Below are 122,606 nucleotides of genomic sequence, written 5' to 3' on the forward strand. Positions count from 1 at the left end.
TTTACTCTTTCATGAAATCTTTAATAGCCATTAAAGCCACACATTCAGTACAAATTGCTATAACTTTATGATTCACTAGAAAAAGCAAGTGTCAGCTAATTGGCGTGTTTTCAGAGGCCAAATTAAGTTAGTGAAAATACTTTCCATTTGATTAGTTCACATATATAGTAACTATTATCCAGAGGTTCTCACTTGAGAGTGGGTGAGAGGGTAGTTTTGCTCCCCAGAAGATATTTGGCAGTCTGGAGACATTTTTGATTGTCCAAACTGGGGACAAGGTGTGCTGCTGACATCTAGTGGGTAAAGGTCAGGAGTGCTGCTAAATATCTAACCGAGCACAGGCACCCCCGCCCCTGCCAAAGAATTTTCTAGCTTATTAGTGCTGAGATTAAGAAATCCTGCCTTAAACTAATAACATTTTACCAAAGCAAAATTCTGAGGAGGACTAACTTAAGAGTGTTTGTAATAACAACTGACCAATAGAAGTTTCTATGATGATGGAAATGATCTCTGCCTATGCTGAACATTATAATATTCTTAGCCACATGTAGCTATTGAGCACTTGCACTAGTGTGACTGAAGAATTCAGTATAATTTTATTTTATGTAAATTAATTTAAATGGCCATATGTGACTAGTGGCTTCCGTATTGGACTCAACTTTAGAGGTATATAATCTAGTGGAGCATAGTTCTTGCTTTGTATACACACTACCACTTCCTAGCTTTATGGCCTAAGTTTGTTACCCAATCTTCTTTTGTATCTTTTAAAATATTTTTAGTTGTCCATTGGCATTTATTTATTTATTTATACACAGTGGTGAGAATCGAACCCACTGCCTCACACATGGTAGGCAAGTGCTCTACTGCTGAGCTACAATCTCAGCCCCATGTTACTCAATCTTCTGAGTTTCAGTTTCGTCATCTATAAAACACAAAGTAAATGGAACCTACTCTCTAGGATTGTATGTTTCAAATGAAATAATGCATGAGAAATAAAGAATGTAGCAGTGTCCAGCAGAGAAAACATCTCAGAGATGCTAGCAGTTATTGCCAGAGAATTGTGGTGAGTATAGTAATTGTCATTGTATAAATGGTTCTTCTGAAGGTCATAAAAACAATATCTTCCTTGGGAAATTATTTAAAGGTCACTTCAGAGTCAGAGTACTATAATAAATATTACATTATTTATTACTAGATGTCTGTCCCTGTGCCTTGTTGGACTTTGGTTTCCCCATCTGTAAAATGGGATAATAAAAATGATAATCATGATAATGCCACTTCCTTAGTTGTCCATGTCACAGAGTCATTGGGATATGGAAGTTCTTTAAAAAGTCCACAGCCACTGGGCACTGTGGTACCCACCTGTAATTCCAGAGGCTGAGGCAGGAAGGTCATAGGTTCAAAGCCAGCCTTAGCAAGGCTCTAAGCAACTTATTGAGACAAAACTGCCTCAAGATAAAAAAAAATTAAAAAGGGGTGGGGATGTGGCTCAGTGGTAAAGTGTTCCTAGGTTCAATCCCTGGTACCAAACAACCAACCAACAAACAAAACAAACAACAACAACAACAATAAAACATCCATAGCCCCATGTTTAAGGTTTATGATATGAGTTTGTACCTGGTATCCAAGGCTACCTTGCTTTGGTAGGTAGAATTGTCTTCAGTTTGGAATGAGAGTGCCTGAATTGGAGAGGTTCAACTGTAAAGCAGGAGGAAACCAGGAGCTCCTCACAAATGTCAGGCCCTGCTCATCAGTCACCCAGCAGTAGTGTGGCAGGAAGACCCAGGCACCACTTTAAGGATGCATTAAAATTTGGTATTTTGGGGACTGGAGTTGTGGCTTAGTGGTAGAGCGCTTGCTTAGCATGTTTGAGGCCCTGGGTTCGATTCTCAGCACCACATATAAATAAATGAATAAAATAAAGATCCATCAACATCTAAAAAAGATACTTTAAAATAAATAAATGAAACTTGGTATTTTGGGCCAGGTCCTTAAACCCAAGGAAGGCCAATCTTCTTATGGAGAAGGGAGAACAATAACAACAGCTAACATCTATGGACTATTACCATATTATGCCTTATGCCAAGAACTTCATGAGTTAGTTCATCAAACTTGATAGCAGGGCCCTTTTCTCTTTTGAGTACTATTCTGAGCTCTTTTTAGCACATAATAGATAATAAATAGTTATTATATAAATAAGCACTCATAGTTAGCCTCTGATAAAGGCACTACACTTAGCCCCACTTAATGATAAGAAAATTTAGGTTTTTGGATAGGCCAGTATTTTGCCCAAGATCATACACAAGAGTGATCAACAATAGATAGGATTCAAAGTAGGTTTGACCAACTCCATAGCCTAACAACTTTGCAACTATGTTATACTTCTCCCTTAGAAGGTCAGTCTGCCAGATTTCTCTTTCTATGCCAAAGACACATCTTCTAAGGAGCTGCTGGATCAGAGAAGTGAAAGGACTACAGAAAAACATAGTCTTAATGTCATTCATTGTACCCACTCCCTCCATCTCCCAGACATGTTCTATTGTGTTTATTTTATAGGTCAGGCAAATGAGGAATAAAGATATTATATGGCTTATTCAAGGCCACCCAGCTTGTCAGAATCTGCATTAATCTGACATGATGGTCCTTAAAAAACTCCAAGCCTGATAGATGGAGGAAGAGTTTCAACTACTGGGGCCAAGGCTCTATGGGAGGGAAAATAACACAGTTTTTCATATGTTAAACAATTTACTTGAATTTTTAAAAGTAGAAACAAAATATTTTCCTCATCTAATTTGAAAATTTTGAACAAAATTTTTTGAAACAATTTAAACACTAAGTTATAACAATATGATTCAGTTATCTACTATAACATATAAAGGAGATATTCAAAATGAGGGCTAGAAATGAGAAAAGGGAAAGATACAGACATGGGAAAGTCTAGATATGGATAAGAAAAGATCAACAACAGAATAGGCATTGTATTTCAGAAAAATATTGTTACTACGGATTGATAATATCTTGTTGCATTTTTATATCAACAAAGTCTTTATTTATTTCTTACCCTGTAAATTTTATGGACCAAATATCAGCCCATTTTATAAACTGAGGGTCATGATACTTTCTTGTCCTTGTTGCGTCTAAATTTTCCTTTTCTAGAAACCCAACCATCCTGGGAAAATGCAGAGTAAAGGAAGCTAAAGGATGATTCTTCTGAGACCCATAAGGGTTGGGGAAAAGGAATGGATCCTGGGAGCCTAGGGACATCTGCATATCCATATTTTGAACCAGTGGATGAAGTGGGAAAGGCCTACTTTACTGAGCTTGCCATCAAGCATGTGGACAGATGTCTCTACATGATTTCACTGTTCATTTGTGATGGTTGGAGTGGTCTCCAGAAGAGGAGGAGGGAAATCCCCACTAAACCTCCATGGCTGTATTATTATTATTATTATTATTATTATTATCATCATCATCATCATCATCATCATCATCATCATCAGTGCTGGGTATTGAATCCAGGGCCTTGTGCATGCAAAGCAAACACTCTACCAACTGAGCTATATCCCCAGCCCCCTATGCTATTTTTTTAAGGACATAGCTTTACTTTTATATGTGAGAAATATTTGTTTCTTCCATCCCTCTGGCTCTAGAAGCCAAATGCCCATGACTGAAAGCCATTTCATGCATAAATGGCTTATTTTGCTTATTCATAATTGGAGGAAGGAGGAATTTCTCTGGGATGATAATTTTCTGATAGAGATGAACTCCCAATTTGAGAAGATATTTTAAAAATCTCTTTAGAAATGCAGGCAAGAATGAGTGGGATATTTGAATCAAAACTCCTGTAACTCTATATTTTTTAAATAGAAAAAGCAATAGCTTAGGTTTCTAAACAGTCAGAAAGTAGGAGACTATTCTGAACATATTGACAGGCTTCTGAAGGCCCTGCTTTGAAGTCTGGCCCCCTACTGGCCAACAATATAATTCAGTTATCTACTATAACATATAAGAGAGATATTCAAAATGAGGGCTAGACCTTATGGTGAGCTTCTGCAAAATATGGATTTTCTAGGATGAACTAGAATCCTGAGTGCCTGGGCTCAAAGGAACACTAGGCTCCAAGTCTAGACCACCCCCTTAGTTCTTAGGTGAGAAAACAGAGGCCAGCAAAGGGCCTTGATGTGTCCAAGGCCTCACAGCTGATTAATAACAGAGCTGGGGTTGGCACTCTCCAAAAATTGCTAGAGTCCTCATTGGAGGTTGACATTTTAGACATGTTTTAAAATATCTACCTTTGTGGCCACATTTCTCTATATCACTCAAATTGCTTTTCCTTCACCATTCTTGCCCTGCCTTCCAACTTTTATTATGGCTGCCCAATTCAGCAGTTCTGTTTTAGTCATGCCCAGTACCCAACATGCTTTGCAGCAGGATTTCCTTAAAGCATGCTGTCTGGATCCCTTGCCTCAAAAATCATCTGGGAGCTTCTGGAAAGTACATTTTTTTAATTTTATTTATTTATTTTTATGTGGTGCTAAGGATCAAACCCAGTGGCTTACACATGCTAGGCAAGCACTTTACCACTGAGTCACAATCCCAGCCCTGGATAGTACATGTTGCTGGGACCTACTCCAACTGAAAAATCAGAATCCCTGGAGGACAAGAAATGATTGTATTCCTGCTGTAATAGTAGTTTTGTTTTATTTTATTTTTTGGTTCTGGGGATTAAACCCAGGGGTACTTAACCACTGAGCAACATCCCCAGCCCCTTTTATTTTTTTATTTTGAGACAGAATCTTGCTAAGTTGCTTAGGCCTTGCTAAGTTGCTAAGGCTGGCCTTGAACTTGTGATCCTCTTGCCTCAGCCTCCCGAGTTGCTGGGATTACAGGTGTGCATCACTATGCCCAGCTTGTAATAGTAGTTTGTAAAACCATGCTATTCGTAAAACTCTTCAATTATACCAGCACAGTGCTTCTTTATGTGCATTATCTCAATTATTCCTCATATGCTTGCTGTGTGCTTCCTTTCACTCTCAAGTGGACAATAGAGCAGTGTCTAGTGGGCAGGGGCCAGCCACTTCCTATATTCATTTAAACACTCCTCCTAGGCACTGTGAGGACAATGGGGACACTACTCCCAATGTGGCTTTTTCTTTTCCTAGGGCCTTCCAACAAGGGATTGTTGTGCCTGATGTTTAGGAAAACACAGCAGATTTTGGTTCTCTTGCTTCTCTTGCCATTTATTTCTCTTTTCCCTTCAGGTAGTGTTGCCTAGTGGGAAGAGCTTTGGGCACACCATTTGTTTCTTAAAAGTGGTAGCCTTATTTCTTTCCCTGCCTAGGAAAGAAGTGAGTTGTGTGAGTGAATGAGTATAAAAATACTTAAAAGGCTGGGGATGTGGCTCAAGGGGTAAAGCGCTCGCCTGGCATGTGGGGGGCGCTGGGTTCATCCTCAGCACCACAGAAAAATAAAATAAAGATGTTATGTCCACCGAAAAACCAAAAAATAAATATTAAAAATTCTCTTCTCTCTCTCTCTCTCTCTCTCTCTCTCTCTCTCTCTCTCAAAAATGCTTAAAGCACTTTCCCTTGGGGTTCTCTCTGCTTCTGTACAGAAGGAGAGAACCAGGAATCTCCTTTGTGCCCTTGTCTTTTTGAGCCTTTCTCTCTTACCTCACCAACTGCCCTCTAGCCTGGCTCAGCTTTAGACCCTCTTTCAAGTGATCCTTTTTTTTTTTCTGCCCTTCTGGTGTCCTGTCTAGCCTCAAGCCCTGGGACATGCCATTTTTCACTCCATGACTATCTGGTGTCCCTTACTCTGAAGTCTCCTTCTCTGGCCTGTCAAATTGCTCCAGAAGCATCTGGCTTCTGCTTCAGGCCCTGGATCAAAGAGGTACAAGAATCAAGTGTGGGAGCAGACTTGACCCTGGGCAAAAGGAATGTGAATAAGAAAATGCCTTCTCTGTGCCTTGTTGCACCATGAATACCGTTCTAGGCCAGAGTCCTCAGGCTCTTCTTGGTCATTCGGGGTTTATAGGTGTTATCTGTTCCCTTTGTCCCAATACCTACCTCACCTATGCTGATCCTCAGTGCTCCAGTGCAAATGGTCCATCCTGAGGTCTGCCTCCCCTCTTCACGATTACTTTGGCCTGCTCCAAGGGATCTCTTTTAGTCCTTTCTGCCTTTAAATTGAGCCATCCACAAAGCACCCTCCAGCCCTCCTGTGGCTAGGCCACCTCCTACCTCTTGTTCTCCCATTTGCTGTTGCCCTTTTCTTTCTTTCTTTTTAGAGAGAGAGAGAGAGAGAGAGAGAGAGAGAGAGAATTTTTCAATATTTATTTTTCAGTTTTTCGGTGGACGCAACATCTTTGTTGGTATGTGGTGCTGAGGATCGAACTCAGGGCCTCACACATGCCAGGCGAGCGCGCTACCGCTTGAGCCACATCCCCAGCCCTTTGCCCTTTACTTTCATCTTCTCTTATTCTTTGGCAGACCTCAGGATGGACCATTTGCACTGGGGCACTGAGGGTCAGCATAGGTGAGGTAGATATGGGGACAAAGAGAACAGATAACACCTATAAACCCCGAATGACCAAGAAGAGCCTGAGGACTCTGGCCTAGAATGATGTTCATGGTGTAACAAGGCACAGAGAAGGCACTTGTCTCATTTACATCTCTTTTTCCCAGGGAGAATAAGAACCCAGGCCTTCTGATTCCTACTCTTGATACTATTCTTTTTTTTTTTTTTTTGAGAGAGAGAGAGAGAATTTTTTTTTTTTTTTTTTTTTTTTTTTTTTTTTTTTTATTTATTTTTTAGTTCTCGGCGGACACAACATCTTTGTTGGTATGTGGTGCTGAGGATCGAACCCGGGCCGCACGCATGCCAGGCGAGCGCTCTACCGCTTGAGCTACATCCCCAGCCCCGAGAATTTTTTTTTAATATTTATTTTTTAGTTCTCGGCGGACACAACATCTTTGTTGGTATGTGGTGCTGAGGATCGAACCCGGGCCGCACGCATGCCAGGCGAGCGCGCTACCGCCTGAACCACATCCCCAACCCTTGATACTATTCTTATAGTTTTCATGTATATTCTTTTTCTTGATCGTCAGGAAGTATGTTATTTTATGTAACACTTATAGGCTCGGAAGTCAAATTGCCTACATAGGTTGAAAGCCTACCTTGAACTTGAATATGCTATATACTTGCCATATGACCATTGGCAGTTACTTAGCCATTCAGCTTCCTCATCTACAGAATGAAAGAGAGTGAGAATAAGCAGTACACACCCCATTGGAATACTCTGAGGATTAAATGAGGTTATTTATGGGAAAATATTTTATATAGTGTGTGCACATATTCATTGTCTAGTAAATGTTAATTATTTTGTTTTGTCACTGCCTCCATAGTACCTGGAACAGACCTGAACATATAGTAGATGTGTAGAAATATTCTGGGTGCTAAGGAAAGAGGTCCTGGGGATTAATATCCTAAGTTTGTTGTCTGGTTCAAAGGGAATGAGTCTAGGGGTGGCTATTTTAGGCGAGGCAGGATGGGAGGACAATGCCTATGATTTTGGGCCAGAGAACCTTGGGAATCACTCTTCCAACATTCCGGGTAGGCAGCTGGCAGCCCAGCTAAACAGCTTTCTAGGGGATTAAGGGCTAAGGAAATCTGTGGTCCTACAGGCTCACAGGTATCTCCTTGACTGAAAATGTCCAGGGCTCTGATTCTTGAAAGCATTTTTATTTCTGTGGACATGTACCCTTTGGGGACAACAGCATTACCCTTATTTGCCCTTTCCTTCCCCATTAAAATGAAGTTCATCTGGAGACTATTTGTTTTACTCCAGAATTGGGAGAACAAAGGCTATTTATCATAACCACGGGATGATGCTAAAATTGCTTCTCCCTGTCCCTGCCCTGGGGTTGAAAGGTCTTAAGATGAAACCAGAAAGTTACAAGTCACCCTCACAAAGGGAATGGATAGTTCAGCCAGGGAAAGGGGCACATTCATGAAGACTGATTTCTCATCCTGCTTTATCTCCCATGGCCTGGAAGTGACCTTCACTGTCTCCTCTCCTCAGTGTCTTTGGAATTCTGAGGACAGGAAATGTGTGTCAAGTCCAACAGAATCCAAGGAATTGTGTAAAATTCTCATACTGCACCAGCACGCTCTTCCCTGACTTCTCCTTTTGCTTTTTTTCTTCTTTGGAGATTTTTCAACCCCTCCCCTAACTGATGTGTTAACGACTGCTAAGAGCAGTGATTGGAGCAACCACCACAAATCACAAAATAGAGACCTCAGATATACTCTGCTTGCAATAGAGAACTGATGGAGAGTTTAGGGACAGAGCTCTTGGCACCCAACACACAATTCAAGCTATGAAATCAATTCTAAGGGCCCCTAAATTCTGACCCTTCATTTTTGCTCTTCTTCTCTTTTCTTCCTTCCTTTCCTTTTTTCTTGAGATGGGTTATCACTATGTTGCCTAGGCTGGCCTTGAACTCTTAGACTCAATGGCTCCTCCCTCCTCAGTCTTCTGAGTCGCTGGTACACCCAACTGTTCCTGGAGAATATCTATCTCCTTTAAGTTCCCTCATAAAAATATATGGCAAGGCTCTTTACTGTTAAAATAATCAGTATATCTCTGCAAAGATGTTGGGGGCTGATAATGGCCTGGTGAGTTACACCGTTTTCAGGTCCTGTAATAGGCCTGTGCACATTCTTTGGGGCAAGAGTGAATGGGCATTTCATATTTACCAGATTTCACTAAGTGAAGAGGGAGAAGAATATAGTGGCCAGGTCACAGCCTTTTAAATCAGACAGAACTGGATTTTAGTCCTAGCCTTATTACTTATATTTACTTACAATTTGCACGACATACCTTGTGTGTGTGTGTGTGTGTGTGTGTGTGTGTGTGTTTGTGTGGTGCTGGGAATTAGATCCAGGGCTTTGCACATGCTAGGCAAAACCACAAAACTATATCCCCAACTCTAATTGTAAAATATTAATTACACTGATTAAAGGCAAGAATAGAGTCTTTTAAAATTTATTTTTATTTCTATTTTTTTTTTAAATTTAAGAACAGAGCCTTTAATCATAGGGTATGATTAAAAGATATTAAAGGTATTAAAAGACAGATTCCATGTCAATTAAGCCTTTAGACCACTAGAGGGATGGCAGAAAGAACCTTTAGGCCACACTATTTGCATTATAGTGCCCCTCTCAGGATCTAAGGTGTTAGAGGTGGCATGAGATGGGTCTTCCTGAGCTTCTACAGGGTTACTGGGGGACTGGACGGGGGAAGTATAATGAGGAGGAAGGGAAAGCAGAGCTGGAGGAGAAGCTAAGACCATTCAAGCAGAAGTGTTGGGGGGCAGGGAGAAAAGGCACAAAGAAGGAAGAAAAGGAGGAGCAGAAGGAGGAAGAGATGGAGGAAAAGGTGCTACTGATGTGGTGGTTGCAGTTGCTTCTCTGGGATGAGGACTTTGAGCTGTTTTTCTTTTGTTTCCAGAGAATATCTCTTATTAAATACCCATTTGCTTGCACTATATAGAGGTCTAACTTTATTCCTATTTTTTTTTAGTTGTATATGGACACAATATCTTTGTTTATTTGTTTTTATGTGGTGCAGAGGATCGAACTCAGTGCCTCGCACGTAGTAGGCGAGCCTACCACTGAGCTACAACCACAGCCCCTATAGATGGGAGCTCACCTCCTGAAATGAGACAAGACTATTTCTCTGAACTGATTTATTCTCAGGACTAAGAGACTGATTCAATAAGATATGAGATACTGTGTGTGCTCCAATTTGCTGTTTTCTGCTTATTACAATCTATGTTTCTTCTGCCTTTGCCAACCTGTTATAAAATTCCTAACTCAAACATCTCCATAGCTATGGATCCTACTTTAACATATGAAAGTTTCTGAAAATAAAGTTTCAATGGAAAGGACTATGGGAGACCAGAATATGATCATCAAATATGAAGGTTTTGTGTGATGAAGATAATAAAAAGAAGCAGAGCCAGGATTGTGATGAATTCCTGTAATCCCAGCAGCCCTGGGAAGCTGAGGCAGTAGGATCACGAGTTCAAAGCCAGGTTCAGAAACTTAGTGAGGCCCTAAGCAACTCAGTGAGAACCTATCTCTAAATAAAATCCAAAAAAGGGCTGGGGATGTGGCTCAGTGGTTAAGCACCCCTGGGTTCAATTCCTAGTACCAAAACAAACACACAAAAGGCAGATCAGGAAAGTTCTCTGCCCTCCTTCTACTTGCCTAAAAGCAGGACTTAGACTTACAAAGAGAAATGGTATCCCATCTCTCCTTCAACCAGGAGAACATAGGTTAATCACCGAAGACAGCCTTAGACCCTCATCAACTTGAGATGAGACCAGATGAATTTATTGTAACAAGCTTTGCTAACTTTTATCTGCCATTTATTTGACCCCCCCCCCTCAAGTTACTGCCCTAGAGACCTATACTCCTTGAGGTCACTCACAACTGCTTTCAGGGACATAATCAAACAGAAACTGAAAGCTAACTACTTGGCCTTGAGCCTACTGAGAGGGCTGCTGTTCTTGCTGAGAAAATGCCAATCATGCCTACTCCCTCACAAAGCCTTGATTTTTGCATGGAAATAGTTGTATCTTGAATGGAACTTGATATGAAAACCCTACCCAACCAAATGAACTCTGTAAAACAGTGGGGTCACTGTTCACAATGGTTATTGGTGGGTTCCTGGAGTGGAACTTCTAGAGCTCATTGTGTACTCTGAAGAACAGCTCTCCTTGTTATAGTGTCCAAGGGCTGCATTTCAAGGTCTGGCTGAACCTCTGGTGCCCTCCTGCCAACCTCATGCAAGGAAAAGAGGAAAGAGGTATGATCATAGACTCCTCTCCACTAGAGGTTAGCTGAGTCAACAATTAGTGGTTATATAAGCCCTCTTTTGGTATTTTCATTCCAGGAGGATCCCAGATTCCTCAATAAATTGGTGTCCTGACATCAGACCCTTCCTGTAGAGCTAGCTGAGTAGTTTCAAGGAAAAAGATAATTGCCTCCACTTATTATCAACTCCAGGGCTCTTCATCTGCTGCTTGGCAGATGCACCCCTTGTTAAAGGCATGGAGTATAATCATAGTTTGAAATGGATTTAAGACATTCTTTTGAGGGCAGGAAAATCTATCTCAGACAAGGTGAGCCTTTTCAGGGCTTTTCACATGTTCTAACGTGTTGGCAGGGTCTCATCTGTCCAGCTGACAACTCACCTAAAAGTATGGCAACATATATTCTTCATAAAGAAGTGTTTGTAGTAGCTCAGGAGGCTGAGGCAGGAGGATCCCTAATTCAAAGCCAGCCTAAGAAATTTAGAAAATCCCTAAGCATTTTAGAGGGACCCTGTTTCAACATAAAAATGGGGAGCTGGGAGGTGGCTCCTTGGTTAAGTGTTCCTGGGTTCAATCCCTGGTACCCTGCATCAAAAAAGAATTTTGTAATAGGGTAAAAACGACCCATCATGGAGTACACAGTTCCATATTGCAGCTTACATAACTCCAAAGCTACCCCACTTTTGGCTTCTTTCTTAATTACAGCTGGGACTTGTAGGACTCTTAGTTTTCTCTTGCTGTATAACAAGTGATAAAGGATTTAGTTTCTTGCAATAACACAAATTTATTATCTCAGCTTCCACCAGTCAAGAGTCTAGGTGTGATTTAACTGGGTCCTCTGCTCAGGGTCTCATCAGACTGCAGTCAGTATGTCAGCCAGGGCTGAAGTCTTATCTGAGGTTCAAGGTCATCTTCCAAACTAGTTATTGGCAGAATTCCTTCTTTTCAAAATTAGACTGAAGCACCAAGGTCCTTGGTATCTTGGTGGCAGTTCAACTGAGGGTTACTCTCAGCTACTAGTGGCTGCCTGCCAGGTGGCTCTCCACAACCTGACAGTTTGTCCCTTCAAGGCCAAGAAGACAGCATGGGCTTCGGGGTTAAATCTCTTTGACCCATAGATCCCTTTTAAAGGGCTCACTTGATTAGGTTAGGTCCACCCACATTCATGCCTACTAGGGGTGAAAATCTTGGAGGCTAACCTAAAATTCCATATACCACCAACTGTATGAAAATCGTTTCATTCTATTAGATTGTTAAAAAAAACAAAACACAAGGACAGCTGCTTTCTATTAGTACTCTCCATTCTAGGAAGGCAGCAGAGCTGTCAAGCACAGTCTTCTGAATCCTTTAACCTAAACCAGGATGTGGTTAAACAATTTCAATAACCTTGGAAGACTTGGAAGACAGGCCTGTTTCCCTCTTTCTCCCCCTTTTTAAAAACTTCTAGAGCTCTTGTCCAGTTATCAAGTGAGACAGCTAAAAAGGAAAGAGCAACTTTGGAACCTGAGCATTTGGGGTTGGCCTAGATAAGCATTTAATTTTTTTTTTAGTTGTAGATGGACACAAAGCATTTATTTGGTGATTTATTTTTATGTAGTGCTGAAGGTTGAACCCAGTGCCTTACACATGCGAGGTAAGAGCTCTACCACTGAGCCACAATCCCAGCCCTAGAGAAGCATTATTTTAAAAATATTTTTTAGTTATTAATGGGCCTTTATTTTATAAATTTATTTATTTATATGCAGCGCTGAGGATTGAACCCAGTGCTTCACACATGCTAGGCAAGCGCTCTACCACTGAGCCGCAACCTCAGGCCAAGAAGCAGTTTAATTGTGACTTGATATGCAATTTATATCTCTGCTGGAACAGTCTTCCTGATTATTATTATTACATGACTGCTTATGCTCCTTGGAAGTGGCTGTGAAGGTCTCTCATCATGTACTGAAGGAAGAAAAAACTTGTATATCTTCTTTCCTTACTTGTGTAACCAGCTTTTTCATAGGATTTCATGCAAAGAAGCCTTTTACTTAAAGTGTGTCCCCATATGTTCAAACAAGGGGATCACTTTTTTCCCTGCCTCCTATTTGCTACACTAATACTCTTCCCTACTTGCTCCCGTATTCATCCTTTCACTAATACATGCAATGAGCACTTTCTATGTGCTTAGTATCATGCTAGGTACTGGTGATACTCAGATAAGCAAAATGTGGTCCCTGTCCTCAAAGTGACATCAGTTATGGCAAAAGTATGGGCAGAATGACAATTGTCAATAATACAAGTAATAATAAATGTTGTCAAGGATGTGGGGAAAGGGGAAACTCATACATTTGCTGGTGGGACTGCAAGTTGGTGCAACCACTATGGACAGCAGTATGAAGATTCCTCAGAAAACTTGGAATGGGACCACCATTTGACCCAGCTATCCCACTGCTTGGTTTATACCTGAAGGACTTAAAATCAGCAGTCTACAGTGACACACCCACATCCATGTTTATAGCAGTTCAATTTACAATAGCTAAGCTATGGAACCAACCTAGGTACTCTTCAGCAGATGACTGGATAGAGAAAATGTGGATATATACACAATGGAATAATACTCAGCCTTAAAGAAGAATGAAATTATGGCATTTGCCAGTAAATGGATGGAACTGGAGACTATCATGCTAAGTGAAATAAGCCAATCCCAAAAGAACAAAAGCTGAATGTTCTCCCTGACACAACAAGGGAGGCTAGGGAGGGGAAGTGTAGAAGTTCATTGGATTGACAAAGGAGAATGAAGGGAATGGAGGGGATGGGAATTCAAAAGACAGTAGAGAATCAGACATAACCTTCCTATGTTCATATGTGAATACATGACCAGTATAACTCCATGTCATATTCAACCACAAGAATAGAATCTTAATTAGGATGAGTTATACTCTATGTATGTATAATATGCCAAAATACACTCTACTGTCATGTATATCTAAAAAGAACGAAAAGATTACACACCAAAAAAAAAAAAAAAAAAAGAAAAAAAAAAACCTCATAAGACAAGAAGCATAGTATCAACAATAAAAGAACCCACAAGAAAGGGGAAAAAAAGCCCGGAGCAGAAGTGGCAACATTTGATCCGGGTCTTAAAGAATGTGTATGACTACAAGGATGTTGGATTAAAAGGATGGTGTTCCAGGCTAAGTGGAAAGCCTGTATAGATCACGGAGAAAGAAGAACGTGCTATGTTTATGAATGACCGATGATTCTGATTTTGGGTGACCAGACCATGACAATGTGAGTGAAGGTGGGCTGCTGGGAGACCGGAGGGCTTCAGGGAACACAAGATTATAGTGGGCCTAAAGTTTTTGCTGGATATCATAAATAGAAATATGGATGAGTCAGGCCCAAGGCCATAATTAATGAGTACTGGTATAATTAAGGAACAACTTTTTTAAAATTCATGTTAGCCACAATGAGAATCATAAGAGAAATACACGCCTTTATGAGGAAATACTTGGGAAGTGTGTTAGCTTTATGTCACTGTTATAATATACCGGAGAAAGATCAACTTAAGGGAGGAAAGATTTATTTTGGCTCAGTTTCAGAGGTTTCAGTCTGTGGTCATTTGGTCTGGTTACTTTTAGGCCTGTGTTGAGGTAGCACATCATGGTTGAAGCATATACTAGAGGAAAGCTGCTGAGTTCATGGTGAACAGGAAGCAAAGAGAAAATTTGCTTTTATAACAAAGCCCTTTCCCATCAAACCCACTGAGCTATGAATCCGTCAATGGATCAGTCTACAATGAGATCAGAGCCTGAATGATACAATCACCTTCCAAAGACTCTACTGCTGGACATAACTGCATTGGGGACCAAACCTTAAGCACATATGACTTTGGAGGACTGTCTAGTTCCAAACCATATCAGGAAGCAAGGTTCTATTTAGTAAGGTCAGCCTGAGAACAAAAAGAAAGAACTTCTGTCAGGGATGGTGGCTGTTAAGTAGGAAGAGAAACCCCTTTCTCTTCTGTGAGTGTCCTGGCCTAGAATGAAGATCCACACCCAGGGTTCATATGGCTGGGACTCCCGGGAATATGCTCTATGCATCAAGGATTAGAAGGACCCAAGAATGTTCTGCACAGGCAAATCACCCAGGGAGGGGTGAGGCCCACCTGGCTGGAGAAGAGGGCAGGTTCTGCTAAATTGAGAACAAGGGAGTTTCTCCACCAGAATGAGTCCTTCTCTGTCTCCACTAGCATGCCTCTATTTCTATTGCTGACTACAGAAGCAGCTCTTAGATTTCTTCCCTTTCTTTTATTGAATTTATGCACTCATCCAACAAATATTTATAGAGTCTGCTATTCCCCTCACATTGTATGTCAAATCCTCCAGTAAATCCTGTGACTTCCATTCTAGGTGATGGAAGAATCAGTGGTGAATGGAATAGACAAATCTCCTGACTTCATGGTGTGTATATTCTAGTAACATAAACAGATGAGAAACTAGAAAATAAGTTATTAATATGGGATATAATTACGCTGGGGTTGTGGCTCAAGTGGTAGAATGCTCACCTAGCATGTGTGAGGCACTGGGTTCAATCCTCACCACCATATAAAAATAAAATAAAGATATTGTATCCACCTAAAACTAAAAAAATAAATATTTAAAAAATGTGGGATATAATTTCAGGTAGTGAGAAGTGTTGTGAAGATATTGATAAAGGACAATGGGATGGAGAAATGGGGGTGCTCTAACTAGGATGATGATGGAAGTGCTCACCAAGGGGAGTAATACTGAATGTGTGAATGCTACATATACCTGTCTTGGGAAAGAGCCCTCCAGGCAAGGGAGCAGCTAATGTAAAGATCCTGAGATTTATAACTCAAAGAACAAATAAAAAATAAAATAGATCCTGAGATTGAAAGAGTCTTGGTATATTGGAGCCCAGGGACAAGGTAGGAGAGTAGCAGGCTTGGTGGGTCAGTGGGGAAATGGACATAGAGCCAGATCACATAAGACCCATGGTAAGAGGCTGGGATTTTACTCTGAGCTTAATGACAAGTCACTGACTGGGAAAGGAGGAGTTTGAGTAAGGGGTTCATGCAAATGATGTGGCAGCTTAGTATGAAAAGAAGGATTTAAAATACATCATTAATGTAGAAATAACATATTGGTTATATTGGACTAAATAAAATATATTATTAAATGTGATCCCACCTGATTATTATTAACATTACTTTTAAAAATGTGGTCACTAGAAAATTTAAAATTACATATATGGCTTGTAATTATGCTAATGTTGACATTGCTATTTAATGTGACTGGTCTAGGAAATGATTGTAAATGACAGAGAAGGCCAAGGACAGAGCCTTGATGATACAACATTTCAAAGTCAGGGAGAGGCTCAAGATTCAGAAAAGGAGACTGAGAAGGAACAACCAATAAGGTAAGCAGAAAATTGGGGGAGTGTGATGTTCCAAAAGGCAAGTGATAAAATTATTCAAAAAAGGAGGAGTGCCCAAAAGAAAAGTCAGAAGCTTCCAGAAGGTGAGGCAACTGCTGAATTTAACAAGAGCAGTTTTAGTGGTGGGTTTTGGAAGCAGTTGGCTTTGGAAGCCTGGTTGGATGGAGAGTTATCAAGAGCATAGAAAGTAAGGACCTAATACAGTGAGTATGGATAACTCTTTTGTTGAGTTTTGCTTTAAAAAGAAGCAGACAGCTGTTGTGGTAATAGGAAGAGAGATTGAAATCACAGGGAGATTGGTGTGTTTTGTTGGGGGAGAGACAGTTCCACATGTCCCAGCTGAGGGGATGATGGTGGTGTTATCCTTAGGGCCTTTAGGATTTGGTTGGAGAAATAAGGCAAACATGCCAGAAAGAATTTCAGACCATCTAAACTCGAGGTTAGATTGAATGGTTCTCTTAGTGCTCTAGGGGTTTGGATGCTGTCACAATGCCCTCTTTGTTTTGCCTTTTGTCTTCCAGAGTTTTCTCTTTAGTGGTTATTTTCTTTTCTTCTAACACCAAACGTGGTGGGTTAAGAGCAAGGTCAGCCTAGTATGACCTGGTGTTTGGGTTACAGGCTCCTTTTCTATGGGCTTCCATAAAACTCAGAGATAGTTTATTTTCCCAACATCTAAAAAGTCTTCCTTAGTGACAGGAAGTAGGGATGCTGCCATGTTTATTACAATGGCCAGGAAAATCGTAGGGATTTTTAATCTGTCACCCCCAAAAGCCCCATCACCCTAACCCTAAATAAGACATTTCCTATGTCTATGTATTTGTCAATTCTGGACATTTCATATTAACAGAATCATTGAATTTTTAAGAGTCCAATTCTCCCTAATGGTGATTCTACTTGTACATTTTTTGAATAGTTTCAGAATCTAACTGAAGCATAAGGGGTAGGGTGAAACAACAGCAGATCCTGGATATCAAACAATGATCTTTCTCTTGCTCTGTATTTTCTTTTAGTGATCCTAGTATGGCTGAGTCACTAACTGATGTTCCTAGCTGTACAGAAATTGTGGAGACCAGCGATGAGGGTAAGTCACTCAATAAAATCGTGATAACTAAAACTAGATTTACTGTGTTCAGCTCCTAGGAAAAAGAACCAAGTTGTAAAGCTCCTAGGAAAAAGAACCAAGTTGTAAGAAAATAAGTTCATATGAAATTTCTAATAACAATAGACTGACTTCATATATACTTTTCAGTTTTCTAACCTTTTCTCTGTCATCTCCAACTCTGATGGTCTGTCGGTGTGTCTGCAATCTTCTTTGGAAAAAAAAATCAGAATAGCCCATGACTTGACAGGTTCAACTGAGGTTTTATGGTAGATAGTAATCCATGTTTAACAAATGGAGGAATTTGGGATTTTAGGAGTAAAGGGTGATAGGAACAAAAGATCCCACCTCACACTTCTGTTAAATAAGATTCAATTTACAAAAAAATTCTCTTTTACAAAACTTAGCAGATATATATTCATTGTCTAAATTGTGGTTCCTTCTCTGAGTGACAGGTGTCATAAACGGAGTAGTAGAAAAGGATATAAAAGTGACAAATAGTGATAAGATTTTGCTATACACACAATAGAGAAAGACACAAAATGAGACATTGCTTTTAGAGTCAGAACTGAATTTAACAGTGGATTGGTTATTCTTCAGGTTGTTTTTTCTTTTTGCTGAGTTTTCTTTAGTTGTATATGGTGCAGAAGACTTTGTCAAGAAGGACAGAGAGATTGGAACCACCTTGTGACTTCCTGGAGGTCTGACTTCACTTAATATGTGGGTCAAGGGATGCTGAGGATGGTCACCGATCCTTAAATGCAAGACTTGTGTCTTCTTCATCTCTTTGATACTGCTGCTTAGTTTTAAGTCTCAGAGAGAGTGATCAGGCACTCCAAAACATTTAATAAGTGAATGGATGAGTAAATGAATGAAAGGTCTCCTGACCAAGGCAGATCCAACTACCAAGCCAATGGATCTATCGTTGAGCTAGACAAATGCCTACAGAAAAAGGTGAGTGTACATTAAGGAAATGCCTTTTCTCTGTTCTCAAGATTCTTTCAAGATAAAAGATTTAGGTATATTTTTAGAACTAGTCAGTGCTGGCGAGAGAATAAGATGGCTACTAGGAGGTTAAAGGGGAGAAAGGTTAGTAAGACATGTTTTCTTTAACCTCTCGTTCCCTTTCTTATCAGCTCTGAACACTGGTCTTGGTGTTTGCAAAAGAAGGACAAATCATACTGAAGTTGACCTCAAAGTTTTGCAGTTTGGTACATAGTATGTGAGCTAATTTCAAGCAGGGTAAAAGATGTTTTCTTTTCAGGTAGCAATGGTTGTTCCATTTTTAAAGCTAAATTCAACCTAGATGGGCTGCCTACATGTATAGTGGATAAGCAAATATATAACTAAAAAGCAACAATTTCTTCTTTGGATTTAGCTGTGATTTCTTTGGGTTATTTTCTGGCATGTAACATGCTGTAGGCTTTCACGGGTGATAATACTGAAAGCTATTTGCTGTTTGGGAATACACAGTCCTTGGGCTTAGACAGAGAAGTCAATGGCTTTGTTATAGAAGAAGTCCAGATAACTGCCAGCTCTCAGTTTTCAGTTCACTGACCATGACTGCTATTCTTTTTGGCAGCATAAGTTGCCCAGTATATAGGTGGCCTATGTAAACATTGCTGAATACAAATATGGGTTTTGATTCCTACCTGCTGTCTAGGCCTATCTATCCTTTGTACTTTTATTAATTTTTGAAAGGCAGACTTTACAGGGCTCAACTTCTGGTAGTATAAGGGCAACACTTTAAAAAGAAAGCTTGAAATGCTTAATTATGGGTGCTGGGGCTGGGGCTCAGCCGTAGAACGCTTGCCTTGCCCATGGTAAAGCACTGGGTTCGATCCTCAGCACCACATAAAAATAAATAAACAACAACAACAAAAAAGAAATGCATTTGAATATATGTCAACCATGTTGAATTCCATCAGGGTTTCAAAAGCAGCATAGTACTGGGTGTGGTGGCACACTCCTATAATCCCAGTTGTTCAGGAGGCTGAGGCAGGAGGATTGCAAGTTTGAGGCCAGCCTTAGCAACTTAGTGAGGCTCTGAGCAACTAGAGAGACCATGTCTCAAAATAAAAAATAAAAAGGGCTGGGAATGTGGTTCAATGGTTAAGCACCCCTGGGTTCAATCTCCAGTACCCTGCTCCCCACCAAAAAAAAAAAAAACAACAAAAAAACAACAACAAAAAAAAAAAAACATAGCATGTGGATTGTTCCCAGATTTGCATCTCATTTCCAGAGCTGAGACCAGAGCTCATCTCCGTACCTGGAGACCTATTGAAGTCAGGATTACTGGGGTGTTTTAATCAAAAGCAAACTGAAGAGGCTGGGGATATAGGTTTGTGGTAGAGTGCTTGCCTAGCATGTGTGAGGCCCTGGGTGTGATCCCCAGTACTGGGAGAAAAGAAGTAAAAAAAAAACAAAAAACAAAAAACAAAAAACAAAAAAAAAACAGAATGAAGATTTAGACTCCTGCAGCTGACATATTATGCCTGGCCACGGCAACAGGTTGTCCACTAAGGATGTGATCTCACTGCTGTGGATCAACAAGCTGCTAATCCACCATGTTTGGCAGTTACCTTCTCTCTGTGTTGCCCAACTCCATGCTTAAAAAAGCTATGTGACTTCCATACTATATGAAATGGAAGCATTCTTTTCTTCTAGGGCCATGATTGAAAAGACACACCTTGCTTAAGCTGTTTTGAATCCTTGTGGGAAATAAGTTCTTTTTTCCTTATCAACAAAGAATGAAAATTTGGGAGAAAATTGGAATATATGTATGTTCAATTTTAGTACATGCTACAGTCACAAGTCACAAGTCATTTTCTTAATTCAGAACCATAAAAATCTTAGTGCATAGTTTTGTCTGTTTGTACAATGATCATGTTTGGTAAATTTGGTTTCACAGCCTGAAGAGGTAATTGGAAATGCTTTATTCAGCTATTCAGTGATTATAGATTGTGGAGCTACTGGCTATTGATTCTCCTTTCTTTGTCTTTGCTGATTTATGAGAAGCAGGTTTGCAACTCCAAATTCTCTAGCTTTGCCCTCCTCTCTTCCATTCTGGGGGTTTAAAGCAAGAGAGACAATAGTCACTGTGTTTCCAAACCTAGTGAATGTTCAGACCATTCTTTATACTATGTTCTGAGCATAAAGGTTCGGAGGCCTGGAGGATACCCACTTGTTAAGAATCAATAAATCTTGTTCCTTCGGTTTGGAAAATGGCAATATCTCCCAAGGTTAAAATGTAGCATGCTGCTTTCTGTTTGTGAGAGACCTTCTGCCCAACTCATCCTCCTTGGGTGGGAATTACTTACCAGTGTGTTGGAGGTGGTTCAGGCTGGCTTGGGAGATGGGGCCCATCTCCTTCCCAAATGTCATGTTGGTAGCTTCAAGTTGGTCATAGTGGATGTGTATTTGCACCACATCAATAGGCAAATAATAGGTATCAAGGAATTTTCCCAGAGAGTTTGTTGTGAAGTATTTTCTAACATCAAACTGTGAAATTGTCATTGTATTAATGAGAATTTTACAAAAATCCTCACAATTCCATAGGTTTTAGAAACCATTTGGAGGTGAGGAGATTAAGACAGAAGGCGCAAGAGCAAAATAGAGATGATTTTGAACCAGCCTACTCTATGCTGTTTGTGAGGTTAAAGGTCATTTTAAATATACCCAGATGTGGGGACAGTAACTAAGATATAGGGACCATATCTTATTCCTTTGTCATTGACACCCAGAGCAGAGTAAGTGTTTGACCTTAATAAATATTTTTGAATAGATGAATGAATTAATGGACAGACTAGAGAGTATTCAGATGAAAAACTCATTGTGATAACAGTCAAGTTTTATTTGTCTAGAGAAAAGAGGCATGAATTGTACAGATTTAATGGCATCCTTGAAGGTTAGGAAACTGACTTTTTCTTTCCCCTGGTACTGGGGATTGGACCCAGGGGTACTCTACCACTGAGCTACATCCCTAGTCCTTTTTATTTATTTATTTATTTGAGATAGGATCTTGTTAAATTGCTGAGGCTGGCCACATACTTGAAATCCTCTGGCCTCAGCCTCCTGAGTCACTTGGATTACAAGTATGAGCCACCATGCCCAGCTTAGAAACCTTTCTAATAGGAGTAATTAATATATAAATAGGTCATAGCATTTCAGAGCTAGAAGGAACCCTAGGTAGCATTTCCAAAATTGCATTTTGCCAGATATTCTGCTTATGTGCATTTGGGAGACCATATTGTTGCCCAGTTTCTTCATTAAACATAGAAACATTTTTTAATTTAATTTTATTTTTTCTCCACTTTTATTGGTGCATTAATTTGTACACAATGGTGGGATTTGTTGTAATATATTAGTACATGCACACAACATAACAATATAATTTGGCCAATATCTCTCCCAAGCGCTTTCCTCCTTCCTCCCATCCTCCCATCCCCTGGTACCTTTCTTCTATTCAACTGACCTCCCTTTTCTACACATTAGCATTTTGAAGTTTCAGCAAAGTCTTATTGGAAAGCAATGAACTTTGTCTAATTCAACATTTCCCAGATTGCCTGGTTGGCAGATCCCCTTTTCACATAACAAAATTTTAGAGCATACCTCTGAACACACTTCGGGAGATGCTGAGCCAGTGTGTTTTCCTGAGTCCCACAGGGATTGAGTGACTTACCCAGAGTAAAGTCACAGAGCCTACTGATATCAGATTGAAGCCTAGGATTCCAGATTTCAGATTCTTGGGTGGTACTTTCCATTATACCATCACACTTTTCAAAATGGCAGCTGTATTGAAAATTCCCTAGTACAGACCTCTCACCACCACTGCAGCACTGCTATGCTGGTGAGGCCTTCCAGAGACCAGACTGCTGAATATTGAAATGAGACACCTGAGTTGGTAAATCATTGCACTGAGAGAAATAACAGCTAATTCTTTCCCTCTGAAGAATGTAGGTTGAGTCCCCTCCCCTTCTTCTCTTCTGCTGATATAGATATGTACATGTGTTTATTAGGAAATTAAAGAAAGCCCAAACAGAGAGAGCCTTAGGGACATTTAAAGCTCACATTTCTCACTGTTGCCCTGGTACTTATTATAGATGGAGCAAACGTTCATTTATCTGCAAATGCAAAGGGCAACAATTGTGTAGATAAATCCAAACCAAGTAGCAATAGTTAAACAACATGCATAGCAGTACACACGCTCACACATACACATGCATACACACACACACATACAAACACACTTTGAAAAGCCCTTTGTTACCTGAGTTTGACATAGCTTTTGCACAGGCAGCTTCTTCACCTGGAAAACCCTTTCTTCTTTCCTATTCCCAGCCCTCTCTCTTGCTCATAAACTCCTTCCTCAAGGAAGTGTTCATTCACCATACCAACCAATGGCACTCACACTTTAGGTCTGCATTTTTTCAGCACACGGTCTGGGTGGTATCAGCTCCTGCTTAGATTTTTTAGGGTTTGAAAGTGGTTTTCACATGTGTGAACTTGGCTCTTCCACTGGATTGCAGTCACTCCAGCTACCAGTGTGGTATCTGGGAGGTGCCAAGTGCTTCCATTGGCTCAATCATCACTTCACGCAAACGAAATTCTTAGGAAAAGAAAGAGGTGTGTGTGCATTCACTACTGTGTGTGCTGTTCAACTATTGCTGATTGGTTTGGATTTATCAGTGTGCATATTAATTAATGGTTGAAATTGAGAAGCAAGTGAATACCTTGTTTGACTTCAACAGAGGCTGCATAAAGCTATGGTTTGGGTTGCTTCTTTTGCCAGCATCTCAAATACTTGGTTACTGAGTTTCCAAGAGAGGTAAAAACCAAAAGAGAGGTGCAGTGGGCCCTGGGGGTGAGATCCACAGTGTTTGTTTCAGTTTTGAAGGCTCTGTCTCCTTTCCTACCTTTCCTTCCTCTATCACACTCTGCCTCACTTTCATTTCTCATTTTCAGGAAAAAAGAAATCCAAATTTAAAGCCTTCAGGAGCTTTTTTGGCAAGAAAAAGAAAAAAGACCCTGATGACCTACAGGGAGGGAGACTCTTAAAGCCATCTTTGTCCAACAGCAATATTAACACCTCTTCTCTGAAGCAAGTTGATGGTGACCAACCTGGTGAACCTAGGTAAGCTCAGGTAGGGGTGGGCAAAGGGACTGGGTTGGGATAAGGGCAAACAGCTATGTCTAGACCCTCCTTTGGCAAATTACCAATGGATATTTGGTCTCATGGACTCTTGGCCTCCACGGTGCTAGGGGTTGGGCTTGCAGCCATTGCCAAGGCAGCTGTGTCCAGCGCCTCTTTTTTGTGCACACATTTGTTGTCTGAGTCGTCTGGGTTAAGCATCCCAGTGGGTTAGAACATGATCAACGCACACTCCATTCCTCAGGAGCATTGGGTTAGAGGGTACAGACAGATCCAGAAACCCTTCCTGTACTAGCTAGAATAGCTCGAGATGTGGGGCCTACAGCTAATGAGGAACTAGAGGCCTATTTTGTACCATAAGTGTGGCCTACGTCATTCAGAAGGTTTAGTCTGGTTTGCGTGCCTGGACTGTAAGCTGAAAATCTAGTCAAGGGGAGCCAGATCTCAAAATGAATGATTAAAATCCCAGATATTAAAACCATGGAGTTGGAGGGGGTGGGACTTGAGCATAAAAATCCTTGCATTGCCATAAAAGTATATAAGCAAGCAAGCAAGCCCAATCCCATGCTCCCTCCACCCTAGTAGCCTAACTTGTCACAAAGGGTATATGTGGAAGACTTTAAGCTACCACTGCCATTTCTATTCAGTTTTTTAAAAAATCTGCAGTGCCCTAATTTTAATATCTTATTGTGCTTTTTTATCTGGGCATTTAGTGCCCCCAGCTGTCCCTGGATCCATTGAATCTTTTTCTATGAAGCTCTCTTGGGACTGTTCTCCTGGCCTTAAACTGCAGAATTCCTGGACTCCTGACAGAACTTACCAGTGCTGCCATTCATGTTCTCAAGGCTTTGCTTGATGGCAGTGAGACAGCTAGCTACCATGTTATGCTGCTCTTAATCCCTCCTTCCAACACTTCTGTGACATAATGGCCTGATAACATATATGGCTTCATAAGAAAGACCTTAAAGAGTGCATTAAGAGTAAGGACTTTGTGGTAGCCTTGCCATGCAAGAGATGGTTTTGGATACAGAGGCTTCTTCCATATCTCATAAGTAATGACATTATAGACCATTGCTTTATAGACCATAACTATAAGTAAGACGTAACACTGGCCTTGCTAAATACCAGAGAGTGAGGAGGAAGGGGTGTCCAGGTTTACTTTCATTGTCTCTGAAAATTCATTGGACTGTCTCTACCAAAGTTCTACAATCTCCCCTTCTTACTTGCAATTTCTGCTTCAAAATGATCCATTTACTCTGATGTATTCTCCATATTAATGTGTGGGCTGGGGTTGTGGCTCAGTTGTAGAGCACTTGCTTGGCACATGCGAGGCATGAAACTATTGTGAAAAAAAATTCTTTAAGAACAAGAAGTGTGTGTGTATGAGAGTGGGAGAGAGAAAGGGAAAGAGATTGATATCCTTTTGTAAGGAGCATAAATGAACAAAAAGAGGGCTGTCGATGTGGCTCAAGTGGTAATGCGCTCACCTGGCATGCGCGGGGCACTGGGTTCAATCCTCAGCACCACATAAAAATAAAATAAGGAAGTTGTGTCCACTGAAAATTGAAAAATAAATATTAAAAGAATTATTATTCTCTCTCTCTCTCTCTCTCTCTCTCTCAAAAAAAAAAAAAAAGAACATAACCTTGGGTTCTGAAGATCACCCCCAACCCCAATCTCTTGCCTAATGTGCTAGGGACAAAACCCTGAAGAATTTAGGGAGATTAGCTTCATTTTTCATCTACTGAAACAACCAATTATAACCAGACGTATTGGCAGCTTTCTCCTGGTCTGTACAATAGAACTAGTATCTATTTCCAAGACTACATTAAGATGTATCTGATAGAATAGTCAAATCCCATTCTTCATTTGATATCTTAATGGGTGTTGTAATGTTCTTTATTGCTCTTAATTAAGGTTGAGATTTTGTTTGGAGTTGTAGTTTCTTCCTCTTTCGCCTCCTCCTCCTCCTCTTCACCCTCCTCCTCTTTCCCCTCCTCCTCTTCCTCCTCCTCCTCCTCTTCCTCTTCCTCCTCCTCCTCCACTTCCTCCTCCTCCACTTCCTCCTCCTCCACTTCCTCCTTCTCCACTTCCTCCTCCTCCACTTCTTCCTCCTCCTCCACTTCCTCCTCCTCCTCCACTTCCTCCTCCTCCTCCACTTCCTCCTCCTCCTCCTCCACTTCCTCCACTTCCTCCTCCTCCTCCTCCACTTCCTCCTCCTCCTCCTCTTCCTCCTTCTCCAGAGAGCAGATCAATGAATACCAGATATGTTGGGGGAAGGATTTTGGTTTCTTTTTTTAGTATTTTTTTAGTTGTGGATGGACACAATACTTTTTTAAAATTTTTATGTGGTGCTGAGGATCAAACCCAGTGCCTCATTATGCTAGGCAAGGATTTTACCACTGAGCTATGACCCCAGCCCAGAATTTTGGTTTCTGACACACTTGACCACAGCTGATACTAATGTCATCTCTTGATCAGGAAGAGTTTGGCACTATAGGACCAGTTCCACAGCTTCACTCTGGCTGATGCACAGCATGGAAATGAGAGAGTTTTCTAAGCCCACTTGTAGCCTGAGATTTCCTTTGGGTTTTTCTGCACAAAACACAGAAGGCAAGGTAGTTACAGATGTTATACTGGTTCTCAGCCTGATTGGAGCCAGCAGGCCATAGAGCAGCACTGAATGAATGATATGTATGCATAATGAGTCTATGTGGGTATATACACTTGTGAAAACAATCTTCTGTCAGTGCTAGATCAGTTACATATGCCCATTAAGTGTTAATCCAGAGAGTCGCCTTACTTTTTTTCTGGACTGCTGTTTTAGTAAAGCAGAGTGTGTTTCCTTTATTATCAGGGCAATTTGGATAGCTGAGTTTTGTAGGGATTAACCACACCTGTGTGCAGGCCCCACAACCAGATAGGATTACAGGGACAGGGCTAATGCCAGCCCTATAATATCCAAATTGTTTCTCTAGTTACTATTTGTAGACAGATTTTTAAAAGTGCCAACCTACAATTATTGTTTTGTAATGAAGGTAATAAGCATAAAAGTACTCAAGTTTAAACAAATTTATTTTATCTAATTTTAAATCATTTCCATCCTTCCCTGAAGAAACCTTATACCATTAACCATCAGTCCCCATTCCCCTCTATCCCCATCCCTAAGGAACCAGGGATCTACTTTCTTCCTCTGTAAATTCACTAATTCTCAACATTTAATATAAGTGGAATAATACAAAGATCATCTTTATTTCACTTGGCATCTTTTCAAGGGTCGTCCATGTTGTAGCATGTAGCTTGCTCGCTTTCTTTTTCCTCCCCCTTCCTCTTTCCTTCCATCCTCTCTTGCCCCTTCCCTCGCTGCCTTGCCTTCCTTCATTTTTTTTTTGAGAGAGAGAGGAGGGAGGGAGGGAGAGACAGAGAGAGAGAGAGAGAGAGAGAGAGAGAGAGAGAGAGAGAGAGAGAGAGAGAGAATTTTTTTTTTTTAAATAATCTTTATTTTATGTGGTGCTGAGGATCGAACCCAGTGCCTCACGCATGGTAGGTGAGCACTCTACCTCTGAGCCACAATCCCAGCCCAAGAGAGAATTTTTTAATATTTATTTTTTAGTTCTCGGTGGACACAACATCTTTGTTTGTATGTGGTGCTGAGGATCGAACCCGGGCCTCACGAATGCCAGGCGAGCGCGCTACCGCTTGAGCCACATCCCCAGCCCCCCTGCCTTCCTTTCATGCTTAATGTCATCTTTGCTATGCATATATGCATCTTCCTCACCTAATAGGAATAGCTTCATAATTTTGTATTTTATTGGAATAGAATTCACATGCTATAAATCCTACCTTTTACGTGTGTAGCCATTATGATTCCCCAAGTTTAGAACATTTTATCACTCCCCAAAGAAACCCTGTACCCACTAGCAATAATTCTCCTCTTACCAACTACTAGTCTGCTTTCTGTTTCAATGGATTTGCCTATTGTGCACATTTCTCATAAAGGGTATGATACAATACCTGACCTATTTTGACTGGCTTCTTTCACTCTTTTAATGTTTTCAAGATTCATCCATGTTTTGGCATACCTCTGAACCTCATTCCTTTTCCTACCAAATAGTATACCATTCCATGAATATATCATATTTTATCTATTTATCAGTTGATGGATATTTGGGTTGTTTCCACCCTTTGGCTATTATGAATAATGTTGTTATAAATATTTATATTCAAGTTTTGGGGTAGATATATGTTTTTATTTCTCTTGGGTATATACTATGAGTGGAACTCCTGGGACAAATGATAGTTATATGCTTAACTTTTTGAGAGACCACCAGACTGTTTTCCAAAGTAGCTGTACCATTTTATACTCTCATTAGCAATATATGGGGGTTCAAAATTCTCCATGACACTGCCAATAATAATTATCTGAAGCTTTGAGTTTATCTATTCTAGACATTTTAAAATAGTATCTCATTATGGTTTTGATTTGAATTTCCTTGCTTATTAATGTGGTTGAGGATCTTTTCATGTGTGTTAGCCAATTTGTGTTTTTTTTTGAAAAATGCCTATTTAGATATTTTTCATTTTAATTGGTTATTTATATTTTTATTATTGAATTACTTAAGAATTCAATAATAAATGTCCTTGTTGGTAAGAGTTCTTAATAGTAAGAGTTTGTTATATATTCTGGATGCAAATCCCTTATCAGATATATAGTTTGCAATTATATTTCCCATTATGTAGGTTGTCTTTTTATTTTCATTTTTAATTTGTTCTAAGTATTTATACATGACACTAGAATATACTTTGACACATCATACATAAATGGAGTACAACTTCTCATTCTTCTGGTTGTACATGATGTAGAATCATACCAACTGTGTAGTCATATATGCACATAGGGTAATAATATCTGATTCATTCTACTATCCATCCAAAGTAGCTCTTTGCTAGTAATGTTTGAAACACAAATGTTTTTTTAATTTTTTAAAATATCTTTATTGTTATTTATTTTGTATGTGGTGCTGAGGATCGAACCCCCGTGCCTCACATGTGCAAGGCATGCATTCTGCCACTGAGTCACAACCCCAACACTGTTTTTAATTTTGATGAAATATAGTTATCTATTTTTTGTTGTTGTTCCTTGAGCTTTGGTGTCATGTCTAAGAATGCATTGTGAAATTCAAGATCATGAAGATTTTTTTTTTAAAGAGAGAGTGAGAGAGGGGAGAGAGAGAGAGAGAGAATTTTTAATATTTATTTTCTAGTTTTCGGCGGACACAACATCTCTGTTGGTATGTGGTGCTGAGGATCGAACCCGGGCCGCACGCATGCCAGGCGAGCGCGCTACCGCTGAGCCACATCTCCAGCCCCCAAGATCATGAAGATTTACTGTTAGGTTTTCCTCTAAGAGTTTTATAGTTCTAGCTATTATATTTAGATCATTGGCCCATTTTGAAGTGTGTGTGTGTGTGTGTGTGTGTGTTGCTGGGGATTGAACCCAGGGCCTCATGCATACTAGGCAAGTGCTCTACCACTCAGAAACATTCCCAGCCTGAATTAATTCTTATATATAGTATGAGATAGAGTGCAACTTCATTTTTTTTTTTTTTTTGCATGTGGATATCAGGTTGCACCAGAACAATTTGTTGAAAAGACTATTCTTTTCCCATTGAATGATCTTGGAATCCTTGTTGCAAACCAAATAAATATAGATTATGGGTTTATGTCTGGACTCTCTATTCCATTGATCTATATGTCTATCTTTATGCCAGTGCTATACTACCTTTCACCTGGAATTCCAAAAGGGATTTCATTGAGTTTGTCAATCAATTTGTGGAGTATTGCTATATTGACAAGATTAAACCTTCCAATCCATGAACATGGGATGTCCTTCCATTTATTTAGGCTTTCTTTAAGTTATTTCAATAATGCTTTATAGTTTTCAGGGTACATTTTGCATGTCTTTTGTTAAATTTATTCCTAAGTGTTTTATTCTTTATGATGCTGATATAAGTGGAAATATTTTCTTAATTTTATTTTCAGATTGTTCATTGCCAATACATAGAATACAACTTTGTATACTGATTTTATATCCTGCACCCTTGCTAAATTAATTTATTAGTTCTAGTAGTTTTTAGTGAATTCCTTAAGAGTTTTTATTTACAAAATTGCATCATCTATGAATAGAGATAATTTCACTCTTCCTTTATATTCTGAGTGTTTTTTTTTAAATTTCATTTTCTTATTTAATATCCCTGGCCATGAATTCCAATACACTGTTGATGTAGCAAAGGCAGTTACCCTTGTGCTGTTCTTGATCTTAGGGAAAAAGCATCTAGTCTTTCACTACCAAGTATGATATTTGCTGTGGTTTTGTCATAAATGTCTTCTATCAAGTTGGCATGCACTTATCAGAAAAGGGTGTCAGATTTTACAATGTTTTTTCTACATCTATTAAAACAATCATGTGGTTCTTGTTTTTATTCTATTGATGTAGTGTATCACATGCATTATATTTCAGGTCAAACTAACTTTGCATTCCTCACAAATCCTACTTTGTCATGGCATGTAACTATTTTTACATGTTACTGGATTCAATTTGCTGAAATTTTATTGAGTATTTTTAGATATCTATTTATTAGATATTTTGGTCTATAGTTTTCTCTTTTTGTGATGCCTTTGGATGAATTTTAAAGGTAAAATAAATTATTATCACAACCCAAAAGGAGTCTTTTAGGCATTTAGATTTCATTTGTTTCTAGATTTTCCTTGATTTCTCCTAACACATAATTGTGGTTGACCTGGCTCCATTCCTAATCAGAATGTATTTCCAATTGGGGGAAGCAAACTGGAAAGGGAAGGAATGGATGGTACATGAGTTTGAAAATAGGACAGATGTGTCACAGAACCCTTGTGTGAAAGAGGAAAAAATGATAAATGAAAGCCTCTTACATCTGGGAAGATTTTTGCTACTGAAAAAAAATTAAAACAAAAACACTAGAGAGCAATTGGGTGTGAGAGATCTTTAATAACCTTTTCAGTCCCTATAATTGTCACTATTATATTGTGTATTTTAGATGGGTGAATTGTGTGATATGTAATACATACCTCAATAAAAGTATCATATATATGACATGTTTATAATTTTTAAAATTAAAATTATATAAAAGTACATAAAATAGAAAATGACAATTCCCCTCCTGTCCCTAGTATCATTCCTCAGAGGAAATGTCCTCCCAGACTTTTTTCTTTGAACATAAACTATATATGTATGCAATATATGTGTATTTTATTAAATACATAAAGAATGATATTCTTTATTTTTTTCACTTAATACCTTAAAAAGAGCTTTCTGTGTCACCATGTATGCATCCTCAACACTCTTTCTGAGGTATCTATGGTAGGCATATTGTGAGTATACATTTGTCTTCTGTTCCTGTGGCCCATTGCCTGCTTTACAAGACCTTTCCTTTCTGTTCAGGATCAAGAGCAACATGGGGAACAAAGCCCTATCCCATGATAGCATCTTTATGTTGGATCCTGAGATTGAAAGATCAACAGGCAAAATGCACCCCTCTTTGGAATCCCAGAGAGGCAGATCTCTGCAGGTAATGGTGGACTTGGGAATTAGTGCCTAATGGGCCTATTATTTTTCCATTCCCTACTCCTACTCTGCCCATTCCCTGCAAAAGGAGGGAGGAATTTACCTCTGCTTCTCAACTAATTCTACTCTACAGAACTGTTGTGAGTATTGAATGACTAAATGTGACATGCTTACCTATAGCCCAGCACATGATATTGGCTAATATATGATATTTACTTCTCTTCACACATACACAAAGTTATGAAGTTTTAGAAGTTTTAGAAGTTACAGTACACTGTTTATGTTCCAGCATACCAACCCTCAAGTTTTTCTCTTTCTTCCACAGAGAAGTCATGTTTCCAGAACTCTGCCTAGAATTGGGACTAGTAATGTACATGGAGCTTTATCTGGAGCTATGTTTGGAGTTGTCCCTCGATATGTACCCAGAAGTGGAGTCTGGGTTGCAGGTTCCAAGATCACTGAGGTAATAGGGTGAAATTGTTCTGTGCATGGGCAGATAAGTCTGACAGACAGATCTCTGCTTGATTTATCCCTTTGCTACTTACTATGTGACTATGGGCTAATTGCTTAACCTCTCTGAGGTTTCCTTTTCTAATCTACAATGAGTATAAGAGATTTCCTTTTCTAATCTGCAATGGGCATAATATGTAATATCTACATCAAAGAATTACTTGGTTGGAGACTCAGAAAAGTTAAGGAAATCATTCAAGATTACCTACATAGTAAGTTGTAGACTTGAAAATCTGACTAAGATGTGTTAACTGAGGTATTTTCTTTATCCCAGTTTCTAAGATGCCCAACCTCTTTGTATCTGCTTGTAAAAGGTACAGCTTTAGCCCCAATAAAATACAGGATGTATATAGAATGATCTCTTGCTTCTTGCTAATCTTAACCTGTTTTTTTTTGTATGTGTGTGTGTGTGTGTGTGATGCTGGGGATTTAAACCAGGGCCTTGCGTATGTGAGTCAAGCACTCTACCAACTGAGCTATATCTCCAGCCCCCTAATCCTAATCATATAGTAGCCATCCATTGCTCAGTCAGATGCTTCTGGAGCTCTGATTCAGAAATGTCCCAGATGGAGCTGCTAAGGGTTGCTGAGGCATTAACCCATAGCAGCTACATCTTCTTTTTCTCAGTTATGTGTGGGATTATGCCTAAAAATTTCCATGTTAAAAAAAAAAGATTCCTGGGGTTGGGGTTTTGGGTCAGTGATAGAGTGCTCACCTAGTATGCATGAGCCACTGGGTTTGATCCTCAGAACCACATAAATGTAAAATAAAGACATTGTGTCCACCTAAAACTAAAAATTAAATATTAAAAAAATTCCCATGTAACTGGGAAGGCCACACAAGAAGGACATCTTTTCTACTGGAGACCTGATTACTTTGCATTTGGCAAATAGTAAATTTGACTTATTTATGACATATCTGCCTGAGTCCCCATACAAATTGCCATAGTTTCTGTACAGTGCATGGAAGTTCTGCTAGTTTTTTTAGGCCTGGAGGGTGGAGAAGAAAACACTGAAATAGTTACCAATAGTGATGAATTTATGGTTGTAAAGCCCCTAGGGTCAGCAGTCTGTTGCCATCTTGCATAATAGCAGGAAGTCACTTCCATGCACTTTGCAGTCTTCAACTTTAAATATCAATACCAGCTTTCACTTGCCTCCACAGCTACACTTCCTGCCTCCTCATGACCATGACCGAATGCCACAGGGTTATTTCTTACATTTGGAAAAGACAATACCTGTTTCCTGGACAACTCCCTTCCCTCCTCCTCCTCCTCCTCCTCCTCCTCCTCCTCCTCCTCTTCCTCCTTCCTTCTCTCTTCTCTCTTCTCTCTTCTCTCTTCTCTCTTCTCTCTCTCTCTCTCTCTCTCTCTCTCTCTCTCTCTCTCTCTCTCTCTCTCTCTCTCTCTCTCTCTCTCTCTCTCTCTCTCTCTCTCTCCCCTCTCACTCTCTTTGGTACAGGAAATTGAACTCTGGGCACTCCACCACTGAGCCACATCCCCAGCCCTATTTTGTATTTTATTTAGAGACAGGGTCTCACTGAGTTGCTTAGTGCCTTGCTTTTGCTGAGGCTGGCTTTGAACTCATGATCCTCCTGACTCAGCCTCTTGTGCTTCTGGGATTACAAGCATAAACCACTGCACCCAGTTTCTGCCTCCTTTCTTAATCCCAGAAACTGAGAGTCCCACACAACAGAGATATTCCATTTTTTTTCAAAGAGTGATTTTTTTTTGTGTGTGTGAAAATTAAGGAACAAAGATTCTAGGGGCATTGCTTCTCACCGTGAAGTGGGTGGGGGAAACTACAGTCACAGTAGCCCAAAGGCAGGTTTTCTTTAATGTTTGGTTTGGGCCAATGCTTAGGACCTTGGCCTGTTCCCTTAGGCTTTCTGCTGGTAAACAGGACTGAAGACAGCAGAGGATGTCAATAAATCCTGAGCCATCAACAATTATATTGACCTTTACATGGGAAACTTCCAGTTAAGTGCCAATGCGACAACTCTAAATGCAGGGTAGTTGATAGCATTAAGCCAAGGTTCCTGACACCCAGTGCTACATAGAAGCTGGGGCAAGTAGGGAATTGGCCAGTGGCTGAGTCCCTTGAAGGGGCCTTCCCCATAATGAATTATAGAAGACATTTTGAGTAACTAGAGGCTTTTTTTTTGTACCAACGATTGAGCCCAGGGGTACTTAAACATTGAGCCATATTTCTAGCCTTTTTTTCTAAATTTTTTTAAATTACCAATGGACTTTTATTTTATTGTTTATGTGATGCTGAAAATTGAGCCCAGTGCCTCACACATGCTAGGCAAGCACTCTACCACTGAGCCACAACCCCAGGCTTTCCTAGCCATTTTCATATTTTATTTAGAGACAGGATCTCACTGATTTGCTTGGGACCTTGATAAATTACTGAGGCTGGCTTTGAACTCATGATCCTCCTGCCTCAATCTCCTGAGCGGCTGGGATTACAGGTATGTGCCACCACACCTGATTGCAATTAGAGGCTTCTGAGAGAGGAAATTTAGGTTTGTAGTTGAGTCAGAAATACCAAGACTGAGACAATTTTATTCCCTGCAAGATATTTACCTGATGCCTTCTCTGAAGTGTTAGGAATATGGATTCATAGATTATTCTCTAAGGCATTTTCTGTTCTCTTTATTTGAGCACACATGGTTAAGAAGATGTGACAGCATATTAATAGTATCTTTCTGCTATGTAATCAAATTGAATTCAGTTATTTAAGAAACCAAGACTACAAATCAGTGTTGCTTATTATTCTCAGGCCCAATTTGCCTCTGTGGCTCTTCTTAAGGAGGCAGGCACACCATCTGTTCTGGTTGATTCTTTTTAACTTGGCCTTCTGTATGGGATCTCCCCTTCCCAGCTCTTATAGGTCACACACTAGTGTGCACAAAGACTAGAGTGGTTAAGAACACAGGCTCTCAAGCTGGACAGACCTTTCAAATGCGTGCCCTGCCACTGAGAGAATTTGGGCCAATTACATCATCTCTCAATATTTGTTATCTTCATATATAAAATGGAGACCAGACTAGCAAATACCTCAAATAATTGTGAAACTTTAAGACATACATATATGGAGAGCTTTCCCAGATAAGCCCATTGTAACTGATTAGTAAAAGTTATTTGTCATTATTTATAATTATTATTATTGGTACTGGGTTTGGAGATGGTTGATTTGGCCTCTTCTCAAGAGCCCCCAATAGAACTTGGTAGTAATAAGGGTGCACTGGAGACCCTGATCTAAAGAAACTCAGAGGCAAAACTTTGGCAAGCCTCCCCTGTTGCCATTTTTCTTTGGCTACAGTGTCTGAAGGTTATGCATCCTGAGCCTGGCAGAGCCTACAACAGAAAAAAGCATGTTAACTTCATAAAAGAAAGAATCTTGCTTTGTTTGTTGTTGTAGGTCCAGCTCCTAGGATTGGGCGTAACACATTGTAGATGCTTATACAGCATTTGTTTAAAATAAAATCATGGATTCTAAACCACATCAAGAGGACCCTGGAAAAAAAACAGTGCCTTGAAGTCAAGTGTCCCATCATCTTCAAACTGGGATTAGCTAAGTTAGTCTGCCAAAACTCAAAGAAAATTCAAATGACAAATTTTTATTCCCTTAGAAAAACAGAACTAGATCTGTAGATTTTCTTTCCTTTCTGTTTCCTTCATTCCTCTTTTTCTCCCTCTTCTCCCTCCCTCCCTCCTTCCCTCCCTTCCTTTCTTCCTTCTCTCTCTCTCTCTCTCTCTCTCTCTCTCTCTCTCTCTCTCTCTCTCTCTCTCCTGAGGATTGAACCCAGGGCCTCACACATACTAGGTAACTACTCTACTAATGAGTGACTCCTCTAGCCCTAGGTCTATAGATTTTCTTTAAAAAAAATCCCAGAAAAATCAATCTGGACAGAGATAAGATAAGGAACAAACAACCAAGATGTAGTCTAGACAATTCCTAGAATAACAAGAGCAAGGATAGTAGTTTGGATGCCAATCCCAGATCATAACCTAAAGAGTCACTTCCATAAGAATTGAGCTTCCAAAGGCATGGCTGAAGTTCAAACAAAGATCAGAATCAAGAAAGATTTGTAGTTCACATCAGTAATGCGACAACACCAGAATTCAGTTTTGATCAAACAAGCAATGTGAAGTTTCTGTTTGGGGTTTGTCAAATGTGTGCAGCAATCCAGAGGATAAACCAAGGCTCTTAGCCTTTGATTTAAGTTGGTCCTAGAAGTGAGGTCAGAGAGGTAGGAGATTGTTTCCTGGGTCTATCTATTTTTTTTCCATTTGTTTGGCTTCTTAGTCCTTCAGCAATTAAGTAACAAGAAAATACCAATATCTTAGGGGAAAGTACACATTCCAACTTTTCCCTTCTATCCCTCCCTTTGTCAGATCCCACCACTGCGCCCGCGCCAGCCCAGCATCAGCCCACCTCTTATCCGTTCTGGCACAATTTCTAAGGACTTGGAAGAAATGTCTGGTGATGATGAGCTACCTATGAACCCACAAATGAAGGCTTCATCACACAAGATCTTGGCAGCAAAGAAGGTATTAGGCCCCTCCTGAAGGGGGCATTATGGGGTTGGTAACCCATCAGAGACATAATTTCTTCTTGTGTTCAATTTTTCCTGCTGTAGCTAAACACGAGGAGGGAAGTCAGAGTGATAGTTTGGAGATGGAGCTGTCATTCTGAACTTTTGATTTGCATGGTGGTTTACACTTTCCATCCAATTCTATAAACCAAATAATCACCACCATTTTAATTAATAAGCAACGCAGGACAGTATGTCAGAAAAAATAGTTTACAGATATTCTTGGTTATTTTATCAAAATAAAAATAGATATGGTGGGGCTGGGGTTGTGGCTCAGTGGTAGAGCACTTACTTAGCATGTGTGAGGCCCTGGGTTCAATCCTCAGCACCACATAAAAATAAATAAATAAATAAAATATTGTGTTCAACTACAACTAAAAAATAAAAAAAAATTCATACTTAAAAAAATAGAGATGGTTAAGGGAAGCAAAGCCTATACACTTGCAACCCCCCCCCCCAAAAAAAAAAAACACACACACAAAACCTCAAAGGTTAGGGTATGTAGTATTGTTAGATAGACACATATCCATATGAAAAATCAGCTGAAACATGAAATAGCATGGGTATATGCATTTCTTATGTTTAGGTTTGTCAACCAAATAATATCTATCAACAACTGGAAAATTAATAGATTCTGCCCATATCATTTCTTTCATTCTCAAATTAATGTGTATTTAATTTAATTGGTTGTGGAACTTGGAAGGGCTTTTGAAGTGATGTAGTGTTTAGAACACTTAAGTTTGTAAACAAACTACAAAGTAAACCAAAACATAATTTATAATAAAGATAATTGACCAATTGGAATAAAACTCATATCAAAGTTAAATGATCCTGTGAAGAGAAGCAGCCTTCAGTTATATATGTCAAAAACATAGATTAGGGATTGGGGCTGTAGCTCAGTGGTAGAATGCTTGCCTAGTACGTGTAAGGCACTGGGTTCAATCCTTAGCACCACAATAAATAAATAAATAAATAAATAAATAAATAAATAAATAAATAAATGGTATTGGACCAAAGTTAAAGCACAGACTGGTAGTCAGCAGATGAATACTCATTGATTTATGGAGTTAGCTTATGAATATACGAAGAGTGCCCCTATTGATGAGTTAGGATGGACAGTCTGAAATTCAAGTGGAAGGACTGAATTAGATAACATTTTTTTTAATCATGGGAAACATTTTTATTGTGTTAAAATTTATCATTTTAACCGTTTTTTAACCATTTTTATTAACACATATTAATTGTACAAATTAATGAGTTTCACTGTGACATTTCCATGCATGTATTATCGTGAATTGATCCTGTCCACCTTCCCTTCTCTGTTGTTCTACATCATTTCTATCCTTTCTCTCTCTCTTCCCATTCCCACCAGCCCCTTCTAGTTCCTAATAGTTTCTTTTCTACTTTCAGATCATCTTTTTGTTTCTACATATGAGAGAAAATATGTAATACTTGTCTTTCTGAGTCTGACTCATTTTGCTTAACATCATGTCTTCCAGTTCCACACATTTTCCTGCAAAAGACAAAGTTTCATTCTTCTTTATGGTTGCATAATATACTATTGTGTATATGTACACCATATTTTCTTTATCCATTCATCTACGCTGATTCCTTATCTTGGCTATTATGAATAGTGCTGCAATAACATAATAAACTGGGTATCTCTTTTGTGTGATGACTTCATTTTCCTCAGGTATAACTAAGAGTGGTTGATCATATGAAAGTACTACTTTTAGTTTTTTGAGGAACCCCTATACTATTTTCAATAGTGGCTGTAATAATTTACATTCTCATCAACAGTGTATAAAGATTCCTTTTTCTAAGTTGCCAATATTGGTTCTGAAATTGCAATCCTCCTGCCTCACCCTCCTGAACTGTGCTCCACCATGCCCAGATTGATGAACAACTTTAATGTTTTTTTTGATGACGTTTAGTTTTGTCCATTAGTTCTTTTGATATTCATTTTTTTAGTGTCACATCTAATTATGTAATCTAAGATCATGAAGATTTACTCCTGTGTAAATAAGAGTTTTATAGTTTTAGGTCTTATATAGGCCTTTGGTCCATTTTTACTTAATTTTTGTATGGTGTGAAATAAGGCGCAGTTTTCCCAGCACCATTGTTAAAAAGATTCTTCTTTTTCCACTGAATTTCTTGCCACCTTTGTTGAAAATTGATTGCTTATAGATGAATGGGTTAATATCTGGATTCTCAGTGCTGTTTCTATTGTATTGGTAAATGTGTTAGTCAGCTTTTCATTGCTGTGACAAAATACCTGAGAAGAACAATTAAATGGAGGAAAGATTGATTTTGGCCCCCAGTTTTGGAGGTTTCAGTTCATGGTTGCTTAGCCCCTTCACTGTGCGCTTGTGCTAAGGCAGAACATCACAGTGAGGATGGTGTGGCAGAACAAAGCTGCTCACCTATGGCAGCCAAGAAGCAGAGAGAGAAATAGAAAAGATCCAGGAACAAAATACACCCTTTGAAGGCACACCCCAGTGACCTACCTCTTCCAACTAGGCCCTAACTCCCAAAGAACCTACCACCTCCTGGTAGTGCTGCCAGCTGGGTTCTGAGACTTCAACATATTGGGGGGTATTCCATAACTAAAGTATAACAGCTAATGACAATTATATTTCCCTAAGGTTGCTTCCTTCTTATTATGTCTCTTGAGTTACCTCTGATGGCTTCATCCAAAATACATTTTTATTTTTTTTTACAAAAAAATCTCTGAAGACCAGGGCATCTTTTTCTTTTTTTTTTAAATCTTCTCATGTATCAAAGGAGAGCAAGATGATCTCTCCCAAGTATTGCATAGAAAGTTGCAGTTTACAAAATGATTTTGCACATAGAGGTACATTTGATTCTTTCAATAGCTCTGTAAGGTGGATAGGAAAGATACTATTATTCCCAATTTAGATTTTTTAAAACCCTGAAGTTCAGAGAGATGAAATGTCTTGGTCAAGACCACAGGTCCAATTGGTGCCAGGGGAGGTGGGGAGAAAGAGTTGAGACTTGAACCCAGAATTCCTGCCCCAATCCCGAATGCTTTTCACTGAACCATGTGATTCCTACAAGTTATGTAAATATGAACAACCAATGCCTATCAATAGAAATAGCACTGTTTTTTTTTTTTAGTATTTATTTTTTAGTTTCGGTGGACACAACATCTTTGTTTGTATGTGGTGCTGAGGATCAAACCGCACGCATGCCAGGCGAGTGCGCTACCACTTGAGCCACATCCCCAGACCTAGAAGTAGCACTGTTTATTAGCTAAAACAATGGAATGATTGACAGCTACTTAAACTGTAACATTTAAATGACAGCTAATATTTATTGAGACTTTTTATATAAAAGGCACTGTGGTAAGTACTTTCCATGTATCATTTTATTTAATACTTGGAACAATACACCAAAGTATATATTACTATTATCCCCATTTTACAGACATAGAAACTGAGACTCAAAGAAGTTGGGGAACTTCTTCAAAGAGCCAATCTATGGTGTGGCTAGGACCTCAGACTCAATTCCAAAGTCCATGTACTTGTGTGTGTGTGTGTGTGTGTGTGTGTGTGTTTGCGTGTGTGCACGTGCGTGTGTGTGCAGTGCTAAGGATTGAACCCAGGGCCTCATGCATGCTAAGCACATGCTCTATCCCTGAGCTATGCCCCAGGTCCTCCAAACCCGCATTCTTTTTTCTATGAAAGTTAAGACATTGCAAATTTCAGAAGGGATCATGGGAGGGGGGCTGCAGGGAATATCTGAAATTCCACTCCTGGAACGTTCAAGTTGACAAAAATGTTGGCCACAACAGCTTTTATGTGATGAGGTTTTTGAGGAAAGTAACAGCTGCAGAAGCACTCTCAGGAATGGCCACATAAGCCACTTTGATACACTTAGAGAATTAAAATCTCAACAGCCAATATGAGGTCTCACGCCCTGTGCCAGTACTTCCTGGCACAGAAGCCTCCCCCCAAGAACAACTTTTCCCACCAAGAGATGCTTCTGCTGGAGATTTCCCAAGACTACGTGCCTTTCCAGCTTTTGACTGAATGCAGCTTCCTGGCATTCCAGGCTGACATCTTCCCAGATAGTTTCAGAGTGTATTTGACCCCAGAGCAGCAGCCTTTTCACCAACTATTTGATGAAACCTGGGCCTACATAGCTTCCGGGTGATGCTCACAAATAACAGCCAGTGTTTTCCTTTGTCCAGTAAGACAACTGTCCTGCTCTGTCTCTTTCCTCAAGTGTTTCCTTATCAACAGGAAAGGAAGTGGGGAAACATCATCATGCCATAGAAAAGGAAGATATTAAAAGGATGATCAAAGGGTAAATTGACTGAACTACTTTGTGCTGGGTCTAGATACTTGACAGAAGGAGAACATGAAGCCAAAATGTGTTTTAATTTTCCAAAGATCTGTCCTTACCCCAGAAAACAGCAAAGGAGTGTATGGCCACCTATCAATCAATGCCAAAGGATCTCTTCTCCTGGTCCAAGGTCCAACCATGTTTCCTGGGTTAGTAGGGCCAGGCCTGGCACTGATTGGGGCAGATGTTGAGGCAAAAGGAACTTATTAAATCCAGATGTTAATTAGAAGATGTCTGTGATAAACCCCTTCTAAAACACAGGAGAATTGAAAATTTCTCAGTCTTCCTTAATAATATGTACATTTGGTACAGAGAGGACATGTTGGCTGTCAGAGTACAGGAAGGGAGGAATAGGGTTGCAGAAGTTGGGGAAGGAGAGGTAGAGAAAGGAGTTCCATTTCCTCTACTCAATTTTTAGTCTCTCCAGGAAAAGTTCAGTTTGCTTTCTCTGGTAACTATAAAATCCTGTGGTTGGCTCCTGTGTTCACTTTTCTAGGTTACTCCTAACCAGTAGGGCTGAGGGAGAGGAAAGAGCCTAATAAGGAGCTCTACTTCCCAGAGGAAATCCATGCATTTCTGGCTCCTATTCTAAGACATTTGGTGGGATTAGGAACTTCCTGTACTACTTCTTCTTCTTTTTTTTTTTTAAACGTTGTACAAGAAGTTTCTTAAATTTGTTCTTTTTAGATATATATGTCAGGAGAGTATATATTGATATATTAAACATGGAGTACATCTTATTCTAATTAGGATCCCAGTCTTGTGGTTGAACACCATGTGGAGTTTCACTGGTCGTGTATTCATATATGAACATAAGAAAGTTATTTGTGATTCATTCTATTATCTTTCCTATTTCATATCCCCCTTCCTTCCCTTCATTCCCCTCTGTCTAATCCACTGAACTTCTATTCTTCACCCCCCCATCACTTGTTGTATGTTAGCATCCACATATCAGAGAGAACATTCAACCTTTGTTGAAAGTCTCCAGATCCATCTATTTTCTGACAAAAGTCATAAAGTCATTCTTTTTTATGGCTGAGTATATTCTATAAACCACATTTTCTTTATCCATTCATCTATTGAAGGACACCTAGGTTGGTTCCATAGGTTGGCTATTGTAAATTGAGCTGCTATAAACATTGATGTGGTTTTGTCACTGTAGTATGCTGATTTTAAGTCCTACCAAGGAGTGGAGTAGCTGGGTCAAATAGTGGTTCCATTCAAAGTTTTCTGAGGAATCTCCATACTGCTTTTCATAGTGGTGACACCATTTTGTAGTCCCACCAGCAATGTATGAGTGTACCCATTTCCCCACATCCTCACCAACATTTATTGTTATTTGTATTGTTGATTATTGCCATTCTGACTGGAGTGACATGAAATGTCAGTGTAGTTTTAATTTGCATTTTTCTAATTGCTAGAGATGTTGAACATTTTTTTTCACATATTTGTTGACTGGTTGTTTTAGTAAGCTTTTTCACTGTTGTGAATAAGACCTGACCAGAACAATGATAGAGGAGGAACAGTTTATTTGAGGGCTCATGGTTTCAGTGGTCTGTGTCCATAGATAGTCAGCTCCATTCCTTAGGGCTCAAAGTGAGGCTGAACATCACAGAGGAAGAGTGTGGCAGAGGAAAGCAGCTCACATGATGATCAGAAAGCAGAGAGAGGTCTCCATTTGCCAGATACAAATATATACCCCAAAGCCACATCCCCAATGCCCACCTCCTCCAGAAACACTCTACCACTTCATTTACCACTCAGTTAATCCCTATCAGAGGATTAATTCACTGATTGGGTTAAGATTTTCACAACCCACTCCTCTGAACCTTCTTGCATTTATCTCACATGTAAACTTTTGGGGGACATGTCACATCCAAACCATAACACCTATAGTATTTCTTCTGTGAAGTGTCTATTATTTGTTGTTGTTTTTGCTTTTGGTGTTAAGTTTTTTGAGTTCTTTATATATCCTGGAGATTAATGTTCTATCTGAAGTGCAGGTGGCAAAGATTTTCTCCCATTCTGTAGGCTCTTTCTTCATGTTGATTGTTTCCTTTACTGTGAAGAAGCTTTTTAGTTTGATGACGTCTATTTATTGATTCTTGATTTTACTTCTTGCACTTTAGGACTCTTGTTAAGAAAGTCAGATCCTGAGTTGATATGATGGAGATAACACAAGAGTTGATATGATGGAGATAACATCAGGAAGTAGTGTCATATAAATTTATGGATGAGTTGCCTAAGGAAGTTAAGAAAGGATTGAGACCATCCTTAATTTGTGTGATAGGTCCCATAAAACAACTGTAGTATTCCTTTCCATTTCTCTCAGAATCAGAAACAGATTGGTGAGCTCCATTTGTCATCATCCTGACCCATTAGCTGTCTGTTAAGTCCCCAGACACTGGAATCTCAGGCCAAAAAAGAGCCGTTCTTAGAACTTAGATAGCAGCTTAGGTTATTGCTGGATCAGCATATACTGGTGGTAGGAAATTTAAAGGCATGTGAAAGCTGAAAATACCAAAGGGGTCCCTGTTTGCTGTGCAGAGGTAGTTTGAAAGAATTTAGTGGGTAAACACAAATGGAAATTCTGCCTACCTGGGTATGATGGCACATGCCTGTATTCCCAGTGGCTCAGGAGGCTGAGGCAGGAGGATCACAAGTTCAAAGCCAGCCTCAGCAACTTAGTGAGGCCCTAAGCAACTTAGCAAGACCCTGTCTCTAAATAAAAAAATAAAATGGGCTGGGGATGTGGATCAATGACTCAAGTGGTTAAGCGCCTCTGGGTTCAATCCCTGGTACCAAAAAAACAAAAAAAATAAATTTCTGTCTACCTGCTAAATTATATCACTTGTTATTCTTGTCCAGGGTAGAGACAGCTTATCATGTGATCTTCAAAGGGGTATCTGTAAACACAGAAATCTGAAGCTTATTAGGAATGGAAGGAGATCTTGGGATCTCTTGGAGGCAGGGAAAATATTATCCAAAAGCCCAGAGGAGAGTATGTAAAGTTCCTACCAGGGAAACTATCTAGGTGTGCCAGAACCAAATAGTTTAGAGAGATGGAGACTAGCCATAATGTGACAAGGTTACAAGCTCCATCTCTACCCCATTAGAGGTGGGAGCCCTCAGTTCCTTAGGGTCCTCAGATCAACCTTGCTTCCATGAGCCATAAATATAAATAAAGGTCTTACGGTCTCTATGAAAATATAACTTGCAGGCAGGCCCTCTTCCAATCTAATTTTCTTTGCACCACCCAGCCAGCCAATATAAGCTCCCAGAGCCCTGCTGGGTTTCACTGACAGGTTGTACCTCTCACCCCAGCCAAATGTCCTCCTGTCCCTAAGCAGGGGATATGAGACAAGAAAACATGTAAACCCTCCAATCTTGTAAAATCCATTAAGTGCTTGTGTTCCTCTCCTGAGCGCAATGGGGCACCCCTGAATGCTTTCTAAGCAGGGGAACAACCCAAACTGCTTCCTGTTTCTTGCTTTCATCTATAAGGTGACCAGTGGAACTGTGGAACTTTATTGACCAGAAGTGGAAGAAAAAGGGAAAGTAGTTCAAGGAGAATTTCTTCAGCCAGGAATTGAGGAATTCTTCAGCCAGAATTTCCAACTTTGAGACGAGTGGCGACATATAAGTTGACTCATTTATTTTCTCCCACGCTTTCCAGAACTACTCTGAAGCATCAACTGGAACCGGTCTCTCACAGTCCTCAACTGCATGTGCTTCTTCCAATGTTACCCAGCAGCCTGTTGGCTTTAGCATCCCAGCCACCACCCAGGGCTGCCTGGATTCTTCAGCTGCTCGACACAAAATGGCTTTAAATCCCAGGAAACAAAAAAAGAAGAAGAGCCTTCAAGCGAGTGTAAGTCCTCCAAGAGACCTGGGAATAAACTCCTGCATAAGAAAAGATGAGTTCCATCTTTGCAGACTGCCCCCAGGAATGGTATGGTGTTGGGATGGCAAAGTCAAGAGTGCTGTCCTGGCCTTGACCCTCCAGAGGGATGAGCAAGCTTGTGTCTGTTGGATGGTGGGTCCTGACCATTTGGATCTTATATAAGAGGGCCTGAAAAAGCAGAAGCAGGGATGTAAGCCCTAGAACCTGCTTATTGGCTTAGCATCTGGGAGGTCACTCAGTCTGCTTGGTAGAGGATATTCAACCCTAGTCCAGATCAGGATTTTTTTTACTTATTAATTAAATGAGACCCATTTGAGAGTTAAAAATTATAGTGCTGTTCCACTTGTATGGAAGTCAGGCTCGAGCAACTCCAAGTATGAAGAACAGTGCTGTTAACCCTGCTAAAGACCTCTGCAGAGTTATCACAGAGTTTGGCCACACAACTTTCTAGCAACAGAGCTGTACTTAGGCAAACTAGTGTTAAAAACATGACCACACAAAAAAATAGACTTTGGGTATAGCTTAGTGGTGGAATGTTTGCCTAGCATGTATAAGGCCCTGGGTTCCATTCCCAGCATCACAAAAACAAAACAGAACAACAACGACGACAATAAAATCATGGCTGCATATCAGACTCAGATCTGAGAGCAAAGGGAAATGCCAGCTCATGGCAGAAAGAGATGACAGAAATAATATGAGATCATTTAGTATAAGGGATCAAGAACCTTTCCTGCCGGGCGCAGTGGCGCACACCTGTAATCCCAGCGTCTCAGGAGACTGAAGCAGGAGGATTGCGAGTTCAAAGCCAGCCTTGCCAACAGGAGGCACTAAGCAACTCAGTGAGACCCTGACTCTAAATAAAATACAAAATAGGGCTGGAGATGTGGCTCAGTGGTCGAGTGCCCCTGAGTTCAATCCCTGGTTTCCCACCCCCGCCACACACACACAAAAAAAGAATCTTTCCTACTTCAATCTCCCTCTCAGGGATATACTCTATCATAGTCCAATGTAATAGATCATTTGTGTTATTTGTCTGGGTAATCAAGAAGAGTTATATTGTGTTCCTTGATCCCTGTTTAAGAAAATTGGGAATGTTTTGGAAAAAATTTTCCACAAAATTAAGAATTTAAAGATGTTGGTGTTTAACAATGCTGGGTGGAAGATTCACTTTGATCAAATACCCAGTTCTTCTGCGATTCTGGATTAAACGTAAGAGGCTATAAAATCAGAACTGGAAGACTAAATGACTGTGTAGAGCAAGAATTTCACAGGGAAGGACATTATAACACAAATAGTTCAGGTACTGGCCCAAAGGTGGACACCCAGGTGATAATAGAGCCAGAGCCAGAATCCAATTTTCTGAATTCTAGCCCAGGATTTTTTTTTTACCCCAAATGTTGCCTCTGCTTAGACATTTCAACTTTGCTTTAGAAAGTAAACAAAATATGACTTGAAAGAACAGTTGGAGGTGTGTGGGGTCAAGGGAGAACCTCTGGTAGCAGTAGAGACAATCTCCTTGGTTTGGTGTCAAGCAAGGGATGACCAATTTTAAACCCTATGCTTATGTTATCCCCCTGGACACCTCACCACAGACTTGGCAGTCAGGGAATATTGGCTAAGGGAACCTTGGTGTTACCCTTCTGACATTCTTCATTCTGCATAGAAAAGGTCTGGGCATCGCTTTCAGAGAAAGCTGGGACATCTGCCTCATCTCTGTGACTCTCTCCCTGACACATAAATGAATATAAAAAGTTCCAGGATCATTTATGATACAGGGGCTGCCACCTCTTTCTCTCTGCTCAGAAATAAGGGGTCCTAATTCTTAATTTATAGATGTGGACATGGAGATATATAGAACAATGTGCCCAGGGTCACACAGCAAGTAAATGATGGAGAAGAGATTTGAACCCAGGTCTGTCTGATCTCATTTACTCAACAATAAATTATTTTGAGCTCAGGAAATATGAATGAGAAGATAAAAAGTTGTATTTCTGCCTTTAGTTGCTTGCCATAAATGGTTTATTCTAAGCAATGTCTGAACACTGTTCTCTTTGATGCTATCCTGGCATTTCTAGAACTCTACTATAATTCTCTACAAACCTTGTTTATACTAAACTAATTGCAACCCATTCAGTGTAAGGACTGAATTCTTCATCTATTTCTGTCTTCCCTCTTAACAAACCCTGTTCTTCTTTCTTCTTTTGAGCTGGAAAGACATCATTCATGGTTTCATTAAATTTCCCAAAGAAGAGCCAAACAGGATTTGAATTTGGTTCATGGTCCAGTGAGCAAATCTGAGAACTCCAATGTTGCCAAAGGCATGATTGTTGTAAGGTCCAACAACTCCATTTTCAAATTTATGTCCTTCCAATGTGGTACAGTAGATTCCTACAGCATGTCACTTAGAGTCTGGGAACCTCAGATCCGGATCACTCACTTTCAATAGGTAAAATCATCCCTAGGGAACTCTTGATGAGTGTCATTAGAACTAACTTCCATCGGGGCTGAGATTGTAGTTTAGTGGTGGAGCGCCTGCTTCCCACGTGTGAGGCACTGGGTTCGATCCTCAGCACCACACAGAATAAATAAGTAAAATAAAGTCATTAAATAAAGAAATAACTTCTTTCTTTACTGGTACTGTTATAAACCTAGCATCAATGACCTTTTTCCTGATTTTTTTTTTAGTAATCATACAAGGGTATAGAGCATGTCAATCAGATTTGATATTTTTCTTTCCATGTTTTAGATGAAACCAAAGCAGGACGAGACAAGCCTTTCACTGATTTCTGAAGGAGAAAAGAGTACAAATAACCCAAAAGAAATTGATCAAAAGAAGCTGAATAAAGATGGTACAGGTTGGTTCATCTTCACCCTCACCCAGAAACATGTATCCTAGACTTCATTGCACAGTTCAGTGTGACATGAGTTATGAACAAGAATTACCAGAGTCTGTGCCCTTGGTCCTCAGAGAGCTTCCAGTTTAAAATGTGTTCTAATGTGGTCCAGTTTTCTCCATATAAACTGTCAAATTAATACAGCTGCCACTTGTATGGGATTAGGTAAAGGATCATATCTGGGTTCTCATTTTATCTAAATGAATTTCCAACCAGGGAAGTGCTTTGTGTGTAAATTTGTTTAATTTTCTCTGAGGTTAATGTATATGTGGAGCTCTTCAATGAGCCCAGATATCAGAGTAGAGTACAGTGAATACAGCTAGTGATTACCCTTCTGCTTTCCCCTTCAACAATAGAACCAGATAAAAATAACAGAATTGGTCAGGCACAGTGGTGCACGCCTGTAATCCCAGTGGCAGGAGGATCGCAGGTTCAAAGCCAGCCTCAACAACTTAATGAGGCCCTAAGCAACTCAGTGAGAACCTGTCTCTAAATAAAACACAAAAAAGGGCTCAGTGGTAGAGTGCTTGCCTAGCATGTGTGAGGCACTGGGTTCGATCCTCAGCACCACATAGAAATAAAATGAAGATATTATGTCCATCTACAAATAAAAAATAAAATATTTTTTTTTTTTTAAAAAGGGCTGGGGATGTGGCCCAGTGGTTAAGTGCCTCTGGGTTCAATCCCTGGTACAAAAAAAGAAAGAAAGAAAAAGAAAAACAACAACAAAAAAAAATCCCCAGAATTGGCCTGAAATAATTTTTTTTTAGTTGCCTTTCCCTTTCAGTACAGAGAAAAGGTTTTGTGTTAATAGCAAAAGCAGTTCCCATATCCATGAACAAAGAGGGCTTGTACAGCTTCAGGCAGATGTCCTTGGCAGTCAAGACCTGTCAAATTCCCAACCAATAGATACCTCCAGAGTAAAACTCTCTGTGTGTTCATGGGTATGTGAATGTGGATATTGGCTCCAGCTAATGGCCAGCTAATTTCAAGCAATATTTGATAAAACAAAATTCCTGTTCCACAAATTATGTTGAAGAGTTATTTAATGTTTTTGCTACAAAAAAATTCACACATGGGTTCAAAGACAGCATATCCTCAATCATATTTTCCCATGAAAACAAACAAAACCACAAGATCAATCCAGAAAGGAAGAAATGGATAGAGGGAGGAAGGGAGATCTGAGAGAAGGAAGTAATTTTTTTTTCAGATTTTTTACAAAAGGAGGACAGAACTGAGTCAATACCCACAGGGGCAGACATTTTGTTTGGTGTTCCATGTGATAGAAGTGTTTTGGAGCATAACCTGCTATTTTCAATGCAGTATGCTGCATAAAAAACCACAAGATCGAACTAGGGAAGCAGTGGATTATGAGGAAGGATAGGCAGCAAGGGGCCCTGCCACCAGGGGATCAAACCGAGTTTCTTAGAAAAAGGAATTCCTTAAGAAAGGAGAGGAGCAATTTGTATAACTGCTACCTTGTGTTTAACTTGAAGCCTGTGGACCAATTGAATTATTAAAATGTTGCAAGTATTGCTTTTCACTTATTCAAACATTTGCTGTGCATGTATAGTACATAGAATTATTTTAACATAAGAAAGGAGAAAATAGAAGAAAACTGGGCAAAATTCTTACCTCTCAGATAATTTCTGATGATACCTTTCTAAAACAAATAAAACATAAATGGACATAATTTGGAATTTCAAGCAGTTCAGATAAAGATTAGAAAATAAAAATACTAAAGAGAAAGTAAAATTTTCCTTCTCCCTACCCCCGTCAGTTTCTTCAAAGATAATCATTATTACAAGTTCAAAATTTGCCTCTTTTTATGTGCACCTAATGGTGGACCAGACTATTATTAAATGATGATGAGCTAACCCTGGAATCAGTCCATGTGATTGAAATTTCCCTTTGATTGAAACCATTTTCAACCACAGAAAGTTAATTGTGACCCATTTATTCTTTGTCTTTTGAACAGTGCTTCTTCATGCTAGCAAATTAAGTAGCAAATAGGTACCAACTGGGCTAGGACAGAGCATTTCCTGTTTTAGGAAGTCTAAAGCATACACATTTCTCCTTTCCTAATTTCTATTTGGTGCAGGTACCTTGAACCAGGACCCGAGCAACAAAACTGAGATTTATGATCAGAAGATAGCCGAACAGGCTTCAAACACAGATCCTACTGGGAGCATGGGCTACCCAATGTTGGCAGCATATGGAAGAAGACGTAGAAGGAAAGGTTCAAGTATTTCGGGAACAAATGAGTATGGGCGCAGAGGAAGATGCCTTCTACCATCTTGTCAACTGCATATCCTGGGTGATAGATATGATTATTCACATTTGGAGAAGACTGCCAGTGATTGCCCTTTCCGGCACTTAACCTTTGAGAAGCAAACCATGGAGCAGTTCACAACTCCACAGGCAGAAAGTACTACTTCTCAGGAGTTGCTTTCAGATAAAGGTGACTTGGTAAAGAAGAATGTTGGCCTAGAAGTTAAAGCCAAAAAAGCATCAGCACCACAACCCATACCTAAAGACATGGTAGAATCCATGGTGAGTGGTCCACCACTCTACCATGAAAATGGGGCCTGTGGAGCCAAGAAGCAAGATGGCAGAGCTTCTCTTTTACCAATGGTAGGAAGACTTTCTAAAGCCCAAGAAGAGGACATTCTTTCAGTGGCAGTAGAGGCTCAGGTGCTTAGGGATTCTTCACATGTCCAGTCAGGGGAAGAAGAAGCTTCCAGCCATGGTTTGCAAAATTCCCAGTCCAAAATGGAGTTAGCCCAGGGTGTTCCAACTATCTGCAAAGAAAAGTCTCCTGGAAATATTCTCCAGGGCTTTACAGTCATTATTCCAGGTGTGGCAAGTACAGTAGCAGAGGGAAGCCTTTCTACAGAGAGGCTATCTCCCAGAAGCCTTTCCCAGTCTTTGGAGAAGCCTGAAGATGAAGAAGTGTCCTCAGATTCAAATAGTGCTTCAGAGGAGGGGAGTGTTCAGGATCAGCGGGCTCCTGAACATTCCTTCCAGTCCCCACAGAAGCTTGAAGGTGAACAAGAAGGCTTCCCAGAATCTGAAAGTTTTGTTGAAATGAGCGGTTTGGAACAGAATCAGGGTCCTGAATATTCTCACAAGTTCTTGGGAAAGCCTCAACCTGAAGATGCCTCCTCAGAATCAGATAGTATTCTTGAGGAGGGGAGAGATCCTGAGGAAATGGCCGCCATTCGCTTCTCCCGATCCTTGCGGAAGCTTGAAGCAGTCTTCTCAGAATCAAAAAGATTTGCTGCCGCCTCCAGGTCTCAGGAGAAGCTGGTTTTACAGGAACCTGAAGATACAGAATTCTCCACAGAATCAAATAGTTATGCCGAAAAATGCAACAGTGCTGATGATTGGAGCAGCTTGGAGGAAGATGTATCTCTCAGAAACTCTGACCAGGCCTTGGGGAAGCCTCAAGACCAAAGAGAAGTGTCCTCAGTTTCAAAGAACACTCCTAAAGAGTGGAGAGTTTCGGTCAAACAGATGCCCCCCAGGCACCCTCCTCAGATAGTTCAGCAACAAGTGTTCTCAAGTTCAGTGAGCCTTTCTGCAGGATATAACAGTTCTTTGGAGCCAGTATCTCCCAGCTGTCCTTTCCAGCCATGGGTGAGCCCTAAATTTGGGCCAAAAGGTCCCACAGGTCCAGAGAACAGTGCAGTTGAGTGGGGCATTTTTATGGATCCACTGCCTCCCAGAATGGCTTCTAAGCGACTAAAGAGGTCTCTAGTTGAGCAAAAACTCTCCTTACATTCAGATGTTACAACTAGGGAAGAAGTTATTTCTATGGAGGTGCTTCCCAGGTGTTCTTCCCAACCCTCAGTGAGACCAAAAGTTGAGAAACAATTATCTTTGGGTGCAGACAGTGCTGCAGTTGTGGGAGAGGTTTCTATGGAGACACTGCCTCCAAAACTTCATTCTCAGTCCATGAGGAGACCCCTAATCCAACAACAGGTCTCTGCAAGTCCAAGGAGTACTGCTGTGGAGGGGAGCATTTCTGTGGATCTAAGGCCTCCCACACACCCTTTCCAGACATGGCTGAACCCTCCAGTGGGGCAGCAAACTTCCTCATTTCCAGAGAGCAAAGCTGTTGAAGGGCCTACTATACTTCGTTCCAAGCCCTTGATAAACCCTAAAGTTCAACAAAACATGTTCTCGGGTTCAGAAGGTATTACTTCTGTGGAACCACTGTACCCCAAGTATTCTCCCCAATCCATAACAAATCCTCAAGTCCAGCAAATGTTCTCAGAAGACACTGCTGTTGAAAAGGGCATATTCATGGACCTGCCCCCTGGAAAACATTTGATGAGGCCTCATTTCCACCCACAAATGACTGTAGACTCAGTGAACATTTCTTCACAATGGGCCAATCCTGAGGAGCCAGTGTCTGCCAGACACCCCTTCCAACCATGGATGAACCCTACATTTCAGGAAAATGTCTCTGCAGGTGCAGAGAACCCTCAGGTTGAAGGGAACGTTTCTACAGAGTCAGTGTCTCCCAGACACCCTTTGCAGTCGTGGCTGTTCTCTGCATTTAAGCCAGCCTCTGCAAATTCAGAGAGCTCTGGTACCCAGTGGGGCATCCCTAAAGCTCCACCAATTCCCAAAATATCTCCTCAGCCCCCGATGAGACCAGTAATGAAGCAACCAGTCTCCATGGGTTCAGCAAGTGCTTCTGCACAATGGAGTGGTTCTCTGGAGCCAATGCCAAGAAACCCTTTCCAGTCATGGGTGAGCTCTAAACTTGAGCAACAAACCTCTGCAGGTCCAGAGAACTCTGCAGCTGAAGGGAGCGGTTCAATGGAATTGAGACCTCCTGGACATCACTTACAATCCCAGAAGAGACCAGCAGTCAAACAAGAAATCTCCTCAGGTTCAGTGAGCACTTCTATAGAACGGAGCTGTCCAATACCTCCCAGATATACTTACCAGCCATGGGGGAACCCTCAAATTGAGCAACAAGCCTCTACAAGTCCAGAAAGTGTTACCATTGAGGGAGGCAGTACTAGAGAGATGCTGCTTTCCAACCCTCATTCCCGTTCTGTTATGAAGCACATAGTCCAGAAAGGGTCCCCAAGTTTTGAGAATGCTACTGTTGAGGAAGGTAATTCCGGGAGGGCATTGCCTCCTGAGTATCCGACCCAGTTCTCAGTGAGGTCTAAAGTTCAGGAAATGTCCTCACGTCTAGAGAATCCTGCTGGTGAAGAAGATTTTTCTAAGAAACCACTGCTTCCCAGTCCTTCCCAGTCATTTGTGAAGTTTATGGCACAGCAGATCTTCTCAGAGAGTGCTTCTATTCATGGGGGCATGTATGCAGATCCTCTCTCGCTAAGTCATCCTTTCAAATCTTTGCTGAGGCCTAAAATGGAACACCACGTTTTCTCAGATTGGGAGAATGCTGACATTGAGGGAGGCACTTCTTTGAAGAAGCTGCCTATGAAGCACCCTTTACAGTCAATGGGGAGGCCTGAAGGCCCACAAGATGCTCTCTCATATTCAGAGAATGTCCCTAGCAAGTGGAGCAGTTCTAAAGGGCAGGGACCTACCAGACAGTTTTCCCAGGTCCTGGGGAAGTTTGAGTACCAGCAGGAAGTCTCCTCAGTTTCTGATGACTCCCCAGAAGAGTGGAGGATCTCTGAAGAGCATATGCCTTCCAGACACCCTTCCCAAACTTTGGATGGATCTGAGAAGTCACCAATTTTATCACCAGGCTCAGGGAATGTTCCTGTAGATTGGAGCAGTTCTGCAGAGGCCTCCTTTCCTGTTAATCCTTTCCAGGCATATGGAAATCCTGGATACCAGCAACAGACCCACTCAAGTTCCACAAATGTTGCTGGTGAGGGAACCATTTTTGAGAACAATCCAGGCAATTGGTCCTTATCAAAATGCCCTGTTTCTCCAAAGAAAACCAAGAAATTCAGCCAAGTTTCAGAAGACTTCATTAAGAGCATCCCAGTCTCTGCTAACAAACCTGGGAAGTTCAACATTACTCTTCCTGGGAAAACACCCATTTCTGGGAGTGCTTACATTAAGGAGGAAGTTCTTCAGAGTGGTACTGGACATAATGATGGCCATACCAGCATACCCAGCAGTGAAGCTGAGGTGGAAAACCTTTTTGGAGTCCGACTGAGAAGAATCCCTTCTCCACAGAAACTTAAGAATGAGAAACGAGATAATTTGGCACCATTTTCTTCAGTGCCCTTGGGCCCAATTGCACACTCTGTGGGCAAGGAACAGCGCATGAGAAGAAGCAATCCCCAAGTGTTCCTGAGTACCCCAGAAGACCTCAGTGATATAGCTAACTTTGCGGAGAAGCAACAGAACAGGAATAAATTGGAAAGCATGCTCAAGAGGCCACCAGTTTACATACCCCCAGGTGAGACTTTTATCTCTCCAGATGGCAAGTAGGTACCATGTGGAGGAAAGAATGGGAAAGCAAAGCCTTGAATGAGTCTGAAGTCTGTTCTAGCCTTGCCTATTAGGTTATTGTTTTGCTAGGGCTGTGTTGTGGATATAGGAGTAGGGGAATGCCTCAGTCTAGATGAATAGACTTGGAGGTAGTTCATTTTGACTCTTCCCCTTCCCAAGGGGGCACTGGTCTGGATATCTACCCACATTTATAATAGACACATGATCACCTCCTCACTCCCTCTCCCCACCCTCTGTACACCATACTTTTGGATGGACTTATAACTTTTCTCAAAATACTTTTACATGTATTATACCCCTCCAAACCACCATGTACATTGTTCAGAGCCAATTCAAGAATAGCATGATGTTCAGACTCTCAGCCTGAAATTGTAGTTTACTGTAAATATTTGTATTTACACAGCTTCTTCCTTTACCTGAAATGTCTAAGAATCCAGAGCTAGATGATCTTGTAAGCACAAGTCTCTCCCCAAACCTTTCTACCATCATTCCAACCCACACATAGTCTGGTATATACATACCTATGTAATCACACACTTGCATGAGGGACTATCAAGCAGGAAATTCAAAGATTTTCTTTGGAGTTGGAGGGATGATATCAATGACCCAAGCCTATGTCCTCTTAGGAATTTTCCCAGCCCACCTGACGACCATTGTCCTGCCCCAATTTGGGGATGAGAAGAGAGATGGACAAAAGAAGGAAAGGATCCAGTAAGGGGACAGTATGCTCACTTTTAAGAACAGCTTCTTAACTACCCAAGGGACTCCTGCCTTGCCGGGTTATATGGAGGGCACAAAAGAAAGGAATCCTTTTCTACTTGACATCTGTTTAATTTCATTTGGTAATTAACACGAATCCCACTTGGAACATTATTGTGCCTGCCTTGCTTCAGTTCTAATACCTTTCATTTCTTTCTCAGGAAAGTCTTCTTGTCACCAGTCAGACTGTGCCATCGCAGAGGCAGTTTGGATAACCATGACAAAGCAGAGACAGAGAGGCTCCCAGGCCTATGTTCCTAAAAAAGAGCTAAAACCCACAAGTAGAACTGGAGCCAACGATGAGACCAAGGATCCTAAATATGGGGTAGGATGTGAAGCAGCTCAGAAAACACCCCAAAAGGGTTTCTGGAGTCATTGATTACGTTTGCACTGAGAACTTTGTCAGATATTCAGGCCCCCTCCCTTTGGGAGCATTTATCAAGACAGGAGGACTCTGCAGGGGAAAATACTTGTACAAATGTGACCTACTTGATGCTCTTAAAGGGTTTGCCAAAAGTAATGAATAAATCAAATCCTGTCCTAAATATTCTAGAGCAGGATTCCATGAAATTGGTTGAGAAATAAGTGTAAATAGATAAAACAACAACAACAAAAAAACCCATGAAGGTAACCACTGGGGTAAAAGTTGAGTGTCTATCTTTACACATATTTTATGCTTATAAATACATATGTGTATTTTTATAAATGGGAATCAAACTATAAATACACTAGTCCCCCCTTAACTGGGGGGGGGACTAGTGTATTTATAGTTATACAGGGATACAAGATCCCTGGTAGATACCTGAAACCATATATAGTACTGAGCCCCATAATTTAGTGCCTTTTTCATCTTAACTAAGCACTGTTCATGCACTGTGGCCCTAATATTTGAAGTTTGAGGAGCAACATCAAAAATAGCATGTATTTCTTATTTCTTCTTCACAATTTCACAGATAGAAGTTGAATCCTTACCATAGATCTAAGCAACCTCAGTGCATGATTTTTTATTTCCTTATTAAGTCAAGAATTTTTGCCTGTTCACTTAAAGAAAGCATTTTTCAATTTCTCCTTGGTATATCTGAATTGCCAGCATCATTACTCTTTGCAAGTTGGGGCCATTATTAGGTAAAATAAGGATTTCTTGAACACAAGCACTGTGATATCCTGACAGTTCATCTGATAATTAAGATTACTGCTGAGGGGCTGGGGTTGTGGCTCAGTGGTAGAGCACTTGCCTAGCACATGTGAGGCACTGGGTTTGATGCTCAGCACCACATATAAATAAATAAATAAAATAAAGGTATTGTATCCATCTACAACTAAAAAATAAGTTTAAAAAAATGGGTACTGAGTGACTAACAGTCAGATAACATATACAGAGTAGATAAGCCAGGTAAGGGGATAGTGTACATCCCAGTAGGAGTGAGATGACCCGAATCTTTATCATGTTACTGAAAAAAAGCAAGCAATTTAAAATTTGTAAATTTCTGAAAATTTCCATTTAATATTTTTGGACTGCAGTTGACCACAGGTAACTATAACTATAGAAAGTGAAGCCATGGATAAAGGGGGATTACTTTACTATTTTTTTATAAAATATTTTTTTTAGTTGTAGATAGACACAATATCTTTATATTATTTATTTATTTTTATATGTTGCTGAGGACTGAACCCAGTGCCTCATGCATGCAAACCAAGCACTCTACCACTGAACTACAACCCCAGCCTACTGTCTACTTTTTCTTGAGCATTTCATTTCTGGGCACCTTTCCATATCAGTAGATAACAATTCACCTTAATGTGTTCAACATTTGGATTTATAGGTGTTAATTTGGTTTTGTGTGGTACTTACATGAAGCTCAAAAAATATTACGCAATGAACTAGGTTAATGGTACTACATGTGGATCAAGGATGATAGAATGATGCCTTCCTCCCTTATAAAAATTGCTCAAAGCTGTCTCAAGAAATCATATCAAATTAACATATCAAAATATATCTAAAGTCCTATGCATTTTTTTCTGGGAAATTGAACCCAGAGGCACTTTACCACTGAGCTACATTCCCAGCCCTTTTTATTTTCAGTTTAAAAATTTCAGACTGGCTCTCACTAAGTCACTGAGGCTGGCCTTAAATTTTCGATTCTCTTGCCTCAGCCTCCAGAGTCACTGATATTATAGGTGTGCACCAGCAATTCTTATGCATTTAAGGGCTTACTAAAGTTGTTGAAGGATCATGTGAAAAACTAATTTTTTGCTTAAAAATATTTTCTTATCATTTGTGTTTATATGGGAGGAGTACCATACAAAAGTTAAGTCCACCTTGGTGAAAGGTTTTGTCAGGGGGAAATATCCTAGTATGTATAAAGTCATTAAAGTGTGCCAATTGTGGAGAGGTTAATTTGAAAATTTAGAAAAGACTTACCCCAACACTTTCTAATGCAAGAATGTTCTAGTCATGTCAGAAAGTTTTGCAAAGTAGAAATCCTATGGAACTCACTTCAATGAATTAATGAATGATCAGATTCATTATAGCCATCACATTCTGCTAGCTTGCTGTTAAGTGCTGGGGAAAAGGTTGTTCTCAAGCTAAATAATTATCATGTTATTCTGTTTACACTATTTGTATAATCAGACCACCTTTTCTTCCAGGTCTGAAAGGTGGTAAACATGAGCCAGCTTAGGTTTTGTCAACATACATTCTAAACCAAAGGTTCAGTGCTATTTCTTTTCTTATATGTCTATATAGATATATTATATGGTCGATCTCTCTCTCCAACCCCCTGGGGGGTACTTGTAGTGCCCAGGATAGAACTTGCCCTATATGGCTACGTTCAGTGGTGCACTCCTGTAATCCCACCAACTTGGGAGGTTGAGGCAGGAGGATTGCAAGTTCAAAGCCAGCCTCAACAATTTAGCAGGACCCTAAGCAACTTAGTGAGATCCTGTCTCTAAATAAAACATAAAAAGGGCTGAGGATGTGGCTCAGTGGTCAAGGTTAAGCATCCCTTGGTTTAATCCCTGGTTCCCCTACCCCCCCAAAAAATACATTGCCCCATATGATTTTCTGAATAAGCAATTTGCTGAGGGGGGTGTTGGTCAGGATTTACAAGCTTTCTGTTTTCATTTTTATATTAAAGGGAGCTGGCTCTGCAAATGAAAGCCAAGTAAAAAAGATTTTGACTTCTACTGTCCATATACAGGAGAAGATGCCACCAACGAAGCCACCTAAGCCTGCCAAATCAGGTAAAAGCACATCCCTTGATCTCACAAAAACCTGCTCTGGAAGAATGTTGTGAAATTTCTGCAATTGCAAGCTCAGTTAACATGTCTTTTATTCCCCAAATCACTCTCATGACTATTCTATAAGAAGATAACAGATATTTGCTTACTTTAGGAAAATTCATTTCTTATGACTAACATTAAGTCCAGTGTATAACTTTCAGAAGCTCCTCCAGCCTTTCATCTTACTGAGGAAGCTGTGGAGGCACAAAACTGTTGTCACTCACTAAAACATTCTTGCGGCTAAGTTATGCAAGAGAAAAATACCAAGTCATTTTCCAGCTCATGGCACAGTGATGTTTTTCCACCTGCTATATCCCCCATGAAATTGTTGAAAATAATCCACTATGAAGGCCTAATGGTATGGAACCATTTTTAACTGTTTAATCCCTCTGTATTCTGAGCAGGGATGTGAGAAGTGGGGAAATTTTAACTACTGAAAGACCACTGTGATGTGATAAAATAATGTGATCTCATCAGTAAGAGTTGTGTGCCAGAAGGATTTTCCCAGCACGAGTAGGATGAGGGGAGGATGGATTTAAATGATGCCATCTTTGCCTTCTCCCTTAATCCCCTTCATGAAGAAATTAGACTAGGAATTCAGGAACCCATTATTTTAGCTATGAAATAGCAACAGTTGACCTGTTCATTGCTTCATGGGCACTACACTGCTGTCAAGTCATTCTCAACTCTCCCTGAGCATTAGAATCACCTGGTGAGTTTTAAAAAAAAAAATTAGATGGCCCTGGCTTATCTAATGAGGTTGGTTCAGACAATACATGGGCACTGGTATTTTTTAAAAGAGCCATAGAGATTCTAATGTGCATTCAAGATTGAGAAATACTGGTTGAGTCTAAGTCACTGAGTCAATCAGTCATAGAGCAGGATGAGGGAGGATGTGGAACTGGAAAATAGGAAGGTAGTGTGCTTGGCCAGGATGGGGTGGTTGCTACACTATTGTTTAATATTGACTTTTATTGGATGGAGCTATTGAGTCACCAGTGATTTAATTTCATACTACATTGTGGATTGGCAAAAAAACAAAAACAAAAACAAAAATCACTACCTGATTTGAAATTTTAAAAGAATCGATCAGATATGTTTACCTTCTGATCTCAGTTCAAAAGTGTAAGACAAGCCAATAATAACTACCCAAAGATTGGCAGTACAACATAGTAATTACTTCTCAAGACTTCCTATGGCCAAGCCCTTATGGCCACATGTTGATTTTACTCCTTTGACATTCCAAAGTCATGGCACTGACTTTTAGAAGCTTGACATCGAAGGGGGCAAGAGGTGGAAAGTACTAAGAGAAAGGGACTCAGGGGAAATCTGAAAACATGAAACATTTTATTTCATGTTATAAAAATACACCAAACATCTCTGGGACTTCTTACTGGTTGTGATTTGTTTGCTGTGGTTCCAGTTGCTTTTGAAGATCAGAAGACACTTCGCATGTCTGCGATAGATAAAGAAACTAAACGATCTTCAAGTCTTCCAGCTGGGCCCGAACAGCCACTGGAGCATGTTGTGCCTGTGGAGCCAGATGAGCCTGTTTGGTTCTCTATGGCCAAGAAGAAAGCCAAAGCATGGAGCCACATAGCAGAGATCATGCAATAAATAGCTCCTGGGTGGAGCATCAGCATTTTAAATGATAATTGCCAAATAGCTGTAGTAATTCTGTGTAGTGATTTCTTTACTATGACAATTTTTTATTAAGCAAAAGAGCCTTAGAAATGGGAATTGAAACTTTTAACTCTTTGAATGAAATAAATGCCATTAATGCCTAACTTTCAGTAAGTCACTGCCAGCATCTAGAAACCCAGCATTTCCTCTATAAAACTATGGAAAAATCTTTGCACTGCTGTAGAATTGTGAAATATTTAACTTTGGAGAATATGCCTTCAAAGGAAGAAAATATAAACACTTTTTTAGAGCAATTAAAAGATGGTTGTTTTCCTCAACCAAATAAAGTAATCCTAATGGAAATAAATATTGAGATGATTTGGCCCAGGGATTGGTTTTTAGGTTTTATGAGCCTACATAAATGCTGAATTACTTGGTTGGTGGAAGTGAAAATTTTGCATCTCCAAGAAAAATTTTGCAAAGGCCAGTCTTCTAATCAACCCATTACCCCTTGAAACACCTTCTACATGTCCCTGGGGGCCTCCAGTGCTTTCAACTTGGGTGATAGTAACACAGCACTTATCAATCTTTCAACTTGGGTGACAGTAACACAGAGCACAGGCCCCATCTCAATATGTGGCAGCCCTGGCAGATGTGTACCCATCTCTATGAGCAGAATGCTTCTTGGAAGTTATCCTACTTCTCTAGATGGTTAGTTCATCGGTTTTTGGCTTCTGGGACCTTCTCCAGTTGCCCAGAAATGTCAATGTTCCTCCTATTATAATATCCTAGTGCTTAAGCACCAAGTCCTTGTCAAAATTCAATGTTCTACAGATGCCAAAAGCTGCTGTTTCCATCAGGCACGTGGTGAACTCACCACCTCACTACCTTGATGCATGTATGGGGCCACTAGAGGGCTCCTGTCTCCTCTGACTCCAGTCTTATAACGGAGAACTCCATGTAGCCTTAATCCCTTCCCCTTAGCAGTCTGCTTCATGAGCATTTAGCCCAAAGCAACATTGCTATGACAAAGCCACAGAGAAATGAACTTTCTGCTTCTAGGAAACCACAAATGATGAAACCAGCCTCTCCCCACCCTCCATTCCTAGAGACAGGCACCTCCCAAGTTACTATGTCAGAAAGCCCCAACCTCCCCAGTGACCTGCAAGAGAAAATGCAAAAAGACAAGAGTGGGAGAGGAAGAAGCAGGAGGAGAGGGTTGGTCACAGTGAGGGGAGGGGGAAATAGCCTAGTACATTTGACTGCTCCCTTCCCATCCTGGTGGCATGGTCTTCACTAAACTCCCAGGCTCAGGAGTAAAGATGTGGGCACCTTGACCCCCAATTGGCTTCTCAATTGGCTCACTTTCCAAGGTGCAGGCCACCCTAGAGCCTCATCCAGGTGAACCAGAAGTCACTTAAGTCTTTTCCATGTCCTTTCCCTTTGTTCCACCCCCAAGCCTATCAAACATTTGGGGGGCACTCCCTTAGATACCTGCAAAGTAAACATAACTCATTTCCCTAGAGACTCAGAAACAACTTCTCAGGATAGTAATCACCATACCATCCTCTGTCACCAGGGCTACTTTGCTTGAACAGAAATATAGGCCTAGAAATTTAACTGTGCCTTTACATTCTGAGTGGGGTGCTTCTTTGTGCAAAACTGTCCAGAGAGGCAATGAGATGCCAGAGCTAATTTAGATACTTGGTGCTGGTTTTTGCTGATGGTGGTATAATGTGACACTGTGCAAATACATGCTAGATTTTGCATTTTCTCTATAAAATATCTTTTTTTCCTGATATTGTAGCTTAGCCTTTTTGGCTATACTAGATTTTCAGTTGACTTGATTTATTCCCTTTGTATCCCCATAGTGAACACTTTATTAAAGTAGAAGCCCTTTTTCCAGCTAATCTTGGAAGAGTAGCTGTTATATCTTCCTTCCCACTTTTCTGAGAGTGGACTTCTATTAGGTTACTCTCACTCTGAGAACTTTTCATTAACAATTTCTTTTCCACTGTTAACAAAGCTCTGTTTTAAAATGAAGAGTTTAAGAATTACTAATGCCCAAAGCACATTTTGGCAAGATTTCAGCTTCTTTTAGCTTTCCTGATTTTTGATATGTGCAAACCAAATAAATTCAACAAAACCTATTTGGTAGTCTGTCTCAGTCTGTTGGTGACTTGGGGAGGGAAATCAAATAGAATCCTGGCAACTCAGACCTGAAGTTTGTCAGAGGACTAAAGTGTCCTTAAGACCTTGTGCTACACATAAAGGGTCTCTACATAGTTGTGCCTCACCAAGCCAGTGGCTCCAGGTGGGCACTTGTATTGGGAGGGACTTCTATTGAAGAAGTTTTTTGTATGAATAGCTGGGGAGCAAAGAGAGAGATGGGTGGAGGGGTGCAGCTAGATGAGTAGAAGGGACATGATTGTTGGTGGTTGTCCTTCAGCCTAGCTCAGGGACTAGTTCTAACTCTTACAGCAAGATGGGTTCCTGGAACCAGCATTTTTGGAAACATGGGGCCACTATACTTAGGCAATAAGGTATGGCATGGAATGAGGGAAGGAAAAGGGTTTTAGATTAGATATTTAGCCTAACCAACTAGATATTTAACTGGATTAAGATAAGAGTTCAGTTGGGGATCCATGTTTAAAAAAAACTAATACTACAAATGTAGAAATGTACATTTAAAAAAACTAATACTACAAATAACAAGTGTGCCTAAATAATGACCTGAAGACTTAGGTTGGATTTTTGAATTTTCAGACTCCCCAAAGTCCCGCCTCCTTACCATGGTTCTCTTTCCCATCCCTGCTCCTCTGACATTGGTTCTAGCCTGTCTCCAAGACCAGGCTCCATGCTCTGTTCCAGGCATACAGTCACCCCTTAGGTCTGGGAGCAGATACCCTGATAGGATAGTCAACCTCCCAAGGACAGTTCCAGGAAGAGCATGCAGAACCTGACAGCAGACTTGAAATTATTCAGAGGTCCCAGCTACCTGAAACATGGCCTAGCAAAGGAAGTAACCCTTGTTCTCAACAGTCTCCTGGACCTATATGTAGGGTCATGGCTGCTAGAGGGCCAAAGTAGGGCCTCTAAAGTATGGAACTCAGTACATACATCCTTCCTGTCTAAGTCTAAGAGAAATACCATATTAACAACTTATGAAACATAAACACCAGTTTGAAGACCCTCAAATAACACTATATGGAAAACAATCTATTGGCCTGCCCTTTCAATTTAAGTAATGATGGTTAGAGGCCCTGTGCCTCTGTCTCACTGTGTAATTCTAGCCATAAGGAATACTACATGATAGTACACTTTAAAATATCAGCACTGGTGACAATAAAAAGGGGTTTTGAATGTGCTAAGTTTAGTTTATTAATAGAGTTTAACTGAACAAATACTATGTGGAAAACTCAGTGTCTAGGGCTTTGGGAGAGGAAGATAAATAAAACCCTTTAAAGTCCCGATCACTCAGAAGTTTCCAGTGTAGGGGGTGGGGTGGTAGGGGGAATAGATACACCCATGTTTAAATATTGCACAAGTACTAGTAAGCAAATTATTAAAGCAGCAGTATTCACTATAGCCAAAAGATGGAAAAAACCTTAATGTCCGTCAATACAAGTATAGATTAACAAAGTGCAGTATGTACATACAATGGAATATTATTCAGCCATAAAAAGAATGAAATAATGATATATACTATAAGGTAGATGAACCTTGTAAGCATTATGCTAAGTGAACAAGTCAGATGCAAATGCTATTTATATGAAATGTCCAGAATAGGCAAATTCATACAGCAGGAAAAAAATTCGTGGTTGCCAGAGGCTGGGGTCTGGCAGAAAATGAAGAGTGACTTCTTAATAGGTACATGATTTGGGGGTGGTGAAAATATTTTGGAATTAAATAGAGGTGGTTATTACATAGAATTGTGAAGACACTAATCATCACTGAAATGTTTACTTTAAAATGGTTACTTTTGTTATGTGTATTTTACTTCAGTTAAAAATAATGCTAGTATAAGTTATAATTTAAGACATGCTCCTACAGTATGAGCAAAGGTATCAGTGCTAGCAAGAGAGTACCTGAGGTGACACTAAATACAGAAATGAAGCTAGCTAATCTCAAACTCCTGTGCCCTCTCCTTCTTTCTGATCTCCTACTCTGATCAAATATGACTTCACCTATTTCCCCACTTCAGCAGAGTCTAGAGATTAATCCCATTCCCACTTTCCTCTTTTTATTTATTTTGTTTTGTATTAATTTATATTTCAGATCTATACAAGGTATAGAGAATATATCTTTGTAGGGGCATGGCTGGTAGAGAGGCAAAATAGGGAGCTCATCCCAAACATCCTTCTTGCATGAATCTATCACCCATAAGCATGTATCTACCATTCAAGTTAAGTAATGGAACACTACCAGTACAGTTGATATGCACTGTAAAGCCCTCCCCAGTAAAATCTGTCTTCTTTTCTTTCCCCTGGAGGTAACCCTATCCTAAATGAGGTATTTATCTTTCCCAACAATGCTGTCTTCTTATGCATGCTTTCTACTCGAGATATTTGTATTCACTATCAATATATGGTAATTATTTTGCATGGTTTTTAGATTTGGCATGTTTGGTATCATGTTATATCCCTCTTGAACCAGCTTCTTTCCTTTTGTGTTTTTTGCTGCTATTACCCAATCTTTGCCCCTCTATGTCTCCTCCCAGCCCAGCCCTTGCCATCCCATTAAGTTTACCTACAACAGTTCCAAGCCAGTGATTAAGGCTAGTCCTATCTTAGGTGAGTCTCATCTGCTTCCCCTGTTGCTCTAAACCAGTGGTTCTCAAATAATAGTATATATCAGAATCTCCTGGAGGACTGATTAAAACACAGAGGTGGTTCCTTCCCCTAGAGTTGCTGATTCACAGGTTACGCATGTGACCTGAGATTGCTGCTAGTCCAGAGACTACACCTAGCCACCACTCCAAATCAAAGTCTGGACCCAACATCAACAGCAACACGTGGCCTCCAGGCAACTTCAGCCATCCATGAAGTTTCCTTCAAAACCATGCTCTAGAGCAGCTCTGTCCAAAAGACATAAAACTTGATCTATGTTCTAGTAGCTGCATTAAAAAATTTAAAAGAAACTGATGAAAATAATTTTAATATCATATTCTGTTTAACTAAATATATCATCATATCAATATATCATTAGTTATTACTGAGATATTTTACATTGTTTTCACACAGTACATCTTTATTTGAGGACTTGAAAGAAGTATATTTTATTAAGATTAAGAAAATGAATTGGAATTGAGAGATAGATGAAATCAACAATATGGGCAAAAATCTTGAATAAATTATTTTCTTTGTATGCTCTTTTACACCTTTTTGTTTGCTACTATTCTATAATAGGAGAACTAACATTTGAGGGAATTTTAGCCATCACAACCTTGTTTCCAAGGCTCAAATGAATTTAGAACATTAGTACCCACTTATGAGTTCCCATTACTCCATGATCACCTGGATCCATGAACTACTAAAACACTTTGGACAAACTCTGAAGAGTCAAGTGATCTTTCTTTTTTATTGTTTCTTCTTAGTTATACAAGACAATGCATTTTGATAAAATTATACAAGTATGGGGTATATCTTATATCTAATTAAGACCCCATCTTTGTGGGTGTATACAATGGTGACACAGTACATCTTAAATAGGACTTAATCACATTTTACATGCTCAAGGGCCACACATGGCTAAGTGACTAATATAATGACTAACATAGTTTTAACTAAAGGTTTGACCTCAATCTCTTTCCTCATAAAACATTTTTAAACTTGACATTGTAATTGTTTAGGCTGCTATAAAAGACTTTATAAATAAAGTTTACCAAGTGGTAGAACGTGATCCATATCAAATGAAGATAAAGAGGTAAAACAGAGATTTGAGTGTTATCTTTTTAAAAATGTACTTATATTTCAAGTTAGTCATTGAAAACAAACTATTTGTTCACTTGAACAAATGCCATTAAAACATAATAAATAAGTAGATTAGTGTAATAAATAAATAGAAAAGTTGGGTATCATTGGATGTCACTTTTGGGGTGATGAACTGAGGAATGAAACCAAAATTGATAAAATTGCCTTGGGCTTCTGAAAAGCAAACACATAAAAAGAGTGAAGATCAGATTCTTTCTTCTTTCTTCATCCTTTTCTATTCTTTCCAACTATGAATAAAATGAAAGAAGAACAATTATACAACATAAATTGCTTTCTATATCTAAGAAAATAGGCTCTACATTTGCCTGCCGCATTTGTGCTGTATCTCAACAAGTACAGAAGAACAACATATTTTCCTCTAGTAGCTCGAACCCTTGGGTATCAAGGTGTTCATGCAACTGAGGGCTTCAATTATGTGATGACACCAACCTTGTCTCCCTCTTGCCGAACACCAGACATTCTTGGTGTGTGTATGTGTGTGTGTGTGTGTGTGTGTGTGTGTGTGTGTGTGTTGTTTGTTTTACTTGAAGTCCATTCTATCATTTAAATAAATCTCTCAAGCTTTAAAATCCTGTGCTGTTTCCACAAATGGTACACCCTTACCCTCCCAGATCCTTAGTTTTCACATCTACCATATGAGAAATGAGCTATTGTGAAATACACAGCTGTGAAATGCAAAAAAGAAAAAAAAAACATTGATGATTTAAATATGCTCAAAGACAAGGCATAGTTTAAGACTTAATTAACATCTCAGTGATAAATAATCATACTATGACCAAGGTTCTTCCTTTTGACTAACATAAAATACAAAACTTAACAACTAAACAAATATTTAGGTATTAAGCATTAAATGTGGTCCTACTTGAAGTTCCTAACTTTTGCTATTTGTTAGTAGTCACATTCTATAAGGTGTTGCCTCCTAGTTAGTACAGGAGAATTCAATTCAATGGCCAAGTAATGAAGACCTCACTAGTACCTGGCCCAGCCCACACTGTAGCGGTGGCCAGAGGATGAAAGACCTCACAACAACAGATGAGTAGCTATGAACTATATATTACAATACGGTATATTTTATACTACTAGGTACATGAGTATTCTAGTAACATTCTAAGTATGCTAAATCAAATGTAATGTAATCTTAAATAAACTTTTTCTCAATTTCTCAGAATAAAAAAAAAAATCAACCAAAAACATGAAACTGTCAGTAGCAGATAAAGGCCAGAACTGTTGAGTGTACACAGATACCTGGGTTTTCTGGGGCTGCCATCCAGTGGATCTGGGTCCTTTTCAGGTTCTTCTTGTTTTTCATTTTCCATCTTTTTTTCTTCCTCTTCTTCTTTCTCTTCTTCACCTCCGAAGTCTTCATTGTCTTCATTCCAGTGTTCATACTCATATTTAGTTATTTCTTTGGTGAAGAATAATACAAACAGTGAGATCAGATGGAAAAACTAGCCCAATTCATACCCAGCAGCAGCAGCAATCATCTCCCCTCAGGAGAAGTAAGAAGAAGTAGCTAAGAAAACATGGCCAGGCACCTTCCTGCTGGTTGACATTACTCTTCCATGGCCCTCATATTTTTGCTGCTTAATCATTTCCACAGTGACATGTTCCCCTCTTCCCAGGAAATCTCCCTCCTAATGCTGCTGATTACTTCTCCTTTAGGGAAGAAAGGGTCAGAGTGATTGGATCAGTTTGCATTTTCAATGTTTTGGCCAGAACTTTGTTGGGAAAATACTTGTTTGTCTCAAAGACCAATTCTGCAGTGAAGCCAATTGTTTCCTTAACCCCAGAACCTGTCTTTTTTACCACGTGCTCCCAAATCATTTTTAGGCTCAACTTTCTAAGACCCTTTTCACTTTCAAAAGCTGTGAACCAAAGAGGAGGTACACCCTTTGCTATTTCTTTTCCTCCAGGGTTCTTTCCATTTCCTCCCGAGCTCCCTCCTGAACACCTGACATTCATCTGTCCGCTGGCAAATTGCATTGACAGTCCCAACTCTTATTAAATACAGGTTGGTAAAGAACAGCATATTTTTTTTCAAAACTGCAAAGGTTGCTTTGAATTGGGCTTCTACCCTGGCACATTCAGCCTTAATTTGGAGGAGGTCAGGACCCATCACTTCCCTAACCCAAGGCCCGGAGATCTCGCCACTTCCCTCAGCCAGCACACCATCCCCACTTGCTGCCACTGGCCACAAGCAAGTACCCATGCAGCTTCCCCTACACCCATTCCTCACCCCTTATTTCTGTGACCTGATCTATCATCTCCTCTGCCTGCTCCTCCTCTGCCACTTCCTCTGTCCGCTCCACGGAAACATGGGCTGCCTCTGCGTTGTCTGTTGGTTCCTGGAACTCTAGGACTGAGGTGGCCACCTCAGGCAGGCCTAGACCCAAGCGAAGGCCCTCGCCTTGGACCTCCCGAGATTGGGCCCTCATTCTCGGCCTCTGGGGTATGTGTAGCACCGGGAGCTCGCTTGAGCCATCTGCCATTGGCGAGCGGGATCGCACCACTACAGGGCCACGGTAGGGGCGGATCAGGATGTGGTCGTTGTAGTAGATGCGGTGCAGAAGGGAGTGGACCAGATCCAGGAACATGAACCGGAAGCCAACCATGGGGAACTGACGGGCGTCCACGAGGATGTCCTGGCTCTCTGCCAGGTCCCCTCCCTCCTCCTCTGCCGGCCCAATGTCCGAGTCTTCCTCGGCGTTGCCGCCCTCCCGGGCTCTGGCCGGGACTAGGCCCTGAGCTCCCTCTTCCTCCTCTAGGCCTCCCTCAGGCTCCAGGATCTCCATCCCCCCAGAACCCGCCACCTCGGCTTCCATGGTCTCAGGTGCCATGTTGCCCTCATCTGGGCCCAAGTCGAGGTCTATCCCTTCACCCACTCCAGCAGCCCCCATCCACTCTCCCACTGGGCCCTCTTGGGTTGGGTCTCGATCCCCTGTGGCAGACATGACACCAGTGGGTACCTCAACTGGGCTGCAATTGGACTGGGGCAATGAGGACAGTGAAGATGGTGGAGGCCTAGCTGGCTGCCGTTGAGGGAAGGCCGTTGGTAGTGGAGTCTGAGGGGAGGGGAACGTGGAGGAGCCTCCCACTAAGGGGACAATCTACGGTGGTGCCTAAGGAGGCCCCACTACACGAAGGGCAGGGGGTCAATCTCAGGCTCCAGGAGTTGTCAACTAAGTCTGTGCCTCTGAAGACCCCCACTAGGAATGAAAACTTCCGAGAGACAGGAGATAGGGCAGGGTCAAAAGGGTCAATAAAGGACTGCATCCCTTCATAACAAGCTCTAAACTCATTTGCTGAAAAGTGAAGATTGACATACCCTACATCCAATGAATGATCAAGGCTCTTAGGTTCTAGGACTATTCAGTATTACCTACCTTTACTTTGAAGTCTTAATAATGAAGTCAACCCTTTAGATCCACGCCAGTCCTATCTATTTTGATTTGATGATTATTGGTGAAAGTATAATGGTCTTACTTGAAGGCACCTTGAGCTGGGAAAACTTATTCTATAAAGGGCACACAGTTAACATTAGTTTCTGCAGGCCCTACAGGCAGAATCGAGGTTATTATGAAAGTACTTGTATAACAGGAGAAAGAAACAAATTTCCACAAATATTTTATTGTTGAAACTAAAAACATAATGATAATTGCATATATTTTAAATATGATATGGGTTCATTAAGATGAGAATGAAACTCTTTGGGGAGGATGACATTTGCTTAATTAAGATTCAGTATTAATGTTCTCTGTCATCAAAATTGATTGTAAATGTTGATCTGTTTTTTTCTAATGAGGTTTTACATTGTTCATCTTTGAAAATATCTTCACACAGCTATATACTGGAAAGCACTAATACAAATTGAAGAGATAAGTACTTTCAAACACTGGTATCAACTCGCCAGCATCTGATTTTAATTGAACATATTCATCTCTTGGAAGACATTTTACAAAGTTCAATTAGATTCTTCTCTTCACATGTGCTATTGAGCATATATTATACTGCAGAGTAATCACTTCCAATTGACAGTTAGGTGGAAGTTATTCAAATGTACAGTTAAGTATGTTTGAAATATGGAAATTTTATTTGTATTTGTATAGAAGTCTGGGGAAAATACTGAAACTTCAAACTTGGATAAAATATCCACTGCACATTCATGTGAGAAGTACATAAAGTAACCTGACATTACTTTGATTCAACCAACATTAATTGCCATCGAGATGACTTTAACCAGTATAAATCTCATATATAAGCACTGCTTGTCTTGTGATTTTAGGTTGAATTTATTAAGGAGCAGTAACAGGCATACAACAAATATAAATTTCCAAAGCCATTCAGTATTCAATAATAATAACTGAGAGGTATTTTTCTTGATCAAAAATAATTCAATATCAGCCCTGAGCTAAAAAACATCACATACAAAAATTTCCATTACCACTGTTCACCCATACAATTGCTGTGATTAAGTTCATAGAACAGTAATGGTTAAGTTCATGAAAGTAAATGAAGTTCCACAACAGTACTACTAGCTAAATAGCACACAAGGGATTAAAAGGTTTTCTGCAATGTAACTGAAGACAAATAATACAATGAATAGACCATAGGAGTTAAATACATTCTGTTTTCAAAATTTTTGCACGTTTGTTCACTAACCCTTTTTCTGCTCCACACATAATTTTTGATCACCATCAGTTGTAACACATTTTAGTAGATTCTACTTCAAGTTATTCTAAATTCATGAGGTTTTTTTCAAAAATATTTCCTCTATATTTGTTTCATGCAGGCTACTCATAAATACTAATTCTTAAGTCACTTTGAGCATCAATGACTGCTCAAATAAATAGCAAACTAGCAATAAATACAACATCTGTCAACTCATAAAACTTCATGTTGAACGTTTCAGACCTTAGTCATTCACTCATTCACTGACATTTATTGGGCATCTACCCTGTTCTGAGAGTTGTGCTTGTGGCTAGGGACTCACAGATGTCTAAGCACCCTTGGCTTGCTCTATTTTATTATCTATAGGGAAGACAGATATTGGATAATGATAGCACAGGTGTCAAGTGAAAAAAAATGGGGATGAGTGAAAAGTACTATGGGAGCACAAGAGAGAGAATTATGAGCTAGGAAGAGGGAGAAGGGAAATGAATTGGTTCCTGGAAGTGTGTTCATGATGAAGTATTTCAGCAGTGCTCTGAAACTAAGAGTTTAACTGGTAGTGAAAGGACATCATTAGGAGAACAGGATATATAATAACAGAGGTAGGGATGTGTGTGTGCATGCATATGTGTGTTTGTGTATGTGTGTGTGTGTGTGTGTGTGTGTGAGACAATCTTTTGTGTCAACTTGACTGGGTCATGGGATATTCAGATGGCTGGTTAAAAATTATTTCTTGGTGTGTTTGTGAGGATGTTTCCAGAAATCAATAGAATAGGTAAAGTGGATTGCTCTCCTCAATGTGGGTAGGCATCATCCTATCCATCAAGGGCCTGAATACAACAAGAAGGTAGATAATGGAGAATTTATTCTCTCTGTGTGACTACTTTAACTGGAACATTGAAATTTTGCTCTTTGCACTACTTGTTCTCAGGCCTTTAGACTCAGACTGGATCTACACCATTGGTTCTTTTGTTCTCAGGCCTTTAAACTACACCACTGACCTTCCTTCCTGGGTCTTCAGCTTGCAGAAAGAAGATCATGGGACCTGTCCACCTCCATAACTTCACAATCCATTACCATATTTATGCATATCTTATTATAGAATACATATTATATATAATATACAAACCTTATCTTATATATATATATATATATTCTTCTGTTTTGCTGGAGAGCTCTGATAAATATAGTACTTGGATATGTGTGCCCATGCATGTGCACCTACCTGTCAGAGGAATGAAATTATTTCTGTAGTGGAGAGTGGCAAATGGACCTGGAAAGCAGCTGGGGGCCATAATTACTATCATTGATAATTAATCATTACTACAAATAATCTTTACTATATGGACTTTCTGCATTCCATACAAGCACATACTCCTCTTTGTGCTTTCATTTCTTCCCCACTCCCCTGGTGAGTGCCTTCCCATCCTCTTTAGCTCCTATCTAAACTAATTAACTATTCACTTAACCATACATTTATTGACTTATCAAATTTATTTGTGTATTCCATGCATCAATGAAATGCCCCTTTAGAACTTTGATTTGTTTGTTGCTTGCTTGAAGAAATCTAAATATAACAGAACTGTTCATGGTCTACATCCTTGTGCTTTATACCTTGTTATTCCTGTGCCCCTTGGGAGAGGGGATTGTTTAGGATCTCTGGAAACTAAGTCCTGCTGGCTGCATAGAATGTAAGTGTTCTGAAATGTTTGCCAAAAGTCTAGTTTATACTCAATCATTTCCTCTCCAGTTTCCTCCTGCACTGATTAGTGGGACTAAACACTGAATTGATTTTACTGTCAATATTAAAGTCTCTGGCAATGAAGGACACACCTGGATTCTCTTCTTTGTATTAGTAGGTAGGACTGGACACTGGGATTGTCACATAACAAGGTATTGTGAAGAAGTATAGAAGATCCCAAAACAGATGGTTCCTTCACTGTGGGATCAAACTATTTCCCCATATGGTTGAAGGTGGTTCCAAGACCCTAGAAAGGGAAAAGTTTGGCACTAGCTAACAAAGGAGAAAGAGAAAACTGAGTAGGTGTACCTTCAGGAAGCTTCATGAAACTCCCTGAAGTGAAACAGGGAAAATTGCCTCTCAGCTCCCACATGTGTGTTCTCTTTATGACAGGTATGTAACCTAGATACATGGGATGGATTCCATAGCCTCAGTCATCTACCTGAGATAGTCTGGGGATGAAAACCCATCCAGGAGGTCATACTCCCAATTTCTGGTGTGTAGTTGGTGCCTTTCTTCCATGTCCATCCATCTCACCCATTTGATCTCCTCAAGATCACCCATATGATTATTTCCAAGCTGGGTAATTGGCACAAGACAAGATTTCAGATTTTCTTGGGGAAAGTTTCTCTCTTTTCTAACCCTACTCTTCTGTCAGTCAACATAAGTGGCCAAGTCTTTTCCATTAATAAATCCATCATCCAGATCAGAATGGGAGAGGGGTGTGGCCTCGAATCACACAACCTGAAGCGGGTTCTATTTAATGTTGGGGATGTTAGGGAACACCCCTGGAAGACCAATCCAAATCTTTCCTGTACAGTCTGGCTCAAAACTTGCCACCTCTGAGCAGCCTTCTATTCTGTGTCTGCTTCCCCTTACCCATGCTATCCTGAATTATGTGTGGCCATGGTTTAACTCCTCTAGAAAAGCACAGCCCCTTTAGGGTGAAAGTCAAGACCTTCCTCAAGTTTGTAACACCCATGGCACCTGTCATGGGGCTCTGCACAAGGGAGGTGTTTGGACAATATTCATGAAATGAATCAAGGGGCTTTGGAATCATCATCATCATTAGTGCCGTTTCTCTTCCACCTGCCCAGTACCTGACTGTCTACCAAGGGCCTTCCTATCACCCTTCCTTTCTTCCTTTGTATCCTCTCAGTGGCTTCACATGAGATTTCTGCCCTTGTGGCCAAGTGTTATTATGCTATGATGCTGATGATAATGGAAGATTTCTCCTCTCAAGTGAGAACTACTCCCTCTTTCCCCCACAGGAAGTGACTTGAACATTTGATGGCCTCCTAGTCACTGTGCCACAGCTAGAACATGCTCCGGGTGCTCACCAAAGAGAAGCCCCTATGTAGGAGTGCCATCTCCCTACAGGTGTGTTCAAGAGATAAGGACTTTCAATAATTATGAAGATGTTGGAGGTGGATCATGAGCCCAGGAAAGTGGGTGTTCTCTAGAAGATGGAAAGGGGAAGGAATGAGATTCTCCCCAGATCCTCTAGAAAGAAACACAGCTTTGCTGACACCTTGATTTTAGACCAGTCAATCCCGTTTTGGACTCTGACCCCCAGAATGTAATATTATAAACTGGTGGTATTTTCAGCCACTTAGTATGTGATAATTTGTTTTTTTTAATTTCTTTTTTTATTGGTTGTTCACAACATTACAAAGCTCTTGACATATCATATTTCATACATTTGATTCAAGTGGGTTATGAACTCCCAATTTTTACCCCAAATGCGGATTGCAGAATCACGTCGGTTACACATCCACAATTTTACATAATGCCCTATTAGTAACTGTTGTATTCTGCTACCTTTCCTATCCCCTATTATCCCCCTCCCCTCCCCTCCCATCTTCTCTCTCTACCCCATCTACTGTAATTCATTTCTCTCCTTGTTTATTTTCCCATTCCCCTCACAACCTCTTATATGTAATTTTGTATACCAATGAGGGTCTCCCTTCATTTCCATGCAATTTCCCTTTTCTCTCCCTTTCCCTCCCATCTCATGTCTCTGTTTAATGTTAATCTTTTCTTCCTGCTCTTCCTCCCTGCTCTATTCTTAGTTGTTCTCATTATATCAAAGAAGACATTTGGTATTTGTTTTTTAGGGATTGGCTAGCTTCACTAAGCATAATCTGCTCTAGTGCTATCCATTTCCCTGCAAATTCCAAGATTTTGTCATTTTTTAGTGCTGCGTAATACTCCATGGTGTATAAATGCCACATTTTTTTCATCCATTCATCTATTGAAGGGCATCTGGGTTGGTTCCACAGTCTAGCTATTGTGAATTGTGCTGCTATGAACATCGATGTGGCAGTATCCCTGTAGTGCGCTCTTTTAAGGTCTTCAGGGAATAGTCTGAGAAGGGCAATAGCTGGGTCAAATGGTGGTTCCATTCCCAGCTTTCCATGAAATCTCCATACTGCTTTCCAAATTGGCCGCACCAATTTGCAGTCCCACCAGCAGTGTACAAGAGTACCCTTTTCTTCACATCCTCGCCGGCACTTGTTGTTGTTTGACTTCATAGTGGCTGCCAATCTTACTGGAGTGAGATGGTATCTTAGGGTGGTTTTGATTTGCATTTCTCTGACTGCTAGAGATGGTGAGCATTTTTTCATGTACTTGTTGATTGATTGTATGTCCTCCTCTGAGAAGTGTCTGTTCAGGTCCTTGGCCCATTTGTTGATTGGGGTATTTGTTATCTTATTGTCTAATTTTTTGAGTTCTTTGTATACTCTGGATATTAGGGCTCTATTTGAAGTGTGAGGAGTAAAGATTTGTTCCCAGGATGTAGGCTCCCTATTTACCTCTCTTATTGTTTCTCTTGCTGAGAAAAAACTTTTTAGTTTAAGTAAGTCCCATTTGTTGATTCTTGTTATTAACTCTTGTGCTATGGGTGTCCTATTGAGGAATTTGGAGCTCGACCCCACAATATGTAGATTGGAGCCAACTTTTTCTTCTATCAGACGCAGAGTCTCTGATTTGATATCAAGCTCCTTGATCCATTTTGAGTTAACTTTTGTGCATGGTGAGAAAAAGGGATTCAGTTTCATTTTGTTGCATATGGATTTCCAGTTTTCCCAACACCATTTGTTGAAGATGCTATCCTTCCTCCATTGCATGCTTTTAGCCCCTTTATCAAATATAAGATAGTTGTAACTTTGTGGATTAGTCTCTGTGTCCTCTATTCTGTACCATTGGTCCACCCGCCTGTTTTGGTACCAGTACCATGCTGTTTTTGTTACTATTGCTCTGTAGTATAGTTTGAAGTCTGGTATCGCTATACTGCCTGATTCACACTTCCTGCTTAGAATTGCTTTTGCTATTCTGGGTCTTTTATTTTTCCATATGAATTTCATGATTGCTTTATCTATTTCTACAAGAAATGCCGTTGGGATTTTGATTGGCAATGCATTAAACCTATAGAGAACTTTTGGTAATATCGCCATTTTGATAATGTTAGTTCTGCCTATCCATGAACAGGGTATATTTTTCCATCTTCTAAGATCTTCTTCTACTTCTCTCTTTAGGGTTCTGTAGTTTTCATTGTATAAATCTTTCACCTCTTTTGTTAGGTTGATTCCCAAGTATTTTATTTTTTTTGAGGATATTGTGAATGGAGTGTTTTTCCTCATTTCCGTTTCAGAAGTTTTGTCGCTGATATACAGAAATGCCTTTGATTTATGCGTGTTGATTTTATATCCTGCCACTTTGCTGAATTCATTTATTAGGTCTAGTAGTTTGCTGGTAGACCCTTTTGGGTCTTCTAGGTATAGAATCATGTCAGCCTCAAATAGTGATAATTTAAGTTCTTCTTTTTCTATTTTTATGCCTTTAATTTCTTTCGTCTGTCTAATGGCTCTGGCCAGTGTTTTCGAGAACTATATTGAATAGAAGTGGTGATAGAGGGCATCCCTGTCTTGTTCCAGATTTTAGAGGGAATGCCTTCAATTTTTCTCCATTCAAAATGATGCTAGCCTGAGGCTTAGCATAGATAGCTTTTACAATGTTGAGGTAAGTTCCTGTTATCCCTAGTTTTTCTAATGTTTTGAACATAAAGGGATGCTGTACTCTGTCGAATGCTTTTTCTGCGTCTATCAAGATGATCATATGGTTCTTATCTTAAGTCTATTGATGTGGTGAATAACATTTATTGATTTCCGTATATTGAACTATCCTTGCATCCCAGGGATGAATTCTACTTGATCATGGTGCACAATTTTTTTTGATATGTTTTTGTATTCGATTCGCCAGAATTTTATTGAGGATTGCATCTAGGTTCATTAGAGATATTGGTCTGTAGTTTTCTTTCTTTGAGGTGTCTCTGTCTGGTTTCGGAATCAGGATGATGTTGGCCTCATAGAATGAATTTGGAAGAGCTCCCTCTTTTTCTATTTCCTGAAATAACTTGAAAAGTATTGGTATTAATTCTTCTTTAAAGGTTTTGTAAAACTCCGCTATATACCCATCCGGTCCTGGGCTTTTCTTGGTTGGTAGTCTTTTGATTGCTTCTTCAATTTCATCCATTGATATTGGTCTGTTCAAATTGTGTGTATCCTCCTGACTCAGTCTGGGCAAATCATATGACTTAAGAAATTTATCGATGTCTTCACTATCTTCTATTTTATTGGAATATTGGTTTTCAAAATAATTTCTAATTGTCTTCTGTAATTCTGTAGCATCTGTTGTGATATTGCCTTTTTCATCCCGTATGTTAGTAATTTGAGTTCTCTCTCTTCTTCTCTTCGTTAGCATGGCTAAAGGTCTGTCGATCTTATTTATTTTTTCAAAGAACCAACTTTTAGTTTTGTTAATTTTTTCAATAGTTTCTTTTGTTTCAATTTCATTGATTTCCGCTCTGATTTTAATTATTTCTTGCCTTCTGCTACATTTGCTGTTGTTTTGCTCTTCCTTTTCTAGGGCTTTGAGATGAAGTGTGAGCTTATTTATTTGTTGGTTTTTTCTTTTTTTGAGGAATGACCTCCAGGCGATGAATTTCCCTCTTAAAACTGCTTTCATTGTGTCCCATAGATTCCGATATGTTGTGTCTGTATTTTTTCATTTATCTCTAAGAATTTTTTTACTTCCTCCTTTATGTCTTCTGTAACCCATTGATCATTCAGTAACATATTGTTCACTTTCCATGTGATGTAGGATTTTTCCTTCCTTCTTTTATCATTGATTTCCAGTTTCATTCCATTATGATCAGATAAAATGCATGGTATTATCTCCACCCCTTTATATTTACTGAGGGTTGCCCTATGGCATAATATATGGTCTATTTTTGAGAAGGATCCATGTGCTGCTGAGAAAAAAGTATATCCATTTGATGATGGTTGATATATTCTATATATGTCAGTTAAGTCTAGGTTATTGATTGTGGTATTGAGTTCTATAGTTTCTTTATTCAACTTTTGTTTGGAAGATCTGTCCAATGGTGAGAGAGGTGTGTTGAAGTCACTCATAATTATTGTGTTGTGGTCTATTTGATTCTTGAACTTGAGGAGAATTTGTTTTATGAATGTCGCAGCACCATTATTTGGTGCATAAATATTGATAATTGTTATGTCATGTTGGTGAATGGTTCCTTTTAACAGTATATAATGTCCTTCCTTATCCCTTTGGATTAACTTAGTCTTGAAGTCGATTTTATTCGATATTAGGATGGCCACCCCTGCTTGCTTACGAGGACCATGTGCGTGGTATATTTTTTCCCATCCTTTCACCTTCAGCCTGTGTATGTCTTTTCCAATCAGATGTGTCTCCTGGAGGCAGAATATTGTTGGATTTGTTTTTTTTTTTTAAAGAGAGAGTGAGAGAGGAGAGAGAGAGAGAATTTTTAATATTTATTTTTTAGTTCTCGGTGGACACAACATCTTTGTTGGTATGTGGTGCTGAGGATCGAACCCGGGCTGCACACATGCCAGGCGAGCGCGCTACCGCTGAGCCACATCTCCAGCCCGGATTTGTTTTTTTAATCCATGATACCAGCCTATGTCACTTTATTGGAGAGTTTAAGCCATTAACGTTTAGAGTTACTATTGATATATGGTTTGTACTTCCAGCCATGCTTGATTATTTATTTTTTTTTAAATTTAGTTTGTTTCTCCATGATTATCTTTCCCCCCGCCCTCTGTCTTTACCGAGGCACTTCCCACTGATGGTTTTGGTTATTGTTTTTCATTTCTTCCTCGTGTAGTGTTTTGCTCAAGATGCTTTGCAATGCTGGTTTTCTGGCTGCAAATTCTTTTAACTTATGTTTATCATGAAAGATTTTTATTTCGTTGTCATACCTGAAGCTTAATTTTGCTGGATACAGAATTCTTGGTTGGCATCCATTGTCTTTCAGTGTTTGAAATACATTGTTCCATGACCTTCTCGCTTTCAGCGTCTGTGATGAAAAATCCATTGTTAACCTTATTGGTTTACCCCTGAATGTAATCTGCCTCCTTTCTCTTGTAGCTTTTAATATTTTCTCTTTGTTCTGTATATTGGATATCTTCATAACAATGTGTCTTGGCGTTGGTCTACTGTGATTTTGTGTGTTCGGTGTCCTGTATGCATCTACAATTTGTATATCCGTTTCCTTTTTTATTTCTGGAAAGTTTTCTGTAATTATTTCATTCAGCAGGTTACTCATCCCTTGGTTTGAATCTCTATACCTTCCTCTATCCCGATGACTCTTAAGTTTGGTTTTTTTATGTTATCCCATAACTCTTGGATGTTTTTCTCGTGATTTTTTACCAGCCTTTCTGAGTTGGCTAGACTCTTTTCAAGATGATATATTTTGTCTTCATTATCTGACGTTCTGGCTTCTACTTGCTCCACTCTGTTAGTGATACTCTCAATTGAGTTTTTAATTTGGTTTATAGTTTCCTTCATTTCTAGAATTATTGTTTGATTTTTTTAATAATCTCTATCTCCTGATAAGGTTGCTTAACTTCTTCTTTTATCTGTTTATGTAATTTGTTTTCAATGTGTTCTTTCACTGTTTGAATTTGCTGTCTCATATCCTCTTTAAGGTTCCATTCCATCTGTCTAAGGTGTTCCTTGAGTTCTTTATATGACCATTTTTCTGATGACTCTAGGTCCTCCTGAATATTTAGGCTGTCCTGCATTGTTTGTACTCCTTTTCTTCCTTGCTTTTTCATGCTGCTCATGATACTTCTTGTTCTGTTTGACTGCTGAGTTACTGTTTACTCCTATAAATTTATTTGATGCTTGGGAGGAAAAGTATTAGAAGGGAAGGGAAGAAGTCACTAAAGAGAATAAGAGTAAGCAGGTAGAATTCAAGGAAGGGGGAATAAGAAAATTGAAAAGAAATGAAAAGACAAAAGAAGAAAAAAATAGGAAATAAAAAAGGAAAAAAATTTAAAAATAATAATAAAAAAAATAAAAATTAATATTAGAAGAAAAAAAATTTTAAAAAATTCAAAAAAATTTAAAAAACAAGAAAGAAAAATGAAAATGAAAAAAAAACAAATAAAAAAAAACAAACTAATAAATGCAGTCTTAGAGTTTGATTAACTTCTCTTCCAGTAGGCGGAGCTGTGCCCACCAGGCCAAGCTTCTCCTGTCAATACGAGGGAACCAATCACTGTGTAGCAGCTCCTCCTCCCAGACTGGGCGTGTCTCCAATCCTGAGTGCCTAGGGCCTCCTCTTGTGTCTAGTCACTTCCCCACTTTTCCTCTAGCCAGGCCCCTCTCATCTGTGATGCTCACCACAATACTGGCTACACGCCAGGTCTGCTGCTCCTGGGAGCCCTGTTTTCATGAACGACTGGGCACGCTCTCCCTGTTTGCCATTCCCTCAGACTCTAAGTTTGTAGAGCTTGGGGCTGAGAATCCTCAGCGAATTTTACTTGCCCTCTGGTAGCCACGCCCCCGGTAGCTGGTGCAAGGGACCTCAGTTGTCAGCACTGGTGGGAGCGGTAGCCGGGAGTTCCGCGCCGTGGGTCCCGCGCCACTTCTGATTCCCTCGGTTTGGCTATCGTGCTCACGGGAGAGCTGGGAGGGGCCCTTAAGGGTTCCCCAATGTGTGGAGAGGGAAGGCTAGGGGATTACACACCTGTAGCTGCAGGTTTCAATGAAGTTACCTCCTCCGCCGCAGTCTGGTGACATCAGTTCTCTGCCATGGTGGTATCTCTTGCAAATGGCGACAGTTCGTTTCCTTTTGCCGGGTGACCAATGCAACGGGTGGGTCCTTACTGTCTCTCCCAAGCCCCGTTTCAAACCTGTGGCCACTACCTATGAAAGCTTGGTTGGCATTTACCTCCATAGGATCAGAAGGGCTGACCAGTTGTTTCAGCCGCATGGATTAGTGCTGAGTCACAGCTGTTTGTCTGCGGGAAACAGGCGAACGGGAACTTGAATTCAGCCGATCCGGGTCAGTGTGTGTTCTGAGAGGTCCAGACTGTTCACCCCAGATCCACGTCAGCTCAGCATTGCCTAGTGATCTTGAGCAAACAGCATTTAGACTGTTTAGGACTCCCTATGCCCGCACAGCTGAAGAGGTCAGAGACTTGATCTCTCCGCGCCTGCCGCCATGTTGGATCACCAGTATGTGATAATTTGTTATAGCAGCAACAGGAAACTATACACACTCACTGTTAAAGTCACTTGGTTCCTTTTCTTCTCTTAGCTCATATTTACTAGGGAAAGAAAAACAATCTCAGTTTAACACATGGTATTCCTTTACTTGACCCTAACTAAACTACTTAAAAATATTAAAAATTGGCTGTCATGGTTTACTAAAAATTTGTGATGATGATAATGATCACACTCAAGATTCCCTGACAACCTCACTACACCTTCCATCCATCCCAGATCTGACAGTTTCACTACTGAACACCCAAGCCCCTGTTTCCTAGCTACTTACTTTCTAATGATTTGTCATCTACCCTACCTTAGCTACTTACTCCCACAGCCATGCTAAGGATCCCCAATTTTTTTGTAATGAAAATCAACATCACATACAAAATCTTAGTCTCAAGTATTCCTCACTCTGACCACATGTCTTATTTTTCCACTTTGATCCCTGTTATGATTTGGATTTGAGGTGTTCCCCAAAAGCTCCTGTGTTAATGCAGGAATATTCAGAGGTGAAATGATTAGATGTAAGAATTGTAACCTAATGGAGCCATTAAATGGTTTAACAATAGATTAATAATGAATCAATTAATAATTAATCAAAACAATCAGTGATTTAAATGGGCTAATTGGATTATAACTGTAGGCAGGTAGACTGTGGCTTGAGGAAGTTGGGTCACTGGGGGCATACCTTTGGGGATTATATTTTTTAAAAAAATTTATTTATTTATTTATTTTTAGTTGTCATTGTACCTTTTATTTTATTTATATGTGGTGCTGAGAATCGAACTCAGTGCCTCACTGTCATGAGAGGCAAAGGGTGCAACTCATGCAGTCGAGGGTAGAAATAAAGAATGTCCACACATTTATGCCCTTTCCAATGTTTTATTCACTCAAATCACTCAATACAATTCACTCAATATGTTCTTAATCAAGAAATGATAACCTTGCTAATTCACAATAGGGCTGGGGCACTAGGGAAGAATAGTGTTACCTTAGATTAGGTAGAGGGAAGTGATGGGAGGGGAGAGGAAGGGATGTGGGAATAGGAAACATAGTAGAATGAAACAGATATTATGTATATTATGTGATTACATGACCAATATGATTCTGCAACATGTACACTCAGAAAAATGAGAAATTATATCCCATCTATGTATGATATATTAAAGTGCATAAATTGCATTCTACTGTCATGTATAACTAATTAAAACAAATTTAAAAATTAAAAAAATGGCAATTCTTAATGCTGGGCACTGCAATAGGCATATATCAATTCAAAGCAAACAATTCTAAGTTAACTCTAAGCACTGAAAACATACTTAATCATGACAGACTTATTACAGACATTCCCTCTGCATGCTAAGCTTAAGTGCCAGGTGTAAAATCTGAAGTCTTAGGTTTTGAGTCTAGCAGATGCATACTCACTCAGACTACAGCCATTAGGTCAACAATCGGTGGAGGTCTCTTCTGGAGTAGAGTTGGTGGCTGGTCAAGGAGATGGTAGTAAGGAGAAGTTGCCATTCTCACCAGGGTCAAGAGGCTGCTGTAGAGTTTGAGAGTGGTGAGGACAATGCAGAGGATCAGGCAGATGATAAGAGCTGGGATATCAGTCCAGGTCCTCATCAGGCTTTCCAGCAAGTGTGCATCAGTATCGGCTGGCTGAATGTCTGTCCTTTTACTCGATAATTTGTACCAATTTTGGGAGCTTCTTTTTTTTTTTTAAAGTCACAAGGACACAAGAGAGAGCTTGAAGAGCTTTCCATTGGCTAGATCAGATCTGAGAATTCTTTTTTTTAAAGAGAGAGAGAGAGAGAGAAATTTTAATATTTATTTTTTTTATTTTTCAGCAGACACAACATCTTTGTTTGTATGTGGTGCTGAGGATCGAACTTGAACCTGGCCGCACATGCCAGGAGAGCGCGCTACCACTTGAGCCACATTCCCAGCCCCAATTTTGGGAGCTTCTGCTTGCCCTTTGGGTCCCTATCAGCTGCTACTGGGTTTCTTAGTGACGTTTTACATTTCAGAGCCAAGCCACTCAATACAATTGGCAGCTTCGACCCTAATTTTACACTCTCTTATCAGGGTGGTGGTAAGAGACATGTTTATATTTATACCAAATGACTTTCACTCTGACTGTTATCAGGGTGGTGGTAACTGACATGTTTGTTATCAGGCTATGCCTGAGGGCATATTGGAGGGCTCTGTAGGCTTGTGCCTGGTGAGACTGCAGGTTTTGAAAATGGAGTTGCTTAGGCTAAGGCCTAAGGCCATCCTTACACTCACACATGCTAGGTAAGTGCTGTACTACTGAGGTATAACCCCAGCCCAGGGATTATATCTTATCCCCTGGCTGCTCCTTTTCTTCTCTGCTTCCCAACCACCATGAGCTGAGTAGCTTTCCTCCACCACACACTTCCTCCATGATGCTCTGCCTCATGTTTGGCCCAAGTCACAACAATCAAAAGCTAACTAACACAGAAGTTAGTACCAGGAATGGGGTCATTTTTATGACTAACCTGACCACATGGTTTAAAAGACTTTGGAACTTGTGGTGGGAGATCAGAAATCAATAGGAATATGAACAGTGAAGCTTGTGCTCATGAGGTTTCAGAAGGGAGTAAGGACTTTATTGGAAATTAGACTAAAGACCATTCATGTTACATCCTAGCAAAGAACTTGTCTACATTTTGCCTATATCCTGAGACTTTCTGTGAGGCTGACTTTAAATATATTGGATTACTTAGTATGCTGGAGGAAATATCAAGGCAGCACAGAATTCACGTGGTGGCATGGGTGTTGCTGGCAGCTTTTAACTGTGTATACTGTGAGAATCAGGAGCAAAAATCTAAGAGGAATTATTTGAAAAACTTGCAATTTAACCAGCAAATATAAATTGGGGCCAAGAAAGGAATGGTGTTGAAGAGATCACCACCTCTAAATAGAAGCTAAATACTTTACACAGAGACACTAGGAAAGATGCGTTGAGGACATCTGAGAAATCAGTGACACTACACTCAGACTATAGGCTCAAGAATGTAAAGGGGAAACTTCTTTGAGAAGAGACCTTGAGAGCACACTGCTCACATACAGGTAACTAAGGAATCATTGCCCCAGGACTTATTTCATTGTGTTCAGCTGTTCAAACACAGAGGCTGCTGCAGTCATCGTCCAAGAGGGCCTGATTACTGCTCAAGCTGGCAGCAGTTCTTGATATTGTCCACATGAAGCTGGTTCTGCACGAATGCAGGATGCTGGAGATAGGGTGGGTCATGGAGGCTTCCACTGAGATGACAAGGGAAGGCCTTGGAGGTCTGACAAAATGTAGCTGGGTCAGAATCCCTGTGGACAACCCCTGAGAGAGTGATGCATGAAGATTTGAGAAGGAAATCAGGGCTGCAGTAGAGATCCTGTCCCTGGATTAAAAGACACCAGTAAGGTGGAACATCTTCTGATGAAAGTTGCTGTCTGTGGTTGTAGACAACCTAAAAGAGAGGACATGAGTGCTGCAACTTGCAGGCCATAGGGATGGAGCTGCCTTAGTCCTTTGGAACTCACACTTCACCAGTATGTGCCCTGAATGTTGGATGTGGAGTTACAGGACCTAATGTGTGCCCAGCTGGATTTCAGACTTGCTTTGGTCCCATCATTTCTTTCTATACCTCTATACCTTTCTATACATTTACATTTTTTAATGTAAATGTCATTTTTTTAAAAAAAAATTTATGTTTTAGTTTTAGGTGAACACAATATCTTTATTTTATTTTTATGTGGTGCTGAGGATTGAACCCAGTGCCTTGGGCATGCCAGGGGAGCATGCTACCACTTGAGCCACATCCCCAAGTCAGAGATGCTACTCTGTGTCATTATATATTGGATGTAATGTAACTTGCTTTTGATCTTTACAGTGGCTCACAACCAAGAGTTTGTCTTGAGTCTCAGAGGAGACTTTGGACTTGGACTTTGGGAAATGCTGGAACTGTTAAGACTATGGGGACTCTTGGAAATGGACTAAATGCATTTTACATTATGAGATGGGCATGAGATTTTGGAGACCACAAGCTTATTACCATGATCCCCAATGACAACCATGTGTTCAAAACCATGGGTTTACTTTTCTAAGATCCTCATCATTCTTGGTCCTTCAATGGCAACTGACTATATTACTCTTCTTGAAAACAATCTCCTTTCAGGATTTCTGTGGCAGTACAGTTCCCTGTTTATTTGTCTCTTTGGCCATTCTCTACCCGATTTCCCCAAATTAGAGTTTCTCTAGGTCCTGTTCTGAAATCTCACTTGTGTGAATTCCAATTTCCTCAGTGATCTGATCCTTTTGTTATGGACTAAAATATGAATACTTTTGTTATGGATAACCCAGTGATGATAATTTCCAAGTTGATATCTCTGACTCAAACCCCTCCTCTAAGTTTATGGCAAATTCTGTTTGGCATCTCCACCTGACTACCTCACAGATATTTCCAACTCAAAGTAGCTAAAATGTAATTCTTGATTTTCTCCTCTTCCACACGTATTCCTCTTCCTGTCATCTTCATTTTGGGAAAAACACCTCTATCTGTCCAATTTCTCTATTCAGAAATCTGGTGTCTTTCTTTAATTCCTGTCTACATGCATTCTGTCAATGTGCCTCCTAAATAGCTCTCAAATCTATGCATTTCTCACCTCTTCAGCTACTACCAGCCTAATACACAAAATTAGCATCTCTGACTTGACCACTCAGTTTCCTTATAAATGGTATTTACTCCAATAGATTATCTTCACAGCTTTCAGAGTTATATTTTCTTAAAATATAACTCAGATTCGTTCAGTCCTGCTTAAAAACCTTCACTGGCTTCTCATGAATTAAAAAAAAAGTAAAGTCCTTATTCTACCCTATAGGACTCGGTGAGATGTAGTCTCTTCCTGCCATTGGCCTCAGAGTTTATAGAACACATGAAGTTTTTTTCCATGCATACGCAGTTCTCTCTTCTGGAACCACTGCTTACCCTTTGCCCCTCTATAAGATGGTGCATGTTTCTCTACACAGTATAACCAGCTGATGTTTAGGGTGAATGGAATTCTAGTTCACAGTCTGTTTGCCAAGCTGTACTTCTTGGTGTGGGGCTGTAATTGACACTTGACCCCAAAGTGCCAAAGAGCATTTAGCACATGTCAGCAGGGCTGTGTGTCTAGAAAGGAGTAGATTTTATTTTAGAACAAAGGCACTCAGTGGGCTGGCAGAAGCCCTGTTGCAACTTTTGCTATATCTGCCTGCTTTTCATTCTTCAAATCTTACCTTCTCAAAGAGGCCTTCTCTGACTTCAATTATTTTCTAATTCAGTGCCATGTCTACCTCCTTCATAGAATTTATTGCCATTTTTAAGTACAGACTTTGTGATCTGTCTTCTTTTTTAAAATATATTTTTAGTTGCCAATGGAATTTTTTAATTCATTTATATGTGGTGCTGAGAATCGAACCCAGTGCCTCACACACACTAGGCAAGCACTCTACTACTAAGTCACAACCCCAGCCCATGATCTGCCTTTTTCACTATAAGCCCCATGAGAGAGGATACCAAACTTGTTCATCCTTTACAATGCCCTATACCAGTACCTAATAGACCAAAACCCACAGAGAAGTAGTAGTTGATGGAAAAAGAATGAACCTTCTGAGGAGTGCATGCATAAAGCAAAGATGGAGTCTAAGTTACTGTCTTGCCTAGGTGCATCTGATTAGTATGAGAAAAAGTCTCCATATCATAAGGAAAGCACAAGTCTGTCCACTGATTCTCAAATAGGGCATCACACCAGAACCCAGTGGGGATTGTTGAAAAATAACAATCACGTCTCCCCTGCATTTTCAAGGTTCTGATTCAGTGGATCTTGGTGGCTGCAGTAAACATTCTCAGTGCACTAAGAAGAGATAGTCACTAGGTGGAGCAGTGTGACTGTATCAGAACAGAGGTCTGGCTGCTCCAAGAGAAGTTTCCTATGTACGTATTTGAATACACCAGAGTGAATTTTACCTTTGTGTACATCCATAAGAAATTAATTTAAAAAATAACTGATGTTGGCATCCTGTGAAATTATGTTCAACAGAACTCAAAGACCCAGTTTAGTGTTGAAACTACTGCCCCAGAAAAATGTTAGAAAGATCTTTTTTTTTTAATTGTAGATGGACACAATACATTTACTTTTATTTATTTTTATGTGGTGCTGAGGATTGAACCCAGTGCCTCATACATGCTAGGCAAGCGCTCTGAGCCCCAGCCCCAGCCCCTGTCAGAAAGATCAATAGAGAGAAAAGAGCAGTGGGAGGGAAAGGGGAGGAGAAGGAGAGGTGCTGGGGTCTGAATTAGAATAAGATATATTCCATGCTTGTATAATTATGTCAAAATGAATTCTACTGTTATATATAGATGAAAAGAACCAATAAAAAAGAGGACTGGGTGGTGGGGAGCTACTCTGACTTCAGATGTTCTCACTCCAGGACCGTGGCCCAGGCAATTCCTCTGGGAAAGTTCTAGTCTTGATTTCTTTTCCTTGACCTCCAGGTTCACAAAAAAGGGCATCCATCTAAAAGCTTCTTATCCTAATCCACCTCCACCAAACCCCACCACCATCCTCTTACCTCCTGCCCAACATTTCCTATACTTTCTTTCTCTTACCTTTAAGCTCTCTATTCTGTTGTCCTCTTCTTTTTTTCTGAGAATCATTTTTTTCTATTTTCCTTACATGTAAAATGAGGATAATTTCTCCTTAGATCCTCTCCTTGTGAGGATCTAAGGAGAAATTACATAGCAAATTGTATTGATCTAACTTGGCATGTATCTCCTTAGATCCTCATTATAATACTACTCTAATCCATTCAATAATGGTAGGTACTCTATTCAAGATGTGATCACATTTAGCCAGGTGGCACATGCCTGTAATCCCAGTGGCTTGGGAAGCTGAGGCAGGAGGATCATGAGTTCAAAGCCAGCCTCAGTAGCTTAGTGAGGCCCCAAGCAACTTAGCAGGACCATGTCTGTAAATAAAATATATTTTTAAAAAGGCTGGGATATGGCTTAGTGGTTGAGTGCTCCTTGTTCAATCCCTGGTACAAGAAAGAGAGAGAGAGGGAGAGAGGGAGAAAGGGAGGGAGAAAGGGAGAGAGAGGGGGGGGGAGAGAGAGAGAGAGAGAGAGAGAGAGAGAGAGAGAGAGAGAGAGAAGAAAATGCAGATTTTATGATCCTTATTTTCAAGAGCACATATTACATAAAGAAAATTATTCTGAAATAGTACTTGGAGAGAAAATTCATGTACACAACCACCTTGCCTTATGTTTTCCATCATTTACCAGCTTCTGAGAGGAATGGAGGGAGAAAGCATAGAAGAAGTAGCAGAAAGGGCTAGGAAAAAATTTCCAGGGCCTTAATTAGTCTGAAATCTGAATAGATCTCAAAGAAATGAGAACAAAAATCAGGTTTCTCTTGAAAAAAAAATATACATATATAGAGAGAGACAGAGACAGAGAGACAGAGAGAAGTGGGTTAGCAGAAGGCTTCCTGACTCTGGTTGCAGGACTATTAGGAGAGACTTGGAAAGAGTTATTGTAAATGACCCTAATCAAAGGAAATGCAGAGTCATTTCCCTGTGTTCTTTGATGATTCTAGCTCAGGAAGCCCAGTGCTAGTTATCAGAGAACCCCATTTACTGTACAGCTCAGAGGCCCATGCTCCAGGCTGGTTTGCCTTCAAATGACCACATGGCACTGCTGGGCTACAGATTGCCTCATCAGGCCACTGACCCAGGCTTTCTGAGAGGTAAAAGGACACACACATGTTGTCACAAGTTCTAAAAACTCCAGTCCTTACAATGACTTGTAGCCAGATGGTGATGGTGGAGATAGGTAAAGGATGGAAAGGGAATTATAGATCAGAGCCTATTCAAAATTCAGGAAGGATGCTTCTTCCTTGAAGGAATCTATATGTAAAGGTTTGTTAAGAGAAAACGATTGGTTGATGCAAATAATACATAATAATTTATCTGTATGGTAAGGTTTCACCCACCACATTTTTTTCTACTTTTGAGTCCTCTTGCACTAGGGAAATTTTCATTTCTCTGACTCTATGGGAGACACCTCAGCTCCAGAAGGGAAAATAATAGGGAAGCCTGTCTCCGGAGTACTTTTTAATTCCAAATGTTCCTGTTGTGATATAAAGAAGCTTTTGTTAAACTCAAGGGCTAAACTGTATATATTTGAACCCTTGCTTTGTCACTTAATAGCTGTATAATCTTGGGTAGTTATGTAGCTTTCTGGTGCTTCAGTGGGTTTTTTTTAATCTGAAAAAAATGGAGACAAAAATAACATTTACTTTTATAGGCTTATTTTGAGTGGTAAACAAGTCGATATATGTAAAAACATAGAACACAGCCTGGTATATAAGTAACCTATGAGTTATCAGCACATAATTCATTCCCTTGTATAGCTTAGAATTCATCTGAGGAGATGAGATTCATGCATTAATAAGTAAATAACCATACATGCTACCACTTATCACTAGATTGTATAGAGTGTTAGACCTTAGGTGATGGTAGTGAGGCAACAATAAAAGTACTGAGATCAGAACAGGCCAAGATCCTTTGAAGTAGAGTGGTCAGAGATGGCCTCATAGGAGAGGTAGGACTTGGGGTACGCCCAGAAATATGCTAGGGGTTATAGGTAGATGGAGATGGAGCAAAACAATGGGGGCAAGAGAAGGAAGGGTTGGAGGCACAAATACCTGTGGGATAGATAGAGCCCCCTGTGTATACCCTTCTGGTAAAACTCTGATTTGAGAGTGAGAAAAGCATTTCTCAATATCCAGGAGTTGGAGCAATGCTATCAGCTAGGCCTCAGTGTTGCTAGGAGCTGGCCTGGCAGTAGTTTCAACACCAAACTAGGTCTTGATGTTCTGTTGAACATAATTTCACAGGATGCCAACACCAGACAAGGCAGCTCTGTGACTATGCAGGATGGAAACAAAAGCAAGATCACTCTGTAATGTCTGAACCCAGACAAAATATGAGCATTGTCTAAACCACAGAAATGACAAAATATCCCTCTCCCAGATGGAATGAGTGACTGCTGCTTCTTTCCTAACTAGTACTTTAGCTCTGCTCTAATCTGTTCTTCTTCTCAATAATATTTATTGAAATACCCATTGACAGAATTGCTCCACTTTCTGACAGCATCCAATTTAGTGTGAACCACAGCTCTCCTTGACCCTCCTCCGAGTTACTCAACCAACGTCTGAATCCCATAAATCTTTTCTAACACCCTCTAATTGAGACACCTCACAGTTCGTGGTATATGTTTTCCCTCACTGCAACAAGCAAGAAATCTGACTTGAGCACTATATGTGTATTCTTGGTAACAGCATCGCTGAAATGATTGAGGGGTACAGAGGCAGACCTCTTACTCAGGTTCATTTCAAAACTTCCCAGAAACAAAGAAATGTCAGAAATTCATGAAAATCAAAGGGGACTATTAGAGAAGAGGTATGGGATCAGGGGGAGGGGGAGGAGAATGTAAGAGAGTCATTGGGGTAGAAATGATGAAAGTATGATATGTGTATGCACGAACATGCCATAATGAAACCCACCATTCTTTATAATTAATATGTACTAATGGAAAATACCAGAAAAAAAAGAAATGTCTGAAGTAAAACAGTCCCAAATAATACAACACAGTGTGCAGGTAAAATGACAGAGGTAATCACAGAGCACTGTAGGGAGAGAAGAAAGACTATTTTCTACATTTAAAAAAAGGAAGTGGGGATACAGGAGTTAATGAGAGAGACAGACAGACAGACAGAGACAGACAGGAAAAGAAAAGAGTTCCTTCATTTGTGGAGAGTGCAATTCTTGAAAGCCAGAAACAGCAAGTATGTTCAACAGAGGGCTCTCCTGAGAGGCTGTGTAACCTAGTAGTTGAGAACACAGCTTGTGGAGCCAGCCTGCCTGGATTTCTGTTCCAGCTCTGCCACTCACCAGCTGCCAACAAAGCACAATCCCACAATTCACTGTGCATAGTAATTTTCTTTCTTCCTGATCACCCTCCAGTAAGAGAGATGACTCAGCTAGTCTGCTGCTGTTCCTACATCAACACTTGGACTGTGTCTTTCTACTTCCCAACAAGATATTCATCCAAGGCTGGTTTCTTTCTGTGATCTGTGGCAAAGGGCCCAGGGAAGATAGCTCCAGACTTCAGTCCAGTTAAATACCGAGCCCAACATAATTTACTTAGGGTCTTAGCATCAGGAGAAAATTGCAACTGCTGTTCATGCAAGGAACTCTCTTGTGATGATTTCTTAAGTGCTTTATTGAAACATATACTTTATAACTGCCCCCCATGCTCATTCTCAGTTATGTCTTTGAACATTCATTTGGGTTCAAACCATGCTAATCATTGAAGGGAGAGGTGGTGTAGTCAAGGAATATGACACTAAGCTTATTGTCAAGAAATAGATAGCCTGGCATGCCTAAGGCCTTGTGTTCCATCCCCAGCACTGTTACCACCACAACAAAACAAAAACAAAATTAAAAAAAAAAGAAGTGGACTGCGTGATTGGAGAGATAGCAAGTCATGAACAAACAGAACAAAAATGTGAACCAGAAAAATGTTACATGACCCTTTGAAAGGCTACTTGGACTTGTCCCATAAATACAGGAGGAATTCTCATAGGAAGAACTCATTGTGACTCAGGTGAGTTCAGGAAGGCTTTGTGGAAGAAGGGGAAGTAAAATAAAATGTAGATTAAAAGATTTTTCAGAGTACAGTTTATTCCTTAATTTGACTTTGATAGAAAGTGAATTGGGATAATTAATTTTGAAGAGAAAGTACAATGTTCCTTTGAGACCACTGGAGTCCATCTAGGGTGATCCAAAAACAGTGCCAGAAATGGTCATTTTTCACTGCAATCCCAGCCCTCCTGGGAAATATTGCCAAGCAGCTAACTACACATTGTGCCAAATGTGAATTTGCCCACACATAGGGGGAAAAAACATAAAATCTCAAGTGGGTAAAGACCTGCAAACTCTGATTTGAAAGGTCTCCAGAGAGAATTTCTGTACTGCTTCTGTTCCCAAAACCCCACTTGTCACATGTGCCTGATATTCATCCTTATCAGCATATGTCCTTGTCATTTTAGCCATTCTTTTAGATATGTAATTATATTCTTATTTTCCCTGGCTTTATTAAGGTATAGTTAACAAATAAAATTGTACATATTTACAGTATACAATGTGATGTTACAATATATGTATACATTGTGAAATGATTAAATCAAGCCAACATCCATCATCTCAGATACTATGCTTTTGTTGTGAGAACATTTAAGATCTACTTCTAGCAATTTTTAAGTATACAGTACATTAGAACTAACCATAGGTCGGGGGTGGTGACACACACCTATAATCCTAGCACCTTGGGATTGCAAGTTCAAAGCCTCAACAATAGTGAAGTGCTAAGCAACTTAGCGAGACCCTGTCTCTAAATAAAATACCAAATAGGGCTGGGGATGTGGCTCAGTGGTCGAGTATCCCTGAGTTCAACACCCGGTACCCACCACCACCCCACCCCATGCACCAAAAAAAGATTTCATATATAAGTGAAATCATGCAGTATTTGTCTTTATTTGAAATTATGCAGTATTTGCCTGGCTTATTTCACTTAATATGGTGTCTTCCAGGTTCGTTGATGTCATAACAAATGGCAAAATTATTTTCTTCTTGTTCAGGCTGAATAGTTATTTCATTGTGCATATATATTACATTTTCATTCACCCATTGAGGGGCACTTGGGTTGTTTCCATTTCTTGCCTACTATCAATAGTACTGCAATAAACATGAGAATTCAAATTTGTCGCTTCAATGTACTGATTTCATTTCCTTTGGATATATACTGACAACTGGGATTGATGGGTCATATGGTAGTTCTATTTTTAATTTTTTGAGAAAACTCCATGCTATTTTCCATAATGATTATACCAACTTTCATTCTCACCAACAGTGTGCAAGTATTCCCTTTTCTCTATCTACATCCTTGCCAACATTTATCTTTTGTCTTTTATACAACAGCCATTTTAACATGTATAAGATGATAGCTTGTTGTAATTTTCATTTACATTTCCCTGATGATTAATAATGTTAAGTTTTGTTTTATATACCTGTTGGCCACATATACATTTTTTGGGGGTACTGGGCATTGAACTCAGGAGCACTCCACCACTGAGCCACATCCCCAGCCCTATTTTGTATTTTATTTAGAGACAGGGTCTTACTGAGTTGCTTAGCACCTTGCTTTTGCTGAGGCTGGCTTTGAACTCAGTATCTGCCTGCCTCAGCCTCCCGTGCTTCTGGAATTAAAAGTGAGTGCCACCATGATTGGTCACATATACTTTTTTTTTTAAGGAATGTGTTTTCAGGTCTTTTGTAACTCCCCTTTTATCCAGTACCAGGGATTGAATTCGGGGATGCTGTGCCACTGAGGTACATGCCCAGCCCTTTTTATTTTGAGACCAAATCTTACTAAATTGCTGAGGCTGGCTTTGAACTTGTACCCTGAGTTGCTGGGATTACAGGTGTGTATTCCTAAACCTGCCTCTTTTTTTTTTTTCAAGAGAGAGAGAGAGAGAGAGAGAGAGAATTTTTTAATATTTATTTTCTAGTTTTCGGCGGACACAACATCTTTGTTGGTATGTGGTGCTGAGGATCGAACCCGGGCCGCACGCATGCCAGGCGAGCGTGCTACCGCTTGAGCCACACCCTAACCCCTAAACCTGGCTCTTTTGCCGTTTTAAAATTGGGTTATTTGTTCTCTTGTGAATGAGTTGTTTGAGTTCTTTATATATTTTGGGTTCTTTACATATGCTTTATATATCTGTATCAGTATATTATTTGTAAATATTTTCTCCCATTCTGTACGTGGCTCAGTGTATTTATTGTTTCCTTTCTGTGCAGAGAAAGTTTGATGTCATCCAATTTATTTTTGTTTTTATTGCTTGTGTTTTGGGGGTCATATGACAAAAATCACTATCTTGACTAATGTCAAGAAGCTTTTTCCAAATGTTTTCTTCTAGCACATAGTTTTACATTTACAAAACTTGCATTTAAGTGTTTAATTCATTTCAAGTTGACGTTTGTACATAAAGATCCAGTTTCATTTATGTGAATATGAATATCCAGTTTCCCCAACATCCTTATCAAAGTGACTATTCTTTCCTCATTATATGTTCTTGGCACCTTTTTCAAAGATCAATTATATGTAAATGTGTGTGTTTATTTCCAAGGTCTTTATTCTGCTGGTGTTCATCCATATATCTGTTTTTATGGCTGTACCAGGCTGTTTTGCTTACTATAGCATGCAGCATATTTTGAAATCAGGTAGTAAGATGCTATAGCTTTGGTCTTTTTGCTCGAAATTTATTTGCTTACTTGGAGTCTTTTGTGGTTTCATAGGAATATTAGGATTGTTTTTTCTATTTCTGTGGTAAATGTCATTGGAACTTGTGGTAAATGTCATTGTATTGAATCTGTAAATTGCTTTGGGTAATATGGACGTTTTAACAATAATAATTCTTCTAATCCACAAACACAGGACATTACATTTATTTGTCTTCTTCAATTTCTTTCATCAATATCTTATATTTTTAATATGTCTTAAGCTTATTTTTTTAAAAATATTTTTTAGTTGTCAATGGATCTTTTGTTTATTTATATGCAGTGCTGAGGATCAAACCCAGGGCTTCACACATGCCAGGCAAGCGTTCTACCACTGAGCCACAACTCCAGCCCCCTAAGCTTATTTTTATACATAACATTACACTCACATTTCATTTTTTCAATATTTGTATATAGAATTTCATACATATGATTTTTCATATGCTTTGCTTCTGTTGCAGGATGCTTTTCTTTAGTTATACTGATATATCTTTAGTGAGAAAAAGTGAAATACTAGGATCCTTCTTGATCTCTGTTTCAATTTTTAGTCTCTTGAGTTACAACCCTGATGAGAGAGAAAAGGGAAAAATGCATGTTTGTCATTATAAGTATATGTATCTAAAAATGTTTGGAGAATATTTCAATTGCTTTACATGTTTACCAATTGTGAAAATGAATTTCTATTTGACCCAACAGTGAACAGAATTTATTTGACTTTATTGTGAAAGGCACATTAATTCCTATTGCTAACTTTTTATTTGTTTTTCTGTAAATATAGAATGCTTACTTTACTTTGTATATGCATCCAGATTCCTTCTCTCTTTCTGTCTTTCTTTGTACTGGTGATTAAACCCAGGGGCATTTTACCACTAAGCTACATCTCCAGCACTTTTAATTTTTATTTTGAGACAGGGTCTTGCTAAATTGCTGAGGTTGATCTCAAACTTGTGATCCTCCTGCCTCAGTCTCCAGAGTTGCTGGGATGTGCCACTAAGCCCATCTTCCAACTTTATTTTGAAAATAGTTATAAGTGTGTGTGTATGTGTGCATGTGTGTGTGTGCATGTGTGTGTGTGTGTGTGTATGTGTGTGTGTGTGTGTACATGTATATACAGAAAATACCTAAAGAAAAATGATGGTTTCTGAGTAGTAGAATTGTGGATATTTTTTCTTCTTTTTAACTTTGTAAATTTAATTTTTGGCAATGAGTATATATTGTTTTTATGAAAAAATAGACTTTATTTTTCAGAGAAGTTTTGGGTTCACTGCAAAACTGAGAAGAAAGTACAAAGAGTTCCCATATATATATCTTCCCCCCCAACGTATATTACTTTTTAAATTCAATAAAAATATTATTAGAGGAAACCCAATATAATATATGTGGGAAAGCATACCACAGAACATACTTTATCTAAAATACTTTATCTAAAAGATAATAACATTTGCATATTTTATAGATTTTCATTTCTTTTATTGTAAAAAATGGTTTTAATTTATTTCCCTTTTATGTGTGTAGAATCTAAGTTTAGCTACTTTATTTTATTTTGTGTGATTCATTTCCAGTAGTGATTTGATTTGGTTTTCAGTTTTTAATATTTCCCATTTTTTTCTCTTGTTCAAAATAGTCAGTTCTCATCAGTGTCACTAGCATCAAAATAATACATGCAACAGAAAATAAAAAATGTCTATGAATTTACAAAATGTTGCTACATGAAAATATTTTAGTTTTATTTTATGTACCTACTTTATATTGAAGGAAAAATTTTAAATACTGAATTAATATACAAGTCTTTTTCTTAAATCAACTATGAAAATATTCGTTGCAGAGGTAATAACTAAACTATTAACTCAATCTTTTTGTAAAAAATATATATATATATTTATTTATTTATTTGTTTATTTATTTTTATGTGGTGCTGAGGATCGAACCCAGTGCCTCACAAGTTTGAGGCAAGCACTCTACCACTGAGCTATAACCCAGCTCATGTTACTCAATCTTTAAAAATATAATTTCAAATATTTGAACTACAGTTTCAGCAATAATTAAAGTGAAGCTAAAAGAGCATTTTTGTATATGATTTGGATTTCTGTTTTTTATATATAAAACTACTCAGAGTTGTGATATATTTAAAGCAAGTTGACTTTAATTACAACTATGAAACACTTTAAAGTGTCTTTAATATTTGGATATATCATCTTTTCAATTAAAAACATGCCAGTAACATTTTTTCCAAAAATGAGTATAATATTTTCTTAGTTATGAATAAATAAAAGATCTACATTAACAATCTCAAATACACACTACTAATTATCTTAGAGCTTTTAAATTTAAGTTTCTACTTGTACAGAAAATAACACACTCACTAGTGTAAACAGAAACAACATAGAGAATATCTGTGTATTATGATTTTAGAAAACTCAGATGTATGTGACATGTTCTTAGTAAAGTGTTTATTATTTTGCCTCATTAAATGAGTTATTTAGGGACACTAGTTTAAAAGACTTTAGTCTCTTATTATGTAATTTTCAGTTACTTAATATTGTTTTCCATGTTTTTTTTTTTTTCTCCCATAGATTTGTCCTTGATGAGTGGCTCTGGGTGACACAATTTAAGTGAGAAAGGAGTCGCTTTGCCTTGTGCAACCGTCCTATTCAGATTTTTATTCTCACAGAAGCACCAAGAGCAACAGAAACCTAACAGCTTTAGAACTACTAAAAAATCTGTTAGGATTACTGATTCTGAAAGATTACTCAAAAATGTTCCTGAAATTGGCTGGCTAAGTTTGAAGTGGTAACAAAGGTAATGTTCATTAATGCATAGGGACGGCAGGTCCACTTAATGCTCAGGCCTTCTGAAAAATGGACGCTCTACAGGATTCTTGCCTTCTTCTTAATAGACATAATGAATTTTTTTTACACCAACAAAGTTTTTAAAAAGAAAGAATGGCTATGGGGTACATTATTATACTTTATCTCATTGTGGCCATATCACATGGAGTAGTATTTCTGGGTGAGCTGTTGTTGTTGATTTTCTTTCTTTTAAAAATCTCCCTCCCCAACTCCTTCCTTCTTTCAACAGGAACATAGGCTAACTTATCATATACCTTGACAAATGCAACTGGCATTTTGCCTTGGTCAATGGCATATTTTTATAATAAAGTATTCTTGTCATATAATATTGAGCTGCTACATTTCCATGTGCTTGCTTCTAACAAAACTTACTTGGACAATGGATTTTGAACCTCTCTCTGCTGTCCTCCTTCTTTGATCACTGTGTCTGATCTTTATCCTTAGGTGCAACTTCTATGTATGAGAGAACAAGCCATTGGTGAATTCCTGATTCAGCCCAGACCACAGAGTATTCTCTATTACTCTACCTCTATTTCTAAACCTTCCTTTATTTTTTTCTATCCTCTAACTTCCAATCTCTGAACAAGGCTAGAAATGAGGACTCTATGGAAGGGCAAAATGGAACTAAACAGAGCAGGGGTCACTTTTGGAGGGGACCAATTTAAGCTCTGCCTAGACTTTTCTGGGATTTGGTGCTTGCTTCTCCTGCCTGGTTCAACATTTTTGCTCAGTCTAAATTCCAGGGGTACCTGTATTGAGTAAGCAGGCCACATTCCTTCCTTTATGAGCAGAAACTATATGGCCTTAGAATAATAGTTAGGCCTGAATGTTGTGCTTTTCTACTGTTATGCACATCTTCTCAGTATATTAGCCATCTTAGCCTGTTTCTGTTGCTACAATAAAATACCTGGATTGAATTTATAAAGAGTATAGCTTTCTTATCTAGTGGTTTTGGAGTCTGGGAAGTCCAAGACCACAGTGCCAGCATTTTCTCAGCATCTGAGGAGGGCCTTCTTACTGCATCAAAATATACCAGAGAGCATCACATGGTGAGCCAAACTGGCTTTTTAAAAATAGACCACTCTCAGTATAACCCAGTAATCCATGAGTTGATTAATTCATTCATAAAGGAAAAGCCTTCACAACGTAATCTCCTCTTAAAGGTCTCACCTGCACCAACCTTTGAATACCTCACAATGGGGATTAAATGTCAACAGAAGTTTTGGTGGGGGCATTGAGACCATAGTTTTAACAAAATAATGAGCCTTTGATTATTCAGAGTAAATTGGGCAAGATAATTTTGCCTGTTAACATAAATGCTCAAAGGAAGGGGGATTTTCTTTAATTACACCATCAACTCATGATTGATGTAGAAAATGCCCATTTAAACAATTCAAAGAAAAATAGCTAATGGTTCCATTACCCAGATATTGTCATTGTTAACTCTTTTGTGTGTTTTCTTTCAGACACACACACACACACACACACACACACACACACACACACCTATTTTTTATTTATCTATTTATTTATTTTGGTTTCTTTCTTTCTTTCTTTTCTTTTCTTTCTTTCTTTCTTTATGTTCTATGGCCACAAGGATTGAACTCTGGGGCACTTAACCACTGGGACACATCCCCAGTCCTTTTACTTTTATTTTTTTTTTATTTTCTTGTGGTTGTAGATGGATAGAAAGCCTTTATTTTATTTGATAATTTTTATGTGGTGCTAAAGATGAAACCCAGTGCCTCACACATTCTAGGCAAGTGTTTTGCCACTGAGATATAGTCCCAGCCCTCCCCAGCCCTTTTTTATTTTTTATTTTGAGACAGGGTTTGGCTAAGTTGCTGAGGCTGGCCTTGAACTTGTGATCCTCCTGCCTCAGCCTCCCAAGCCTTTAGGATTATAAGCATGCACCAACATGCCTGGCTCTACCTGTTTTAAAAAGGTATTCATACTCAGAAATTTCTTGTGTAGATCTCAAAAGTGCCACTATTTCCATTACCATGACTGTTTTACCATGCCATATTACAGCACTACTAAATATGAGCTAATATGAGTTAATGGAAGCAATGAGAGCTGTTAGGACTTTCTTATCTTTTGAGTGTCCATTGTAGGCTGGCTTGTATATAGAAAAGAATACCAAGTTCTAGAGTCTTGCTCTTCAGAGCTACTAACCCACCTGTGGAATGCTATTTGAGGAACTAGATCTTCGACCTCAATACCCTGAGAGTGAGAACTTTTAAAGTAGGATGTTTAAAACTGTCACTTAAATGTAAAATTATATTATCATTAAAATATTAGTACTTGCACAAACGGATAATCAGTAAGAAGACTTCCTCCTATCTCTGTCTTATTAGATCATCCTCCTGAGAAAAACAAGGATACTGGTTTCTTGTGTTTACTTCAAATAGATGTTCCATACATAGTGATTTAGAAATGCTCTCCAGAGACTGAGGCAAGAGAATTTTGGTTTTAAACTCTTTGATACATTTGGACTTCATTTTGGTTTAAGGCATGAAGTAGGGAAAGTTAGGTTTCTTAAAATAAATTATATTTCCTGGATTGATACTAGCTACAAAATTCTTCCAAACTCCTGACTTCAAACTAGTCTTAAAATTTCACCTAATTTTCTCTTGTTATTTTGGCTTATTCAGAAGCAAAATGAATATTCAACATTATAAATAAGATATACCATATAATGTATAAATATCATTATTTATGTAACAAGAGGCTTTTATGGACATTACTCATGCAAGTCCAACTTGCATGAGTAAGAACTTAAAAAATTCTTTACTTTCCATGTGAAGGAAATCAGAACAAAATTTTTAACCAAGACCAGCAATTTCAAAATTAATTTCAAAATTCTGTAAAAATTGAGTTGAGTATTTCACTAAATGATGCTAGAGTAATTGGACAGCCATACTTTTTTAAAAAAAAAAAAAGAGGATCTCAACACATACCTCACACCTTACAGAACATAACTCAAAATGAATCACAGAACTAAATCTAAAATACAAAACTATAAAATGTCCAGAAAAAAACAGGACAAAATTTTATGACTTTTGGTGTGGCCATGTATTTTTAGATATAACACCAAAAGCCCAATCTGTGGAAGAAAGATTGGTATGTTTGAGTTTATTAAACTTTAAAAGTGCTGCACAAAAGACAGCATTAAGGTAACGAAAAGACAAGCCAAAGACTGGAAAAATATCAAGAGACTGATTGGATACTTCAGAAGCTATTCTAAGGCCATTTGGACACAGGAGAGAGTAATTCCTGCACCATATCTATTTTCAGTTTGAATGGTAATGGCTAATGTTCACAACGATGGTACTGAGGGCCTGCTCCTCTCAAAGCATCACAGAACATCAGTGTTAAGACTCAGGATGGAAAGTGAACCCACACATTTTAAGGGAAAAAGTGAGGGTCAAAGCATAATAATGCATACATTCTATTGAACTATCCACTAATCGAAAGACTAATCCCTCAGGAATTTCAGTGATTGGATACCCTGTACTGTGCAAAGATGGAGTGTGTGTCTTTTGACTGAGGTTCCTGGCATCAGCCTTTTGATCTATAAGTCCCTTTCCCAGCCCCTTGTAAAGAACAAAATAATTGCAGAAACATAAGGAAAATTATGATTTCCTCAAACCATTTTAATATCTTCTTAATTTTTATGTATGGTAACTTTAGGAAGGTATTTAAATGTGACTTTATTAGAAGTATATGTTGGATAACTCTGGAATTAGGAAATCTGTGTTTTTGTCCCATTTATTCCCAAGCACATCTGTGGCCTATATTCAATTATGATTTTCACCTTTGATGGTGAAAACATTCCTAATCCTGATCAGATGAAGGCAGTGATAATAAAATGTTTTTTTTCTATTTCTGTAAGTTATTGATTCAATGTGGTGCAACTTGATCCTGTCTTCTAAATTAAGAAATCGCAGGCTTTGAGATATTAGTTTTCCAAGTTTGGAAAGAGGATAACAGAAAGTCTAAAATAGGTCAATAAGCAAAATTAATCTGTGTAAGGGCAAGTTAATACATAAGCAACAAAAATAATTAAAACACATACACTGGATAAGAATAAGACACTTAAAAACAATATGGTTGAATATTCAGCAAGCCAATCTGTAAATTAGATATGAACTCAAAACAAACTGGGGCAGCTAAAAAGACTTATGTACTGTGCAGGGGTCCAAGGTGGTGATGGGTTGAGGAGAAGAGCTCTGGCACTCAGCAGTCTTTCCGTGTAGGCTACTGCTGCTTCCTGTTTGAACTTCTAGGGTCAACCTATATTGTGTCTGCATGTACACGCCTTTCTCTTCACCTGCAAAGACTGTGAACTCTCAACTAGTTATGACTTTTACATCTTAATGTACTCCCAGTAAGTAGCACACAATAAATTATCTCTCTAGATATACATAATGTGTGTTTATGTATAGATACACATATTCAATCTCATAGTGTATTTAAATAAACAGCTATGAAAGATTAGAAGACTGAGTATTCCAGAACCATATGGCTAACAGAAAGCTAAAAATTCAGCAGCAATCCAGACAGTCTAGAAAAACTATTGAGGCTGGAGGACTAACCAAGATTAAAAACTAAGTTCAAAAGTTTACAAAAACTGAAAACTTTAACATTTCATAGTTCAAAAGATCTAGAAGAAAATCTTTGGTGGGGCTCTCTTACTTCAAGATGAATTCATTTTCAACTCCCAACTGTTGCCATACTAGGTGCTGCAGGACTTTAACAAAGTAGACATAAACTGTGAGCTCCAAGGACTCCAGCCCAATAATGGGCATAAGACAAAGAACAATAAATACAAGTTAAAATATTTGAATATTGACAAATGAAAGAAGAAAGGGTCTCAGAGTATGAATGAGATTTCCATAGGGAGGAATGGGAGGGAATTAATCATGATTGAATAAATGCACAGAGGCAGGAAGGTTTGGGTGGATAATTGGGGAATGGAGTTTACTGAAATTTGGCCAGATGCTTTAACATATATAGTACAATTGTGATAGACCAGGCCAGCAAGAGGGACATGGAAGTTTTTTTTATAATTTTTTTTGACAATTTATTAAGATATAATTCATATACAATACAACTCACCTATTTAGAGTATGCAATTCAATGTGTTATAGTATTCAGAGCTGTGCATTCTTCATCACAATCTAATTTTACACTGAAAACTATAAAACATTGCTGAAAGAAATTTAAAGAAGACCTAAATAAAAAAATTAAGGACTATAAAACTTAATTTTGTAGCATTTTTGTCCCTCTTAAAAGAAACCCATAAGATTCCTCATAAAACTAGGGATGGAACCACTATGTGACCCAGCTATCCTACTCCTCAGTATTTATCCAAAAGAACTGAAATCAGTATTCTATAGTGATGCAGCCACCTTAATGTTTATAGCAGGCCAATTCATAATAGCTAAATTATGAAATCAACCAGGGCACCCATAAATAGATGAATGGATTAAAATGTGGTATACACACACAATAGAGTTCTACTGAATCATAAAGGAAAATGAAATTATGGTATTTTCTGGTAAATGAATAGAAATGGGACTTATCATGCTAAATGAAATAAGCCAAACTCAGAAACTCAAAGGTCAAATGTTTTCTCTCATATGTGGAAGCTAGAGTAAAATAAAGGAAAGGGGAGAGAAAGATAGGATATCATAAAGATAATGGGAAAATCAGTAGTGTAGAAGAAGGAGACTGAGAGGCAGAGTGGAGGGATGGGAAGGGGGAGGTAATGAGGAATGAATTCTTTAAAAACCACGGTATGTGCATACATAAATATGCCACAGGGGATTCCATCTTTAAGTGTAAGTAAAACAAACCAATAAAATATAAATAAATAGACAAGCAAAATGAAGTCTAGTAGAGGAAGGAGAATGGGAGAGGGGAGGGAGGACAGGAGGGAAAAGTGAGAGGGAAAACTGAAATCTAATTCCATGCATGTATGAGTATTTCAGGATGAATCCAATTACTATGTATAACTATAAAGCTCTAATAAAAAAAGAAAGAAACATATAGGCATTAGCCATAAAAAACCATTCTCTGGTATCTGCCCTCCCCTACCATCCTCCAATTCTAGCCCTAGGAAATTACTCGTCTACTTTCTAGTCTAAGGATTTGTCTATTCTGGACATTTCATGTAATTGGAATCATACAGTATGTGGCATTTTGTTACTGAATTCTTTCTCTCTTTGGCATAATATTATTAAGGTTCATCATGTTGTAACATGTTTCAGTACTTCATTTCTTCTTATTGTACAGATATACTACACTTTATCCATTTATCAGTTGATGGATATATGAGTTGTTTTTATTTTGGAGTATTGTGAATAATGCTGCTACAAACATTTGTACACACGTTTTTGTTTGTTCTTGTATGTTCTTTATTTATTTTGGGTATATTCCTAGACATGAATTGCTGGGTCATATGGTAACTCTTTTTTTTACTTTTTTGAGGAATTGTCAAACTGTGTTCCAAAGAATATTCACCATTTTATATTTTCATCAGCAATGTATGGGAGTTCCAATTTCTCCGCATCCTTGTTAATACTTGTATCTATCTTTTTTAAATAACTTTTTTTAGAGAGATAGAAAGTGAGAGAGAGAGAGAGAATTTTTTAATATTTATTTTTTTAGTTTTCAGTGGACACACATCTTTATTTTTTTAAATTTTTATGTGGTGCTGAGGATCAAACCCAGCACCCCGCGCATGCCAGGTGAGCACGCTACCACTTGAGCCACATCCCCAGCCCCATGTCTTTTTTATTATAAGCATCTAGTGGGTGTGAAGTGACATCTCATGGTGATTTTGATTTCTCTTATATGGTTTCTCTTATATGTGAAAGCTAGAGTAAAATAAAGGAAATGGGAGAGAAGGATACAACTGGTGTGATTTTTCAATGATAGCTTATGATGTCAAGTATCTTTTTTTAGAGAGAGAGAGAGAGAGAGAGAGAGAGAGAGAGAGAGAGAGATTTTTTAATATTTACTTTTTAGTTTTCGGCGGACACAACATCTTTGTTTGTATGTGGTGCTGAGGATCGAACCCGGGCCGCACGCATGCCAGGCGAGCGCGCTACCGCTGAGCCACATCCCCAGCCCTGTCAAGTATCTTTTAATGTTTGTTGTTCATTTATATATTTTCCTTTTGAAAACTGTTTATTCAAATCCTTTGCCCATTTTAAGATATTGGGCTGTCTTTTTAATTTATGAGTTCTAAGAGCATTTCATATATTCTAAACACAAGTGCCTTATCAGATATATGATTTGCAAAGTATTTTCTTCAATTCTATGGATGGTCTTTCTTGATGGTGTCTCTTGAAGCACAAAATGCATTAATCATGACAGTGTCTAGTTTATCACTTCTTTGGTTGCTTGTGCATTTGATGCCAAACCCTTGTATACAGTTTTTTTAAAAAAAATTTGTTCGTTGTAATTGACACACTACCTTTATTTTATTTATTTTTATGTGGTACTGAGGATTGAACCCAGTGCCTCACATGGGCTAGGCGAGCGCTCTACTGCTGAGCCACAACCCTAGCTCCAAGATCACAAAATTTAATCCTATGTTTTTTTGTAAAAGTTTTATAGTTCTAGGCCTTACATTTAGTCTTGAATTCATTTGGAATTAGTGCTTATACATGGTGTGAGGGAGATGAAGTTTCAATTTCATTCTTTTCCATGTGGATACAGTTGTCACAGCACCATTTCTTGAAGATAATACTCTTTTTTTTTCCATTGAGTTTTCATAGTATCCTTGTCAAAAACTGATGAACCATATTATGTCTGGACTCAAAATTGTTCCAGTGGCCTGTTCCATTGGCCTATGCTTAAATTTATGCTAGTGCCACATTGTTCAGATGACTGCAGTCTTGTAGTAAGCTTTGAAATCAGGGAATATAATTTTCTAACTATGTTCTCTTTTTAAGGATAGTTTTGGCTGTTCAGCATCTCTTGCAATTATGTACATTTTACAATTATATCGTGTACTTCTACAAAAAATCCAGCTTGGGGAGCTGGGGATGTGGTTCAAGCGGTAGCGTGCTCGCCTGGCATACATGCAGCCTGGGTTCGATCCTCAGCACCACATACAAACAAAGATGTTGTGTCCGCCAAGAACTAAAAAATAAAATATTAAAATTCTCTCTCTCTCTCTCTCTCTCTCTCTCTCTCTCTCTCTCTCTCTCTCTCTTTAAAAAAATCTAGCTTGGATTTTTATAGGAATTGTATCAAATCTGTAGGTCAATTTGAGGAGTCCACTATTGAACAATAGTAAGTCTTCCAATCTATGAACATGGGATTCTTCTATTTATTAGATCTTCTTTTATTTCTTATAGCCAAATTTTGTACTTTACATTGTATACATCTTGCATCTCTTTGGTTAAATTTACTCCAGTATTTATTATTTTCATGCTATTGTAAATAGAGTGGTTTATTAATTATACTTTTGAAATATTCATTTTTTAGTTTAGATAAACAGAACTGATTTTTATAAAATTTTATTTCTTTCATGGAAGGCTTTTCAATATGGATACAACTGGTGTGATTTTTAATTCAGAAATCATTGTAACAGAGCTTAGTCTGGGTAATATCTAGTTTTTTTTTTTTTAACAAGCCCTGTGCTTTTTGGAGATAATGAGGTCCTGAAATAGGAACAGTTGACATGGAAAAGAAGAAGTGTTTATGAGAGCACTTTGGTCTTCTTTTTAAAGGAATTCCATGTGCATCTTCTTTTCTCTCCCACAATATCTCTGCTTCAGTTCAGATCCATGAAATCTTTCTCTTGAAGTTGTAGTAACAATAACTGTCTTCTAACTGGCATCCTCCATCTCCAGTCTAACAACCTCTTGCCCCTCCAAATCCTCTGTTCATTCTGACATTACAGTGATATTTTGGAACACAAATATGATATATTGAAAAAAATCTAGTGACTATTTATCTTTTTCTCTTTTACCTTTTAGCAACATCCATCAAGTTTTACCATGCTCTTTATGAAACACTCTTCCCTCTTGACTCCTGGGAAACCACTCTATTGATTCTCTTCCTATTTCACCAACTTATTTTTCTAAATTTCTTTTGCTAGATCCTGCTTCTCTGCTCAATTTTTGAATATTGGAGTGCCTAGGGTTCTGTCCTAGGACTCTTATTCTACATTTACTCCAAGTAGATATACACTTTAACAATCTCATCCGGTCCCATGGCATTAAACACTGTCAGTGCTGATGACATCCACATTTTTTAACTTCAGGTTTGGCTTTCTTTCATCAACTTCTATATTCAGCTTTCCATTTGTATGACATCTCAATCTTAATATGTCCCAAACAATACTTTTGACTTTCTTCTATCTTCAATTATGGCATTTCCCATTTTAGCAACTAGATGTTGAAGCCAAAATCCTAAAAGTGACCTCAATTCTTTCTATTATTTTATCTCCTGCCTGAAATCTCTAGCAAATCACATTTTCTCTAGCTCCAAAACATCCGAAATCCATCCACTTAACCTCCGTCTCAACGCCCACCACCTTAGACCAAGCCTAAATTTATCCTATTATTCAGATTTTTTTCTATTATTTATTCCCAGATGACGACAATGGCCTCCAAACTAGTTTCTTTGTTTTAATTCTCTATCTCCCCATTCTACTATCGACACTGTGGCCAGAGTAATCATTTAAAAACATAAATAGGGTCTGGTGCAGTGGCATACACCTATAATCTTGACTACTCAGGAGGCTGAGGCGGGAGCATCACAGTTTGAGGCCAGCTTCAGTAACTTAGCAAGACACTGCCTCAAATTAAATAAATAAATAGATAGATAAGGGCTGATGGTGTCTTTCATTGGTAGAGTACCCCTGGTTCAATTCCTAGTACTGGAAAAAAAAAACATAAATCAGATCATGGTACTTCCTTTTTTTTTAAGAGAGAGATAATTTATATATATATATATATTTAGTTCTCGGCGGACACAACATCTTTGTTTGTATGTGGTGCTGAGGATTGAACCCGGGCCGCAGGCATGCCAGGCGAGCGCGCTACCGCTTGAGCCACATCCCCAGCCCCCCTCATGGTACTTCTTTACTTAAAACTTGTTAATGGCCTTCTCTGGCACATGAAAGAAACCTAAATCTACCATGCCCCACATACTTTATACAATATGGCTTCTGCTTATCTCTGTGACCTTATGTTATATCAATTCCTCTCATATAATTGTGTCACAACCACTGTAATTTATTGCCAATTCTTAAACACACTAAGCTCATTACAGTCATAGGGTTTTGCTTTAGCTTTTCCTTCTTCCTGTTGTTGGTTCTTTCTTCTTATTCAATTATTACTTTAAAAGTCATCTCCTCAGGAAAGCCTAGCCTCCCAATCTAAATTAGCCTCTTCACTCAATCTCATTGCTATCACATTGCTGTTTCATTTTCATCATAGAACTTATCATTATTTAATACAGTCTTAAACTTGTTTGTTTTGTCTCTACATTAGAATGTAAGCTCTCTGTGAGCAGAGGCCTTGTTTATCTTCTTCAGCACTTAGGACAAGCCTTTAGCAAATATTTATTGAGTGACAACTCAATCTGGAGCACAGTGACAGGTCAGGGCTAAAAGAGCAAGGAAAAGAGATAGAGGTTAGGAATATCCCCAGGTGTGGATGATGGCTACTGACAGCAGGAGTATTACAGAGGTGGAAGACCTAGTATAGGCTGACTCACACCTTCACAGAACCAATTGTGTATGCATACGTGTGTGTGTGTGTGTGTGTGCTTGTGTAAGAGAGTGGTTATGAATAATTTGCTCATAAGATTATGTACAATTTATACTTGTAACTTTTCAAAGAATCACCACACATTTTCTCACACTGTCTTTCTAGTCACTCTTTATGTTGGAAAGGTAAGTATTAACCCAGGGGAAACAATTTCTGGGGGGATAACTGAGACTAAAATCCTAGTACTGGAAAAAAAAAACATAAATTGGATCATGGTACTTCTGATCTGAAGACGTGTTTACGAGAGCACTTTGGTCTTCTTTTTAAAGGATAGAGATTACCAACTCTATCCATTGGTTCACACTCTACCTTCAAGAAACAGTGGAATGGGGGCCAGAGTTGTGGCTCAGTGGTACATCACTTGCCTAGCATGCACGAGGCACTGGGTTTGATCCCCAGCACCACATTAAAAAAATAAATAAATAAAATAAAGGTATTGTGTTCATCTACAACTAAAAAAAAATAAAAAAAGAAACAGTGAAATGTCTAGACAATCTCATGAAAATAACATGAAATGTGAAGTATATTATTGTTATCTATAGTCATCCTACTGCACAATAGCATATCAAAGCTTCTTGCTCTTATCTAATTATAATTGAGTACCCTTTGATCAACATTTTCCCAACCCACTCTATACCCTCCTTAGACTATGGTAACCACTATTCTACTCTCAGAAAAAGATGTAGACATTGGACCAGATAATTTCTAAGGGCCCTTCCAATTTTAAGTATCATTCCACAACAATTCTATAACTCTTTTATTATAGATAAATCCACTCTGCCTCCTACTGTTATGTAGATGAGAAAACAGAAATGTCTTCTGTTACCAGATTATAAAAGTCCCTGAGCTCTGAGATTAGCAGAGGAAACAAAGTGTGCCCCCTAGGGCTGCAGCACACTTCTCCCTATGGCTGTAGTCCGCTGTGAGAGGTAGAGTATAGCAGGAGATCTGCAGTAACCTGGTGGAGATGGTGGCACAGCTAATGGGTAAGTCATTAGTACGCCCAATGAGGTCACTCAGCTCACACCTTGTCATCAATGTTTATATATTTTTACTCTTTGCAATTGCAGCACAGCACACAAGTGTGCTTCAAAGGTGCCAAAACAATAGTTCTTGGATAACTGTGTCTGAAACAATTAAAACATCCACACTGATCTTGCCTTTGGCTTTGTGTATATGAACCATTACTGAAACTTTGTTCTGCCTATGGTGCCTAGAAGCCTGGTGATTTCCTATGACTGCAATCTAGAATTGAAAGGCTATGTGATAAATCGGTCCTTACTGACTTCAAGGGATATTAACAGCACACTCTACCTTGAAATTGGCTCTCTGAACCTGTTGTAGAAAAGACTTAGTAACACTTCATAGAAGCTCCCTTACAGACAGACTTTCTTTTCTCTGAAAGATAAAAATGAATTAATTATACATAAAGAAATAAAGAAACCTTACTGTACTGTTTCCAGAGAAAGAAACAAACAAAATAGCCTTTAATTAGAGATCTATAAGGTCAAGTGTTCAGGGAACCATGTGGCATTTGGGTAGCCAAAGGATAGGTTCTACTGACTGTGAGAAACAATTTTGTCTTTCTATACTAGTGGGACAATCCATTCTATTAGGACTGAAAGACAGAACCCTGAGATACCTCCGGCTCTTAGCAGAAACCTAATAAGAATAAGGTAGTTAATTCATTCATCTACTCCTTCCCAAGTGCTAGAGAAGCTCAGAGAGATGCCCATATGCTGTTTCACCCATGGATTTGAGGATATGTGCCCTTTGATATTCACATATGCTTAGGATTGATTCTTAGCTTTTAGAATGCAGAAATTAGACTGGATCATTGCCTCCTCTTCCAGGATGATGAGGTTCTGGGGAAAAGATCCTCATTAATCAAATTCAAATAAATGGATTTTAAAACCAAAAGACCAATTTAGTAATTTACAGTGAGGCATAACCTTCTACTGACCCCTATACACAATGATTTCCAGATGTTGGGATTTTATCAAGCAATTAAATTTACAGAATAATTTAGGAATGATTCACACTTTTTGAGCCCCTACTATGTAACAGAGACTCTGAGATATTCTTTATATGATTTATCTTATTCAAATATCATATCAATCCTATGATATACTATGAAGTACAATTTGACCCTCCCCGCCCCTGCCACCATTGTAGATGAGGAAATTAATCTTCAGACAGAAGAAATAATCTACAGATGGTAAATGACAAACTGTATAACTCCAAAGCCATAGAGTGTCATAATAATAATAGAAGGTACAGCTCCTTCCTCAGTTAACTAAGAAGAATGGGAGGGGAGGGAAGGAGGAAGGAGTCCTATAAACAGAAAACTCAGACACTTCGCCTATGACTCAGCTGAAGCTGTGACTCAGAGCAGACTGAAGGTCACTCAGCTAGCTGGAAATGACCCTGGACTTTATATTAGAGCCAATACATGAGCACTGTAGCTCTGGTTGTTATCCCCACCTGATCTTTCACACTGCCACTCCCCCAACATTATACATTCCTCAGTCCTCCACTCCCAGCTTCTCTCTCACAAATGTGATCAAAGGTGACAGATAAACTGCCTGGGTGTGCTGTTTAGGGAATGGGGAGGGCAGGGATGGGTTCTGAGGCACCAGGGAGGGAGGCAGAGAAGTAATTTCCAGGGTCCAGGAATTGGGCAGCATCCCAAACCAGTCTTTTGGAACCTGCGCAATTAGTAAGGATGGGAATTCTGACCCCTTGATGGGGCTGATGTTGATCAGACAGTAGAGGTTCCTCCCCCAGGATGCTGAGAAAACAGAATGCTCCTCCTCCTCCTCCTCCTCCTTCTTCTTCTTCTTCTTCTTCTTCTCTCTCTCTCTCTCTCTCTCTCTCTCTCTCTCTCTCTCTCTCTGTATGACCCAGGCAGGATACAGTTTTTTTTTTCTAAATCAAACCCCATTCTTGCAAAATAAAATAGTTGCTTTATATGATGTTCTGTAATTCCCACATTGGATGAAACTGGGTTGATGAGTCTACTTACCTCTGGTTTGCAGAGGTGTCATTGAGATAAAAGAACCTAATGGTGGGTATTCATTTCCAGCAGTTCTTATATTAATCAACAATTTTCTGCCTGCCAGTTGTAGGCACAGTGAGAATTTATGGTTACTGTAATAAGCTGTGGGATGAAGGAGAATAAGGACTAGAAAGGATGGGTCTCCTAAGGGTTCAGCCTTTTAACCTGGGTAAACCTTCAAGTACCTCAGCCGAGGATTTCTGTACATGCCAGCCTGCCCATCCTGGTCTTCCTGACTTTTTTCCTTTCTCACATCACTTTACTCCCTAATGTCTTCCTCCTTTCCCCTCCCTGCAAAATAGGCTGCCCACTTTTACCAGGGTAGCAGGGAAGCAGGAATCAACTAGTCTGGGTAACACCAGAATTTTCTAACTCGAGCCTTGGGCTTTCTATTTTCTTACGTTCTGTCCTTCCATTCCATGTGCATCATGCCACCTGCCATCCCCAAAACACAGATACAACATATATATCTGCACCCTTCACCCAAGGTGCAGGCTTCCCTAACAGTAGGGCAGTATGATGCAGCCTCAGGCCTTTGTCAATACCTTCTACCTCCTGGATTAATGGGCTGTGAATTTCACTTATCCCAATTATATAACCCTTGGTCAACCAATTCCCATAAAGCTTTTCTTTGACATAGTTGTACTTCTCAATTTAATGATTTCATAAGTTACAAGAGGTGTGGCTGTCAGGTTGCTATATAAACTTTTACTCTACTGACCTTTGCCCCCCTAATAAAAAGTTAAATAAAAAAGTAAAAGTAATGAGGGCTGGGGTCATAGTGCAGTGGTCGATCGCTTGCCTAGCATGTATGAGGCACTGGGTTTGATTCTCTGCACCTCATATAAATAAATAAAAATAAAGATTCATTGACAACTAAAAAAAATAAAGTAAAAGTAACTATTCAACAAGAAATTGGGTATATTTTATGTATAATATGCTTTTGTACACCTGGGAATGCTTGAAAGCCTCTACCTCAGAAAAATTCAATTTGTCTTCTAGGATTTTTGTTTTGTTTTGTATTTTTACATTTACAACCAAATGTCCTATTGAGTTCTCTCAAAAAAGAAATAGCAACCTGGTAATTATTCCTCAGTTATATATGCTATTGCTAAAAGATGTTTGTCATGCCTAGATTCTAAAGGCTGAAATAAAATGGACAAGAAGAATTGACAACACACAGCAGAGGAAAATTGGAAGTACTAGAAGACTGGCAAGCCTGAAGTCACTTTAAAAAAAGATCAGCTCTAGGCCCAAGAGATGAGGACACAAAAGCCCTAAATCCTGTGCTTGAGAGAATAGAGACCAAAGAGTTAGGTCTCTGGGCAACCGAAAGTCAGGCCCCAGGCAGGTGGCTGAGGAACAGCATAAATCCCTAACAGCAAAAATTGAACTGGAGGCTCAACAATTGCCTTCTGAAGTAAGGCTGGGAACCCTAGATGCCCCCTGTCCAGGAGTAGGAGCAACAGAAAGTTGTTTGGGAAAGCTGTAGACACCCTTTTATGCCTACCAATCTTCCAAATTCACCCTGAAATAAATGTAAAAATAACTCCTTGATGAGGATAATATATATTTTTAAATATTAGGTAAAAGGTGAGAAAAAAAGAGAATCATTAGAGAAATTTTTAAAATTTCTGTTCCTTTACTACATACTGTCTAAATAGAAGTACTATGTAAACTCAGTTTCAAGGCAGTCCCCTGGCCACCCTGGTGCCTCCCTCTCCTTGGCGCACTTCCCCACCTCCCACTTGGAATCATTTGAGGCTCATATAGATGTTCTAGAGCTGCCAGTGTGCTCCATCCTGACCCTTCATTTTCAAGTAAGAGACTCACAGTTTACACACACACACAAATGTGGTGTTATTATTGTTGATTCTTCATGGCTGAGTGTAAGAAGAGCCAGGTTAAGAGGGGACCCATTCCAAGGCAACTTTCATTCCCAAAGGAGCTCAGACAGAGCAGGGCTCAGTTTTTTATTCTCAAGGCCCCCATGTAAGGGTGAACATTGTTTGTGGCACATACTTGCCTAGCCAAACAGGAAAAGCAAAAGAAGAGAACAAAAGGAAAATAGGGAAGGAAAAACAAAACAAATCCCACCTCAGACTGGGTCAGGTATCCCCCTTGCCAGCATTTCCAATGGGTGGGGCACTGCTCAAATTTCTTGACTACTGAGAACCCTGAGGCCATTACCTATCCAACTTCAAATTCCCTGACACCCAATAATAGGGAATTCCTTGAAATTGACTTTGCACCCCCTTCCCTTCTGCCCTTCCACCCCTCCCTAATCCTTTGGCTGTAGAGAAGCCCCTTACCCCCAGATGTTAGATGCTAAAACTGTGTTTAGATTCTCAGGACCCAGATAGGCCTTTTAAACACCTTTCCTTACTAAGTACTCTGTAGGAGGTTGGAACCTACTAAGATGTCCTTGAAAAGACACACCCACTCCACACTTGTAGACCAAGACCCTGCCCAGCCTGCAGCTCTCTGCCTCCTCCCCTCCTCATAAAAATCCTTCACACCTCTGAGCCTGAGAATAAGAGACCTTTGAGGAGCTAGCCCCTGTATCCTCTTCAGGGCTGGCCTTGAATAAACCTGATTCCTTCTTACCAACATTTGTCTTTCTAATATTAGTACTTGAGTCAGGACAGCCCAAACAATTGACTTTGGTAATAATGTTTGCAGATGAGTTATTGTCAAGATGTAGATGAAGATCTGCAGCATAGCATTCAGGATTTTTTACCTTAATCCCCAGAAATCATCATTGATGGATTGAGAAGAAAAATGAATTTATTGAAAGCTTCTTGGTAGCTCAGAGTCTCTGGGAGAGCTGGGGAGCCAAGACCAGGTCTATGCAAGAGCAATGACCATCACACTGCAAAACTAACCCACTCAGGACACTATTGCAGTCTTTGCCAATGGCATTAAACATGGTAGCCTGGCCCATTAGGATTCTCAACAAGGAACCAGGAACTCCATCTTGATCCAACTATTGTTGCTGCTAGAGAGGCTCTGCCTCCCACCAACACTTATCAGTGAGGACTTCCCCCAATATTGGAAGAGATTCTAGAGTCTGGGAAGTCAAAAGAGAGAATGTATTAGTGTGCTAGTTCATCTTAATAAAATGCCACAGACTGGATAGCTTAAACAACAAAAGTTTATTTTCTCATAATTCTAGAAGTACAAGATCAAGGTGTTGACATTTCTGGTTTCTTCTAAGGCCTCTCTCTTTGGCTTGTAGAAGGCTACTTTCTTGCTGTGCCCTCACATGGCCCTTTCTCTTCTTCTAAGGACACCAGTCAGATTGGATTAAGGCCCACTTTGATGACTTCTTTTAACTTGATAACATCTTTAAAAGATTTATCTTCAAATACACTCACATTAAAAGGTACTGTGGTTAAGGTTTCAATTTTATAAATTTGGGGAGGGGCATTCAATTCAGCCTAGAATAAGGACAAATGTTTCTTTCCCTGAGTTTACCATCCTGCCTTGGGCACTGCTGGCCCACTACTCTATTCCTTTCACTCCTTCAAAAGGCAAACCAGGTTATTCCCTCTCCCACAATCTCATCTAATACCAGATACTTTTTGTTCTCTATTAATGTCTCAGCATACTTTGTGGCTGCACTTACCTAAATTAAAACATCTGGAGTCCTTAAACCTCCTGATCCGATATTCTTCTTGATGATCTATTGGACTTCAAATTGTTCCACCTAATGGCAGCTAATTGCTGTATGAGTATCAACTCATGACATGAGAGCCAGATGGATGGCAATACCCAGGAACATTTGACTATCATGTTCCTAAAGACAAACTCTGGAGAAAATGATTCAGAGTGTGACCTCATTGTCCTTATATATGTACCACTGTTAATCTAAAAAGGCTAGGTACAGATGTCATGTATTCATTATCAGAAATACATTCTTTTCTTTTTTTCTTTTTCAATGTACTTCTAGGTCACTGAGGAGTATTAATTCAAATATTTCTCTATCTGGCTCTCATTTTGCAAATTTTCATAATCCTGTTTTGTAAATTGATAGTTGTTAATACCCCCCCACCAATAGATATGGCTGTTAGTAGAAGTGACCTAGCTAAAAAATCTGTTTGAATAGAGGGAAATGAGTTTGTTTTGTTTATGAGCCCATATATATATATATACATCTTCCATGCTCAATCTGATGACCTCTTTTCTTTAGCCAAATAGACAGAATGTTCTTTTCTTTAACCCAACAACTAAGGGATAGGAGAGGTGAAGGGAGGTGTAATGCTACTCCTGACAAGGAAGGGGTTGTAACTGGTTGTAGCAAATGCAGGATAGAATAATAATCAAAACTAGACTTCTAAGAAAAATACCAATGTTGCTTCCTGAATTATGGTTTTTTTTGCAAAACAGAAATCTATGGGAATCATAATCAAAATGCAAATGCATATGAAAACCATATGAAACTCTTGGGGAAAAGCCAAAGCTCATTTGAGGGAGAAGCTAGCAGCCATCAGCTGGATCAAGCAGGTGATGACTGGGTGTGCAATGCTCAGGGATTATTGTGAGAAAAAGGGAACTGAAACCAAAAGGACAAACAGTATAATACAAGTTTCAAGAAATAAGAGTTTAAGGAGTAAGGGAGAGAAACCAGGTAGAAATATGATTATGAATCCAAGATGGGAGAGCCCAAGTGTGGAGAAGCAAGAACAGAAACAACAAAAAAAGGGGGAAAAGATAGGAATTGAATGTCTAAACAACTTCGGTCTCTAGAAAGACTATTCCCCAAAAGTCCCCAGATTCCCAGATCAGAAGTTAGAGAGGAAATGGAGAAGAATAATCCATGGATATATGTTAGAACAACTTACATATTTTTTTTGTTTACACAGAATTTCCCCAGAAAGATTTGATGACATTTGTTTGTTGGGTCAATTCAAATAGTCAGCAATGCCTGGGAAACTATGTTAGAATATTTTGCAGGGACAGTCCTCAAACTCGAAAAACTGAGAAATTTGGAATTTGAGACAAGTCCAAACATAACATGTTGCCCTGATATGCTGAACTACCAACAAATCACTGTAATATCATGGGGCTCTCATGTTAATACAAACCTAATAGTCTCCAACAGTTATGGCTTAAAACCTCTTATTAAGGATTATGGACTTCAATGTGTAGAAAGCCTTATACAGGGAGTATATATATGGACTTAGTAATTCAGAGGAACTCTGTAAGCTGCATGCAAAATTGTGAATGCGTGTATGTCATTTTTCTGGAGAGCAGATGTTGTCACTTAAATACAACAACATAAAAAATGATGAATGAAGGTTAAACTGTCTGCTCAGATAACCGAAAAAGACTAGAAGGAGACTAAAAGGGTAATGACTATCTTTGCCTGGAAGGACTTTTTCTAATTTTTTTTTTCAGTGCTTGGAACCCAGGGCCTCACACATTGCTAAGTAAGTGCTCTTCCACCAAGCTCCATTCCCAGCCCCCTTCCACTTTTGTGGAAGGTCTCTGAAGCTCATGCCCCTCTTCAAGCCATAGTGACAGAACTGTAAATCTGAGGGGAGAGACAGTGCTCTTGAGAGTCCCTCTATTTCATGAAACCCTGTCAGGGTGAAACATGAAAGTGATGACTAGAAGAGTCATTTGATCAAGGCCTCACATTCATGAAGGGCCTCAGTGTTTGAGGTTATCTCACAGAAAGGTTATTTTTCATACATTCACAAAGATTCATGGATGAAACTACAGAAAGACAACATTCATCATACAACTTTAAGCTAGTGTTCCTTTTCCAGACCACAGTGCATAGATTGCATTACAAATTAATTTCATATAAACCCTGGATTTATCTTACAAGTAGCAAAATTATAATGTATTACACCATAATTATAGGTGAAAATGTGTCACCACAAATTTTGCAAAGTTGTCTTTGACATTTTCTAATGTGTTTTTTCCCCACATACTCAAAATGCCATTTTAAAAATTGTGGTTAAAAAACACATCACACAAAATTTGCTATCTTAGCCATCTTTAAGTGTACATTTGAGTAGCATTAATTATCTTTACATTGGTATAGAAGAAATCTCTAGAACTTTTTCATATGGTAAAACTGAAATTTTCCCCATTGAACAACTCCCCACTTTGTCTTGTGAATAGAAAAATCATATTAAATGTGTGAATGTGTGTTACCACAGATTTTGTAACCTTATCTTTAACATTTCCTTGGTTTTTGTTTGTTTCAATACATTGGAAGGATCATAAACTAAAATGATCGGAAACTTTATTAGCTTTTGCAATTTCCTCATTCATCGGGCAAGTTCAACCATTCATATAAACTGCCAGGTATGCTGGCCCACAATGGACAGGAAGAGGGAATGGACAGGAAGAGGGAATGGGCTGGTCAGAGAGAGCAGTAGTTCAGCTTGGCTGAGCTATGGGGAGACCAGGAGGATGCTTTGATGGAAGAAAGCTCCCCTATAATGGTGAACACTCTGGAAGAAGACTGCCTATGTCCGCATCCTCTTCCATTATTTGATTGCTCTGTGCCATTGAGCAAATTCCTTGACCTCTTTGAGCCTCAATTTCCTCTTCTATAAACTGGGGTTGACAATTGTATTAACCTTAAAGGACTATTGTTTTAAAGAGCATTTCACCAGATATATAGTGACCCTCAATATATATTAGCAGCTTCTCAGAACCATTATTTTAATTATTATTATTTGTTTCTGTGTAATGGTGACCAAAGAAATCCTCTCTAACTGGATGTTCCTGGACCAGGAACCTGAATCTCCATTTTGTTATGACCTTAATGGGAAGAGTAATGACAGACTCAGACACTTGAAGTCCTAGGCAGGGAGAATAGTTTCAGTCCTATGGTTGGAAGTGGGAGGGTTGGAAACTGGCTTGAAGCAAAAGAATAGGAGAATATTGTCCCTTATGCATGTTCCTATAGCCTCTGAAATGGCTGTTCTGGAAATATCTCTCAATTACCCCATCATAATGTCTCCAAAAGATCTCTGTTAAAATGCAAAAACATTATATAAGAACTCAAACCAGAAATCTGGACTTGTAGCACTTCACATGTCCATGTGAATTAGTTTTCAGGATTGCTTTCTCCTGAAAAATGGGCATTAGAGGAAAGTTAAACCTAGAGAAAGGAAAAAGGCCCAGAGCCAGGGGTGTGCTGGTAACCGTCTCTAGGTTGGGGGTGCCCTAATTTCTAATGTGGCCTAGAATCACTGTAGCTGAATTCAGCTACTAACCTAACCTCACTGAACATGGACTTGGGAAGAGATGCTCCATAACACACCATTCATAGTGTTCCCATCACAAAGATTCAATGGACCTAAATAACTTCAAGAGAATAGATAACATTAAAAGTAGTACAATCGGGGGTTGGGGTTGTGGCTCAGCAGTAGAGCGCTTGCCTAGCACATGCCAGGCACTGGGTTCGATCCTCAGTACCACATAAAAATAAAACAAAGGTAGTGTGTCCAACTACAACTAAAACAAAATATTTTTTAAAAAGTAGTACAATCATTAGAAAGTGATAAGTTTACAGTATTTTTTTTACTATTTTGAATGTAATTTATTTAGCTATAAGTTTTTCTCACTTTTTTTTTTAATAATGGCTGTTTTTAATAGCAGGCTTGCAAAATTTCTGAAATCTTAAAAACTGGCTATCATAAGCCACTATGAGCCAGCTGCAGTACACTGCAGCCAGATCTCTGTTCTGTTTGGTTGATCCAGATGGGGAGATTCAGGCTGGGGATGTGGCTTAAGTGGTAGCGCACTCATCTAGCATGTGTGGGGCACTGGGTTCGATTCTCAGCACCACATAAAAACAAAGTGAAGATATTGTGTCCACCTAAAACTAAAAAATAAATATTCTTTTTTAAAAAGATGGGGAGATTCATCTGGGTTTATGGTCCCAAAGCTTCCAGACTGACATCATTATACAAAGTACATGTATGAAAACTTGAATTGGGTGTCAACATACTTTATATACAAATAGAGATACAAAAATTGTGGTATATAGGTGTATTAAGAATTGTAATGCAAAAAAAAAAGAATAGCATTACATTAGATTAGGTAGAGGGAAGTGAAAGGAGGGGGAGGCAGGGGATGTGGGGATAAGAAAGATAGTAGAATGAAACAGACATTATTACTGTATGTATGTATGTGACTATATGGCCAATGTGATTCTACAATATGTATAATCAGAAAAATGAGAAACTATATCCCATCTATGTATGATATATCAAAGTATATAAGTATATAAATATTTTTTAGAAAAATATTTATTTTTTTAGTTTTAGTGGACACAATATCTTCATTTTGTTTTTATGTGGTGCTGAGAATCCAACCCAATGCCCCATGCATGCTACTGTCATGTATAACTAATTTGCTGTGCCCCTCCCCTGCCTCAGGCAATGGCAAGGCCCTACTGAGGTGGATGGCGCAAGGCGTCCATCCTCTGGAGTAGCGCAGTATGTTTCTGGGAACGGGCTGATTTGTTTTTGTATTCCTTTAATAAGTATAGTTACGACTTCTCATATGACCATTAAGTATGAAGGAAAAAACATGACTTTCCCAATTAATGCAACTACTTCTAAGAATAGACCTGTTTGCTCTAAATGCAATGATTCAGCTGTGGAGCGTAAATTGTTAATGTCTAATGAAAAACTCTCTGTATTCCTGTCAAGGAAGTTTTTGAGAAATTAAATTAAAATCTAGAGAAGAAGAATTAATGTTAAGAAGACAGATTAGTGCTTAGTACTGGGCAACTTGTTCTTGTTCCTGTGCACAATGATTTGTGCTCTTACTCTTGTTTGATTAAAATTAATAGCAAGTTAACCACTTGCCGTAACCATGGCACCGGTTCCAGTCAGTAAGTCAAGAAAGAATAGTCAAGGTATAGGCCAATGGTTTGGGACATTTCTAACTATTATTAAAAGTTAACTAAGCAGGGGCTGGGGATGTGGCTCAAGCGGTAGCGCGCTCGCCTGGCATGCGTGCGGCCCGGGTTCGATCCTCAGCACCACATACCAACAAAGATGTTGTGTCCACCGAGAACTAAAAAATAAATATTAAAAATTCTCTCTCTCTCTCTCTCTCTCTCTCTCTCTCTCTCCCTCTCTCTTAAAAAAAAAGTTAACTAAGCAGAAACAACTCAAAGCAAAACGCGAACTGAAAGGAAAAACGCTTGCTTATGCATAAGCCAAGAGACAGTCTTCTTATCTAATTGTAGCTACGTAATATTTTGTTTCTTTGAATAATGATTCCTCTTTTGTAACCACAAAGTACTGTGAGCCTGCCAAAATGAAAAGTATATATGATCAACTTCACAAGTAAAGATTGGGATCAGCACCTTCACTTTGGTGTCTGTTGTTTCTCCACCCTCTTTCACCAACTCCTCACCATCCGTTCGTCTCCTGAGACCCCCTGTTGGAGCTGGTCTCCGACACTAATTAAAACAAATAAAAAATTTTTAAAAATCACAGATCTCTCCTCCATTCATGCCAACTCCTTTCCCCCCATCTCCACAACCAGTCTCCCCATTCTGAACAATCCTCAGAAAATGTCCAGTTCCCCAATACTGCAAAAAAAAAAAAAAATGTACACACCACCAACCCACCAACCCCATTTCTCTTCCTCTGGTCCAAAGCCTTGGGTCCAGCTATAGGCATCCAGATATACTGAGAGGAATCCCATAGTGATTACCCACCCAGTGAATCTTGACTTGACCTGCAAGCTGGGTTCTCACAAACTGGCCCTTTACCCCTCACCCAGAGGTCTGTTGCCCAAACCTCTCTAGAGACAAGCTGCTGGTTTAAATTGGAAAAAGACAAAAGCCTGAGAAACTGGGCCCTGCTTTTCTGTCAGGAACTGCCATGTCTTTAACCCAGTGTTCTACCAGGCTAACTGTGTACAGTGTTCCACACAACTGGTGAATACTCTTTCTATGGAACAGTAGACTCTCTTCATGTGTTGCTTCTTCTGTCTGGAATGTTCTTCAAACCTTCTCGACTTTTTCATCTGGAAAATGTCTCATTCTTTTGGATTCAGCTCCTGCAATGCTTTCTCCTTGAAACCTTCCTTGAACACCTCCCCATGCAGGATGAGGTGGCTTTCGGCTCAGGGCTGCCATGTTCTCTGTGGTGGATGGATCTGTGTTTTCTTCCCTAGGTTGTGAGCCTCTTAAGTCAGGCACAGTGTTGTATTCCTCTTTGTGGCCCAATGCCTGATTTATGATGTGTGTCTTGTGAACACCTGTTCCATTAGTAAGGGAATGCATCAGAGGGAGGCATTAATGCCTTTGGAGAGCCTGGACTAAGAATTACCACTGTGTCTGAGCCTGTATTTTCCTGGAAGTTCCTATAGGTGGAAATACCTCTGGTGAGCATCTTCACATTTATACCTTGAGGTAGACATGAACACTAGAATTCCTCTTTCTCACCTTAAAAATGCTTTCATCTAGCCAGGTGTGGTGGTGCATGCCTGTAATCCTAGCAGCTCAGGAGGCTGAGCAGAAGTATCATGAGTTCAAAGCCAGCCTCAGCACTTAGCAATGTCCTAAGCAACTCAGTGAGACTTTGTTTCTAAAAAAAAAAAAAAAAAAGTTTGGGATATGGGTCAGTGGTTAAGCACCCCTGAGTTCAATTCCTGGTAACTTCCCCTCCCCACAAGATGCCTTCATCTGCGGATTCATAGCCCTGTAGATCTGGTGACCCACAAAACTTCTTCCTTTCAGACATCTGGCATCCTGAAGAGAAGACTGGGTTACCAGCCTTTTCTTCATGATGCTATTTCCTTATGGGACTTTAAACACATTCAGGAAAGATAGAAACAGACCAGCCCCTTGAAGGGTTTATGGACAAGCCTTGATATTTCTTGCTTCTTGGCTTCTATTTAAAAAATCATGCATGTCTATTTGGGGGAGAGGATTATAGTTAATATCTGTATAATCTCACATTTGAAAACCAAATCCCAATATATTTTTGTTAAACTGCCAAGAGTCATGTTTGCTCAAATCAAAATGATGAGAGCAAAATTGGGATATACTGGGTAGTTAATGACTATATGTAGGCTAGTGCTTGTTGAGTTCTGTGAGCTGGAATTCGCTAGGCACCACTGCATTTCATCCTCACAACAACCTTATGAGATAGATGCTATTACTACCATCATTTTATAGATGTGAAAACTGAAACAGAGATGTTAAGTGACTTAAGATCACATGGGTAGCAAGCAATGGAGGCAAGATTCTATCCTATACAATCTAATTCTAGAGTCTGTTTTCTATGCTGCTACACTTTACTTATTGATATTAGATGTATTTATGAATGAATTCATATAGTAGAAAAGCATTGTGGTTCACAGGACCATCTGTTTTGGATCAGGGCCCCCAAATCTAATTTTATTCCTAGCTGGGACGATGATCCCAATTCCTTCCATGATTACAAGAAGGACTGGGAGTGGAGGTGTGTGTCAATTGACAGAGATGGTGATTAAGGGCTTCTCTTTCCCAGCTAAAACAGCCTGCCTCAGATCTGTCAACCTGGATTTCCATGCATAGTGGTAGAGATTTTCCCCAAGCAGCAGGTTTTGAGGAAGAAAACTCCCAGAGTAGAAAAGTGATGTAAAGAAAAGTGGGTGGGGAGATGTCAGAAGGAACACTCCCTGATACAGCCTTTCCAGATAAGCTATAGCTGCTTTAAAACAATTATGTGGGAGAAGGGGGCCACCAGAACTACAAATCCCTTGTTCTTCCCAATTGCTATGGTTTAGATATTAGGTGTCTCCCTAAAGCATATGTGAAATGATGCAAGAAAGTTTCGAGGTGGAATGATTGGGTTATGAGAATCTTAACCTTATCAGTGCA

General features: G+C 39.3%; 2 protein-coding genes and 1 non-coding gene across 3 annotated transcripts; 2 read left to right on the forward strand and 1 right to left on the reverse strand.

Moving 5' to 3' along the window:
• Positions 1–17,342: 17,342 nt before the first annotated feature.
• Kiaa1210 (KIAA1210 ortholog) lies at positions 17,343–59,570 on the forward strand. The gene is made up of 11 exons (XM_026409056.1): positions 17,343–17,403; positions 23,386–23,554; positions 31,053–31,179; positions 31,501–31,638; positions 36,088–36,243; positions 44,332–44,526; positions 47,306–47,414; positions 49,555–53,859; positions 54,833–54,996; positions 57,809–57,914; positions 59,377–59,570. The coding sequence occupies exons 1-11, from the start codon at positions 17,343–17,345 to the stop codon at positions 59,568–59,570; spliced, it is 5,724 nt and encodes a 1,907-aa protein (XP_026264841.1).
• Positions 18,533–18,664, forward strand: LOC113196973 (small nucleolar RNA SNORA61). Its single transcript, XR_003302634.1, has one exon. It is a non-coding gene; the product is annotated as a small nucleolar RNA SNORA61 (small nucleolar RNA).
• A 6,887-nt stretch (positions 59,571–66,457) lies between the features above and the next one.
• Ct47c1 (cancer/testis antigen family 47 member C1) lies at positions 66,458–68,520 on the reverse strand. The gene is made up of 3 exons (XM_077793612.1): positions 67,806–68,520; positions 66,815–66,974; positions 66,458–66,488 (listed from the first exon to the last, which is right to left on the reverse strand). The coding sequence occupies exons 1-3, from the start codon at positions 68,518–68,520 to the stop codon at positions 66,458–66,460; spliced, it is 906 nt and encodes a 301-aa protein (XP_077649738.1).
• Positions 68,521–122,606: the final 54,086 nt, after the last annotated feature.

The sequence above is a fragment of the Urocitellus parryii genome, chromosome X (assembly GCF_045843805.1).
Source record: "Urocitellus parryii isolate mUroPar1 chromosome X, mUroPar1.hap1, whole genome shotgun sequence".
Taxonomy (NCBI): domain Eukaryota; kingdom Metazoa; phylum Chordata; class Mammalia; order Rodentia; family Sciuridae; genus Urocitellus; species Urocitellus parryii.

Excerpts from the sequence above, each read along its gene's own strand:
- Kiaa1210 (XM_026409056.1), top strand. The coding sequence starts at position 17,343 with ATGGCTGAGTCACTAACTGATGTTCCTAGCTGTACAGAAATTGTGGAG. Across the intron at positions 17,404-23,385 it reads TGTGGAGACCAGCGATGAGG|GAAAAAAGAAATCCAAATTT; the intron begins GTAAGTCACTCA and ends TCTCATTTTCAG. Across the intron at positions 54,997-57,808 it reads CCAAGGATCCTAAATATGGG|GGAGCTGGCTCTGCAAATGA; the intron begins GTAGGATGTGAA and ends TTTATATTAAAG.
- Ct47c1 (XM_077793612.1), bottom strand. The coding sequence starts at position 68,520 with ATGTCTGCCACAGGGGATCGAGACCCAACCCAAGAGGGCCCAGTGGGA. Across the intron at positions 66,975-67,805 it reads TCAGGTCACAGAAATAAGGG|AAATAACTAAATATGAGTAT; the intron begins GTGAGGAATGGG and ends TCTTCACCAAAG. Across the intron at positions 66,489-66,814 it reads GGCAGCCCCAGAAAACCCAG|GAGGCAACACCTTATAGAAT; the intron begins GTATCTGTGTAC and ends TGTACTAACTAG.